The sequence below is a fragment of the Malania oleifera genome, chromosome 8, assembly GCF_029873635.1.
Source record: "Malania oleifera isolate guangnan ecotype guangnan chromosome 8, ASM2987363v1, whole genome shotgun sequence".
NCBI classification, from domain to species: Eukaryota; Viridiplantae; Streptophyta; class Magnoliopsida; order Santalales; family Ximeniaceae; genus Malania; species Malania oleifera.
In genome coordinates this window covers 81,035,755-81,179,933 of record NC_080424.1, presented here as the reverse complement: position 1 = coordinate 81,179,933, position 144,179 = coordinate 81,035,755, and the positions used below count along the sequence as shown (strand labels likewise).

Genomic DNA, 144,179 nt, shown 5'->3' with positions numbered 1-144,179 from the left:
CCAATCCTGCCTACATCCCCGCCTTGGCTCACCAGCATAAGAATTCCACTAATGTTCACTTAACGGGTGGAGCGACACTGGTTACAACTAGGTCAATTCACGGGGCTGACCTTAACCTACAATCGCACCTTACCAGGATGGTGCACCTAGCTTTCTTAAGGTGTTTGAGTTAGTCTCAAAAACTTGGCGTTGGTCGACCAAAGGGTGATCCCTAAGGTCACTTTATGGTATTGAGCTTATAGTCCTATATGTATGATATGCAGATTATTACAGACACGTTCGAATTGGGTAGGTCATTCGTACTATAGACACGTTCCCCCTTGATCTAATTGGGTAGGCCAACTGCAGTTATGTCCAGCCTGCGGGCCGCACAACCTAGTCATGGGCAGAAGCATGACGATGAGATGGGGTTATCCTCAGGGAAGCCATGCGTTACAGACACGTTGTTGATTTTATACTGGAGGAAACTCATGTGCTAGATTTTGATTACTCATTACAGACACAATAATAAACAGCCATGGGTTACAGACACGTTGAGATATTTATATGAGGATACCCATGGGCTAGAATTGGAAAATGAGAATGAGAAAGAAAAGCTTACGAAAGCTATTGAAATATGAACATGAGAAAGAATAGTTTATGAAAGAAAAGCTTACGAAAGCTATTGAAATATGAACATGAGAAAAAATAGTTTATGAAAGAAAATGTGAATATGATTTTGAGAAATGAGAAAGTACGTATATGATTATGAAAATGATAAGAAAGCCTTGAAAATATATTTTACATACATATATGATTATGAGTACATATTGTGAATAATTTATTCCTTCTTACTGAGAGTTGTTTCACCCAAATATTTGAATATTTCAGAGAACCATAACAGGCCAGGTGATAGAGCTCCGAGATAGAGGGGAGCTAGTACCCTGATATACAGGGTAAGTGTTTTGTGTTAGGGATGTGTTTGTGTAATCCCCTAGAGTATTTTATGGGTTTTTAGGATGTGTATGGATGTATAGAACTCTGGTTATTTGTATTCTTGATGGTATGCATATATGGACTTCCGCTATTAGGTATGTTTTTATATGATGGACTCATTATCCGGTATCCCACTTTGGGCCAGGTTGTGTTGATATGGTAACAGAGTTGTGACGTGGTAGGTGTTGGAATAATATTTATTATTTATTGGAGATACAAGAAAAATGGTATGAAAATTGGGGCGTCATAGTTTTTGTATCAGAGCCTAGGTTGCTAGGTTCTACAGACTCTAGTACCAGAGTATAGGAATGGATTTTGGTGGGAGTAAAGGATGGGTAGACTGGGATATGAGTCAGTCATTGTGGAGGATAAGATTGAAATTTAGGGTTATATCTTGCAACTCGGAGGCAGGAGTTTCATGATTTTTTTTGTGATTTTCCTGGGGTGACGACTTCAAGAAAACCATAATAAACAATCGTTGGTTCTTGTTTCTAAGTGGTAGGACTGGATGTTAAATTGGGATTGATGAAGTTAAATTGTTATAGGAAGATATTTTATGGATTCCATTTTGTTAAGTGCATTAGCGGTATTATAAGGATAGAATTCTAAGACTATTTTGTATCATTTTTAGGATGGAGCTTGGAAATAGAAGTGCACATACTGGAGGTGATGATGTAGGGTCTTCCAGTATGGGTGGCGGAGATCTTGATGCATATTTATGTAGTGTCACCCAGCAGGTGATGGCAGAGATGGCTAGGGGTTCAGGGGAGTAGAGTTACACGATTAAGCAGTTCATGCGTATGAAGCCCCTATCGTTTTCTAGAGGGGCTGACCTAGTAGTGGTTGAGAATTGGGTTCAGGATATTGAAGACATGTTGTCAATGCTCCCCTGTTCGAAGAAGCAAAAGGTGTCCTTTGCTACGTTCAAGTTGACTGGAGAGGCAAAACACTGGTGGAGATCAGCGATATTGTTAGAGGAGCAGAGACCTGAACCTGTAGCGGTGATTTGGAGCCACTTCAAAGAGTTATTTTTCAAGTGTTACTTTCCTGTTCCCATCAGAAAGGAAAAGGCAATTGAGTTTTGGTATTTGACTCAGGGGCATATGACGGTACAGCAGTATGTAACCAGATTTATTGAGTTGTCCTAATTTGCCCCATATTAAATGCCAGACGAGGAGAAGAAGGTGATGAAGTTTGAGGAAGGCCTGGACCAGTGATTATATGAATAGGTTGTAGGTTTCCAAGCCCAGACTTTTTTAGAGATTGTTGATAAAACCATAGTAATTGAGAGTAGTCTACAAAGGGGCACTACGGCGTGAAGTTAGGGAAAGAGATCCGTGCCTCTAGATTTTCAAGCAGGGTCTAGCCAAGGACCTTGGAGGAAACAGGATAGCAGAGGATGCCGGAGACAGGGGATGGAAGATCGAGTGGTACAGGGCAGACCGATGCCTCCTCTCTGTTCCAGATGCTTTAGGAGACACCCAAGAGAGTGCTGAGTTGGAGAGATGGTTTGTTACCAATGCTATCAGCCTGGCCATATGGCGAGAGACTACCGAGCACCACCAGTTAGTGCGCTTGCTCCTAAACCATATTAAGGAGGTAACAAGGCACCTTGAGGTGGTCAGCAGAGGAATACCGCTCCAACACGAGTCTATGCACTGACACCAAGAGATGGTAGGAGATGTCACGACAGGTCTGGTTTCAATTATGTCATATACAGTTACTGCTTTGTTTGATTCAAGGGCGACTCACTCCTTTATAGCCCGAGAGTTTGTTAAATTTTATGGGATAGAAACTCAATTGCTAGATATCAGTTTGTCCATTTCTATGCTGACTGGGTCTGTAATGTTAGGTAAGAAGGTACTCAAGAACTATCCAGTCTATATTCAGGGGAGGTCGTTATCAACTAACTTGGTAGTCTTAGATATGTATAAGTTCAAAGTGATTCTGGGGATAGACTGGCTAGCTACCCACTATGCCAGTATTGATTGCTACAAGAGAGAGGTAGTATTCAGACCTCCAGGGGGATATGAGTTCATATTTGTGAGATCATATGTGCACACCCTACCACAGTTTTTATCCACTATTCAAGCGACGAGGTTGTTTCTAGAGGGTTGTTAGGGATATTTGGCCTATGTGAAGGAGGTGTTGGAAGGGGAGTTGAGGTTTGAGGATATCTTGATAGTGAGGGATTTTCTAGATATATTCCATGAAGATTTTCTAGGACTACCTCCTGATCGTGAGATAGAATTTACAATTGATCTAATTCCAGGGACAGCGCAGATTTTGAAAGCGTCGTACAGAATGGCACCAGTGGAACTGAAAAAATTGAAGGAACATTTGAAGGAACTATTAGACAAGGGGTTTATTTGGCCCAGCGTGTCGCCCTGAGGAGCGCCAGTATTGCTTGTAAAGAAGAAAGATCGGTCGATGAGAATGTGCATCAACTACGAAGAAATTAATAAAGTAACCATCAAGAATAAGTACCCACTTCCCCACATCGATGATTTGTTTTATCAGCTACATAGGACACAAATTTTCTCGAAGATAAATCTGCAATCTGGGTACCATCAAGTGAAGGTCAGGACAGAATACGTTCCGAAAACAGCATTCAAGGCTCGGTATGGCCATTATGAAGTTTTGGTTATGCCGTTTGGGTTGACAAATGCTTCTGCAGTGTTTATGGATCTGATGAACAAGGTCTTCCACCAGTATTTGGACTAGTTTGTGGTAGTATTCATTGATGATATACTGGTGCATTCAAAGAGCCCAGAGGAGCACAAGGCATATTTGAGGATAGTGTTTCAGGTACTGAGAAAAAGAAAGATGTATGCAAAATTCAAGAAGTACGAGTTCTGGTTGAAGCAAATTACCTTCCTTGGACATATGGTATCCAGGGGTGGTATTTTGATAAATTCGAGCAAGATCGAGGCGGTGGTGGACTAGATACGACCAAATAATATGCAAAAAATCATAAGCTTCTTGGGTTTGGCTGGGTACTACCGTAGATTTGTTAAGGGCTCTTTTAAATTGTTGGGTTGCTTGACGAGATTAACCAGAAAAGGTGTGAAATTTGAGTGGAATAACGAATGTGAATGGAGCTTTCAGAGTTAAAGCAACTACTCATCACTACACCGGTGTTGATTATTCCTTCAGGAGAAGAGAGTTTCATAATTTACCGTGATGCGTCACATAAAGGGCTCGCATGTGTGCTGATGCAGCAAGGGAGAGTGGTAGCATATGCCTCCTAACAGTTGAAAAAATATAAGAAGCCCTACCCATGATCTAGAGTTAGCAGCGGTGGTTTATGCGTTGAAAATTTGGAGACACTATCTGTATGGGGGTAGGTGTGAGATTTTCATTGATCATAAGAGTTTAAAATACTTCTTCACATAGAAAGAATTAAAAATGAGGTAGAGGAGATGATTGGAGCTGATAAAGGATTACGACTGCACCTTCAGTTACCACCAAGGAAAGGCTAATGTGGTAGCTAATGCTCTAAGCCAGAAATCAGTGAGAGCAGCAGTGTTAGTAGGGATGATTCGGCATCCAATTCAGATGGATTTGGAAAGACATGGGGTGAAACTCGAAGAGGGCGATCATTGGGAATTTATTACGAATCTAGTACTGCAACCGACCCTACAAAAAAGAATTAAAGTTGCTCAGTTGAAAGACGCGGAATTAATGAAAATTTTGGATAAAGTACAGGATGGTCAAGAAGCAGATTTCAGTATCTTAGATGATGGAGCCTTGAGGTTTAGTACTAGGCTGTGTGTACTTATAGACCCTGAGATTAAGAAAGTTATTCTGGAGGAAGCGCACTAATCCCTGTATATTGTACACTCTGGTAGCACTAAAATGTATAGGGATCTTTGGGAGTCTTTTTGGTGGAGTAATATGAAAAGAGAGATCGCTGAGTTTGTAGAGCAGTATTTGATATGCCATTAGGTGAAAGCTAAGCATCAGAAATCGATGGGATCATTGCAGCCACTCCACATCTTTGAATGAAAGTGGGAACATATAGCGATGGATTTTGTCATAGGATTACCATCGGCACTACATGGACAAGATGCCATTTGGGTAGTCGTAGATCGACTGACGAAGACTGCCCATTTCCTACCTATCAGAATTAACTACTCCATGAGCAGACTAGAAGATTTATATATTCAAAAGATAATTAGGCTGCATGGCGTACTAGTGTCCATAGAATGGGACCAAGATCCATGGTTTACATCTCAGTTTTGGAGGAGTTTGCAGAAGGCCATAGGTTCTCAATTGATTTTCAGCACAACATTTCATCTTTAGACATATGGGCAGACAAAGAGGACGATATAGATACTGGAGGATATGCTATGAGCTTGTGTGCTGAACTTTGGGGGCAGTTGGATACAGTTCATGCCACTAGTCGAGTTCGCTTATAATAACAGCTATCAAGTCAGCATTGGGATGACACCATATGAGGCGTTATATGGCAGGAGGTGTTGATCTCCATTGTACTGGGATGAGATTGGGGAAAAATAAATTTTGGGGCCTGAGCTGATACAACAGACTCATAATGAAGTTGGACTCATCAAAGAAAGGATCAGGATAGCACAGAATCGATAGAAGAGTTATGCAGATACTCATCGGTGAGAGTTGGAGTTTGACACATGAGACTACGTATTTATGAAAGTGGAACCAACTGTTGGCCTTACAAGGCTTAAAATCTTGTTTTGATGCTAAAAAATAAGTGAAACTTAACATTTTTGGTTGAGTGGTGATATTTTAGAACTCACAAGGATCACATATGTGAAAGCAAGGTCAAAGTGCTCACAAGGATCAAATGAAGCTTAAAAGAGCTAAAACATGGATTTAAAGATGATTTAAATAAAGCTTGAAGATTATGAGAGCATGCATATTAAAGTGAACTTGCTAAAAGCCTAAAGTACATTGAAAGCTTGAAGAAAAGATGGACTCAAATTAAGGACATACATGAAGACTTCAAGAGTTGAAGGAATCTTAAGGAAGTTTTATGTAAGTACTTCAAATAATTTTAATATGGATACATGAAGCTCTTAAGTTAACTTCTTGGACCTAGAAAGCTTTTAAAATACTTGGAAAATATTTTTATAAGGTTAAAAGTTATTTCTAAAAGGTTAAAATTATTTTTGGAATGAAAAGCATCAAAAAGAGGTTTTTCCAAATGTTATCATTTTTTATACATCTGCATTAAGGTGCATTATTATCTATCCAAAGCTCTTTGTTTTAAAATGTGTTCAACATGAAAGTTGTAGGATTTTCTCTTACCTTTATTTTGACACCAAGAGCACCTAATTTTGAGTTGTACAAAAAAATATATGACCAAAATATTTAAGTAGGGTCAAAGCTGTCAAACTGAACACTGTTCACGGCGGAACTTCAGATGACTAAACAGCAGACAGAGCCACTTCAGAAGACTGAAGTGTAACTTCAGACATTTGAAGAATATCTTCAGTCGACTAAATATTAAGTTCAGTCTTCTGAAGATTTTGCTGAAGGTTTTCTAAAGAGGCAAAACCACCTTAGACGACTGAACCTGAGACTTCAATCGTTTGAACACTGTTCATGGCGGAACTTCAGATGACTGAACAGCAGATAGAGCCACTTCAGACGACTGAAGTGTAACTTTAGAAATCTGAAGAATATCTTCAGTCGACTAAAGATTAAGTTCAGTTTTCTGAAGATTTTGCTGAAGGTTTTCTAAAGAGGCAGAACCACCTCAGACAACTGAACCCGAGACTTCAGTCGTCTAAACACTGTTAATGGACATATTTTTTAAAAGTTTTTAAATTCAAACTTATATTTCTTGTGCTTTAAACTTTCTATAAACTTGGGAAACACTCCAAGCCACTTGGGGAACATGAAATAGAGTTGATTTATCATCTATAAATAACCCCCCAAGGCTAAGGATTAAACACACCAAGAAAATACAACAAATAAGCTTTCTTGCTCTCAAATCTCTCATTCTCTCAAAGCTCACTTGTGCAATCAATTTTCAAGTTTCACTATTGAGATTTTCTATGAATTTATCAAGAAAATTCTGAGTCTACTCTTAATTCTTTCAACCTAGAGAGAAGGCTTACGGTGATATCTTCTTAAGCTTCATATTTCCATATTGTAAATTTGATTGAAGTATATAGATTTAACTTGTACTAATCAGCTATTTGTGAGAGCATTCTTTGTACACATCCATTTATTGTATCTCTTGTAGATATTGACGGTTCAAGGTTATTTGGATCATTGGCTAAGCGAGGGGATATCACTTAGAGAGGCGGGCTCTAGCCTAATTGAAGGAGTGACCAAACGAGGGTACATCGTTTGGAGAGGCGGGTTCTAGCCTACTGAAGGAGTGTGTAATCGGTGTTGTTTCACCTGGTAAAGGAACTGATTTTAGTGAATCCTTTGGTGGTTTGCCAAAGGTGAGGACGTAGGCTGGGTATAAGCCGAAACTCGTAAAAACAACGGTCTCACTCTCTCTTTCCCTTAATATTTATTTTCAGCACATATAAATTGCATAGATGATTTAATTTGTAATTATATATACTACGTATATTTGGAAATCAAGTAAACTTAAAGTCTAATTCTGATTTGGGTTGCGGAAACCGAAAGGGAGTACGTTGGTTAAACCATAATTTGCGAAAACCATAAGGGAGTACGTTATTTGGTTAACATTCCAAAGATAAATTAACTAAGATTTTATTTGAATTCTAAATTTTGGGAAGAGTGTGAATGTTTTTGTTGAATATTAAATTGAGAAACAAATTACATTCTCTACAGGACTTACAAATTCATATACGCAGGGCTGCAAAAAAAAAAAAAACCATCTTGATCGGATATTATGGTTGATTGAAAAAATTGATTGGTTTGGTTGATTGATTGATTACTTGACTATTTAAGTACTCTATTGGTATATGGTTGTGGATTTAATATTATTTTAAGTATTGGTCGTGTATTTGGTAAATCAACAAGAAGTCAAGAATATATTTAAAAAGAAGTAAAAGAAAATTTTAAATCCAATTCACTCCCCTCTTAGGACTACACCTTACTTTTCACCAATGAAAAGGGTAAACTGAGCCCCAGGTATATTGGACCATTCGAGATTTTTGAAAGAGTGGGTTTAGTTGCTTATAGGTTGGCATTACCACCGGTTTTGTCTAGAATCCATGACGTATTTCATGTTTCCATGTTAAGGAAATACATTCCAAATCCCTCCCATGTGATCAGTTATGAGGCACTGAAGCTTTATGATGTCTTGTCTTATGAAGAGATACCAATACATATTTTAGACTGGAAGGAACAAGAGTTGAGTACAAAGAGGATCCCACTGGTGAAAGTTTTTTGACGCAGTCATGTAGTAGAGGAAGCTTCTTTGGAATTTGAGGAATAGATGCGTCAGAGATACCCACACTTGTTTAGTGGGATCTAAGGTGGAACTGGGAAAAAGAAAGGGAGTAACAAGGTATGTATTTTGATTTGTATAGGATAGGATAGGGAGCGTTTTGGTTTTGATTATGAATGGTTTTGGGGGAATTTTCTGTAGCCATGGTATTTCTCCGCCATAAGTGAGGGTAATTAATAAAATTGGAATTTTTTTCTTTAAGTACAAAGTGATGAATAGCAATTTTGAGGATGAATTTTATGAGGGGAGAATGTAGAGACTCGGAAAAATTAATGTATTAAAGTAATAAAAGAAAAGAAAAGAAAGAGAGAGAAAATAAGAAGAAAAAAAAAAAAGGGGGCATCAGTTAGAATTCTTCGACGAATGTCCTTCAGGGTCTCATCGACGAAGTACACGTGTCTCGTTGATGAGGAGATACCGAGAGCAGAGAATTTCAAGCTATTAAGGGTTCGTCAATGAACTCATTACATTCGTTGACAAACACCCTATAGTAGTTCGTCGACAAGTACACGTGTCTTGTCGACGAAGTCACGTGGCCAACGGTCTACAAATATGTTGAAATCAGAATTTCAGCGAGAAAAATCATTGCTCTCTCTCTCTCTCTCTCTCTCTCTAGGTTCGGTTTCTCTCCCTTTTGCCTTCATTTTTGGCCAAATTCTTTCCCATTTTGACAATCAGAAGCTACCACGGGGTTCACGGGAAAATTCTCTATTGTTGATTTGGAATCCTTGTGCACCACTCCAAAATTAGGGTAAGTAAGGCATTTTAGGGTTTAAGTGTTTATTTAGACTATATAGGGCCTAGGAAGTACTAATGAGAAATATTCTGGGAGTTGAGTTGAGTGATTTGGCAAAAATATGAATTTTAGGGTTTTGAATTTCGAACACCACGGGCATAGGATTTGGGGTTTTAATAGGTCTCTCGGCAAGTCAGGTAAGGGGAATAAATTATAACAACTATTGTTAGGAAAATGAATTGTTGATTTAAAGTATGTGAAAATGAAATATGATATTTTACCTATGATTAATATGTTATAAATATTAGACAAAAATTGTGTGGCATAACAAATATGGTATAACAGGTTTATACTGGGAATGTAATTGAAATCAGGATATATGATTTGAGCTGAGGAAAATGAGATTATGAAATATATATATATATATATATATATATATATATATATATATATATATATACTGAACTGTTTTATATAGAAGTGAAGTTATGGAAATTTAATTATGTATTAAATACATAATTGTGATGAAATGAGATTTTTATATGGAAATGATGAAAAGTGGCATACAGAATGATTTTATGGAAAAACAAAGAATTGTGATGTATATATATACTAAACTGTTTTATATAGAAATGAAGTTATGGAAATTTAATTATGTATATATATATATATATATATATATATATATATATATACTGAACTATTTTATAGAGAGGTGAAGTTATGGAAATTTAATTATGTAATATATACATAATTGTGATGAAATGAGATTTTTATATGGAAATGATGAAAAGTGGCATACAAAATGATTTTATGGAAAAACGAAGAATTATGATATATATATCTATATATATATATATATATATGTGTGTGTGTGTGTGTGTGTGTGTGTGTGTGTGTGTGTGTGCAATATACTGGGAAATAATGAAATTCGGTATTGATATGTTTACTAAGGAATGTTGAAATACGAGAAATGAGATATTTATTATGAGGAGAATGAAATAGAAAATGATGAGAATATTGTTGATGTGATGAGATGAAATGAGAACACTGAATTGTGAGTACTGAACTGAATTGTGAATACTGAAATGTGATTACTGAATTGTGAATACTGAAGTGAGAATATCGAATTGTGAATATGGAAATGTGGAAATGAGTACCCTTATGGACTGTTGTTGATTGAGAGCACGGTACCATTGCTAGTGAGATTATAGTGCAACCACACGATCTCGTGGAGAGTGTGGCGAGATAGTCGAATGGGCATGTGAAGGGTTATGATGCCCTCCTGGTGTTCAGACCAGGATTGAGTGGAACATTCGTACTACAGAAACGTTCCCCCTTGATCTAACAGGGTAGGCCAACTGCGGTTAGGTCCAGCCTTCTAGAGATGGGGTTATCCTCAGGGCAGCCATGAGTTACAAACACATTGTGGGTTTAATACTTGCAGAAACTCATGTTCTGGATTATGATTACTCATTGTAGAAACGATAATGAACAACCATAGGTTACAAACACGTTGAGATATTTATATGAAGATACCCATTGGCTAGAATGTAAAAATGAGAATGAGAAAGAAAAGCTTATGAAATCTATTGAAATATGAACATGAGAAAGAATAGTTTATGAAAGAAAATGTGAATATGATTTTGATAAATGAGAAAGTGCATATATGATTATGAAAATGATAAGAGGGCCTTGAAAATATGTTTTACATACATATATGATTATGAGTACATAACTATATATATTTTCTCCCAGCTATTATATTTATTAAAATGGAATGTGATATGATGTAATTGAACTCATACTGCCACACACTTTGAATAATTTATTCTGTCTTACTGAGAGTTGTCTGGCCCAAATATTTAAATATTTCGGGGAATCGTAACAAGCCAGGTGATAGAGCTTCAAGATAGAGGGGAGTTAGTACCCTGATATATAGTGTAAGTGTTTTATGTTGGGGATTTGTTTGTGTAATTCCCTAGAGTATGTTATGGGTTTTTGGGATGTGTATGGATGTATAGAACTCTAGTTATTTGTATTCTGGATGGTATGTATATATGGACTTCTGCTGTTAGGTATGTTTTTATATGACAGAATGATTACCCGGCATCCCACTTTCGGGTCGGGTTGTCTTGATATGGTATTAGAGTTGTGATGTGGTAGGTGTTGGATTAATATTTATTATCTACTGGAGATATAAAAAAAATGGTATGAAAATTAGGGCATCACAGGAAGGATTGACCAATGCACCAACAACGTTTGTGGATCTAATGAACAGGGTATTCCATTAGTATTTGGACCAGTTTTTTGTTGTTTTCATTGATGATATTCTGGTCTACTCAAAGAGTTTTGAGGAGCACGAAGATCATCTAAGGATAATGCTACAAGTATTGAGAGAAAAGAAGTTGTATGCTAAGTTTAAAAAATTTGAATTATGGCTGAGGGAAGTTACGTTCCTTGGACATGTGATCTCCGGGGATGGTATTTCGGTAAATTCGAGCAAGATAGAAGCAGTGGTGAATTGGACGAGACCTAGGAATGTTCAGGTGATCCAAAGTTTCTTGGATTTGGCAGGATACTACCAACAGTTATTAGAGGGATTTTCCAAATTATCAGGTCCTCTAATACGGCTCACGAGGGAAAGTGTGAAGTTCGAGTGAACTAACGAATGTGAGTAGAGCTTTCAGGAGTTGAAGCAGCGACTCATCATCACACTAGTTTTTACCATCCCATTAGGGGATGGATATTTTGTGATCTATAGTGACGCGTCTCTGAGAGGACTTGGGTGTGTATTGATGCAACAAGGAAAGGTTGTAGCATACGCTTCTCGACAACTCAAGGAATATGAAAAGAAATATACAACACAAGATTTAGAGTTAGCTGCAGTGGTGTACGCCTTAAAGATCTGGAGGCATTATCTGTATGGTGGGAAATGTGAGATCTTCACAAATCATAAGAGCTTGAAATACTTCTTCACACAGAAAGAGTTGAATATGAGGTAGAGGAGATGGTTGGAGTTAATTAAAGATTAGGATTATACCATCAGTTACCACCCAGGGAAAGCAAATGTAGTAGCTGATGTCTTGAGTAGAAAATCAGGGAATGCCTTTGTGTCAGCAGTGGTGATGCAACATCAGATTATAAAGGATTTGGAAAGGCTAGGGGTAGAGCTGGTAGAAGGAGATCACCAGAAATTTATTGCTAGTTTGGTACTTCAACCAACCTTGTTGGAGAAAATTAAGATCGCTCAGATGCAAGATACAGAATTAGTGAAGATCAAAGATAAAGTACAGAGTGGACAAGGAGCCAATTTTACTATTTCAGATTATGGTGCTTTGAGGTTTGGTACCAGACTGTGCGTACCTGCAAATACTGGAATTAAAAGAGCTATCTTGGAGGAGGCACATTGATCCTTGTATACAGTGCACCATGGAAGCACTAAAATGTAAAGGGATCTTCGAGAATCCTTTTGGTGGAGCAGTATGAAGAAAAAGATAACTGAGTACATAGAATAGTGTTTGACATGCTAGTAGGTAAAAGCTTAGCACTAGAGACCGGTGGGACAACTACAGCCACTCCACATTCCTGAATGGAAGTAGGAACATATTTCTATGGATTTCGTTATAGGATTGCCGCTAGCACTTCATGGTCAGATGCTATCTAGGTAGTCGTAAACAGGTTGACAAAGACTACCCACTTTCTTTCCATCAAAGTTGGCTATTCCATGAGTAGATTGGCAAAGATATATATACAGGAGATAGTGAGACTACATGGAGTGTCAGTGTCCATCGTCTTTGACTGAGACCCACGGTTTACATTGTAGTTTTAGAAAAGTTTGCAAAGAGCCATTGGTACACAACTGACATTTAGTACGACCTTTCATCCTCAGACCAATGGACAGATGGAGAGGACGATTCAAATACTGAAGAATATGTTGCGAGCCTGTGTATTAAATTTTGGTGATAGGTGGATATAGTACTTTCCACTAGTCGAATTTTCTTATAATAACAGCTACCAGGCTACCATTGGGATGGAACCATATGAGGTGTTATATGGCAGGAGATGCCGATCCCCGTTATATTGGGATGAAACTAGTGAGAGATGAGTTTTGGGGCCAAAGATGGTTTAGCAAACTTCAAAGAAAATCAAACTCATAAGAAATAGAATACGAACAGTTCAGAGTTGGTAGAAAAGTTATGCAAATACTCGCTAACGAGAGTTGGAATTAGGTGCAGGAGATCATGTATTTTTTAAAAATTGCACCGATGAAAAGGGTGATGAGGTTCGGGAGAAATGGTAAGTTGAGCCTTAGGTACATTAGACCATGTGAGATACTTGAAAAAGTGAGTCTGGTTGCCTATAGGTTAGCCCTACCGCTAGTTCTATCCAGAATTCATGACGTGTTCCACGTATCGATATTGAGGAAATACGTCCTGGATCCCTCCCATGTGATCATATATGAAACACTGGAGCTTAGTGATGTGTTATCTTATGAATAAGTTCCTGTACAAATTCTAGATCGAAAGGAATAGGAGTTACACACAAAGAGGATTCCACTGGTAAAAGTATTATGACACAACTATGCAATCGTGGAGGCTTCGTGAGAATTAGAGGAACTGATGTGCCAGCAATATCCACATCTGTTCAGTGGAGATAAGAGATGAGATATTAAGAATAGAATAAATAAAAATGTATGTATTGTTGACTTGCATAGTCTAAGGTAGAATAGTTAGTATTTTTGGTTTTAGGTTATAAATGGTTTTGGGAGAGTTTTCTTTTCTTTAAATGAGTGTAATCTCCCAGAACTCTTTCTTATAACCATGATATTCCTCCACCATAAGTAAGGGTAATTAATAAAATTGCAATGTTTTTCGTTAAGGTTGGAAATGTGATAGATAGCAAATTTTGAGGACTAAATTTTTATAATAAGGGGAGAATGTAGAGACCCAAAAAATAGATATGATAAGAAAAATAGAAGAAAAAAGGAAAATGATTTTGTGAGGAAAAAATCAACGACGGTTTTCTGTAGTGCTAAGAAAATCGTCGATAGTTATATTTTTACTATCGCCAAGTTAATGGTAAACAATGAAAACCGGTTTGGTAAAAGACAAAACCGGCGACGATTTTCTAGGAGCCTAAGAAAATCGTCGACATTTTTTCTCTGAGACAGAATAGTATATATGGGCTGCATGTCATTTTCTTTTAGAATTACAAAAACTCTCTCTCTCTCTCTCTCTCTCTCTCTCTCCTCATTTTCTCACTCTAAACTCGCCCCATCGACGATCAGACTTCGTATTTAAGACCTAGCAGTGATCTTCGTCAATTTGACTGGAGCATAATTATGTTTTGAGGATCCTAGACACCAATCCAAAGTTGAGGTAAGGGTGTTAAATGTTGGTATTTGATTTATTAACTAAAGAATATGGGTTTAGAGATATTTGAATGAGTATAATTGTGGGGTTAAAGTTTATTGAACATGGAAAAAAGTAAATTTCTGCATTTTGGTGCGAACGCCTCAGGCACAGGTTTAGGGTCCCTGCGGGCGTTTCCTCGGGAATGAGGTAAGAGTAATAAATAATTGGTTGTTTGATATTTCATTGATTAAATGGAGTATATGGTTCGAGAAAATGTGAATGGACCATAGCAGATCATAGAGCACAGTACTGTAACTATACAGTATAGATAGTGCAACCACACATCTCAGATAGAGTGTGGGATTGATAGTCGATTGTGCCTAGAGGAGAGACGAAGGCTCCCTAGTAGTCAGGTACAGGTTAAAGAGGCCAATTGTACTACAGAGGTTTACAATTTGACTTAGCCTAGTAGGCTAGCCAGAGTTAACTCCCGCCCACGAGCCGCACAACCCAAGCATGCGAGGTTAATTTATGCATACAGTTATCCATTTAGGGAAGCTTTCACAGTTATATAGACAAATGTATATAGTTTTATAAAGAACGGGAACTATTTGTTGGCCTTACAAGGCTTAAAATCTTATTTTGATGATAACAAATCTATTGACCTTATAGGTCATACCCTATTTTGATTATGACAAATACTTAGGTATTTAGTATCTGTCAAGTTTGTGTGCAGGTTTATATTAGTAAGATCATATGATGGCATGAGGTGACTTAAAGAATAAAGACCCTAAATAGTCATTTATTGTAATTTATATTATGTTTAATTTAGGTCTATAATAATAAAGTAGGAATGGTCTGTAATAATTGATGTGCATCATGCATGTAGAAACAATAAGCTCAAAAACCTTAGAATGACCCTAGGTCCTTGCACTTACACGTAAGATAGTCCCCAAAATCACATATACTATTTGGGAAATCAATTGAATTGAATCAAAACCTAAAGGGCTAAATTAGTAAGGTTTTGGGCAACCGAACCTTGGTGTTCAAAACACCTCAATCGATCAAATCGTTGACTGGTCAGAGTATTGACCTGACTTCAGGTGACCGAACCAAAAGGAATGTAGCATCCACAGTCAACCGAATCTTTATTCTGACTTTTCCACTAACTCGACAGCCCAAACTTCACGTTCAAAATAACCCCGGGTGACTGAATGTTCAAGTTTAGCAGACCGAACTTGAGACTAGGCGACCGAACCTCAGACAGATTGAAAATCGCCTTGGTCAGCAAACCGAACCCTCATTCAGGCACCCGAATCTCAAAAGTTCACTTTTTCTGTTGTTTCTATTTGGGCGACCAAACCTATGTCTCAGTCGACCAAAACTCTCAGGTTGACTTAAATTTTACCGCGATTAATTGGGTTAAACAGGATTAATTTTCTTAAACCCATTTAAAACAATTTTAATAATTTCCTATGTATCCCCAACGGTTATAATTTAGGCCTCCTCTATATATAGTGGTTCATTTGCTCAAATTAGTAGTGGATTAACACTTTGATTAGTAGAAAAATCCTCTAAAATTTTTCAAGGCCGATTTTTCATAAAAAGTCTATACTCTCTCATACACTCATTCCTTTGCTAAACCAAACCTTGTGAAAGTTATTTGAGTGATTATACATTGCTAGAAACTCTTATTGCATTGTTTTTGTTTGATTTTCATATTGAGAGTTGAGCAAAGATTTTTCCCCCGATTTCTTTTAATAAATTTGTGTGTGGGAAAAATCTTATAACTAGTGAGTCTTTGCATTTCATTGCAAGACTCATTGAGCTTATATTTTTTGAGTGTGCAAAAATCTTTTCACAAGATCATTTTTCGAATATCTATTGTGTTTTAATATTGAGAAAATAGTAGAATACTCTTGGTACAAATATTTGAAACCCTATATAGTGAATAAGATTTACATCTATACTTAGTTTCAAATATTAGCTTGTTGATACACTCTTATACTTGATTGAATATAGACATTACTTTGAGTGTTGATTGCACACATATAGCACTGAGCTTATAGTTCTTATCATATTGATGCGTGTTGATTATTACATGTGCATATTGGTACATAATCTACTTGTTTAGAAGCATTTGTATTGTACACAAATTTGTATTACATTATTGTACTCCAAGCGTGGGCTTGAAAAGGAAGGCTTGCCCTGTGAAAAGTCCCAGATTAGCTTTAACCCGGTTAGGAAAGCTAGATGCACCATGCTGGTAAGGTATTGTAAACGGTGTCGCTCCACCCATTAGGTAAGCTGTAGTGGAATCCTCAGGCTTGCATGCAAGAGGCAGGGACGTAGGCAGTATTGGCCGAACCCCGATAACATATTGTGGGTCTACTATTCTATTTTCCGCAATTTACTTTTTACACTTGTATGTTTATGTTTATTATTTGAATATTTAATTAGGTGTGCGATTACATAGAAAGACCCTAGGTTTGTGTAATACTAATTGTTGGATTAGTTGAACCTAGTACAAAATTTTAAATACCCAATTCATCCCCCCCCCCTCTTGGGATTGCACCAAAGTCAACAAAATTAGAGGAACTTAACACATTTGGTTAAGTGATGATACTTCAGGATTTAAGTATGTAAATATAAGGTCAAGTGCACACAGGATTATTGAAAGCTTATATTCCAAAGAAAAGAAGATCTCATAAAGCTTATACTATTAAAACATGGATTCAAAGATGATTTGACGAAACTTAAAGTGAACTGAAGTTGGAAGTCAAGATAGACTCAAGATATGGAAAAGCATGAAGACTTTAGTGCTTAGAATGTTAAAGTCTTAAGAAGTCTTTATGTAAGTACTTCAAGTAATTTCAATATAGATACATGAAGCTCTTAGGTTAATGACTTGGACCTAGATACCTTTTAATATACTTGGAAAATATTTTTATAAGGTCAAAAGTTATTTCAAAAAGGTTAGAATTATTTTTGGAATGAAAAACATCAAAACATGATTTTCCAAATTCTGTTATTTTTTTTATATCCGCAATGATGGGCATTTTTCTCTATCAATCACTCCTTATCTTAAAAGGTGTTCAACATGAAAGTTTTTTGGGATGTTCTCTTAGTTTTCTGTTGATATCAAGAACGTTTAATTTGAAGTTGTATAGAAATATTTATGATCAAAATACTAAAGGGTAGTTAAAGTTGTCAGGCGACTGACCTTATCTATTCAGGCACCTAAACAGCAGACATAACTACTTCAGGTGCCTTATCCCTAAAGTCTCAGGCGCATGACCACTATTTTTAAAATTCAAATTTATATTTCTTGGCCTCCAAACTTTGAGAAAACTTGGGAAATACTCCAAGCAACTTGGGCAATATGAAAAATACTCTTTAAACTCTATAAATACATGATTAAACCCAAGGATCAAATACACCAACAACCTACAAGCAGCAAATCAATCAAATTCTTTCTACTCTTAAAAGCTACCTTGCCTATACTCTTGTTGAATTACTTGCTGCAATTTTGCTAAGAAAAGCTCACGGGTCTTTGCATTTTTACTGAGTTATTCAACCTAAGAAAGAACCCTGGTGATATATATACTTGAGCTTCATCTTTCTATATTATGATTTTGATTAAAGTATATAGATTTCAATTGTACTAATCTACTCTTTTGAGAGTGTCATTGTACACCAAATTGTTTCTTGTTTCTCTTGTAGTTTTTACGGTTCAAGGTTGGTTGAATCGTTGTACCGAGCATGACATATCTCTTGGAGAGGGGGCTCCACCCTAAAGGAGGGATTGTAATGTTTTGTTCCGCCCATAAAGGAACACTATAGTGGAATCCTTAGGTGGTCTTGCCTAAGGCGAGGAAGTAGGTTGGGTATAAGCCGAACTTCGGTCTCACTCTCTTTCCCTAAACTCTCTTTAATTTTCTGCACATATATAACTGCGTGGTTGTTAATTTCAAATCTATAAATTGGGTGGACTGGATACTAAATAAACTAAAAATTAATTTGACTTTGGGATTGCAAAAACCAAAAGGGAGTATGTTGGTTGATCAACATTTTTTGCAGAAACCGTAAGGGAGTACGTTGATTGATTAACACCCAAGACTCATTAATTGAAAGTTTATTTAAAATCTATGTTTTGGAAGAGTGTTGAAATTTTTAATTGTGCTTTATTAAAACAGGGCTTTTATCAAACTCTACTTTGAGTTACTCAATCATTGAATCTTAGAGGCTTTGCTAAATTCATTCTTTAGTGTGAATCTTGTTTTGGTTATCTTGTTGAGAGGATTGAATTATTCAAAAGCTGAAAGCATTACATTGTGAATCATTGGTTTGTGTTGATTGAATCAATTTATTGGTTGGGTGTTAATTGGCATTACTACAAGATCAAGTTGATTTGCTCATTCTTAAAGTTTTAAAAGTGAATATTGATTTCTAACTAATATTGTAATTCAAATTATCCTTGTTTAAGTACTAAACTTACAATAAGTCGAGAATCTATAAAAGGAGTTAAAAGAAACTTTTAAAACCGAATTCAACCCCCCCCCCCTTCTTGGGACTACACCTTAGTTTTCAATTGGTATCAGAGTGAGGTTGTAGCAAATCTTAACCTGGAAGCTACACAAAGATCTTTATGGCAGACCTAAACATAGCTCCCTTTGTTAAGGGTCAATCCTTATATACACCTTCTCTCTTTTGCATAGTCAACTACACTTTTTTGAAACAACGAATGAGGATATACCTTTAAACCATGAATTGGAAAGTTTGGAAAGTTGTCACACATGGTGACCTTGTCCCTACCAGAAACATAGATAACAAAGAAATACCTAAAGAGGAAAAAGAGATGACCGACAATGACCATAAGATGTTGCAAGTAAATTCAAGTGCTATGAATGCTTTATGTTGTGCTCTTGATGTAAATGAATTCAATAAGGTCATGGCATATAAGTCAGCTAAAGAAATATAGGATAAACTAGAGGTGACCTATGAAGGAACTATTGATGTTAAAGATAATAGAATCGACATGCTCACAAGCGAGTGTTAGGCCTTTAGGATGAATCCGGATGAAACCATTACTAGTATGTACACTAGGTTCATCCATATAATAAACTCCCTCAATGCCTTAAGAAAGAATTACTCAACTAATGAAATGATCCGAAAAATTCTTAGAGGACTTCCATCGATTTGGTAACCTAAGACCACTACAACAACTGAAGGAAGAAATTTGAAAAACACCTCCCTAGATGAATTAATAGATTCTCTACTCACTTATGTGATGACAATAAATGAAAGAAGTGAAAAATCTAAAAACAAGGAATCCATTGCATTTAAAGCCTCAGTGAAAGCTCTAGTGATGAAGATGAAGAAGAGATGGATTTAATGAAATAGCTTTCATAACCAAGAAACTTGCAAAAATCCTTAGAAAGAAGAATAAATTTACAAGAAAAATATGAAACTCAAAATCAGATGAAGATGAAGAAAAGGAAATCAGTAAGAAGAAAACAAAGGCTGAACTTCCAATATGTTATAATTGTAAGAAAGTTGGACACATAAAATCGGATTGTCCACAACTTAAGAAAGATTCCAAAAAGAAAAAGAAAAGGGCAAAAAAAGCCACTACATGGGATAATATTAGTACAAGTAGTTCAGATAGTGAATCAAGTGACCAAGAGGTTGCTTGCTTTATGGCATGGGACGATAATGAAGAACAAAACTCCTTATCCAAATCATTTAATGATTATAGTGATGATTTATATAATGAATCCAATGATGAGAGTATGTCATCTTATGAAGAACTACAAAGTGAATTATTCAAAGCTCATAAGATTTTAGTTAAAGTAACTAAACAATATACTTCATTGAAAAATAAGAATGAAGCTGTAATAAAAGAATTAGAATCTAAAAATCTTACTGAAAGAGAAAAGGATCTAAAAATCAAGAGATTGGAAAGCAAGAATGAAAATATGATGAAAGAACTAGAAGATTTAAGATCTCAAGCTTTGATTGAAAAAGAAAAAGACTTAGTCATTGATGAACTTGAAAGTAAAATAAATCAGATGACTAAAGAACTAATAAGGTTGCAAGCTAGCTGCGAAAGAAATAAAAATTCAGAACTACTTTTCCTTGAAAATAAAATTGAGGATCAAAATAAAATAATTTACAACTTCACTAGAGGAAAAGAAAATCTTGATAAAATGATTGGTACACAAAAAAATGTCCTTGAATAAAGAAGGTATAGGATTCAATGGAGTTGAGAATACAAGGGCAAAAAACCTCTACATGTGGTACTTTGCAAAAGCGTCCAAAGATTATGCTAGCACCTCCTCAAATGCTTACACACATACCACATGTTTTCTATGTAAGGAGAAATGACACATTAAGTTTGAATGCCCATTAAAAAGAAAGGGTGCAAAAATCAGACAAGTTTGGAGAATAAAAGAATCAACTCTTGGTAAACCATCCGGACCTAAGAAACTATGGATACCAAGATAGAAAAGCCTAGTTCACAAACTAAGGACTCCAACGATACTAGGATTAGTCATTCCCTTTTTATAAATCAAGAAGGCTTGGCTTGTACAAAGCTTAACTTAGAAAGTATTGAGATTTGAAAAGTCATATAAATTGTGGTATTCATATGCAAAAGAATTATCTGAAATCAAAAGAAAGAAAATCTAAAGCAAATTGAACTTATTACATAAGAATTTCAAATAAGGAATAAGCATAAGTATTTGAAGAAAACTGAGCATGAGCATGGCATGATAAATTCAAAAGCATGATTAATAATCTTGACACCTTCATGAATACATAGTTTATACTTCATGAATGAAATTATAAATTTATTCAATATCAAATACATTTCATTCAAGGGAGTTAGATTTGTTATGTAATGATTTCATGACTTATGGAAATTACTGAAAATTTTGATATAAAATTGTTTGTATTTTATTATGTTGTTTTGGGGACTAATAGTCTATCTTTTTATGCATGATGAATGCAAAGTTTCTGTTTTGTGTCTTCACTTGATATATACTTTTACTTATGGTTGCTCTTTGCCTTAACATTTATATATATTTTTTGATATCATACTCTTTTTTATTGATGTCAAAAGGGGGAGAATTTTTGAGCAAAAATTGAGTGTGACACTAGCATTGCATACCTAAGCATGTATATTGGCTCAACTATAAAATGATGTATATTAGCATGATAATTGATCTTGAATTATGAAATGATGTGATATTAAGCTAATCTTGATATATGAGAATGATATTGAAATTGAACATGAATTCTAATATGCTTATTGAGATTGATCTTGATATTGCAAATGTTGTTAAGTTTATGCTTATTGTAAGGAGGAGCCTTTTTAAAGCTTACTCATTTTTGCTCCTTGCTTGTCATCATAAAAAAAAGGGGGAGATTGTTGGCCTTACAAGGCTTAAAATCTTGTTTTGATGATAGTAAATCAAAGGAACTTAACATATTTGGTTAAGTGATGATACTTTAAGACTCAAGTATGTGAATACAAGGTAAATGCACATAAGGATTATTGAAAGCTTATACTCCAAAGAAAGAAGATCTCATAAAACTTATGCTATTAAAGCATGGATTCAAAGATGATTTGATGAAGCTTAAAGCGAATTAAAGTTGGAAGTCAAGAAGACTCAAGAAATGGAAAAGCATGAAGACTTCAGTGCTTAGAATGTCAAAGTCTTAAGAAGTCTATATGTAAGTACTTCAAGCAATTTCAATATGGATACATGAAACTTTTAGGTTAATTACTTAGACCTAGATACCTTTTAAAATACTCAGAAAATATTTTTATAAGGTCAAAAGTTATTTAAAAAAGGTTAAAATTATTTTTGGAACGAAAAACACCAAAATAGGATTTTCCAAATTCTGTTATTTTTTCTGTATCCGCAATGATGAGCATTTTTCTCTATCAACCACTTCTTATCTTAAAAAGTGTTCAACATGAAAGTTATGAGATTGTCTCTTAGCGTTTTGTTGATACCATGAGCGTCTAACTTGGAGTTGTGTAGAAAAAATTATGACCAAAATAATGAAGGGTGGTTGAAATTGTCAGGCGACTGACCTTATCTATTCAGGTGCCTAAACAACAGACAAAACCACTTTAGGCGCCTGACCCCGAAGCGTCAGGCGCCTGACCACTGTTTTTAAAATTCAAATTTATATTTCTTGGCCTCTAAACTTTGAGAAAACTTGGGAAATACTCCAAGCAACTTGTGCAATACAAAAAATACTCTTTAAACTCTATAAATACATGATTAAACCCAAGGATCAAATACACTAACAACCTACAAGCAGCAAATCAATCAAATTCTTTCTACTCTTCAAAGCTACCTTGCCTATACTCTTGTTAAATTACTTGCTGCAATTTTTCTAAGAAAAGCTCACGGGTCTTTGTATTTTTATTGATTTATTCAACCTAAGAAAGAACCCCGGTGATATATATAGTTGAGCTTCATCTTTCTATATCGTGGTTTTGATTGAAGTATATAAATTTTAATTCTACTAATCTACTTTTTTGAGAGTGTCATTGTACACCAAATTGTTTCTTGTTTCTCTCATAGTTTTTGACGGTTCAAGGTTAGTTGAATCGTTGTACCGAGTGTGATGTATCACTTGGGGAGGGGGCTCCACCCTAAAGGAGGGATTGTAATATTTTGTTCCGCCCATAAAGGAACACTATAGTGGAATCCTTAGGTGGTCTTGCCTAAGGCGAGGAAGTAGGTTGGGTATAAGTCGAACCTCGTAAAAAACTCGGTCTCACTCTCTTTAATTTTCTGCACATATATAATTGCCTGATTGTTAATTTCAAATCTACAAATTATGTGGATTGGATATTAAATAAACCAAAAATTAATTTGACTTTGAGATTGCAGAAATCAAATGTGAGTACGTTGGTTGATCAATACTTTTTGCGAAAACCATAAGGGAGTACGTTTATTGATTAACACCCAAGACTCATTAATTGAAAGTTTATTTGAAATATGAGTTTTGGAAGAGTGTAGGAATTTTCAATTGTGTTTCATTAAAATAGGGCTTTTATCAAACTTTACTTTGAGTTACTCAATCGTTGAATCTTAGAAGTTTTGCTGAATTCATTCTTTAATGTGAATCTTGTTTTGGTTATCTTGTTGAGAGGATTGAATTTTTCAAAAACTGAAAGCATTACATTGTGAATCATTGGTTTGTGTTGATTGAATCAATTTATTGGTTGGGTGTTAATTGACATTACTGCAAGATCAAGTTGATTTACTCATTCTTAAAGTTTTAAAAGTGAATTTTGATTTCTAAATGATATTGTAATTCAAATTATCCTTATTTGAGTACTAAACTTACAATAAGTTGAGAATCTATAAAAGGAGTTTAAAAGAAACTTTTAAAACTCAATTCACCCTACTTCTTGGGACTACACCTTAGTTTTCACTATCTATTACAGTTAAAAGTACCTTAGTTTTCATTATCTATTACAGTTAAAAGTATGTTTAAATAGAAAGCTTATTTTAAAAGGCATAGGCGTGAGTTATGGTATGTTTTATATTGAAATGTTATCACAGTTATAGTTGAATTAATAATTATGTAATTCAAGTAAAACTCATTTGCCATACAGTGGTTGTAATATATTCTGTCTTATTAAGAGGTATCTCACCCCAGAATTCCAAACATTTTGGGTGATCAAGATAAACGTGCGGAGCGAGCTCGAAGATAGAGGGGACTTTAGTATTGCCCTAGCTACAGGGTAAGTTTCAAGAGTTGAGAGTTGTATTTTTGGGTATGCCCTTAGGACATTCTCTTTCTTTTGGGAAATATATATATGTATATTTTGGAAAATACTGAAACTCTGGTATTGTAAATAAGATTAAAGTATTTTTATGTTTTCCACTGCATAGATGGTATGTTATATAACAAGTATCCTTGGTACCACTTGAGGTCCAAGGCGTTATAGTGAAATGTGATTATGGGTATTAGAGTAATAGTATATTAGTATTTTTTTTAAAAAAATTGTAATAATTTTAGGGTCGTTACAGTAAATCTCATGGGTGACTTGCTAAAGATAAATACATTTTTTGTCATGAGAGAGAGTATTGGAAGAAAGATTGCCCTAAATTACAGCAGAAAAATAATGACAAAACACATTCTAATATCAATATAGTGAATGATGATGGAAGTGAGTTAGATTTTTCTTTTGTTGGAACATCATCGTCACATTTTTTTGGTGAGTGGATTTTGGATTCTGGTTGTTCCTATCACATGTGTCCCAATAGGGAATGATTTTCTAATTTTGAAGAATTAGATGGTAGAATTGTTTTTATGGAAAATGATAATACCTATAAAACAACTGGAATAGGATCAATACAGTTGAAATGTCAAGATGGAACTATTAAAACATTGACTAATATTAGGTATGTTCCAAGTCTAAAGAAAAATCTGATTTCATTGGGTGCTTTGGAATCTAAAGGGTTCACTACCACTTCGAAAGATGGAACCTTAAAGATTAAATCAGGTTCGCTGGTGGTAATGAAAGAAATAAGGAAAAACAACTTGTATTATTTATAAGGTGTTACAATTATTGGCTCAGCAGCTGTTGTTTCTGAGAAAAATGTAGGTTCAGATAGAACTAGGTTATGCCATATGCGATTGGCATGGAGAAAAATCTTTAAACGAAGTTTATTGTAGAGTGCAAAGGTGTGCAAACTTGAATTTTATGAGCATTGTATTATGAGAAAGCAGACTAGAGTAATCTACCAGACTAAAGGTATTTTATATTACATCTACACAAATGTATGGAGGCCCATAAAAACGGTTTCATTGGGTGTCATGCATTATTTTGTCATTTTTCATGAAATCAGCCTGTTGGCCGGATCAGTTGAATAGATTCAACCGTCACAATGCAAAATTTCCATGGGAGAAGCTGTGGAAATTAAAAATCCATGAAAGGCTAAAGATGTGGATTTGGAGAGTGGTCACTTATTCTATCCCTAAAGAAGATTTTCTAGCTAGGAGATTTGATGTCCGCAATACATCTTGCCCTTTTTGTGGGAATGAACAGGAAACATCAATTCACATCTTCTTATGTAAACTGGCTAAAAATGAAATGGTTCTTTTTGGGACCTAAAGACTGAACTCCTACAAATCGATTCCTCCATCCTTTGGCTCAAATGGGCGCTCGATCAAAACTCGGTGGTAGGATAAATCACCCGTATCTGGATCACCACCCTTGTTGACAACAATCTTATTTGAAAACAAATAGCAAACATGAGGAGTAAAAAGGTTTTCAAGAACTCTGAGGAGGAGCACATCCTTAAAATTCATAACTGGCAGATCAAGATCAATTTTGATGCAACTGACCGTCCGATCTTATCAACAACCTTGGCCAAGAATGTAAAATAGGAGCTCAGACTTGTCTCCCTGCGGTGAAATTACCAAGCAATCATTGAAGGGGATGCAAAACTAATGACTAAGACATTTGGAAGGAGGCGAATCTCTCAGCCTGAAAGATCAAGAGATTAATCTGTGGGAAATCAAGAAGGCTACGGCCACTCACAGGGGACATATGCTTTTAGCTGCCTGGCAACTACCCTGAATGGATTTGGGAACCTTCTTGTTTCCCCATAGAGGTCCTTCAGGTTTGACATTTCCTGTTTCTCCCGTACCCTTTTTCTTGTCCTTCTCTTTACTTTCTTTACTTTTCTGCCTTCCCCACCGTCTCCTTTACTGTTTGGCTCTCTTGCTTGCATAGCCAAAAAATAAAGAGAATGCTGTGAATAAAATCTCAATTTTAAGGGTCGCTCATTTCTCAAGGCCTATCGTAATAATCATACTCTTTCTTTCCAATCACTTTTCTTACTATTAGCATGAACATTAATATATTTACATGGGAACATTCTTCTTGTACATGAGAGCTGAAAAAACACTAAATATACCTTTTAAAAGTCTTTTAAAAAATTTTTTAAAGAAAAGCTACGAATATTTTTATTTGAAGTATTTTCTATATTTTATGGTCATTTTATTTTGGCTTTAATTAAAATTAATTTTAATGAAATTTTATAAAATAAAATTAATTCCAGATACAAAATATATTAGCATCAAATTATCAAAACAATTGAAAACTCAAAATTTTGATTTTCAATTTTTTTAAAACAATGATACTCATAAAATTGTTTTAAAACAATTTTTCGGTTTCCATAATAAAAAAAATGTTACATTAGTTTCTAATTTCTAAATTTTTATGGGAAGTTGGAAAATAATTTATTATTATTATTATTATTATTATTATTATTATTATTATTATTATTAGATTTCCTACATATTTTGACGAACAAAAAAGCAAAACAGAATGTGAGATTTTTACAATTATTAAAAATTTAAAAATAAAAAACAAATATTGTTTCCACAAGTAAACACAGGACTTTAACATCTATCAAAAAAACCCAAAAGATGCAAACAAAATTACCCCAGGCTGAGATCATTTTTGCTCAAATCTGTCGTCGACATTAGAGCTTTTAGCACCTATATCCGCAGCAGATTAAGTGCTAACACAGGTAACCCCATGTTTGTGAGCTTTACATTGCCGTCAAACATGTTAGTCAGCCCAACAGGTCTTAACAAAAGTGTTCATACATAAACTCCACTGGTGAAAGACGAAAATTAAATACTCTGCCTCAGCATCAATTTCAGGGGTTGAATTTTAATTTTTGTGCATTTAAATGAAATATAATATAAAATTATATTGATTCTTTCAAACCTACATAAATCTAAATCCAAAGCTTGAAATTCATACTTCCAAAACTACCTTACTATAAATTTTGCTGCCTCTTTAATATAAATATGCTTTTATATACACATCAAAGGATCACAAGAAAAACAGGAACATTCGATGATGAGAAAACTATGTATTTTCACCAAGGCAGGCTCCTATTGTTCTGCCATACAAGTTTAATGGTCTTGGAGCCTAGAAAGAAGAAAGGTGCTAATAGTGACAAATATCTACCTAGATCCATGTAATACAATGGTAACTTGTGCATGATTATGAGCAAGCACCCCAGATTAGACAACTTGTTCCTCTTTGGCTTTTGTTTCAAAATCTTCCGGTACATGATAAGCAGAGAGGAAGAAGGCGCTTCGATTCTTCTGCAGGAATCTGCATGATATTATGTTATCTACCAGCTTTGGCATAATAATGGCAATAATGGGACATAGATCCACAACTCATATTGGTATACAACCACCTTAAATGAAGTCATATAACATTTAAGGGCATTTGAGTCCAAAGACTCCTCGTGTTCAAAGAGTAGCCCCAACAACACTAAACCGGAGGGAGTGAAAATTGTTTTTTTAACTAGGATTTGTAGGAGTTCCATAAAATCAAACTGTAAGACTAAATAATAAAAGGCCCTAAATAAGCTTGCAACTACATTATATACCACATAATACTATCTTGAATAGCATTACCATGCCTACAATCACTAACATTAAGAAGGGACTTTTCATGAGATTATTAACAAACAACTTCATATAGATAAAGCACATCATCACCAATAGACCAGAGAGAGAGCAATGAAAGCCTAGGGTTGAGCAATAAAATAAGATGGTTGTAAGGCTAAAAACAAAAAAAATAGAACAATGCAAAAAAATTAAAAGGCTTCAAATCAATGGCAAACAAACAAGCACAAGCACAAAGAACTCAAGAAGCCGCTGCCGCCACCACCACCCCCAAGCTTCAAGTCACACTAGGTGGTGGTGTCTACATGAATCTTTTTCGCCATCCTGCATGATCTAGGGCAATATCCTCTGACTATTGGATCAATGTACAATCCTTACGATCTTGGTCCAAGTTATTTTAGGTCTAACCCCTCCCCCTCTTATTGCCATTAACATTAACTCACTCCTCGTCAATGGTGTATTATTTGGCCTATGCTAGAACTAGCAAGTGCCCAAACCATCTTTAACTGCCCCTAATGACTAATGTTTTCATTCCTTAATTTATCTTTTAGAGTTGTACCATCATCCACCTTGGCATTCGCATTCTTCTCCATATAACATAGCTAGTCTTATAGCAATCTTATAGAACGTTCCTTTTAATCGTAAGGGTATTCGAGGATCACAACACGCCTAAAACACTTCTCTATTTTTACCCAACATGCTTTCATTCTATGTGTTATGTCTTGTTAAATTTCTACTTCAACTTGCATAATAGATCCAAGATATCAAAATCTACTAGTGCTAATAATTTCTTAATTATCAAGTTTAATCTTATCTCTAATATTCCATTTAAAATTACATTTTATGTATTCCATCTTATTTCAATTTATCTTAAAAACTCTAAATTATAAAGTTTCTCTTTGTACATAGTTTCTACCTTAAATTCTACTCAACTTCTAGCTCATCAATCATGACAGCAGACAACATGCACTATAGAACCTTAGTTTGGATATTTCTAGTAAGTTCATCCATCATTAATGCAAAAATCTAAAGACTAAAAGTAGGCTCTTTATATACACATTGTCATTGGAAATTCCCTAGATTCTTCACCTGTTTCTCTTTTTTCTACAAATCCACAACAGAACTTTCACCCTATTGGATTTCACAAGGTCAATAAAAACAAGATGCAACCACTCTTCTTTTCCCCGACAAAAAGTAAGCCCTTTATATACACATATTGTGATTAAAATTCCCTAGATTCTTCACCTTTTTTTTTTTTCCTACAAATCCACAATAGAACTTTTACCCTACTGGATTTCTCAAGGTCAATAAAAACAGGGCGCAAACCCTCTTCGTTTCCCCACACTTCTCATTAATCTTCTTAATAGACATATGGCTTGTGTAGTTGATAAACCAAACTTATTTTCGAAACCCTCATTCCTAACCATGGCCTTTGATCAATTACCCCTTCTCAAAGTTTAGTTACTACACATAATTTTAGTTCCATGATAGTTATTACAATTTGGAATATCTCTATTTTTATTTATAGGTATTTAAAGTGTTTTTCCTCTATTCATCTAGCATTTCCTTAGTTCTTATAATTGTGCTAAATAAATTAGTTAATCATATTACTTTGTTATAACCCAGACATTTCCAAGAGAATTAGAGAAGAACAAGCTAAAAGAGAAAAACATGCACCCACGTGCATGCACACACACACACACAGTTCATCACAATAAACTAAAAGAAGAATAGAGAGACAAAAAACTTGATTGCTTGAATGCAGCCGGAACCGCAGTCCACTGAAGCTGGAAGGTGAGAGAAGAAAAGGAAGAGAGATGACCTAGTGAAAAGCTCTTAGGTTTTGAAACCCTGATCGAATGATTTCTGAATCAAAAACCATAAAAAAAACTCCAGAATAACAGCATTTTGGAGCTTTTAAAAAAAATATTTTGTGGTGTGGATTTAAAGAAGTATGATACTGGGTCCAAATTAAATGAAAAAAGGACCATGATCTAAAAACAACCGAAATGTTGCTGAAAACAAGATTATTAAAAAATATTGGTAAATTCAGATTCAGGCAATCTCTTATATGTGAAATGCAATTAGTTCACTACACTCCTTGACTATTTTCCAAACGATTTAGCAATCCCAGGCTGCTTTTTTGAATTTTAAAATTGTACCATTTTACTACAATAATGTATTTTGGACAACCAGGTATAAAAATACCAAAGGAATTGGTAACGGGGCAAACTTTCTTGGTTAATATATAGACCTTCTACTTAACAAAGAAGGAAGTACTTAGAATCAGAACTATGAGGTGGAAAGTTAGAGATGATAGATCCTGAAGAAAAAAAAAAGAAAAAAAGACACATGGGGTATAAGGAGGTAAAATCAACAATAAAAGAAATATCAAACCTAGCAATGGCCCAAGAATATAACTGGATACTGAATGGAAAAGAAAGAGAAACACTCACTACCAAGCATATATATATAAATACACACACACATACACACATGCCAAGCATGGACCCTAGAATAGAAGTATAAAAAAAAAACTGTTAAAAGTCGTCTAGGAGTGTACCTATGAAAGGAACTAGAACTTCAAGATATAGCTCTAATTTAAGACTAGGTTTTGAGTTTAATGAATACCATCCAGAGACTATAAATGTACCAGCAGAAAACCTACTTATACCCTAAGACAACTGAATATCCTTCTTCAAGAATACTGTCTTAAGGTTTCACTGAGAGACTAGTAATGCTAATGGACAAATGGTTTAACTAAATCGAATAGCCACAGAATATTTAGAAGATCAAGTATTTATTATAGAACCATTATAGCATTCCTCAAACAAAGAATGGGTTCACCATTTGTACAATATTTTGATATATCATCACAAAAGGAAGCAGAAAAAAAATGTCTCACTGGTTTTGAACCTCAACTACATGGAAGAAATGCAGAACATACTTCTAGCACTGCAATGAAAACTTTATCAGATTAAACAACTTGGAACCGTGGTGAAGAGACAAAAAGGCAAACGCAGAACTAAACTTTGAATTTGAAAATATAAATTTGACATATGGATAGAAGAAATCAAAATAATCACTACATACAAGTATAAAAGCAAGTATAGAAGGATGCCTGGTGTTAGTTCCAGATTTCAAGTTACATTTGCAGATTATTTGTGCTAACACAATTGAGGACCACTCGCCAAGCAAAAGCCTTTATCTTGGAAGGAACTTCAGCCTCGCAAACAACATGATATAGGAAAGATAAAAATAATCTGAGTAAGATGAGAAAAGAAAATTCTACTAGAAGAATCCCTCAAAGAATCCAAAGAATAAACTTTACCACCAACCCTACAGAAGATATGGCAATCCTCTAGTAAAGTAAAGAAGACAGCTCCTCCACCTCTCTATCATTCAAATCCCTTTGAAAGTGAAAATTCAAAAAAAGGAATCCCTCTCGAGAATATTATATAGGAAGAGAGACAACATAACCAAACAAAGGAAGAAGAAAATCCCCCCTCACCCTCATTCCATGGCCCTGAAAACACCCAAACATCTTAAAACCCAATAGATTACCTCTCCCCAATTGAAATTTTGTCAGAGGAAGAAAAGATGGATAAACCTGAGAAAAAAAACCTCCAAGGACTCTCAGAAGAGTTTCTAACACCCAAAGTAGCATCCATCGATTGTTTTGTAACCCATATTTACCTTTTATAACTGATTGCCAAAGAGAATTCACCTCCAAGAGAAATCTCCACAACCACTTAGCTAATAGGAAGTGTTATTAGAAGACAACAAATTACCAGCACCCAATCCTCCTCCTCTAGACCTACATACTGCCTCCCACCTAATCCTCTCTATCTTATGAGGTGGCTCCCCCAAATCCTAAAAATCGAAAAATCCAAGAGATGTTGACCGAGATAGTATTATCTAAAGAATTTGAAAAAGTCATGATATCTCTGTACAAAGTCAAACTAGTACTAAAGAATCTCAATCATTTCATTGAGAGTCTTGAGCAGAAGATTGCTGTAGTCACCTCAAAACTAAAAATGGAAGAAATTGCAAACAGATATTATTTAGTGTGGAAATACCCGATCCCTGATTTTCAGGGATACCATTGCAGCAATTCTGATTTTATTATTAGTTGACTACGTTAATTTAGGAATACAGAGATTATGGAAAATTCCTGATATCTCTATTAGTTTGTTTCCTATTTTTAGTTTCCTATATTTGGCTAGTTTCCTTATTTTGTGGTAATTAGTATCTTGTTACTGAATATAGTGAAAGAAACTTTTCTTCCTTCCATTAAATACAGGCTGTACATTTATCATTAAGAAATAAGAGAATTATTTTCTTCTCTAAAATCAACATGGTATCAGAGCCTCCTCTGAACTGTAGATAGATGACAAAATACGGGATGACAATGGCTCTGCAAAGTCAATCCTTCTCCGAAGTCACCTCCCATCCTGAAACCTCAGCCACAGGCAGCAATGGAGGATCAGATGGCAATCTTTTGCCCATTACAGGGCACAAACTCAATGGACAGAATTATCTTCAGTGGTCACAATCAGTAATGATGTTCATTTGCAGAAAGGGACGAGACAACTACCTCACCGGAGTAGCAGCCCCACCAAGAAAAGAAGATCCGAAGTAAAGAGCATGGAATTCAGAGAACAACATGGTGATGTCCTGGCTTATCAACTCAATGACAAATGAAATAGGAGAAAATTTCCTATTGTATGTGACTGCAAAGGACATCCGGGACGCAGCCAAAGAAATGTATTCTAGCTTTGATAACTCATCCAAACTGTTCATTGTTGAAAGTATTCTTCACAATCTATGCCTAGGAGATCTCACGGTCACTCAATACTTCAACACTCACACGAAATTGGCAGCAATTAGACATGTTTGAAGAATATGATTGGAACAGACCAGAAGATGGAATCAAATATCAGAAAATCATTGAAAAGAAAAGACTATAAATTTGTGTTCGGCCTCAACTAGGACCTTGATGAAGTTCGAGGAAGAATCATGGGGTTGAAACTTCTACCTAGTATTCGAGAGGCGTTTTCAGAAGTTCGCATGGAAGAGAGTTGAAAGAAAGTGATGATGGGACCACCAACTACGTCTCACAGCCCTGAAGGATCTGCACTCTCGGTTCAAGGGCCTCAACATCAAGCTGGAGATAAAAGACCGAAAAAAGGACGCAATCACTGCCAGAAGACTAGTCACACCAAGGAGACCGACTGGAAGATTCATGGAAAATCCGCCGATTGGAAGCCCTCACATCCATTCAACAACAGAGAAAGCCGTGGACATATGGCCATCTGTGACGAGAACCACACAGCCACAACAGAGTCTATTCAGCAAAGAACAAAGGGAACTTTTGCAAAAATTGATCAACTAGCAACAATACTCCAATACCTCAGTCATTGGAACCGGATCCTTGGCTCACAAAGGTAATTTTTTAAAACGATCTCAGTGCAACAAGAGAGAAAATCAGCCCATGGATTGTGGATTCAGGAGCCTCCGATCACATGACTGGAGATGCAAGGATTTTTAATACTTATAGTCCACGTCATGAAAATTTTCAGTCAGAATTGCAGATGGGTCTTTCTCAAGAGTAATAGGAACAGATTCTGTGGTTATATCAAAGAATCTCACCCTAAACTCTGTCCTCTTAGTCCCAAACTTAGATTGCAATTTACTTTCTATTAGCAAACTCACTCAAGAGCTTAACTGTGTTACTAAATTCTTCCCTAACTCGTGTGAATTTGGGGACGACGATTGGCAATGCTAAGATGTGCTCAGTGCTCTATATCCTCAAGGTTGGTGAACAACAAACTCACAAAGCAGATTCGGACAAGGCAAACAATCAGTCTACAAAAATTTCTTTTTCTATTTCTCGTTTCAATAATGATAGTGCAGTTATGTTATGGCACTATAGACTAGGTCATTCAAATTTCGTGTACCTTTAAAAACTTGTTCCCTCATTCAGCAATAAAAATCCAAAAGATTTTCAGTGTGAAGTTTGTCAATTCGCTAAACATGCCCATAACCCTTATTCAATTCAACGATATAAAAATTCCTATCCGTTATCAATGATCCATAGTGATGTCTGGGGACCTTCACGTATCAAAAGTATAACTAGGACTCGCTGGTTCATTTTATTTTTAGATGATCACACTAGGATCACTTGGGTGTTTCTCATGAAAGAAAAATCAGAGGTTGGGCAAATCTTCAAAAACCTCAACACTATGATTCAAACCCAATTCCATACCAAAATACAAATCTTTAGGACTGATAATGCAAAGGAATACTTCAAACACATTCTCGGAGATTACCTACAAAGTCAAGGCATTATACACCAAAGTTAATGTGTCGATACTCCTCAACAAAACGGAGTAACAGAAAGGAAAAATAGACACATTCTAGAGGTTGCTAGAGCAGTTATGTTTTCCACTCATGTCCCAAAACACTTATGGGGGGAAGCCATACTCACAGCAACTTATCTCATAAACCGAATGCCTTCCTATGTCTTAAATTTCCAAACACCTTGTCAACTCCTTCACTCTTATCCCAACACCCGAATTGTCTCAACAATACCACTCAAAGTATTTGGGTGCTCCGTATTTGTCCATGTCCACCAACAACACAGAAGTAAACTCGACCTCAAAAAACTCAAGTGTATATTCCTCAGTTACTCTCCAAACCAAAAAGGGTACAAATGCTATTCCCTGGTTACAAAAAAACTATACACTTCCATAGATGTTTCTTTCTTTGAACATCAACCTTACTACCCCAAATCTGATATTTAGGGGGAGAATCTCAGAGAGGAATACCAGCTTTGGGATATTGATGCCACAACAACCAACAACCACCCAAGTCCACAAGTCACCATCCCTCCTATCTCAACTACTCTGTTGGCTTTTCGAGTCCAATCTCTGTTTTGATGCTAACAAACACAAGCGGTTCTCATGTGTGCTTTTAAGTGCATGAATAGGTATAATTCAGGTCACACATAAGATCAAGACGACATGGAAGCCATGACACGACTCAAAACTAATATTTGGTGTATTCTATAGAGTTAAAGAGCAAAGAAGAAAGAAGAAGACATTTGTATTTTATTTGTATTGCATTTATTTTTATATCTCTGGTATGTAATAATGCATGCATCTGCATGATATGCATTATATGCTCAGATGGTCGTAATTTGACCATAGGGAACCGAATGACCTTAGGGCTCCCTTCGGTCGACCGACGCCGGATTTTTAGGATTATTTCTCAAAGGCCTTAGACTGACCTTAGGTCCCTGAACATTTCATAAAAATATGCCCTATAGGCTTAACATTAATCATCATATGAATAGGGTAAATTTTATAAGAGAAAAAGGACCGAAAATGCCCAAATTGGCATGTTCGGTCGACCGAACTCAGTTATACTAAGTTCCTCGGTTGACCGAACTCCCACCGGGTCAACAGGTTGACCTCTCGATCGACCAACCAGATATATATAGGCAGACCTGGTCGACCGAACCTCCTCTGGTCAACAGTTGATCTCCCGGTCGACCGACCAGATTTATACGGGCAACTCCCTAGTCGACCGAACCCCCACGTGAGAATTGCCAACCGCCCGATCGACCGAACCTCATAGTTCAAATTGATTCGGTTGACTGAACCGCGCGGGTTTGGAAATCGCCTCAAGTCTGGTCGACTGAACCTATAGCTCAAAAATTCCCTGGTTGACCAAACTTGGCTCCACGGTCGACCGAACCAAAAAAGTGGTCGACCGGAGCTCTCGGATTGGAATTTTTTAAAAGTGTTAAATCGCCATTAAAATTTAATTACTTTTTTCCAAAATACCGAGCGTGTCCCTAACAGTCAAAATTTTCAGAAAATCTATAAATACCCCCTCATAACTCTAAATTAGCAACTTTAATTAACTCTAAATTTCTATCTAATCCTTTGTTAATCAAAGTTCCCCCAACCCATTTTTTATTGCAAAAATTTCTTCTTTGAGGAAAAATTTTTCAAACTAAACTCTCCAACTCTTTTCCCATCCATTCATTTCAAAATCATTTTGTAAAGAGAATATATTTATTTTGGGCATTTATTTTCGTATTCACATGCTATACTCTCACATACTAGTTATTTTTTAAAATCATTTTTGAGAATATAGTTTGGTTTTATCCCGGATTATTTCTTTGATAAATATCTTTTGGGAGAAAATTATTTATTGCACAAATACTTCCTTGAACATAAACTCCAGATTTTCCAAACACTCTTATTTGCAAAAATCTTTGTTGGAGAACATATTTCTCATTTATATATATTCATATATATTATTTGTGCAAAAATTATTGAAAGAGCAAAACCCTAAGTTCTCCTACATTATTATTGAAATATCTTTTTGGAGGAAACTTTTTATTAGGGTTTAAATATAGTTAAGCACTATTACTTTACTGAGCATTATTGCATATCATATTAGAGTGCATTTATTTGAGCTTAAACATGTACATCTCAACTTGTATTTTCAGAAGCATTTCCATGTACTAGTTGGGTTCAGCCCGTCAATTGAACTAGGAAGTCTCAACCCCGTAAATGAGACTGGTTCGGTTCAGCCCAGAATTGAACTGGGGAGTCTCAGCCCCGTAAGTGAGACCGGTTCGGTTCAGTCCGAAAATTGAATTAGGGTTACCTCGCCCCGTAAGGAGAAGATGTTAAAGGCTTCTGCTCCGCCCGATTAAGTGAGCAGGTATAGTGGAATCCTTGGAGGGTATGTGGATGTGGGCTGGTTTGGTCGAACCTCGATAACAAATATCGTGTGTCACTCTCTCCCTATCTCATTTAAATTACTGCACTTTAATTTTTGCATGTGTATGCTTTCATTTGTCATTATAATTATTTGCATGCTCACCTCTATTTTAAATGAGATATGTTTCACGTGTAAGTCTGCTTTTATTGTTTTATTAATTTACTTACACATGTGAAAATGGGATATGATATACGGTGAATCGGCGAAACATTAAATTAGATGAAAAGTTTTAAAACCCAATCCACCCCCCCTCTTGGGATTGCACCGAAGCTAAAATACTCCTACTCCTACTCCAAACCACAACCACCAAATAGAAAAGAAATCTCAAAATCTTCCACCTCCTTCAACTTCTATCCAATGTCCAAAACCTGCAACCAATGGTGAGTTCATTGTATTTTCTCAGAAGGAGAAGATTCAAGAAGATTTAAAGCAACAAGCACCTCCCGAGCAAAGTCAAGAATCTGACCCGAATGCAAGAACACATGAAGCTTCACCAGGTTACACTAGCTTTAAATTCATCACTAATGAGTCCACTGCTAATGACCTTGATTGTCCCATTGCTTTAAGGAAAGGTAGAAGGTCATGTACCAGTCATCCAATCTACAACTTTGTCTCTTATAAAGGGTTGTCACCTAGTTTCCAAACATTTGTGGCAAATCTGAACAAAGTGCAGGTTCCTAACTCCATTCAAGAAGCCATTTCGATTCCGAAATGGAAGAATGTAGTATGGGAAGAAATGCAGGCACTAGAGAAAAATGGAACTAGGGAGATTTTAGACCTACCGAGTGGGAAACATCCAGTAGGATGTAAATGGATATTCACCGTCAAATACAACGCTGATGAAAGCGTGGACAAATGTAAAGCACGTCTGGTTGCAAAAGGGTTTACTCAATCCTATGGCATCGACTACCAAGTTACATTTGCTCTAGTAGCCAAATTAAACACTATTCAGGTACTATTATCATTGGTTGACAATCTTGACTAGCCTCTTCACCAACTTGATGTTAAGAATGCCTTTCTCAATGGAGACCTTACAGAAGAAGTCTACATGGACATTTTCCCTAGCTTTGAAACATAGGCAACTATGAATAAGGTGTGTAAGCTCAAAAAATCCCTTTATGGGTTGAAGCAATCCCCGAGAGCTTAGTTTGATAGGTTCAACAAAACAGTGAAGAAGTATGGGTATTCTCAGTGTCAAGCAAATCATACTTTGTTTATCAAACACTCAACCGAAGGAAAATTGGCGATTCTCATTGTGTATGTAGATGACATTATCTTAACAGGTGATTATGAAGACGAGCTGATCAAGCTCAAAACCTTACTTGCCAAAGAATTTCGAAACTAAGGATCTTGGGAGCCTAAAATACTTGGAATGGAAGTAGCCCAGTCAAGAAAGGGAATTTCAGTGTCACAACGGAAGTACGTACTAGATCTTCTTAAAGCGATAGGAATGCTTGGGTGCGAACCAGCTAAAACACCCATGGACTCAAGTACTAAGCTTGGAGCTAATAAGGACAGTGTTCCAGGGGTCAAAGGCAGATATCAAAGACTTGTTGGGAAGCTGATTTATCTCTCGCACACCAGAACAGATATTGAATTCTCGGTTAGTGTAGTCAATCAATTCATGAATGATCCAACTGAAGAGCATATGGAAGCTGTCAACTAGATACTGAGGTACCTTAAAATGACACTAGGTAAAGGCTTGTACTTTAGGAAAAACACAAGGAAATATATTGAAGTGTTCGCTGATGCTGACTGGGCCGGATCAATAACTGACCGAAAGTCAACATCTGGTTATTGTACGTATGTGTGGGGCAACCTAGTAACATGGCGAAGTAAGAAACAACTAGTAGTTTCTCGGAGCAGTGCAGAAGCGGAGTTCAGATCTATGGCACTCAGAATTTGTGAGGGAATATGGTTGGAAAGACTAATGAGGGAACTAGGAATCATGACTTTTGAAGGAATGAAGGTATTTTGTGACAATCAGTCAGCTATTAACATTGCAAAGAATCCGATGCATCACGACAGGACAAAACATGTGGAGATAGATCGCTACTTCATAAAGGAGAAGATAGAAAATGGGACAACTAGTCTGTTATACACACTGACAAATCAGCAAATAGCATATATCCTCACTAAAGCTCTACCAAGGAAGAATTTTGAAGATTTGAGTACCAAGTTTGGCTTGATTAACATCTACGCCTAGCTTGAGGGGGAGTGTGGAAATACCCGATCCCTGATTTTCAAGGATACCGTTGCAGCAATTCTGATTTTATTATTAGTTGACTATTAATTTAAGAATATAGAGATTCTGGAAAATTCCTGATATCTCTATTAGTTTGTTTCCTATTTTGTAGTTTCCTATATTTGGCCAGTTTCATAATTTTGTGGTAATTAGTATTTTGTTATCGAATATGGTGAAAGGAATTTTTCTTCCTTCCATTATATACAGGCTGTATATTTATCATTAAAAAATAAGACAATTATTTTCTTCTCTAAAATCAACATTTAGCAAACATAACTCGTGAAGAAGTGTGGTTGACAGTTCACAAACAAAAGGAGATTATTCTAAAAATGAGCAGGAGCATGACTTAAAAAACAACTCACTACAGTCCCCTCAGCAATGAAAGACTAACTTGGAATCTATATAGAGACGCATGAAAAATGCATAAATGAATCTAGAATAGACCGAGTTGAGGAAGGAGAAAGCTCATGGTTTCATCTTATTCTAATACATCCCGCTTTTACTGCAGCATGTTATTTGAGCTTGGATATTTTAAAACCACTACTTTCTTAGGACACAATATTGATAATATTTTTAAACTCTTCGCTCAAATCATCAAAGATTTTCTAAATACAAATGTGAAATTGCCCAAAAATAAGTACATTTTGGATGTTTTTTAGCACACCACTGGAATGGGGCTCTCAGCCTAAACTTCATTCCAAGTAATCACATCATGAGACTCCAAAAGATAACCTTATTCAAGAGAAGATTGATAGAGAATGGGAGAAACAAGCAAAAGCCAGAACTGCTATTGAACAGTATCTCTTGATAGAAAAGAGTACATGGACAGCTTGAAGAACTAATGCAATGACAAACAGAATAGTTTTCCAAAAAAAAAAAAAAGATGAAATCAGAGTTCCTACAAAACAGACAAACAACAAAAAGTGCAGAACCAGCATTGTAAATGCTGGTGAAAGACTATAAAGAGTAAATGAAAGCATTTATCTAATTCTGGAAAGATAGCATGGACTCAGAAAAAAAAAAAAAAAAAAAACCCATGACAAATTAGAAGGAAGCCATTACTATGAAAACCCATACAGATGAAGATATAATAGATAACTAAGGAGTGGCAAAAAATTGACATATAAAGCTATAAAAATCCAAAAGACTAGAATTTCAACAAAATCTTGTCCAAAAATCTAACCCATTTTATAAGGAGGCGTTTGGTTCGTGGCTTCTTTCAGTAGTCCTGGAAATGTGATGCTAGATGACCAAGGAGTAGCAAAAAATTGACACATAAACCTTTAAAAATCCAAAAGACAAGAATTTCAACAAAATCTTGTCCAAAAAACTAACCCATCTTATTTATAAGGAGGCATTTGGTTCGTGACTGCTTTCAAGATTCTTGGGAATGTGATGTTCATAGCATCGCATTTCCACATTTGTTTGGGAATCTAACGTGGCAGGCATTTCACATTACTAGGAATGAAAGGGTCCCATGAAAAAATGTCAGCCTATTCCCACGCTCCGCCATGGGTAAGCATGGGAATCACATTCCTATGGGAATCGTAATTTTTGAACTCACTATTTTGATGGACTGGACAGCTATACGCTAGAATATAGCTTTTTTTTTTAATAGCAAAAGAAATTTTTTTTAATAGGGAAAGAATGTAAGAGGGAGAATAAGATTATATCTTGAAGAAAATCTGGTTCGAACCAGAGAAAAGAACTAAAATAACAAAAAAAAAAGAGACATCAAACCAGCCAATTCCTCCAATTCCTATGTAAATCCTGAAAACTAGCTTCTCTAATAGTTCCAAACCCGACAAATCATAAAGAAGCCATATACTGATTTTTTTCCCACACCAGTGACCAATTTAACATCTTCCCAGAAAATATTTGTGTATTACGCTCCAGCCATATACCCCATAAGACTACAAATACATGACTCTTCCACAGAGTTGCCATATCCTTCTTCCAAAACCAGTGAATGAGACGACTAACGAGTCTTCTACTGAACAGGGGCAAAACCCAACCCTCTTCCATAATGCCAAGAGCACACAAACATTTGGAGAGAGAGCCTTCAAAGCTCTCCTAATCTGCAGCAGGCATTAATTTTGTTAAGAACAACCAAGCAAGTAAAACCTTTTATTTATTGGGGAACTTTGTCCTTCCAAATAATAGGATAGAGAGGAAAAGAAGAATTGGAATAGATCAGGAATACATAGAATGGTTTGCAAGTAAACACCCCCGACTGATCCAGAGACCAAGAAAGAACACCCCTTCAAAGGGTTGCCATTATTCAATAAGGACAACAAGGAAGACAACTCCACCATCTCCCTATCATTTAGAGGTCTCCTGAGATGGAGACTCCAAGAAACCAAAGAGCCACTCAAATTGTCAAAAAAGAAAAAAAAAAAAAAAGTAAAAAAAGAAATAACTATATTCAGCTCAGAGCACAATCTAAAAAAATGAGGAGGAAATGAAGTGAAAAATGAAAAATTACCAAGCTTAGTGAGAGGAGTGAAAAGAGAATAAATCTAGGAAATAGTCCTTCACGGACTCCCTGAAGAACATCTCAAACTAGCATTGCTATCCCAGCCATTCTCATCCAACTCAAACTTACTACGGATAGCTCTATTCCGCAGAGAATTTTCTTTCAAGGAGAGGTGACAACCATTTAGCTAAAAGAGCAGTGTTTTAAGACACCAAATTATCAAGACCCAACCCTCCCTCCCTATTAGACCTACAAAATTCCACCCACCTCACTAAATGGTCCCTACAACTCCCCACACCAGATCACAAGAAACATTTCACGATTTCCTCTAGCTTACTGGCAATGTCCACTGGAATCTTAAAAACCAACAAGAAATACAGCGGAATGCTAGAAGTACAGGCTTGAATAAGCGTAATTCTACCCCCATGAGAGAAGAAGGGCCCCTTCCAACCATCTAGTCTCTTTGCCACCCTTTCTACTATTGGATTCAAAAATTTGCCACTCTTAGATTCCCTTCCAAATGAACCCCTAAGTAAGTCAAGGACCAAACCAATAAACCACACCTCATGGCTGTAGCCCAATCAGTAGTTCTCTCAACATGTACATTTAAGGTTGCTAACCCACTCTTCCCCATATTAATTTTGAGCCCAAAAACCTTCTCAAAAATTTAAAAGAATACCGAAATTCTCCTAAACGAAGGGCTATGATCATCAAGGAAGAAAATTGTATAGTAAGCAAATACCCTCTAATATAGTATTATCAAACTATATTATTATATTAAAATAATAAATTATTAATAAAATAAAATATTATTATATTAAAATAATAAATTATTAATAAAATAAAATATTATTATTATTTTATTATAAAATTTAATATAGTAGTTGACACACCATATTGCCCTCAATTATCTCAATTAATTATTGTTTACGTGTTATTTTTCTTTAAAATTTTATGATTATTAAAAATTTTAGGGATTTAATTAAGCACACGAACTTAGTAGGTTTTTGTGTTGAAATATAATTACTCTTTATATATCGGTTACACACGTCAAGGGTATAATAGTTATTTTCTTAAAATGTCTCCCAGGATTCCCATGTTGAGCCAAACATGGACATGGGAATCCTATATAAATTTCTAGTAATCTTACAATGTGAACCAAACAAAAATATTCCCACAAGGCAGGCATCCCATTCCTAGAAATGAGACTCCTGGGAATGTCATTCCATGTGAACAATTTTTTCTACCTGAATCAAGATTCTATACTATTTGTAAAAGATAGGGTTAACTTATTTGCTATTGCTAGAGTTTTTCAAGTCCAAATTGGCAGTCTACATCCTCAGCTATATAAGGAGGATAGACTCTGTGGTTGTGTCTTGCAAGGCATTTGAAAGTCATCCAGCAAAATAGGGAAGTCTCTTAGTGAGGAAGTGTTGATGGTCAGGTCTTCCTCTAGTCTGAAAAGAATTGTATGTGTATAATTTATAAAATAATTGAAGAATTTGATCCAAACAATGGTTGTTTGTTATATTCATAGAACTCAATTTGTAGCCATTATTTTCTAAGTCCTCAAACTGAATGAAGGCAAGATTCTGTAAATTGTTCCAGACCCTTCTATCCCACTGCCTATTGGCAAGTTAAAGTGCTGAAAGAACCCATGAAACATAGAAAGATAAGAGGCAAGGGAAGAAGTAACTTTCTTATGGTGGATTGTTAGCTAAGTGAGAAAGGTCTCCAGTAGAGTCACAACAGACAAAGCTTAGTGGATCACCACCACAGGTATAATTTCAAAACTTAAAACGTAATAACTCTATTTAAGGTTTTAATTTTATAATTTAGTGTTTATTGAGGGTTATTGTCAACTACTCTTTACTCAAGGTTTTTATTTTATACTTTATAATTTAATGTTTATGGAATTTTAGTGTTTCTTTAAAGTTCTTATCAGGCTGGTATCAAAGCTTGGGATTATTCATTAGTTATTTTTTTTCTTTGACGAGAAAAAGCGCATTTGGTCTTTAATATAAAATTTTTTCCTTGCGCTATAGTAAAGTTGCTTGAAAGTAGAAATCTGCAAAAGTAGCAGTGGGATGCAACATACATCCCTAGAAGGGGTCTGACTATCAGGATTCAACAATAATATGCCATCTAATCTGGCTATCTGAGATAGAAGGATCATTTTTTTGTTTTTTGTTTTCTGTTTTTTTTATCAGGACATTTAAAGGGTCTATAATGGAAGATGAATAAATCAAGCGAAGGCAGCCTATTTATTGAAAATTTATGCACTTCCTTTTCAACAAAATAAGCAGCATTTTAAACATAGGCAGTAAACTACATTTTTAATAATGCCAAACACAACCACAACATCAACAACTTCCAAAAAAGATGTACAATGGCTTAAAAATATTTACATCTTTTTCTATAAATTTCAAAATATGAAAAGTTTCTGCAAAATGTTATACTGGTGATTAGAAGAATTATTTGGAAGATATAACAAAGTATGTTCATCTTCAAGCATCTCTCACTTCTAAAGACCACCACTAACCTTTGCAAGTTAAGATTTTGTCCTCTTTAAGATTCAGTAGAATTTTTTTCCTTGAACTTAAAGTTTTATTGCAAGACAGAGTGCTATCACAGAATAGATGACGGGAGTTAAAGGTAGTCATAAGGATGATAAGAAGTTGTACTTGAGAAAATCAAGCAATTTCTGCTTCAACTCTGTCAAAGTCTCCCCTTCGATGTTAGCATAGAACAGTAACTCAGGCAACTTAACTGCATATACCAAGGAAGTAATTAAAACCTCAGAGGAGTTTGGAACTTAAAAGCATGAAATCAAGATAGATGGCTCTCCACAATCATCAAGTACACTTGTGAATTTTAACATGCACCACTTTTTATTTTGCTGCACTATTGAAGAAGAGCAATATCATAAACATCCAAAAATATCCTCAAAAATTGTTCAACATTTCATACAAAAATTTATGATCACAAATGCAGTAAGCAAATTCTGTAGACCAGGTTCAGTTATTTCCAATTACTTCTGAGTTCTATATGTCAAAAAGGTGTTCAAGTCTATAACTTGGAGAATAAATGCTTCAAGAAAGAGAATCAGGCAAGTGCACAGTGATGCTGCAAGGGAAGAGAGAGAGAGAGAAAGAGAGACAGAGAGAGAGAGAGAGAGACAAAGAGATCAAGAAATAATGAAAGTCTGGGCAATCATATTCTTGCCAAGATCACTTAATGTCTTGATTTATTTCTTAACAAAAATTAGGGAATGACAAAGTTGACAGAGGCATTTAAAACAAACTCTGTCTCAGAAAAATGTTCTATTTCAGAAAATTACCAGAAAGATTTTAAAAATTACATGTTAAAAAAAATTAAGAAAAGCTATTCAAAACTAGGTAACATGTTAGAAGAGTACACTAAAAAACATTTCTGCAAAATCAAATGTATTGAAGTTGACCAGGGATCTGGGACACTCAAATATGTTTTAACCCAAGTGTTTTGATTAAAGTAGTTCAAATTCTGTTGACTCTTACACAATCATATGACCATGGTTTTAAATTTCCACAAACTTGTCAAAATTTCTGTCCAAGTTTATGCTTTCCACGATCTTTGACATTGAAAAGGTAGCAATTTCCTGTCTTAAAATTTTCCTTTGAAATTTCCAAAGATCATCTTCATGAAATTTGACAAAAAAGAAAAATGATTGGGAAAAAAAATCTCCTTCAAACTGAAATTCGAGTATTGATACTAGAACTCAATATCGGTTTATTTTTAGAAAATAAATATATTAAGAAAGAAGAAGAGGTTACAATCTAAGGTAGGACAAGATATAGACATAAAAACACAGCTCAAGAAAAAAAAAAAAAAAAAACAAATGAATATGGTGGTGGTGGTGGGTGTGGAGCGGGGAGGGGGAGACCAACAAAACCTAATTTAGAAACCCTCTCTTAAACCCCCTGCAATTATAATTCACAGAACACCGCAAATGAGCTAGTTCTGCTGGCTTTTCTTCACCTTTCAAGTGCATCATCCAGATGACCTTAATTTCCTCCAGGACTGGACATCCATAACCCCATATTATCCAAAAGATGTTGGGACTGCTACATCCTTTCTATTAGCATCTTCCACATGAATAGGCGAAATCCCATCCATACACTGCTGCTCTCCTCCCAGACCATCTTCCTCAAAACAAGATTTCCCTCCAAACTCTCCATCACATATGGAGGCACATACAATAGATCCCCAAGTAAATCATATGACTGGGGCACATCCCCATACTGTTCCCAAATTTCATCCAATAACAGACCATCAATAGCTTTTCTGATGTTTTTAGTGTACTTGTAGGCCAATCTCTCATAATGCCCACATTTCTCACCTGCTTAAGAAACAGGAAAAACATCAGAATTCCCAGATCTACCTGCACCATTTGGTCCATTCCTGACTTTTCCCAAAGCTTGTCTTACAATACCTGTGGATCCCTTAGCTTACAAAGAAGATGTAGCCACCTCCTTCAACCATTGCAGATCAGCCTTTTTTGGAAGATTAGAAATTGTCTGCAAAGCTTGAGAGCCACCATATTAGAGAGATAGCATCTTCCACTCGTCTGCAGATTTTTATTCAGCTACTTGTTCATATTATAGGCCTGACTATTTATAGGAATTAATGGACCATATATACTTTAGGCCTCTTAAGTTTTGGGCTAGCAGAAGAATGCCCATTTATAATGCCTGGCCCAACCCATTCTAGGGGAACACCATTTTCATTTAACTCAGCATGACCATTTTTCTTAAGGCCCAGCCAATTATACTCCCATGTTCTTGCAGCCCTCTCAGAAACCCTACCTATCGCCCCCAATGCTGAGGATCAACGGCAAAGGATGCAAGACCAGGCATAAATCCCTTGATTTAGATGGAATTTAGGCTTTCAAAATTTGATCAAAGCTTTAATAACTTTGAAAACTCTTCAACTATAGCACAAGTCATCTCAAACAAATAAAAGATCTTGTTTTCAGTTTGGGATCATTTGAAACAAATTTGTATTCATTAAACAACCTACCATAGTGTCACGGATCGAACACTTCACACCTTGTGAAGGGCTGTGCAGCACTAGTTATAACACTCTTGCTTAACTAGTGAAACGAAAGTATAATATGGTTTCAGCACATAAACAAATTCTTACCCATTGAATATAATGTTAAGCGGAAGCAGTTAATAAGCATGAAAGTAGACAAGAGTTGCACAGTAAACTGTAATGCAATGATATTCATTATTAACACCTCCATAGGTAACATGTTTAGCAAGGGAAGCAAGTAGGTTGAACACAAATACAATAGCTAGTGAATTTTACAATGACTAATGAACACTTGGCCTCCCCTAAATAGCTTTCTACGCTCTTCTAGCTTTGACATTAGGAAACATCAAACTGATCCAAGAGTTGTACTCCCATTTTACACTAATGCATCACCCTACTCAAGGTCTTAAATTTCGATTTCGACTCAAATTTCAAAGCTCCAAAAGTACAGAAATTTCAACGGGAATTTTGATTTCAATGTCAATTTCAATTTTGATTTGGAAAAGTAATGGAAATCAGTAGTAAAGCATGGAATTCTTTTATGAAACTTTGGAAATGATTAATAGACATAATAATGTAAGTTTTAGGACTAATATATTACAAGTAAATACTTCTATGCTGTGTATGTGCATCAAACATATTTGTAAGATAATGTACATTAAACATATTTAGTGAATCAGTTAATACAAATGAAAGTCATAAATCATTTAAATAATATTTATTATACAAATAATGATAATTTAGACATGAATGGTTAAATAACATATAGTAGGTTTATTTTTTCATATAATTTCAAAAGCACTTTTAAAAATCTCTTTTTTTTAGATAAAAATAAATAAAGCAATTAAAGAGAGAAACGTCACTTCACTCCTAAATCTTTCATTTGAATTCCAAGGAAATTTCATTGCATAGTTCAAATTTCAACAAGTTTCGCTAAAATTTCAAGATTTCAATAAATTTCGGATGATTCGTTGAGATTTCGATGGAAATTATGCAAGACAGAAATCGACTGCCATTCCGATTTCAAGGCACGAAAACCAGATATTTCGACGGAAATGTTGACAATTTTATGGAAATTTAAGAGCATGATCCTACTCAAGAATAAAACCTACGCCATGCTACTAACTACATGATGGTTATCCATCCCATGTATACTAAACAAGTGGTCATAGGCAAGCATAATGCCCTAAACAAGTTTGGCTTGTCACACATGGTGATATTCAATTTAATAATTCTGCATAAATATTATCATTGTCTACAACTATTTTTTCAACTAATCACTTATATTTTTGTTATCCACATTATAAAATGTGTATAATGCCTAGTAACTAATCTTATTAGGCAATTAAAATTTCCAGGTTTTTTTTTTTAAATAACAAAATTGCATAATAATAAGAAACATCTACGTAAAAAAGATAAGAGTATATTTGTGCTATAATCATATATGGATTTTCTTATAATTGATGTTTGTTTTGGTCCATTTATTTGGAAGTGACCCCTTTTCCTATTAATAAATTTTCTTTATTTCATAAAAAATAAAGATTATCATGAATGACAAGAGATGGTATATTGGTAATAGGCTTTTACCACACCACATTCTCCTCTCAAGTTAACTATCGATAAATAAATAAATAAACACTATTATAAGATAAGGAGAGGAAAGGTTTAAACCTTGTTTAAATTTTATTTAACACTGAACTCACAGATTGACTGCAACATTTTATTTGGCCATCAGTACCTAAATTTGATGTATTTGCATATGAATTATAAAATAATATTTTGTTGGTTTATGACTTCATTTATATTTATTGAAAATATTTAATATACTCATTGTTTTACATTTATTGCACCTTATAGTAATTTATGCATTTGTTCTAAATCATTCATTACATGTCTATTAACAAAATTCAAACTTTCATAAAAAAAAATTCCACATTTTAAAAATAAAATTTTTAAAGAATTGAAATCAAAATTCACATTAAAATTTTTGTACTATTGAAGCCACAAAATTTTAGTCAACCAAAATTTGGATATGACTCAACCTTGCCTGCCCTACAGAGGCTAATGCCTGCTTATTTTCCCATGATTTAAAAAATCACTTGCTTTCCAAGCTTCAGTAATAATTTGCTAGAGATTTTGTCTAATTCATCATTCTTCACTTTCAAAAGTGATAGATAAATAAACAAAAATCTAAATGTGAAAAATTTTAGCTATCTCACATTACTCAAGCAACAAATAGATACTCTACTGCACAACCAAAATATTTTCCAGACTTAGTATCAATAAAAACAATAAATTAAATAAAGAAAAATGTTCCATATGATTAGCAAATGACAACAAATACTTTCAAAACGAGTCCTGGTCATGCAGATACATATTTTCCAACAGCTAAAGAAACACGTTGATACAATATAATCATTTTTTCCCAAGAGAAAAGCACGTCATACGTGACTTTCATATGGTTGGTTTAGAAACTAATTGGAATTAATGTTTTTACATATGACTCAGCCATAATCATAAAGCAACCTAGAAACTTTATGTCTGAATCTGACAGATAACAGTAAGATTAAACCATAGCATATAAAAAGATAGCAATGAACATGTCTCACAGAAAAGAATTAACTTCATCAGTAATGTAGGATTACGATACCAAAAAGGCGTAATAGATGTTCAGCACCATATACGGTTGAAGGAGACACATGATCTGAAATTGCTTCTTGATACTGTTCACGCTCACTTTTGTAAAGAAGCATTGCTGGCAGGGCTTTGTCAAAGTAACAACGCAACCCCTTCAGAACTTCTCCAACAGAGTCAGCTATCCTTCAACCACCAATGTACATTATGGAATGAGAACAGTGACAACAAACAAAATATTATAATCGTAATTAATATATAATATATAAATATATCAACATGCTACATAGAAAATAATTATTTCCAAAACCTCAACAACAAATATAAGCACAGAAAATCATCTACAGAATGCATAAACTCTTACCTCCTTACTAGGTGATGCTTTCATCTCAGAACCTTGATCCTGTGCTTCTAACACAGAACCTTGATAGAACATCACTCCCATCATGAAAAACTTCAAAATATTTTTGAGTAGGTCACGTGTAAGAGTTTGTTTTTTTTCAATTAAATAAGGATAAAGTTACAATGAAATTTAGCACTTCTTGGACATTCTTATGTGAAAAAAATCTTGTCTTTTTGCAATTATGTTAGTTTACAGGCTGACGTTACACATTTCTTTGAAAATATTACATGTTGGATTGTATGTTGTAATTTTATACATATCTTTCCTATATTATACATTATTGACAGAGATGCTCCAAGACACTTCTAACCTTCAACTTCTTTACATCTCTCGGTTTCCCCATCTCCACATCCACATCACATCACTAACTATGCATAAACTAGAATTTACAAACACAACATAATGTGTTATAACAATCAAAACAAAGACTTGAACATGTTTTTTACTGTAGCACTAGTTGTCAATACTGATGCTTGGGTGTAGGATGCTCTGGAGCACTTTTTAGTGAGCAAATATACATAGTAAACGAACCAGATCAGCCCATATAAAAAATAATAATTACTGTTTGGACAATTATCAAACCTTAAGGGGGAAAAAAACTTTCACAATCCAAAGAAATGTGATTGCAACTTTGTTAGATGCCCAGAACATGAGAAGAAAACAATAAATTGTCTCCTTACATAAAGAAAGTTAATGCCAAACATAGATAGAACTTCGTCCACAAAATGTAGGATAAGTACAGTAAACCATACAGATCCAAGAAACCTGCAGCTCAACCATATATTAGTGCCTTCTTTTTTTCTTTTCTTTTTTTTCCTTTTTCTCTTGGTAAGAACTGAACCCTGGATCCCCATTTCACCACCCCAAGAGTATAACACCTAAGCTTTAAGGTGCCATGCCAAAGCAGGAAAAGAACTATGAGAAAGCAAGCACATAAACTTACTCGCCATCCTTCTTTAACCTGTAATCAAGATACTTGTTCAATATGTCATCAACATTTGGAGAGCGTGGAATTTTAACAAGCTGCAAGACAGTTTTAACACTTAAATCAAATTCTAAATCAGTCAGGATTAGCATCTGAAGGTAAACCATAAACAAATGGCCATAAAAGATTTAAGGGCATATAGCAAGGAGGAAATAACCAGATGAGATTTCTTAGCCAACTGAAAAATAATAATAAACACTGTGCAAATAACCAATTGAACCTTGCAAAGATTGTAAACAGAAAAATGAGCAAAGGGCAAGACAAGCATGCAACATTCACCATTTAAATTCTACAGAGGGCTATCTCATCTATTGAACTGTAATTATTGAACCATGCTGACAGAATACTCTAGAAGAACACAACCAAATCTTCCATCCTACTCCAGCTCTGCATGCAACATCATCGCCAATCTCTATGACCTCATAAATGATTAGTGATGAGAAAATGGTATACCCTCATGCTAGAAGTACCATGGTACAAGACTTGCACATAATTGTGTTAAGTTTTTCAATTCCCAAGAAAGGAAATAAAAACCAGAAGAGATATACTTAGCAAAAAAAGAATCATCTCCAACATTGATATTAACATAATTGGAGGAATAGAAACCAAAGAGGACAAGCCTGCACTTGGATAGACTTGCCACCAATAAACTGCTCAATTGGTTGTGCAAGATTAAACTTGACCAACCTCTTAAAATGGAATTTTTTGTTCCCTGGTTGGGCCTGACAGTATTATGGCCCCAAAATCACATGTAACAGACCTCTATCTCCCAGAATTGCTAGACAGCTTCTCTCCTTAATCAAAGAAAACAAGTTAAAATCACACTCAAAATACTTGCTTTACAAAGAAGGTGCATTAGCATCAGCAGCAGTCCCCTTCTGAATTGCTGCAAAGATGGCACACTTCGGCTTAAATGATTAATTCTCAATATTCAAATGAAGACAGAAGTCAATTTAGGGCTTAATTCTCAATATTCAAATCTGTCCCTCACAGTTACACATCAAACCTTTAAGGAAACAATTTTTAGGGAATAATAGCAAGTCCCTAGACAAGGAAACATCATTTAGGAAGTAACAAAAAATCCCTAATTTATGAGAAAAAAAAAATAGAAAATCCTTAGATATTGAAAATTCACCAAAATTAAATCCAAACATCCTAAATTATGCCTACACATGGTAAACACAAACATCTCCAAATGCCTTAATCTTCATACTTGACCTCTTGACATTCCCCGTCTTCTACCACGTTTGGAAAAAAATAAATAACCTCAAAGTCAGAACATGTGATAAATGACAAAATGACGAATCATGCAAAATTTAGATTGAATGATATAATCTGCAAGTTATAAAAAGCAGTATGCATGCATGTGGACAAAGTCAATGAAATCAAACTTAGAAGGAATGATAAATCCCGCATATGCCATCTCACTCACATCTTTTTCCATGAACTCAGTGGACTTACTCTCCATGGATGGCTTAATCTCTCCAATTTCCGCCTCCTCAAGCTCCTTCATGGATTCTTTGGGCTTATATGTCAATTTTAGAACATCCTTTATGCCCATAGATCCTGTTGCTAATAGAATTGGTTGCATCTCTGGTTTTGACATGGGTTCACTAAGAATCACCACATATCTCACTTTTTATTCTTAAACAATAAAGTCTTCTTAGTTAACCTTATCAAGAGCTTTAAAAATATCAGGTTGATTGCTTAGCTCAGTAACTTTGGGAGCAGTTCACTTAATCATAACTACAGCCTATTTTACCCACATAAATCTAAACAATCATTACTTCTGTCAGTTCACTGGTGATGTCGGCAATTTTTTTGTGATATTGGAGATCCATATTTCTCCATCCTTCAAGGACATGTATATATCTCGACATCTTTAACTCAAGCACATATAGCCGAACAGACTCAAATTGGTCCTTGGTCACCATGGTTGTTGGCATGGACTGGGTATGGGTGATGATAGTATGTATTGGTGATGGTGGGATGACAATGACAATATCGAGGATTGAATTGAGGCCGTGGGTTAAGGATCTGGGAAGTTCTCACATACAGTAGCACACACAGATAGAAGATGGAAGATCCACAAATCTGCAATGTTGGAGGTGCACCGAAGGCAACTTGCAGTGCTGCGACTATTGCTGGCGAGACTTCAACAACTATAGTGCTCAGCTTTGAGCACTTGTAGCCCATGATTGAAGAGAAGGAGATTCCAGTGGATGATTCAAGAGTTATTCAGCAAGGAAGATCTGCCGGTGGGTGCTGTGGCTACAGGTGTGATCACAATGGGCCAAAGTTTCAGCTGTGATTGGCAAGCATGATCTGATGGTTGTCTGATGGATGGTCTGGAAGTGGTGGATGGTGGTTTGATGATGATAGAAAGAGATGATCAAGATAAGGCTCCAATACCAAATTGATGTAGGGACAGTTGGCAACAAAGAATCAGCAAGAAAATGGAACAAAATTAAGAGAAAACCAGAAGAAGGCAACAAAAAATAAATGAGAAAATTAAAATGGGGAAAATCAAAGCAAGACTCAATGTAGGGCTTAGTTCTCAATATTCATATCTGACCCTCATGGTTGCACATCAAGCATTGACATAGGCTTTCCCTTAATGCTAAATAAGTGAACAATCTCTAGTAGATAATAATATCAAATCTTATAAGAAAACAATTTGAAGGGGTGCCTTGGTGCAATGGTAGAGTTATCACCATGCAACTTGGAGGTCATGAGTTCGAGGTGTGGAAACAGACCCATCATGTTCCGCCCCCTTTCCAAGACCCTACTTATGTAGGAGCTTTACACACCAAAGCTGCCCAAAAGAAAACAATTTCTACAAAATAACAGCAAATACCTCATTGATGAAGAGCATGGTACAAATTACAAAATGTTAAAAATTACAAAACTAAATACAAATATCCTAAATTATGCCAACAAATATGGTGAACAAAAACATCTCCAAATGCCTTAATTTTGCACATCTGTGACCTATTTATGTTCCTCATCACACCAATTTCACTTAGTAACTTGGATTTGGGAATACTACCAACCACACACCATTCATCCACTCATTAATGAAACAACCAATATTCCAGAGCTCTAATTTCCTGCTCAAGGGGGAACGAAAGGTAGGAGACCCGTTTTTATTTATACAAGCCATTGTTGGTAAGTGAAGCCTTTTATGCAAGGAAATTAAGACTCCAAGTTCCTTCCACACCTTTGTTGTGGTTAGTGGTTACAATGGATAAATGGCCATATTGAATTCATTTATAGGCAAGGTCTTAAATTTCAATTTCAACTCAAATTTTGAAGCCCCAAAAATACGGAAATTTCGACGAAAATTTCAATTTTGAAGTCAATTTTGATTTCGATTTGAAAAAATAACGGAAATTAGTAGTAAATTATGGAATTCTTTGTGAAACTTTAAAAATGGTTAACAAACATAATAATATAAGTTTTAGGACTAATATATTACAAATTAAATACATCTATGTTTTGTATAAAGTGGAAAAATTGTAAAATAGTATGTGTATCAAACATATTTGTAAGATAATGTACATTAAACATATTCAGTTAACACAAATGAAATTCATAAATCATTTAAATATTATCGATTATACAAATAATGATAATTTAGACATGAATAGTTAAATAACTATAAATTAATTTTTTCATATAATTTCAAAAGCACTTGTAATAATCTTTTGTTTCGATAAAATAAATAAAATACATAAAGATAAAAATTTCACTTCACTCCTAAATTTCTCGTTTGAATTCTGATGAAATTTCATCGTGTGGTTAAAATTTCGACAAGTTTCGCTAAAATTTCAAGATTTCAATAAAATTCGGATGATTCGTTGATAATTCGACGGAAATTATGCAAGACAGAAATAGACTACCATTTCGATTTTGAGGATGACGGAAATCGGAAATTTCGACAATTTCGTGGAAATTTAAGCCCATGTTTATAGGTTTATTGGATGGCTGTAGATGGTAGATGGACATCAAGGACTAGAGGATCTTCACCTTGAAGTTATACCCTGAGCTTTGTGAATTTTGTAGCCTATAGGTATCAATTTTCTAAAAGTAGATCGAGTGGATCATGAGTTCACTTTCCTTTTATTTACTAGATTGCTCATCAATAAGCAACGGGATTGATTCAATAAACCCTCCGCAAACAGGCATTAGAGCAAGATGGAAAGGAAAAGAAAAACTGCAACCATTATCTCCTATATATTGATAGACTGCTCCTTATGAATCTCTCACAGCCAAAAACATACAAAACTATATTGGCTTGGTTCAAGTCTTGAAACCGTTACTCAAGCTTTATTCCACACATTCTCACTCGCCATATGCCAATATTGCTGGAAAAGCATGTCAAGAAAGCTATCAAAGCATAGAGTTTTTTCAGCTCCCAGCTGAACTACTACCTTATAGATATCTTGTAATTGACCAACAATAGGATGTCCCTATTGCCTTATCAATCATGACCAGTTCAATTATAGATATCTTGTAATTGACCAACAATAGGATGTCCCTATTGCCTTATCAATCATGACCAGTTCAATTACACTCAAGGATGCCTCTAAATCATGTGTAACTGTGCATGATTCCAAAAATCCCAAGAAACAAAAAAAATAATAATAATAATTTAGTTTCCTGCTTTCTTCGATCCAAGATCTCGACTCATTCTTCAATGTGAAAATTTGTATTAAAAAATTGCACATGCAGAAAATGTGTGTTTGGAACATCCACTAAGGTAATCTCACATCAAAAAGATCAAAGTAATGGAAAAAAGAAGAGTGACATATACAAAGATAGACATAAGACCCCATGGGTTAAGCTTGTGGCCAAGTTGGTGCTCACCCATGCACTAGGATTCCACAAGCATAACAAAACGAAACCAAATCCAATTGTTACAGTCAAGCTCGAGTGATCATGATGTGCATGCCATTCCCAAATCATATCCTATGTTGTGATTAGTAGTTCCGATGGCTGTTGGTCATGGAAGAGGAGCAGTGCATGACATGAAAATTGAACAATCGCAAATAACTTCTGTTCAGCATTGAGTGATAGAGACTAAGGAGGATAATGTTGGCAGTATCCACTTGTGAGTGATTACATTGGAAAGGAATAAAAAGGAAAAGTGACCATAAACATGGATGGAATAAGGCATGATGCCTTTTGGGCCATATTGGTGCCCACTCATGCAAATCAAGCCCTTTTCTAAAGACTACCCTGGCATGCATAACAGTGCATGTATGTGTCGCTTTGTGCGCCTATCACTAGTACAGGTACCACATATTTGCAACAATTCCACCCAGATGTTGGCTATGATAATTGCTTACAATGCATTACTATAAATGGTCAAATAATAAAAACACCACCTAAGAAGTGAATATCTGACTAATACATCTTTACAAGTTATACAATTGCATAGTAAACGATAATAGACAAATTGTTCCCCAATGAAAAATTTTACTGAAGTGAATAAGAAACAAGAAAGAAACTTACTCAAAATATTATAAAAAAAATTAATAATAAGTACTCCTGGAATGCATAGAGACACATCAACTTCATGATGGCATGTACTTCAAGATGTGTCATGCCATCATGAAGTAGATTCAACCTCAATTCTAACTATGCAATAAGACTTGGAAATCCAGAAAATGGGAAGAACTCAATTTTTATTTCTTTTGATGTGTTAGAAGTTGTCAATACTGGTTTTTGGAATGTAATGTGTATGAGGCCATGTAGATCCGTGGCGGAGTTGGGAGTTCTAGTCACAGAGGGCAATAAATAAAAATTGGTAAATAATATTTACACACATTTTTTTAAAACAGTTGTTCATGGAAAGTTATCGAGATGTTCTTCGGGATGTCTGTGGAAAGCTATCTCTTACAAATATCCCCTCTTTATTCAACAAACTGGATTTCAGTTGGGCAGGGGTGTAATATTCATTTTTGGAAAGATCTTTGGTTGGGGAAGATTATTTTGCCCCCCTCTTATCCTTGACTCTTTCGTTTGAGCTCAAGGCAGAATGGTTCCATTTCCCCCATTTATTGTTGATCCCAATGGTCCTTTACCTTCTTGGGATTTTCATTTTTGGAGGTCCTTGAATGATCAGGAGACAGAAGAGTTATCCTCTTTGCTAGGCTTGTTGAATAATTATCGGGTCTCCTTGGAAGCACATAGTTGGTCCTAGTCTTTCCATTCCTCAAGGGTTTATTCTTGCAAATCATTTTGTGATTTTTTCATTAATACTGATTCTTCCTTTCCTCTTTATAAAGCTATTCTCCCCTCCCCCGCCCCCCAAAACCCAAATTAGGAGACCTTTGAAGGTTGTCCCTCCATATGTGTTTGTGTTATGCTTTAACAGTTCAGAGTCTGCTTCACATCTTTTTATGCATTGCAAATTTTCCTCGAAGATTTGAAACAAGTGTTTTGATTATTTTGGGGAATGTTGAGTTTGTTCAGAGACGAGGATTTTTTTGTTTTTTTTTGTTTTTTTGTTTTTGTCAGTTTTGGTAGGGACAAGGAAAGGGTAGCATTATGGAAGTGTGCTTTTTTTTTTGTGGGGAAAAGGAAAGGATCTATAGGTGGAACATAATGTGTGTATTTTCTCAGGGAAGTTTAGAATTAGCTGGTCTAGGAGAAGATTCATTATTTGGCTTCTCTTTGGTGCGTGGATCATGGGATCTTTAAGTGGGTGAGCTTTTCAGATATTCAGCATGATTGGTGTTTTTTTTTTTTTGCTGAACAGTTAGCACATGCTGGTTTTCTATTTGTTTTTCATTTTTTTTTTGTCTTCATTATTTTTATCTAGATCTTCCTGTTTGTATATTCTTAACCTATCAATTAATTTTTCCTTTTTCTAGAAAAAAAAAAAAATTAGCAATAGGACTAGGATTGTTCATGGGTCAGGTTGGGGCCGTTGGGCCCAAAACTACAACCGAACCAGCATCCTCAGTTTGGTAGAAATGCAATCCTATGTCGAACCTTTAAGGATATGATTTTGAATCTGTTTGTGTCGGTTTGGTTATCAAGTGAGTGGGATCAGGTTAGCAGTTTAGTCTTTTCTTCTTCTTCTTCTTCTTTCTTTTTTTTTTTTAACACAAAGGAATATTTTTTATACTAAAATTTTTCAAAACAAAACAGCATAATTACCTTTAAAACACTCGCATGAAAGTGTCGTTCATACTAAATATATGATGGATTTTTCATTAGAACACACTATTGACTATCCGACCCATATATTTGGGTAATCAAAGGTTGTTTTCTGCAATAATGAATCGTTTTCAATAAAAATTATTGGGAAAATGGCGTCTCACAAAACATCTGCCCTTCTCTCGACACTCATCAGAGTTTATAGCTATGACGATTGTAAAGCATGAAAGAAGGAGACTGCAGAAGATCAGTTCAAATCAAAAGGAAACCTTCAATCTGAGACTGGATTGAGTGGGAAAAGAGTGAGTATATATTTTTGCTCGAGCATAACTCTGAGGAAATTCACAGGTTAGGTTGTCTTCCTCATTGGTGAAATGATTTCTAGAGGGGATGTCTGTTTTTGGGAGTTTGGGACGAGGTTTTCGAAGCATGAGGGTAGGAATTGACGAAGATGGGGAAGTTTTTGGGGATAGGGCTGGAATGGAAAGGCAAAAAAATTTCTATTTTTGTTCTTGGTGGGGTTAAAGGAGAGGGTGGTGAGGGCTTATTCAGGAATTTGGAGTGGTGGCTAAGGAATTTCAAGCTATGGCAAATGATTATTGTAAAGGCAAGATTCGTGAGGGGATTCAGAGGAATGCTGTGTTCTTGGAGAATTTTGTGACCATTGTGGAAATGCAGTGCAGATTGTGATGCCTGGACATTCTAACAACCATTGATCCTCAGCTTTTTGAGGCAACAGTGATCAGTGCATATGCAGCTAGGGTTTCTAAAAATAGTGAAGTCAAAAATAGGGGTGTAAAAAAATCACCGAAAAACTGGACCAAAACTGGACCAAAATCACAAGCGGTTTGGTTTTCCGGTGTTCGGTTTGGGTCCTAGAAAACGTAAATTTTCGGTTTCGGTTTGCAAAATATAACCGAACTGAAAAACCGATTTAAATTTAAATTATATATATAAATTAATATAATTACTTAATTAGTATGCTAATACATAATTAGTCCATTTAATATTTAGAGATCAAAATGCCCAATAGATTCTCAACAACCCTTATGAATAGCAACTGTTGAATATTTAGAAAGTCGGTTAAAAACCGAAAAAACCGTAACTGTTCGGTTCTCCAAGGTATAATAAATTCGGTTTGGGAAGACTAAAAACCGCAAGGTTCGGTTCAGTTTTCGGTTTGGCCTATAATCGAACCGTAATAAACCGATTACATCCCTAGTCAAGAAGATGGGTATGCAGGAGCTGGGCCTTGCAAATGGTGGCTTAGTAAGTTAAATGGAAATGGTGTGGGTATCAAATGGGTTGGTTCGGGCATCATATTCATAAATATTACTCTGCATTTGGGCCACATCTGGGGCACTCAAAAAAGGCAATGATGTAGATAATGGGCTTTCTTTAGCTAGCCTAGAGCACAAAGGCCCAAAGTTCTTGCAGCCTATTATGTCTCAAAATTTCAGGCCCATTCACCGAATCAAAACGTACTAATGGGTGGAAAAACAGTCTTCTCTAATGGGTGGCTCGTCAAGCTTCCCAGACAAATGGCATCTCAAATCTTCCTAAAGTGCAAATCACAATTGGAGAAGGGGGTGGCTTCATCTTCATTGCAACTTAATGTAACCATGGGCAACGTAAGGCAAGTTTCAGCAGAGGGGAGTAATGGATTAGGTAACTCATGAATTCATATGATGTTTCTGATTCTATCGTGGTAGTTATAAGTGGGAATTTTGGGAGAGCAGGCCCATGATTATACTGCACTTCATATTGATGAAGGTAGGGGCACAAAGGCTAAGACAGTTTGAAGGGATGATGTTCAGATTAATCTTGATGTTGAGGGGGTTTAACATAGAGATGGGGGAATTAATAATGATAGGGGTAGGGATATTAAGGTTTTATTGTCGTTGGGCAGTGGGGCAGGTGAACGTTAATGATCAAAATAGGGATTCAAAAGAAAATGATTTTAATGGTAAGAGGAGAAAATGCAATGGGAAGGAGGTATTGGAAGATGAAAGTGATGTCGCTAGTGAGTTTGCAACTGATGAAGGTCTGCTGTTGGATGAAAAATCGGGAACAGCAGGGGTCTTTGTCTGAGTCATCTGATTTAGTTGGGGACCTATCATATGTGCCTCCATCTCTAGTGCTTATCGAAAATGACTTATAAAAGAGGAAAAAAGAAGAAAAAAGAGAGAAAAAAAAATAAAACTATATATTTTTAGCCGTAACAGTCTTGTGGTGGTTACGTAACGGCCATATAGCAGCTGTTATGTAATGGTAGTGGTTCTTAACTACCGCTAGGATTGTGAGTTTTCTTCCCACAGATTCAGCGGGGTGTAACTATATTGGGAACCCAAAAAACTGTTACACACCATTACATAACGGCTGCTACGATAGTGAATTTTCTTCTCATCGATTTAGCAGGGCATAACGTTATTGGCAACCCAAAAAACCATTAGATAACAGCATTACCCAACAGTGAAAGCTACTATTTAAAACCATGGGGGTCATGTCTGTCTGGTCAAGAGGAAATAAAGTCTTTTTTGGACAGTGCAGGAACGTAAAGAAAGGCCTGTGGGAATTAGCTAAGTCACAGTTTTCTGCGAAGTATGATGGCAGGCGATTTCTTAATTAGTTATGTTAGTTTTCTTTTTCCTCCCTTTTGTTGATTTTTTTTTTCTGAGAATTTCTGGTCCTCCATTAGTTTGTAACTCTTTCCTTCTTCAGTAATAAATTTCTTTTCGTATAAAAAAATATATTATTTGAGTCACGCCATTTACATTCAATTTGGGAGCCGTGAGTTACACACAAACCTATAACCCAACCCATATATTTGATACATAAATTGAACCATAGGGTGTTCAAAAGCATTTCTTTGGGTTAGATTGGTTCAATTTAGGCAGGTTAGGCGGGTAGAGTAGATCTTTGAACAGCCCTAAATAGGACAAAAGCTTATATTATATTTCAAGATCAAATATTTTATTTTTTTACTCATTTTTAGGGATACAGATGCATAATCTCTCTCTCTCTCTCTCTCTCTCTCTCTCTCTCTCTCTCACTCACACACACACACGCACACACACAAATATATATATATATATATATTACATTTTTTTATGCTTTAAGTTTACATTTATCTTGAAATCATTAAATATACAAACATATAATCATATTTTGGGGCTTTATGGAAGGAACATGATCTACAGATATTTTCAGGGAAGCAGTTATCATATTGGTTGGTGTGGGAAATTATTATTTTTATGGCTTCTTTATGGTGTATCGGCTATGGAAATTTCAAGGGAATGTGAGTAAGTGAATGCATGTTTTAGATGTTTAGTGCGATTGGCAGTAGACCTAGAAAAATGGATAAAAATTCATTAATCCGAACCGCTTCTGACCCATTTTAATTGACTTATAATCAACCGCTTGTTAAATGAGTCGAATATGGTTTTCCATTTTATATCCGCCTCCTTAGCGGGTCGAGTTAGGTTTATCTGGCAAATATCCGCCAACTCGCTTAAAAGCCTATTACTAATCAACCCATAAAAGCCCAACTGCCCACAACCCACTGCCTATAGCCCAGTGCCCACATGGCCCACACGCAACACAGACACAGCCCTCACGCCTACACGGATGACGAACACGGACCACACCCCGCCTCCCACTCCCATGCCAGGCCCAATCCCGGATTCTCAAATCTCAGTAGTCAAAACAAATTAAGCCATTAGGGTTTCAACGAGCCACGATTTGAGCTGCGCAGCCACTTCCCAGACTCCCACTCCCAGTATCCCACGAGCCACGATTCCCACTGCCGTCGCCGACTGCCACCCACGTGCCACGATTCCCTCGCCCAGTCGCTCGACTCACTCACCAGACACTCGTGACTCTGCCCTCGCAAACCACTCGGCCCTCGCCCAATCACTCCGCCAACAACAACAACAACAACAAAACCAAGTCTTAGTCCCACTAAGTGGGGTCGGCTATATGAATCCTTTTTCGCCAATTTTATGCAATCATGGACCATTTCTTTTGATAGATTCAAGGATATTAAATCCTTACTCACTATCTCCTCTCAGATTATTTTAGGTCTACCCCCTACCCCTTCTACTGCCCCCCACAGTCATAGTAGTTAAAAGCGCGCCCTAGGCACAAGGCGCAGTGAAGCGAAGAGGCTTGCGCCTCAAACCAGGTGAGGCGAGGCAACCTGCAAGAGGCGACGCATGGCAAGACGAGGCGCATTGGGGCGACAAGCGTAGTGAGTCGCGCCTTGTGAATTTTTAGTCATTTAAAGTAGAGAAATAGCCACAACCAGACCCGTAGCCCTCATTCGACTCGAACGAACATAGCCCCTAGCCCCTCTTGGCCCTTCGAAGCCCTTCGTGAGTTCGTTTTGCACATTCGAACCAGAAGGAGCCTTCGCGATCCTTCGAACCAGCAATGTGAGCTCGTCTGCGAGCCTTCGAACCAGCCGGAAGCCTTTGCTACTTCGTCTTCGAGCTTTGAACCAAGATCATGAGTTCATCTTCGACATTTTGAAGAAGCACGACCCTTCGCGACTTCGTTTCCAACCAGCAGGAGCACTCGCGAGTTCTTCTTCTTCTTCTTCTTCTTCTTCTTCCTGCTGCCTGCGTGCTGCGTGCTGCTGACTGTTGCGTGCTGCCTGCTGCTTCTCTTTTTCTTCTTCTTTATGTGTAAGCTTATAAATTAAATATTTTCTTTAATTAATCTAAGCTTATAAATTATAACTAATACATAATATTTATTTATTTTTACTGAAATTTACCTACTGTTTTTAAATTTGTAATATTTAGTTTAATTAATGTAAGTTTATAAATTATAACTAATACATAATATTTATTCTTTTTATTGAAATTTGGCTACTTTTTTTCATCTTCTTCTTTATATGTAATTACTAATTAAATATTTAGTTTAATTAATGCAAGTTTATAAATTATAACTAATACATAATAGTTATTCTTTTTACTGAAATTTAGCTACTATTTTTTAATTTGTAATATTTAGTTTGATTAATGTGAGTTTATAAATTATAATTAATACATAATATTTATTTTTTTTTTATTGAAATTTAGCTACTATTTTTTGATTTGTACTCTTTTCTTTTGATGTTGAACTATGTTGAATTGTTGATGCTTTTGGGCTAAATTTTCAATTTTGTAATTGAATTTTTTGGTATTTTAAATTCTAATATTACTAGATATTCATATGTTCATATATCAATTACCCCAAATAGACATTTTATACCATTTTAATAATTGTGCGCCTCACCTTCATGAGGCATGCGCCTTCGCCTCGCACCTCGGCTTCAAAGACCCTTTGCGCCTCGGCTCGCCTCGCGCCTCTAACTACTATGCCCACAGTAACTAAATCACTCCTCCTCACAGGTGCACTATAAGGCCTACATTGCAAGTGTCCATACCATCTAAGTTGTCCCTTCCTTATCTTATCTTTTATAGGAGTTATAACTAACTTACTACGAATATGTTCATTCCTTAATTTATCTTTTAGTGTTATACCACTCATCCATCTAAGCATTCTCATCTCGGCAACTTTTACTTTTTGGATATTATGTTTCTTCGTCACCCAACATTCCGATCCATATAGCATAGCTGGTCTTATAGCTGTCCTATAAAACTACCCTTTCAATTTTAAGGGTATTCTACGATCACATAGCACACTTGAAGCACTTCTCCACTTTAACCAACCTGCTTTAACTTTATGCATTACATCATCTTCAATTTCTCCTTCAGCTTGCATAATAGATCCAAGGTATCGAAATCTACAAGTGCTATTTATTTCTTCATCATCAAGTTTAACTTTGTCTCCAATTTTCCTCCTATCATTACTAAAATTACATTTCATATATTCTGTTTTATTTCTACTTATCCTAAAGCCTCTAGATTCCAAAGCTTCTCTCCATAATTCTAACTCAGCCTCTACTCCGTCCCTAATTTCGTCAATTAATACAATATCATCTGCAAACAACATACACCATGGAACCTCCTTTTGTATACTCTTAGTCAATTGGTCCATCACTAAAGCAAAAGATAAGGACTCAAAGCAAATCCTTGATACCTGCGTTGTTTATTTTGGGCTTCTAAATTTTCTGGTGGTTTGTTTCTTTCCGCACAGTCTGTTTCTTTCTCTCTCTTTTTTTTTTTTTGGGGGCTTCTCGATTTTCTCCATTATTTAGCATCAACTCCGCACCTATATGTGCCAAGTTTACGGACAACAACTAGGCTTTTCATTTTGAACTTTTCCTGAAGGCAAAAGATCTTTGGGGTCATATTGATGGCACGGATTGTGCACCCAATCCTGATAAATCCAAGGAGTCCACAGCTTGTCCTTCATGGGTTGTGCTTGATGCTCGGATTATGTCTTGGCTTCTTGGCTCGGTTGAGCCACATATTGTCCCCAACTTGCGATCTTATTGCACCGCTCAATCCATATGTACTTAAATACAGTATATCATCAAGATAATGGTGTCTGGCGTTTTCACTTAGAGCATGCAATTGTGTCACGAGCTAAGCTTGTTCAGGGCATTATGCTTGCCTGTGACCGCTTATCTCGTGTGCTTAGGATGGGTTTCCATCATGTAAATACTAGTGTAGGGTTATTTTCTGCTAGTAAAGTCTTTGTAAGCCAAATAAAGCAGTATGACTCCTCGGTCACTTTGATGTTTCCTAGTGCCAGGATGATAATTACATAAAAACCCCTTTAGGGGAGGGTGAGTATTCATCAGTCATTGTAAAACTCACGAGCAATTGTCAACGTGCTTAGCCTACTTGCCTCCCTCGCTAAGTACATCATGTCAACAGAGGATTTGTTAATGAATTACGTTTGCTTCAATGTTTACCGCTTGGTTGCCACGGCTTTCATGAATTGATTAATATTTCCACTGCTATCTGAATGAATGTTAATGAAAGTGCTTTGTGGATGAATGTTGGTAAACGATAGGCTGGCTAGTTAAGCAAAAGTGCTTTAACTAGCGCCGCATGGCCCTTCACAACGGTGTGAAAATAGTCGGACCGTGACATTTGGTATCAGAGCCAAGTCGGTGACACTTGGTGAGACCCCAAGGTTGAGTTGCTATGTGAATTCAATTGCCTTCATTGTTGGATTTGGGAAGCTTTGGTAAGTGACCATGGCACTAAACACTGCTGAGAGGATCAGCGTGTTGGAAGCACAGGTTGAGACAACAATCAACACTATGGCCGCGGAGGTGGCCCAGATGAGAGAACTTGTTGATGAGGTGATGGGATCACAAAAACATCAAACAGGTTTGCTAGGCGACTTGTCAAAGGACTTTCGCCACACAGTGGAAGCTTTGCAGGCCCGGATGGCAGATCTGGATGCAAAGTTGAATGTGATGGTTCTTGCTATGGGAAACTCTAACACTCTGGGAGTTAGCAAGACCAAGGTGCCAAAACCCAGGATGTATGGAGGTTCCCGAGATGCCAAGGAGTTAGAGAACTTCTTGTTTGATGTGGAGCAGTACTTTCGCGTTGTGAGGATGGCCTCAGAACAGGCAAAGGTGGATACTGCAACCATGTACTTGGTTGGTGATGCCAAACTGTGGTGGCGTACCAAGTACAGAGAAATTGAAAATGGAAGCTGTGTAATTGATAGTTGGGTAGACTTGAAAAGAGAGCTCAAGGCCCAATTCTTTTCGGAAAATGTTGAGTATAATGCAAGGAGAAAACTGAGAGATCTCAAGCATACGTGGTCAATCAGCGAATATGTGAAACAATTTTCTGCTTTCATGTTGGATATTCGGGATATGTTGGAGAAGGACAAGTTGTTCTATTTTCTAGAGGGGATGAAATCATGGGCAAGAACTGAACTTCATAGGCAAAAGGTTCAAGACTTGTCAACTGCACAAGCGGCTGCAGAACGCTTGACAAACTACGCTGGTGATGAGACCGCTTCGTTCAAACGGTTTGGCGAAGAGGGAAACAGTGGAAAATCTTTCAAGAATGGCAAACCCAATAGTGGGGGAGCCGACTCTAAATCATCAACCTCAAAGGAAGCTTCGTCATCTCAAGGGTTCAACACACCCAAGGGAAAGGGTAAACTTGAGTGTTTCTTGTGTCGAGGTCCTCATAGAGTTTTTGAGTGCCCTCACAAAGCATCACTTAATGCTTTACAGGCTTCCATTGCAGAGCAAGCAGTGGAAGACGATGGGGAAGAGGATGATGCCCCGAGGGTGGGTTCAGTGCGGTTGGTGAACGCATTGGAAAAGCAGGCAAAAACACCGAAAGTTACACGAGCAAAAGGGTTAATGTTTGTAGACTTGAGGATAAATGGGAAGAGTACTCGCGCTATGGTGGATACGGGAGCTACTCATAATTTTGTTTCGCAGTTGGAAGCAGGGAGACTCAACTTATCCTTAGAGAAGGATATAGGACACATGAAAGCAGTTAACTCTGTAGCCCAGCCTACTCTGGGAGTAGCCAAGAAAGTGACTATAAAGCTTGGACAATGGGAAGGTCATGCGAATTTCACAGCGGTGCCATTGGATGACTATCCAGTCATTCTAGGAATGGAGTTCCTAATGGGGACGAGGGCAGTGCTGATGCCTTCGGCTGGTTCCCTATGTCTGATGGGAGATCACTCGTGCATGGTGCAAGTCGTTGCAACGAAAGGAGACAACAGGAAGTCCCTTTTAGCCATACAACTCAATGAAGGATTGGGTAAGGGTGAGCAGACACGTCTAGCCACGGTGGTGGTAGACAAAGGAGTAGGCCAAGAGCTGAAGCCTACAACCATCCAAGCGGTGTTGGATGAGTATAAGGAGGTGTTGCCGGATAAGCTGCCTCACAATTTGCCTTCACGACGGACTGTGGAGGATGAGATCAAGTTGTTATCAGGAGTGAAACCACCTGCTAAAGGGCCATGTCGGATTGTGCCTCGAGAGATAGTAGAGTTGGGGAAGCAGCTTGATGAAGTGGAAGCGGGATGTGTTCGCCCTTCCAAAACACCGTTGGGAGCATCGGTGTTGTTTCAGAGGAAACATGAAGAGCATCTACAGAAGGTGTTCGACAGGCTGAGGGGAAACAATCTGGATTTGAAGAAGGAGAATTTCTCTTTCACTCGACGGAGCAACAAATTCCTTGGTCAAGTGGTTGAACAAGGTCGTATCCAGAGGGGTATGGAGAAGGTAAGGATGATTCAAGAACGGAAGATCGCTTCTGGGCAGATGAAGAAGTGGGCAGATCAGGAGAGAAGACCGCAGTTTCATGTCAATCGCCTGAAGCCATTCAACGCCAACACCAACGGCCTAAGCAGAACTCAGTCAAACAACGCAGAATTGAAGATAGTGCAACTTGACAGACATTAAGTTGAAGACGTCCTTGCAGAAAGAAAGTTCATATCCTCAACGAAGAAGCGGCAGAAGTTCCTAGTGAAGTGGAAGTGCCTTGATGACAAATAAATCAGCTGGATTTCTGCGGAAGATTTGAAGCCATTCGTGGACAAAGTTGAAGTGTTCCTACAGCCAAAAGTCTACGAGGCCGTTGACTGCATAAGTGGGGGAGAATGTCATGAGCTAAGCTTGTTCAGGGCATTATGCTTGCCTGTGACCGCTTATCTCGTGTGCTTAGGATGGGTTTCCATCATGTAAATACTAGTGTAGGGTTATTTTCTACTAGTAGAGTCTTCGTAAGCCAAATAAAGCAGTATGACTCCTCGACCACTTTGATGTTTCCTAGTGCCAGGATGATAATTACATAAAACCTCTTTAGGGGAGGGTGAGTGTTCATCAGTCATTGTAAAACTCACTAGAAATTGTCAACGTGCTTAGCCTACTTGCCTCCCTCGCTAAGTACATCATGTGAATGGAGGATTTGTTAATGAATTACGTTTGCTTCAATGTTTACTGCTTGGTTGTCACGGCTTTCATGAATTGATTAATATTTCCGCTACTATCTGAATGAATGTTAATGAAAGTGTTTTGTGGATGAATGTTGGTAAACGATAGGCTGGCTAGTTAAGCAAGAGTGCTTTAGCTAGCGCCGCACGGCCCTTCACAACGGTGTGAAAATAGTCGAACCGTGACAGATTGCCATGTTTCAACATGACAATCGTTCCATCCAAGACTATTATTCGGGGTTTCTGACTCTTTGGAATGAATATTCTGATATGGTTGTAGACACCCTATTTTTTCCCGAGCCAAATATAACAAAAGAGTTATTATTATTATTATTATTATTATTATTATTATTATTATTATTATTATTACTTTGCTATTATTACTTCTATTATTTTTATCATTCTTATTATTTCTATTTTATTATTACTTTACTATAATTATTTTTACTATTTCTATTTATTATTATTGTTATTAGTATTATCACTATTTTCAAACCTTATTATTATCATTACATTACTATTATTATTATTATTATTATTATTATTATTATTATTACTATATTTATTATTACCATAAAAGTATAAAAAGAAAAAAAAGAAAAAGAAAAAAGAAAGGAAGGATTTTTGAGTTTGTTTTTTTTTTATAAATAAGAAGGTAGGCAAGAAGGGAGGCACAGCCGGGGGCGGAGACCCAAAAAAAAAAAAGGAAAACAAGAAAAACCTAAGCTATCCCCCCTCTCTGCTCTCTTTCACGCGCCAACCCCCACTGATCTCCCCATTATCTCCCTCTCTCCCCCACGGCCAGCCACTACCCAAAGCCTCTCACTGACACCACTCCCTCTCTCACTCAACCACGCACCACCCTCTGCTCCGGCATCACCACAGCACCGCCGCAAGCTACCAGGAAAACGGCGTCACAGCAAACTCCGGCCACTCCCATCAACTCTGGCAACCCCAGCAGCCATTGGAGGTACACACACAACACCACCCTCAATCCTCCTTCGCAGCAATAGCAACAACCCCATGCAACCCAGCTCCGGCCACAACGAACAACACCCACGGGCAGCAGCTAACACAGCAACCCACGGCCCCCTCTCCTAGTTATCAACCACCGACAGTGCCTCCAGCAGTCGTGAGCACCTCAAGAGATCACCGCACCTCACGCAGAACCCGGCTCGCTGCCTCTAGCAGCCGTGAGCACCAGCAACAGCTCCGGCCACCCTTTTTCCGGTCACCCATCACAACCACCCTACCGTGAGCCCCCCTTTGTCTCCTTGGCCGCATGTACACACACACACACACACACATATATATATATATGTATGTATATATATTTATTTATTTTGATTTTATTTGAGTTGTAAAGGGTGAATTTTTAATCAGTGTTTTTTTTTTTTTTTTCTATATGTATATCTAACATCAATTTATTTTTTGCAGGATTTTCCTCCTTTTTGTAATAATATTTATTTAGGTTTTATATATACATATCTGACGTCAATTTGTTTTTTTATTGCAGGTTTTTTCTTCTTTCTGTGATAATATTTATTTAGGTTTTTATTTTTAGGGTATTCACTATACATGTTAAATGATGAATATATATTAGGATACAATAGTTTTAGGGTATTTATTTAGGGTGTTTGTTATTATGACATATGTTTAATGTTTAACATTTATATGTTTAGGGATGTACATTAATTTTGGTAACCATACTAAATAGGTATATATTATTTTTAGAAATAACTTGTTTCCATAATTTTACTATTTCCTTGCCTTCTCATTGGTTTCCCTATTTTAACCCTAAGTTTGATTCATTTCTTTAGTTAACGATTTACAAATGTGTGTGTTGTGCATATCCTTAATTGTATGTTAATATTAAAGGTAACTATTATATTGTATATTACCTTTATTACTATTATTAATAATATTGTTATTATTACTATTAATATTACCACTATTATTATTATTTTTTATTATCATTTATTGTTACCATTATTGCGTTTATTATTATTATTATTATTATTAGTTACTATCATCATTATTATTATTCCATTTTGAAGTATACGCACATTCAATTGCATTATTTTTAGTATTTGTATTAATTTGTTATTATTTTAGTATTATGATATTTTTGTTATTAAATATTTTCAATTTTTTCCCTATGATTTAAAAGGGAGGTACGAGCTTTTGGGCTTTATGTACCTTTAGTTCTGAGGGAACATATATTATGTATATTTTTGTGATTAATTTCTTTGCTCGTATATTTTGTAAATTCACAAAAGAAGTAATTTTAAAGACTTTTTAAATTTACTTTGGGAAAATTTCATAATTAATTAGGTACTATTCGTAAGAACGGGCGCGTAGGGGGTGCTCATACCTTCCCCTCCCGTAACCGAACTCTCGATCCCAGCTTTGCTAACGCAGACCAATTCTACCTTTAACTGGGTAATAATTAAGTGTTCTAACCATACTAAAAAGTTAGTGACAACTCCAATAGTCCTATTTTTTCCTGAAAATATAAACTAATTTTTATTTCGCCACTCGGGGCACCCGCGCTCCAAGACGTCGCGATAGTTAGGGTTTTTTCTTTTAGAACACTTAATTACTACCCAGTTAAGGGTAGAATTGGTTTGCGTTGCCAAAGCCGAGATCAGGAGTTTGGTTACACGAGAGGAAGGTGCGAGCAACCCCTACGCATCCGTTCTTACGAACGGTATCTAATTAATTTTGAAATTATCCCAAAGTAAATTTAAAAGGTCTTTAAAATTACTCCTTTTGTGAATTTACAAAATATACGAGCAAAAAAATTAATCACAAAAATATACATAATATATATTCCCTCAGAACTAAAGGTACGTGAGGCCCAAAAGCTCATACCTCCCTTTTAAATCATAGGGAAAAAATCGAAAATATTTAACAACAAAATATCATAATACTAAAATAATAACAAATTAATACAAATACTAAAAATAACGCAATTGAATGTGCGTATACTTCAAAAGGAATAATAATAATGATGACAGTAACTAATAATAATAATAATAATTATAATAATAGCGATACTAATAATAATAAACACAATAATGGTAACAATAAATGATAATAATCAATAATAATAATAGTGGTAATATTAATAGTAATAATAACAATATTATTAATAATAGTAATAAAAATAATATACAATATAATAGTTACCTTTAATATTAACATACAATTAAGGATATGCACAACACACACATTTGTAAATCGTTAACTAAAGAAACAAATCAAACTTAGGGTTAAAATAGGGAAATCAATGAGAAGGCAAGGAAATAGTAAAATTATGGAAACAAGTTATTTCTAAAAATAATATATACCTATTTAGTATGGTCACCAAAATTAATGTACATCCCTAAACATATAACAAACACCCTAAATAAATACCCTAAAAGTATTGTATCCTAATATATATTCATCATTTAACATGCATAGTGAATACCCTAAAAATAAAAACCTGAATAAATATTATTATAGAAAGAAAAAAAAACCAGCAATAAAAAAACAAATTGACATCAGATATGTATATATAAAACCTGAATAAATATTATTACAAAAAGGAGGAAAATCCTGCAAAAAATAAATTGATGTTAGATATACATATATAAAAAATAAAATAAAAAAAGACACCGATTAAAAATCACCCTTTACAACTCAAATAAAATCAAAATAAATAAATATATATATATGTGTGTGTGTGTGTGTGTGTGTGTGTGTGTGTGTGTGTGTGTGTGCGTGTGTGAGTGCATGCAACCAAGGAGACAAAGAGGGGGGCTCACGGCAGGGCGGTTATGATGGGTGACCGGAAAAAGGGTGGCTGAAGCTATTGCTGGTGCTCACGGCCGCTAGAGGCAGCGAGCCGGGTTCTGTGTGAGGCGCGGTGATCTCTTGAGGTGCTCATGACTGCTAGAGGCAATGCCCGTGGTTGATAACTGGGAGAGGGGGCCGTGGGTTGCTATGTTAGCTACTGCCCGTGGGTGACGGTCGTTGTGGCCGGAGCTGGGTTGCATGGGGTTGCTGCTATTGCTGTGAAAAAGGATTGAGGGTGGTGCTGTGTGCGTACCTCCAATGGCTGCTAGGGTTGCCGGAGTTGATGGGAGTGGCCAGAGTTTGCTGTGACGTCATTCTCCTGGTAGCTTGCGGCGGTGCCATGGTGGTGCCGGAGCAGAGGGTGGTGCGTGGTTGAGTGAGAGGGAGTGGTGTCAACGAGGCTTTGGGTAGTGGCTGGTCGTGGGGGAGAGAGGGAGATAATGGAGAGATCAGTGGGGGCTGGTGCGTGAAAGAGAGCAGAGAGGGGGATAGCTTAGGTTTTCCTTGTTTTCTTTTTTTTTTTGGTCTCCGCGCACGGCTGTCCCTCCCTCCCCTCTTGCCTACCTTCTTATTTATAAAAAGAAAACAAACCCTAAAATCCTTCTTTTCTTTTTTCTTTTTCTTTTTCTTTTTTTTATTTTTATACTTTTATGGTAATAATAAATATAGTAATAATAATAATACTAATATCGCTAATAATAATAATAATAATAATAATATATTAATAATAATAATAATAATAATAATAATAGTAATGTAATGATAATAATAGGTTTGAAAATAGTGATAATACAAATAACAATAATAATAAATAGAAATAGTAAAAATAATTTTAGTAAAGTAATAATAAAATAGAAATAATAAGAATGATAAAATAATAAAAATAATAATAGTAAAGTAACAATAATAACAATAAAAATAATAATAATAATAATAATAATAATGATAATAAAAATACTAAATAGTAATAATAGTAATAATAATAATAACCCCTTTGTTACATTTGGCTCGGGCAAAAATAGGTGTCTACACGGCCTCTCTTTGTAGGCTTTGTTGTTTGAATGTAATGGTGGGAACTCTCTTACATTTTTTGTAGCAACAAGTCAGTAAAGATAAAAGACACCTATTTTAGTCAAGTCAAACAACTACCTATGGCTTTCAGGTTAATCAAGAGTTGTTTATTTCTGCCAACCAGGGATGATTTGCACTGAATGTAAGAATCCAGGTGGGAGTACATAGTGAGGTATTGCACGGAATGTAAGAATCCAGGTTGAGGTAAACAGGGATGGCTTGCTGCGAATGTAAGAATCCGAGCCGTAGCAGATACGATGATACGACACAATGATGGCTTACTTCGAATGTAAGAATCCGAGTCTTAGCGAATATGATGATCCAAGTTGTACGACACAATGATGACTTGTTGCGAATGTAAGAATCTGAGTCGTAGCGGATACAATGATCCGAGCCATATGATACAATGGTGGCTTGCTTCAAATGTAAGAATTTGAGTTGTAGCAGATACGATGATCCGGGCCACAAGACACAATGATAACTTGCTACGAATGTAAGAATTCGAGCCATAACGGATACGATGATCCGAGCCACAAGATACAATGATGGCTTGTTTCGAATGTAAGAATCCGAACTGTAGCGGATACGATAATCCGAATCATAGGACACAATGATGGCTTGCTGCGAATGTAAGAATCCGAGCCGTAGCGGATACGATGATCCGAGCCACAAGACACAATGATGACTTGCTTTGAATGTAAGAATCCAAACCGTAGCGGATACGATGATCCGAGCCATAAGACACAATGATGGCTTGCTTCAAATGTAAGAATCCGAGCCGTAGCGGATAATATGATTCGAGTCATAGATCACAATGATGGCTTGCTGCGAATGTAAGAATCCAAACCGTAGCGGATACGATGATCCGAACCACAGGACACAATGATGGCTTGCTGCGAATGTAAGAATTCGAGCCATAGCGGATATGATGATCCGAGCCATAGGTCACAATGATGGCTTGCTGCGAATGTAAGAATCTGAGTCGTAGCGGATACGATGATCCGAGCCATAGGACACAATGATGGCTTGCTGCGAATGTAAGAATCTGAACCGTAGCGGATAGGATGATCCGAGTCATAGGACAATGATAGTTTCCTACGAATGTAAGAATCCGAGTCGTAGCAGATACAATGATCCGAACCACAAGACACAATGATGGCTTGCTTTGAATGTAAGAATTCGAGGCATAGCGGATACGATGATCCGAGCCATAAGACACAATGATGGCTTGCTTCGAATGTAAGAATCTAAGCCTTAGCGGATACGATCATCTGAGCCATAGGTCACAATGATGGCTTGCTGCGAATGTAAGAATCCGAGCCGTAGGACACAATGATGACTTGCTGCAAATGTAAGAATCCGAGCTGTAGCGGATGCGATGATTCGAGCCACGGGACACGATATCTTGCTGCAAATGTAAGAATCCGAACCGTAGCGGATACGATGATCCGAGCCATAGGACACAATAATGGCTTAATGCGAATGTAAAAATCCGAGCCATAGCAGATACGATGATCCGAGCCATAGGACACAATGATGACTTGCTATGAAGGTAAGAATCCGAGCCATAGCGGATACGATGATCCGAGCCATATAACACTTCGATCGTAAGAATCTGAGTCGTAGTGGATACAATGATCCGAGCCACGTGACACAATGGTGGCTTTCTTCGAATGTAAGAATCCAAGTCGTAGCGGATACGATGATCCGAGCCATGCAATACGATGGTGGCTTGCTTCAAATGTAAGAATCCGAGCCGTAACGGATACGATGATCCGAGCCACACGACACGATGATGGCTTGCTGCGAATGTAAGAATATAAACCGTAGCGGATACGATGATCCGAGCCATTTCAAGAGTAATAAAGTGTGAAACCAAAGTTTGGAAAATGGTTACTACATTGGGGAAATCCACTTGGGTGTAGTGTCCTAATTTCGATGAATGAATCAACTTGTCCCTGGGATCTACTACCCCAGCTTCAAAATAAATCAATGTGTGTCTGGGGTCAGCTGCCCCAGTTTCCAAGTAAATCAATATATGTCTGGGGTCGGCTGCCCCAGTTTCAAATATTAGCACAACAGGAATTGCTCAGTCATGGATGTCAAATGATCATTCAAAAGCTTATTCAACAAGACAAGTGTGAAGGGTGCTCTATTGCTGCTTGTGATGCCAAAATGCAATGATATGTTACTATATGCATACATGTTGCTACCTTGTGATGCTAGGATGCAAGGATATGTTGCTATATGTATGCATGTTGCTAACTTGTGATGCTAGAATGCAGGGGTATGCTGCTATATGTATGTCTGTTGCTAACTTGTGATGTAAGAGTGCAAGGATATGTTGCTATATGTATTCATTTATTTTTCTATGCAATGCATGAAGTGTATGGTAATGCGTGAAACATATGGTGATGCATGAAATGTAGGGAGTTGCATAAAATGCATGGCAATGCATGAATCTTTTCTCCCATCGCGCCTGTGATCAATAATCTCATCTTTTATTTTTGACTATATTTTCAAATTTCAATTTGACAAGAAGGCGCCTGAATAGGTTCCAATGAAGCTCAACATGAAATCTGCCCTAATTAATGAAGTCTATAACTGATCTTGGCCCTATTTTCCCATTTTCACTTTGACATGAAGGCACCTGAACATGGGATCTGCCCCACTTAAATGCATCTGTAACTACTTACTGCCATATTGTTAAATTCTTCTTGAATAAAGAGATCTCTAAAACTTGACATGACATCTGCCCCAGTTAGACTGTTCTATGACTAATTCTGCCTGTAGTGCACCTTCTCAATGGGGACCTTTGACTATCCATCATCTTTTAAAACTTTGAAGAGTAAGAAGGGGTTTTTTTTTTTTAGAAACGAGGAATGATTATGCAATTATGACATCATCTTGCTAAATCAAAAGGCCACCCACACAAAATAAATGTTTTACCATGTTTCAATGCTATTACAAAGAAAATTCATACCAGTATTCAAAAGCCCTATGACATTGATGTTGATTTACTAGACTTAAACGATTGTCTTTCTCTTCATCTGCCCCAGTTTTATCGAGGGCCACTTTTCCTCTTTTGTTTTATTCTACCGTGAAACCACTGGAAATCTCTCATTCAATTGTTGCCTTTAGTTTAGTCAAGTTCAATCCATGTTTCGATCACAAGATGGTCTTTAAGACTCGGGACAAAACGTAGGCTTAGGGATATAGGTCTTCAAAAGAAGAGGGAAACTAAGGCTCAATCTCATCCCATAATGACGTTTTATGCCCCCAGTTAGAGTTGAGGCGCTTTGCAAGATATTAACCCGAACTTGTCATTTAAACAAGCTACCTACGTACCTTTTCAGGATCAGGTCATTACGTAATTGAGACTCAACATTGAGTTTGACAAATCATTTGAGACAACAATGTATATCAATCTGGTTAGGACTTTCATTTGAACCACAATGTGGGCTAGGGGTATGGGTTAAAGAAAGAAAGATTTATATAAGGCTCAAAATTTATCAATCTCATCACAGGTATTCGCTAGTCAAAGATCACATATGAATCATGTCTCTTATTTTTCTTTCTTTCTTGTTCTTTCTTTCTCTATTTTTCCTGCATCTTCTTCTTTTACTGCACTCTTTGTTTTTCCTTTCATGAAGGACTTTTTAGAATTTTATTTGGACCTCATTTGGGATTGATCTTTTTAAAACTGTCCCAATGTGGGGTGTGATCCTTTGATGGGTTAATCAAGAATTGAATTTTTCAAGCTCAAAAGGGCTTGCAAGAGATTTCTTCTTTGATTTTCTTTTGGGTAGCAGAAAAATGGCCTGTCATCCTTTTGGTACTGATTATTGTCTCAAATGACTAGCCAAACGCTAAGGAACCCAAACCCAGGTTAAATTTCTGGTGAACTAACTTTTAAGAAAACGTTGGTTTAACATTCAGGCTCAACTTGGTTAACAAATGGTAAATCATTGTTTAGTTCTTTATGGGAAAACTAGTCGACCAAAGATAGTCACCCCAAATTTGATCAAAATATAATCATTATACTCTTAAGACACCAATCATAATTTAGAAGACAAAGACAGGAGACTTTGTTCGTCGATTTCATCCAACAAATGCATGATAAGGCTTGATAAGTCATTTCCGTCTACTTCTCCTACAACTCTTCATCATTTTGAAATCCTCACCCAATAAGACCCCTTGACAACATCTTGAAGTGGGGTCCTTACTAAACTCTGACTTGGAGGCTTTTCCTTCAATTTTTTTTCTTGTATTTTTGCTTTTTTTTTTTTTTTTTTTTTGCACCATTGAATAGACTCTCAAAACCAACTATTGGCTCCAAATCCTTTGTACTGACAAAACTATTTCCTATGTCACTTTACACAAAATGCAAGCAAAAATAGGCAAAATTTGGCATAGGGTGATGATCCAAGGAGGATAGGATAAGATGAGACTGAAAGGCATTCTTATTTCATTCAATTTCAAAATGATTTAAATGAAAAGCATGAATGCATTCCTCTTGTTATTACCCTTAGGTGATCAAGCACATCATTTTTGTGTCACGTGAGCTCACTTCTAAAGTTGAATACCAATCAATCCTTTAACCCGATGGCATTTGTGACATTTCAACTGTGATCGGGCAATGAATTCCCATGATTTTAACCTTTCGCCTAGAATAGAGAGATCGTTTTTGTTCTGCTCCTCGAATCCTTAACTTTGCCACCTCGGCACACCAGTTTTACTGATAATTGGAGTGTGATTATTGACCCATTGAAGATGACTATGCATGCATGGATAAGAAATTATGCATGAATATGTTATGCAATGGGTGTTTATGCATGAGTGTAACCAGTGCAAAAATACATGCAAATAGGGATATGAACATGCATGGAGTCTATCGTGCATGGCTATGTGTGAAATTATGCGTGAAGTGCATGAATGCAATGTAAATAACTACTTTGCCAGAATTCTGGAAAAATCCCTATCGGCTAATGAAAGGTTTCATGATTAAGCCGACCATTGATGGATCACTGATTCAATTCAATTCCTCCCTCAACCATTCTTTTCCTTGATGATGATCCATGTACCTTAGATCCTACGAAGGATCAAGTTATGATCCGGGTTTGAGATTAACTCGGGCGAGTCAACCCATTGGGTTGGTTCAACACAGGCTTGTGGACTTTGATGTGTGCTTGGACCTCGGGTGTTTCAAAATATGGGCTTCAAGCTATTTTCTTATGGGTCGAGGCCCGAGTTTAAGGAGAGTTGGGCTTGGATTGCTTTTAAAAATGTTGGCCTAGATTTTTAAGTAATAGGGTTGAAGCCCCCTTTTGAAATATGGGTTTGGCCCTTTTTGAAAATCAGGCCTGGGCCGGGTTTTTTGTTTAGAAAAAGGTCAGGCCTAGATTTGTTTTACAAAGAGTTGGGTCCGAGTTATTTGAAAAGGATCGGACCGAACCATCTTTTAAAATGCTTAGACCAAGTGTTTTATTTTTTTGAAAGGATGAGTCATGATCTCATTATTGGGTTTTTCCAGAATGATGGCTTAGTATGCATGTCTAAAATGGATGCAAGATGTATAACACAACACAAAACATATATACAACAGACACAGATTAAGTCACATGGAGAAGGATGATGATCATATCCCAACCCAAGGTAGATACACCAATTTTATAGGGTTTCTTCATGGCTCTATCCTAATTAGGAAAAACTATAGACAAGTATGTGTGAGTAGGCTCTAACCCCTATTGACAAAAAGGTTCCCAATCTAACCTCCATCCTCGCCCAAAAAGGGTTTGGACAAAGTTCAAACTGAGCGGAGTGGTTTGCGGGTCCCATCAAGCTCTGCCACGAAGAGACTAACGCTATTACAATCCTTTCTAATCTTAGCAGGTAAAGCCCGGATAGAAGGCGCGTGAAAGTGTGTGAATCCAAGTTTAGCCTAATCCCGCTACCCCGCATGCATGTCACACGCTTATTCACAATTAATCACATGTTTATTCAAACAACAAAGGAAATAAAATATTCACAATTAATCACATGTTTATTCAAACCACAAGGGAAATAAAGTATTTACAATCAATCACATGTTCATTCAAAAGATGGAAACAAGATATTTACAATTAACACGCTTATTCTAAAAATTTGGAAACAAAATATCTGCAGTTAAAATTTGGAAACAAGATGGTGATCATGAGGGACAGCCGGGGGCGGAGACCATTCAAAAAAAAAGAAAAAGAAAAGAGATAAAAAAAAAAAAAAAAAACCTAAATGTCTTCCTCTCATCTTCAGCAGCCACACCAGCTGCTGCTGCCCATCTCCCTCACACCCACTCTCCCTGCAACTCCCTATGTTCACCAACCATCTCCACCACAGCCGCCATCTTCACAGAACCTGTCACCATCAGACAGCCACTCCAGCAGCCCCTAACGACCACCATCTTCAACACCTATAGCCCCTTCAACCCAAACACCAGCAAGCTCCGGCACCACCAAAGCTGCAACTCCTCTTCCAGCCACTGCTCCTCCACCCTCTCGCCTGCAACTCCGGCCAGGAGCCTCACAGCAGCAACCCCATGCAACCCAGCTCTGGCCACAACGGCCGTCACCCACGGGCAGCAGCTAACACAGCAGCCAACCGCCCCTCTCCCAGTTATCATCCGCGGGCAGTGCCTCCGGCAGTCATGAGCACCTCAAAAGATCACCGCAGCGTCACAAAAAACTCCGGCCACTCCCATCAACTCCGGCAACCCATGGCGAGTTCTCTGAGCTCGCATGCACAACACACATACACCATACACACACACTGAGCGCACACACATCACACATAGTTTATCACATACATGCACGTTCACCCATGTGTATTATTTTTGTATTCACTGTGTGGTATTAAATAGTCATTATTATTGTACAATTTTTTGGTTTGTTTTAATATCTAAATTTTTGGTTGTATTTGTGTATATATTAAATGATTGATATTTGAAAAAGTCTTTCATTGTTGTATACTTAAATATTCATGATTAGGGTTTTGTTGTTATATTCATGTTGTAGGTTTTTATTATTGTTATAGCTATTTTAAATGTTCGATTTTCATATTTAGGGTTGTTTTTGTTATTGTTGTATGTTTAATGTTTGTGTATTCAGGGTAGTTTTTATTGTTCTACTAATTTAATTAAGGGCATTGTTGTTTGATATTTACATATTTAGGGCTTTTGTTATTGTATGTCATACGTAATGCTCACATTAGGGTCATATTCAATGTTAGTATTTAGGGTTGTTGCCATAACTAATGTTCATATGCAGTGTTATTATTATTGTTCATATTTAGTGTTTACTTCATATCTAGCATATTAATTTTTTTAGGGTTGTACATCAATTTTTGATTCGATTCATTTCCATAATTTCCCATTTAGTGGTCATATTGAATATTTACATATTAGTATTAGCTTTAAATTGTTTCCATAATTTCACTGTTTGCTTACCATTGTATAATTACTCACTAAATTTAGAGTTAATTGGTTTCCATGTTTTGATCATAAGTTTTAATTTTTCCCTATATCTTGGTAATTGCTTCCATAAGTGTATGTTGTGCATATCCTTAATTGTATGTTAATATTAAAGGTAACTATTATATTGTATATTACCTTTATTACTATTATTAATAATATTGTTACTATTAATATCACTACTATTATCATTATTTATTATTACCATTAATGCGTTTATTATTATTAGTATCGTCATTATTTTATTATTATTATTATTATTATTATTATTATTACTACTACTATTGTTAGTTACTATCGTCCTTATTATTATTCCATTTTGAAGTTTATGCATATTCAATTGCGGTATTTTTAGTATTTATATTAACTTATTATTATTTTAGTATTATGATTCTTTTCGATTTTCATCCCTATGATTTCAAAAAGGGGTACGAGCTTTTGGACTTCACGTACCTTTAGTTTTGAGGGAATATATATTATGTATATTTTTGTGATTAATTTCTTTACTCGTAAATTTTGTAAATTCTCAAAATGAGTAACATAAAAGGCTTTTTAAATTTACTTTGGAAAATTTTGATAATTAATTAGGTACCGTTTATAAGAACGGGCGCTTAGGGGGTGCTCGTACCTTCCCCTCGCATAATCGAACTCCCGATCCCAGCTTTGGTAATGCAAACCAATTCTACCCTTAATTAGGTAGTAATTAAGTGTTCTAACCACACTAAAAGGTTAGTGGTGACTCCATTACATTCCTGTTTTTCACGAAAATTTAAACCACATTTTTTATTGCGCCACCCCGGGCCACCCGCACGCCGGCACGTCGAGACAATGGTTATTGCCGATGTTCCTGTGGCTTCTCTTCCCATTATTCAAAGTCTTCACAAGACTTGTCATCGTGATCAGTTTCTTATGAAACTCTGCCCCGAGTATGAATTTGTTTGCTCGTCTCTGCTAAATCACTCTCCTGTTCCTTCTCTGGATGTTTGTTTTGGTGAGTTACTTCGTGAAGAACAATAGCTTAGTACTCAAGTTACTCTAGCACAATCTCATAGTAGTTCCGGGTCTGTCCCTGTGGCTTATGCTGCTTAACGACGAGAACCGCTTGCGCATTCTAGCACTTTGCAGTGTTTTTGTGGCAAAGAATTTGGACATATTGCTACTAATTGTTCCAAGAAATTTTGCTCTTATTGCAAGAAGAAGGGTCACATTATCAAAGAATGTCGTATTTGCCCGCAGAATCGTCAAGCCTAGGCATTCCAGACTTCTGTTAGTGTACCCCCCCCCCTCCCGTAGTGACTTTTGCGGCCTTTAGCTCTTCTTCAGATGACTTCTTTGTTCCTGCACCTCCTACAGCAAATTACTGCACACCTGAAATGGTGCAACAGATGCTAATTTGGGCATTATCAGCAATAGGGTTCCAAGGTAACAATTCTACTAATCTCTAGTATGTGGACTCAGGTGCCTCCAATCACATGATGAATAATCCCACTACCTTGCGTCATGTTCTGCCCTACGCTAGTCAATCTGCTATTCAAACTACCAATGGCAATTCTTTGCCAATAGCTGCTGTCGGAGATGCCTCTTTTAAGTTCACTAATGTGTTTCTTGCTCCTTAGCTTTCCACAAATCTTATTTCTATTGGTCAATTAGTTGATAACAATTGTGCTGTTAATTTTTCTAGTAATGGTTGTGTTGCGCAGGACCAAATAGTGGGGGAGCTGATCGCGAAGGGACGTAAAGTGGGGTGCTTGTTTCCACTACTTTAGCATGTTCCAGCACGTTCTCCAGTTTCTTCTATTAAGTTTTTTGGCAATAATGTTTTAGGTCTTAGTATGGTGTGGCATCGTCGTTTAGGCCATCCCAATACTCAGATCTTTTTACTTTGTAATAAAGAACGTTCTTCTTTATCTCTTGAGTGTGCCTCTTGCAAACTTGGTAAAAGCAAAACTCTTCCCTTCCCTTTGCATGCTAGTAGAGTTTCTCAGTGTTTTGAGCATATCCATAGTGATGTTTGGAGACCTTCCCCGGTTAGTTCACATGAAAAATATAATACTATGTGACTTTAATTGATGACCATAGCAGATTTACTTGGGTCTACTTTCTTCGCTCTAAATTTGAGGTTTTCGTACTTTCACTGAATTTTTAGCGTATGTTGACTATCAATTTTCTACTTCTATTAAGACATTACACACACAGATTCTGGTGGTGAATATGTGTCTACTGAATTTCAAGCATTTTTGGCTTCTAAAGGCATTATTCATCAACATTCATGCCTTGCTACTCCCCAACAAAATGGAGTAGCCGAACGGAAAAATCATCATCTCCTAGATGTGGCCCATACTCTCTTGCTGGAATCCTCTGTTCCATCCTTGTTTTGGGTTGAGGCTCTGAAAACTGCTACTTACTTGATTAATCGTTTACTTTCACAAGTCCTACTCATAAAGTCTCCCTATTTCCGTTTATTTGCTAAGCAATCTAGTTACGATAACCTCCATACCTTTGGTTGTGTATGTTTTGTTCATTTACCTCCTCATGAGCGACATAAATTATCTGCTCAATCTGTTCGATGTGCATTCTTGGGATACAATGTGTGTCAAAAGGGACTTGTTTGCTATTATCCTACATTACATCGTACACGCATTTCTAGGAATGTTATTTTCTTTGAAAATCAACATTTCTTTCCCGTGTCCTCTGTACCCTCCTCTCCCACTGTGATTCTCCCCTCCTCTGAGGAGCAGTTCTCGGATCCTCATCTAGTCAGTTCTCGTTTTAAACCAGGTATTGTGTATACGCAACGCCCCCACCTACAGTCTCTTCCAATAGCTCATGTGATATCTGATCCTACCACGCTTCAGATTCAATCAGTTGCAGCACCTCCAGAGCCTTTGGTACGTCGCTCTTCTCAAGTGTTTGTACCCCCGGACAGGTATGTGTTTCCCTCTTCAAGTTATGGTAACTCTGTTTCAACTCTTAGTGCTACGTTGTCCAATTTAGATATTCCCACTTCCTACAAACACACTGCCAAGCATGATTGTTGGTAACAAGCTATGCAGGAAGAAATTGCCGCTCTAGAGGCCAATCACACCTAGGACATTGAACCTTGTCCACCAACCATTGTTCCTCTGGGTTGTAAATGAGTTTACTCAATCAAGGTTTGATCTAATGGAAGTCTGGATCGTTACAAAGCTCGCCTTGCTGCACGTGGGAATAATCACGAATATGGTGTCAATTATGAGAAGACCTTTGCTGAGCAAAGATGACTACTATTCATATGATTCTGGCTATTGCTGCTTCCAGTGAGTGGCCACTACGTCAAATGGATGTCAAGAAAGCTTTTCTTCACAGGGATCTTAAAGAGTGTGTTTATATGAAGCCACCCTCAGGCTTGTTTCCCTCTCCGACTCCACATGTGTGTGTAAGCTTCATCATTCTCTTTATGGTCTCAAACATCCGAGGGCCTGGTTTGATAAATTTCGCACCACTTTATTACAACTTTCATTCAAGCAGAGCAAGTATGACACTTCATTGTTTCTTCGGAAATCAGACATAGGTATTGTTGTTCTTTTGGTTGATGATGATGATATTGTGATTACTGGTTCCGATTCGGGTTTACTTTCTCAGCTCAATACTTATCTCTCAGAGTCCTTACATATGAAAGATCTTGGGTCTCACATATTTTCTTAGTCTTGAGGTGAATCGTAGTCCCTCAAGTATTTCACTCAATCAACATAAGTATGCTAGTGACTTGGCGGCCACAGCTGGCCTTCAGAAGGGTACTTCTGTTGATACTCCCACGGAATTAAATGTCAAGCTTCGCAAAGAGAAGGGTGATTTATTTGCTAGTCCCAATTTATACCGAAATTTGGTGGGTGGTCTTTTCTATCTCACCATTATTAGACCAAACATTTCTTTTGTTGTATAGCAAGTCAGCCAATTTCTTCAAACTCCTCGTCATGTTCATTTGGTTGCTGTCCGTAGGATCATACGCTATGTTCAGAGCACTTATGCCCGTGGTTTATTCTTCCTTGCCGGTAAATCTACTCGCCTTGCTGCTTATAGCGATGCTAATTAGGCTGGTTGTGCAAATACACGTCGCTCCATCACTGGTTGGTGTGATTTCTTAGGTGATGCATTGATCTCTTGGAAGAGTAAGAAGCAAGACAGGGTTTCTAAGTCATCGATAAAATTTGAATACCAGGCGATGTCTCTTGCTTGTTATGAAATTATTTGGCTTCGAGGCTTGCTTGCTAAGCTAGATTTTTCTGAGACCAATCCTACACCTCTACATGCCGATAATACGACCGCTATCTAGATCATGGCCAATCTTGTCTATCATGAGCGCATGAAGCATACTGAAGTCAATTGTCACTCTATCTGTGAAGCATTTGAAGCTCGTGTTATCACTCTTCCACACATTTCCACTGAATTAAAAATTGCGGCTATCTTCACCAAGGCTCTCATTCGTCATCAACATTACTTCCTAAGTAGCAAATTGATGCTTGTTGATCAACCCACATCAATATGAGGGGGCTTGTCAACGGAACAGCAAACAGCAAAGCAAAAGATTTATTTCCTTACTTCAACCCACAATTATTTCCTTATATTTCAATTCATTATTTTGTACAGTTAGCATATATTTAGTTTACATGTATAGGGCCTGACAAATTATAGTTTACTTGTATAGAGCTAGAATCATGCTAGACCTTATTTACTTTCCATGTATAGCATTCTTGTAAAATCTATATATAATATGCAGAACTCAAGGCCAATTCATTCGGCCATTCACAAAATATTTGACACATATGACACCTATTGCAACATCAGTTGATGTGACACTAAAAGTAAGATGTTTTTTAAGTAAAAATTTTATTTTACTTTTATTATACATCTATAAAAAATTTTATATTTCTATTGTTATATACTTGTTTTTAGGGTTTAAAATCTTTTTCTAAGGAAGAAGAAGAAACTCCAATGTCAGAACTAGAAATGCTTTTTAGAGAGTGGATGGTAGATTCAATAAAGAATTGGATATTTTGGACTTTTGGAAGAGTCATGAATATAGGTATCCAATTCTTTCTCGAATGGCAAGATTTATATTATCAATTCCAATATTAATTGTTGCATCGAAATCAGCATTTAGTATTGGAGGAAAAGTGATAAATATGTCACATAGTTCTCTTATGCCTGATAATGCTGAAACTATCATTTTAACTTGTGACTGGCTGCATGGTCGAGGAGGTAGGCTTATTTAATTATATTTCTATGTTATTGTAATTACTATGTATTATGAAATATATATTTATTTATTTATCTTTTGAATTTTGAATGTAGTTGAAGATTTTGTAGATAAGGAAGAACTTTCCGAAGATATTGCTCAACCTAAAAGAGCAGGTCGTAGCTCATCTAGTGTATCATCGTGCTCTGTTTGACTTTATTTGAACACTACTACACTAGCGCTTCTATTTGTCTTTGAAATTTATGTAGTCAATAAATTATTGTTTATTTGTTGTTTTAACTTGTAGTGTTGAATAAATTACTTGGAAATATTTTTTCCAGTTTGATAACTTGTAACATTTGAGATGCTAATTAATAAACTCTATTTATGTTATTCAATCCATAACTTAAATTATATTTTGAATTCTTTCATGATAGGCACACGAGGAGAAGAAGATGGAAGTTTTGATGTCACAAATGAAAGCATTACAATTGATTAGAGAGATTCACATTCAAATGATTTTGAAGTTGTTTGAAGGATTTATTGAGATTTTTTAGTTTGTTGATAGTTTTTTTCTGAGAGATTCACACAATTTGAAAATAGTTGTGTTTATAGAAACTCGCATGCTTTATGAACAGTTGTAATGTTTAGATTTTAGAGAGACTCACACGAGTCACACGATTTGAGTTTCTATTTTGAGTTGGAATGGGACTAATTTATTATGTTTTAATGCTTACAGTTTTTACATACATGAATCAAGAGTTGTTAATTAGTAGAAACAATTGAATAATTGATATAGTTACTAGAAAAGTTAATACACAAACTAATCGCAAATTGTCATACACAACTAAAATTATTATGACAAAATAAATTATTAATAAAATTATATTTGAGAATGGCGGATTATTTGACATCCGCCATGAATTATCCGACCCGAATCCGCCTAATCTGCCACTTAAATGAGTCGAATATGGATTATGATTTCTTCACCCGATAATCCGCCTTTTCCACCACAGATTATCCAACCTAGCCCGCTTTGCCAAGTCTAATTGGCAGTCTCTTCTTAGGGCGTCTTGAGTTTCTTTCGCTGTTTTTCATTTTTGCAATTTTTTTTTTTTTGGTTTTCCTAAGGATTTTATCAAACTTTGCTAACTAGATGTCTTCTCTCCTGATCTTAAATTCTTTCTTTATCTATCAAAAATTTATTTTTCTTTTTTTTTTATTAAGCTTTACATATCACATTTTTTCTCAGTCATTAACCCATATCAAATCAAAATTACTAGAAAATAGTAGCATCCTAGCAACCTATGAATGGTACGAACTTTCAAAATATGGAACATTTTTCATTCCAAAATGCTAAATGTGCAATACAAAGTTTTAATTCAATATATTCCACATAACATATTTTTTTTAGTAAAAGTGGGGAATTATCACATAGTAGTTCTATTTTCAATCAGTATTGATCTACTTCATAAAATAAAATCTATACTAGATTTAGGAATAGCTTAACACGCTCTCCAAAATATAAAACCATTACACATTTTTCACCAGCATATCTATATAAGCATACTCCTAATATGCCTCATTTTAGAGAATGTGCCACACTGTGATCCCATTCCACGTTCCTGAAAAACTTGTGGACAGTTGTGATCACGTATATACTGAGAACAGTATGGCAATGAGTTCAAAGAATTAAAGCCACCTGTCTTTGGATGGCACTCTAGCATTAGCCTCAATGCAGGAGAAAAAAATCATTAACATGCTCAGAAATAATCAGTAAACTGAAATTTCCAAAGCAATCTTATTTCAATAATAGTTTTTCCAGCAACATGTCATCAATAGAAATAATGAAAAGAGTATAATAAGCATCAAATATACCTTCCCAAGATGAGTAATATATTCGCAATCATCAATTAGTTGCTTCTTTAGTGTTCGTGGAATATGAATGTTTACAATCTTTTCCAAGTGTACAGACTCCTAAAAATTAGAAAGTCATGAGCACAGTCTGTAAGGCCTATAAATGGTGAATCACAAAACTCATAGAAAAACATCAAGATATTTTAAAGGAAATCATCAGCTGTTTCCAAATTAAGAACCAATGCTGATGGATAAAATACGATTCTTAAAAAGCATATAAGCCTTGCATGAGCAGAATAAGTCGACATAAGTTTTTTGCAAGTCATTGGATTCATAATTAAAAAAAAAAAAACTAAAATTCTTCTAAAGACATTTTATTGCATTGTTGCAAGTCAGAAAAAGAGACAAGCCATAATCTTAATGATGCTAGAATAAAACAAACCACAGATTTCGCAACTCAAAACAGTATCACAATGCTTCTACATGAATAACATTGTAATTTAAAACTATAATAGATTAATGACATTGAAATTCTGCATGACTCTATCTTCTAATCTCGGATAACTTAAGTAAAACAAAATACTTATGTAATAGTTAGATGGAAATGCAGATCCATTAACCACAAAATATTATTTGCCCATATACTTAAAGTTCACAATTAAAGCGAAGAAAATGCTAGTAATGCCCATTTAGGAAGCCAAAAAAACCACTCTTAAAGGGCTTCTTGCTTAAATGACAACAGACAAAAATAAGGTTAAATCACTAAATGAGAGATAATGAATCAACAACAAATTATTGAAGAATACAGTAGAAAATTGTGGTAGTTTTGAGATACTTTATTATCTTGGTACTGGAGGGTAATTTGGTCATTTTTCTTGCCCTTTTGCCTATTATAAACAAACCTAGAACCATTGGTAGGTGTTAAAGCTTGATATTTTTTGGCCCACAATATTACAGCTTAAGCTTTTAGGTGTAGTGGTAATTAAACATGATATCAAAGCTATGGTTGCCAGCAATAGTTGTCAAATCTGGATTCAAATTGTGGATTGAAATTCCAATTTTGGGAATCAAGAATCATGAATCAAATCGACTTGTAAGATTCGGTACAAATTTCCAAAATCAATTCTAAGTGATGCATATATTGATATACGAACAAGCAACAAAATAGTAAGACCAATTAAAACTTTGAGAATAGAAAAATCAAATTTCCTGTTTATGTTTTCCCTAAACAAATGAACAATAAGGAAATGACCGAGAAATATTAATAAAAGAATGAACTTTATGCTATTTGAGGGAAGGAACTAAGAAAAATGAAAAAAATAAAAATAAAAATAAAACTGAACTTTTGGTGTTTATCAACAATTAAAAAAATAATATTTCATGCATATCCTATCTCGAATTAAAAAGAGAAAAGTAATTAACTTAAAAAATGATAATAATTGAACAAACTACTTCAAAAAACCAATTTTTGAATCTTAAGAACATAATGAAACATGAGTGACACTAGCCGATGAGTTCTGCCTGCCCTTCTTAATGGCAGAACAGTAAAGGCAACATAAGCCTTAGGTTCTATTTTCTCCCTTTTTTAGCACAAAACTGTCATAGACAAGGAATGGAAGGTAGCCGTGTAAATGTAAAACAATAAAGGAAAAAAAAATACTGTTTCTTTTTTTGGGTTTTAAACCAGTTGGACCTGTCAGGAATATGATAGGGACTATAATAGTGTGAATTGATGGATTCATCACAATTCTTTAAATTCACAAGGTTAATCAATAGATTCAGCAACGATTCAGTTGTTTACATATTCATTAATAATTTGAATTGATTTGGTATGGAATTGATCAAATCGTATGAATTGAATTGCAAATCGTAAGATTCTAACTATGGTTGCCAGGAGGTCCTGGATTAAGTCTTGTTGCCTACATTTATTATGTGGTGGTTAAAAAAATTATCATATTCCCCGTCATGGCTGTTATTAATCGTTTGCTTATCTAATCAGGCTACACACACAGGAGTGTTAAAGCTTGATATACAACAACCTAACAGCTTAATCTTTTAGATAAAGTGGTAAATCTAACAGTAGGTTTTTGCATTCTGATATTCAATCTACTCCCCCATTTCTTTTACTTCATCAACTCTTCTATATTACCTTCTTTTCCAAGTTTGATTCAGTACTGTTGAGACATATATACTGTACGATGTGGGACCGCAAGGAAGAAAGAGATGAGTGAGAGAGAAGATGAAAGGAGAAATTTATAAATATATATATATAAAAAATATTTCCGGCCTAATCCAGGAAAAGTATGGAAAATTCTGAGTTAGAAAAGTTTCTTGACAATCAGTTGCAGCTTTTCTTTTCATCACAAAAAAGCAGATTGAATCATTACTTGTCAATATACAAGGAAATCATCAAGTTAACTCACTCAATTATTCAAACTTCGCCAAGCTTGGACCATTTCTTAATTTGAGTAACCTCACAATGCAGTTCATATCATTAATCCAAACTGACTCAACGGCTGGAATTTGGTTGGATAAAGTCAGAACTATGCATGCAATGCTAGCACAATAAACCATTGAAACTACTAACAAGCCCAGCCACGTTGAGCTCGATACTAGACAGGCTTGTCTTGCTTAGAAATGATCTCAAACGCAAGCTTTAGCTCAAACAAGATGGCTACAAGTTGAGCCTAATTTATTCACAAGTACCTTCTAATTCAACATAACCAATACGGAATCAACACTTTGAAACCAATCACCTAACGAAACACAATACCACCAATGCATAAATTCAAGATAATAATGCCAAGAAACTCAGAAATTTTTAACTGTAACTAGCTGACAAGAAGCAGCAGAAAGCCTGAAACCCTAAAACACATTTGGCCAAGGATTCTGTCCCTAATGAAACAGGTAATCATATGGCACATTGGAAGAAAGTTTCCACTTGTTAAACTACTCATATCCTTCCTGACTATGATTTGATTTTAAGAGGAGTTTGAAGAGAAGTATAATCTGCTGCACATTAGTTGCTGTTAAGTTTCCAGGAGAAGCTGACAAGATACTCATGTTCATAAAAGCTTTATCATTACAAAGGTTCTGTTGCTCCTTTTGCTACATATAAAAAAAAATGAATTCTTTTACCAGAAAATTAGAAATGATTATCTACTAGCATATTAGACCAAGCAGCATTAAATACTCCAAGTCTTTTTTTGCAAGGTGAGGATATGGCAGAGTCAATGGACTAGCCAACATATCCATGGCATGTTTAATTATGTTGCTCTAACATGGCGGATATGTCATGTCAATTCACATAGATGTGGCATAAAACACATATAAGACTGTAATTGAAAACTCCACCTTATGGTACAGGCCAACAATTAGTAAAACCACAATGTCCACCCAAGACATGTATCACAGAAGTTCAGAACATACAGATGTCTTAGAAGGTTATCCTCCATCATGCAGGCATATAAAACTATCTACATGCGATTCCTTTGCATGTGATGACTACTTTAGACATTTCCTGATAAAGAACTCCTTAGAAAGCCTATGCTTCATGTCTCAGTGTTCATGCAGAAGTAAGACATATTCATTGATTACTCTCTACATAAAAAGATAGCAATAACCAATTGAATACCACCATACCACATAAATCAAATCGGCTAAAAGCAATAACTCAGGAATCTCTAATCTCTGGAAAATAACATCATCAGCTACTCAAGAAGAAATTTATCACATAAAAGTGTATCAATCAAAATTTGACAATACTGCATGCATGATACTTTCACTTTAGAACATCAGAGGACATTCTTGCTAAACAAAACTAAGTGACCATCAAGAACACAGAAATACCCAAATACAAAAACTCAAATAATTTGGAAGTGACTTAGCTAATCATAAACCAGAGTGTACCTTATTAATAGAGCCATTCCTTAGCTTCTTGCCTCTTACCACTGCATATATTTTTCCAAGAATGGCTTTAAGAAAGAGCAGTATCAATAAAAAACGAATGCATGAATTAGCTTGCAAAGTAGACATCAGCACTAAATGCTAGTAGATAGAAACTCCTTAAAACACATAATCCATCACAAATTGTTCTGGATCCTGGGAAAGTACCTCCTAGTAACCCTACAAATTGACAATAATGTTCCTTATTCCATAGAGCTAAATCAGTTCAAATAGATCCTCTTCTCATTGGTTTTTCTTGTTCATCTTTGGGTGGTTTTCCTTCTTGATTTTCCAGTGTGGCCCAACTTCCCCTACAAGCCCACACTCCAAGCATATGCATATATCATCTAGGGTTCGCATTGTCCTTCTCCAGTCTCATTTCTATTTTTTTTAAAAAAAAAAAACAAAGAATTTTATTAGAGAGAGAGAGAGAGAGAGAGCCAGAGGAGGAGGAGAAGAATAGATGAAGGAAAACAGGACAGATAAGATATCCTCAAAATACAACAGAAAAACGAACAACCTAGAAAACAAGAGAACAATAATTACAGAACAACTCTACTCAAGCAAAGTAACCCAGTCCCACTGTAGATCTTATAGAGGGAAAAGGCAAAAGAAACCATTCGCTGAACCCAGAGACGCGAGAAACACCACTGTATTCCAAAGCAAGCTACGAGGAGTATCCAAGTTCCTAAAGATTCTGCATTTCTCTCCAACCATATATACTGGAAGATAGCCAAAATTGAGCACTGCCATAAAGCCACTCTCTACTTGCGCTTTCCAAAGCTCTTCAGTAACAAAGTACAAAACACCTCCAAGGAGGTAGGGCACACCCAACTCTCTCCAAAAATGGAAAGCAATTTACTCCACAGGGTCCAAGAGAAATGACAATGTAGGAACAAATGTGAACAGGTCTCCCCTCTCTTAAAACAGAGGGATCACACACACATCAGGCAATAAAAACATGTTAGGTCTCCACTTCTAAGCAGTATTAATTTTTCCCAAGATCACTGTCTGCAAAAAGCCTTAACCTGAGCAGGGCCTTTGGCTTTCCACATGAACGAGTGAGAGGCAAAAGGATTAGCATTAGGAGTAAAAGTCAAACGGAAAAGAAGGATTTACAAAAAAATTCCCCTTGAGGATCTAAGCCCCAAACTGTCACTCCCCAGTCCCTGACTCCCAGCTTGGAGCTGCAAAGAATGAAGCACATTGAGCAAAGGAGCAAGCTCCTTGATCTATCTATCATTAAGGTTCCTCACAAAGTGAAAATCCCATCAATGCCTACTCTTTTGCAAGTGATGGGGAATCATGAAAAGAAGATAAATGATAGAGATGAGTGTGCTTATTAGCCAAAGGAACACAACCCCCCCCCCCCCCCCTCCCCCCAAACCAATGATCCTCCCATAAATCCACCTTTAGCATCCCATCCATTACGAAGAATTCCCAATTCACTGTGAATTACCAAACCAAATAGAATTGGGTTATAAAGGGAAGCATCACAATCACTTCACCGATAAGGAAAAGTTTTTGGGCACCAAATTACCTACAGCAATACCTCCATCCCCTTTGGATCTACTCAGTTTCTCAGCTAAAGAGATGATCTATATCACATTCACCGACTCCACAATAAATCCCTCATCAACTTCTCTAATCTACCAACCACTGTCACAAGGATTTCGTCAGACAGCTAGTACATGGGGTTGGAAGAAAAGACAGAAATGAATAAGAGTAATGCGACCCCAAAGAGTGAAAAAGCCTCCGTTCTGTCCATCCAACCTCCTACAAACTCTCTCAAAAACGAGGCCGCAAAATGAATCAGTAGCAGGGCTACCACCTTAGGGGACACCTAAATACATGATCGGACAACTTAGAATACTGCAGCCAGCTAACCTAGCAAAAAGACTTGGATTGATACCAATGCCCATAATGCCACTGTTGGAGAAATTAATCCCAAGACCCCAAGAATTTTTCAAATGCCTGCAAAATAGTTAACATATTGGAAAAGCTACCCATATCCTCCAAAAGAAGAGTGTCATCAGCAAATTGCAAATGTGATAAGTGCAAGCTCTCATGGCCCATCTTGATCCCTTCCACCAATCCCCTATCAACCCTGCTATCAACCATTCTACTCAGAGCATCAGCCACGATAGTGATAAGGGAGAAAGGGCACCACCTTGCCTTAGACCCCTAAAGGTACTAAACCAGGGTTTAGCCTCCCTATTCACTAGAACAAAGAAAACCAAAGGCGAAGGACACCCCCTAATCTATTTCCTCCATCTCGCTCCACCATTTCTAATAGGGTTCAATGACACTATCCATTACCCCATCCTATATGGGAAAGAACTTTTTTTCTTCTATAACAAAAGAATATGATTCCACTAAGGAAGAAACAATGTACGAAAAAGGAGAATAAGAGATCCTCGTAGTCAGAATAGGCAAATCAAAATGTAGAAAAAAGAGAGGAAAAATATCAAACTAGCCACCAAAGATAACCAATCCTGTTTGAATGTCAGAGAAGCTCACTCCCTTGGAGCATCCCAAACTGACACACTAAAGGAAATATTCAGCTTCTTCTCTTTTTCTAGACAATGAAAGAAGGTATATTAAATAGAAGAAGAGAAGGTACAACATGCGGGGACAAGGAGTTCATCAAATAACAAAAAAGACCATCAAGAAAAAAGAAAAAAAGAAAGAAAGCAAAACACTCAAGATCACAAAATAAAACTAAACTAGACTAACGAAGCCCCTTTTCAAACCCTTTCCACCATAATTTATCAAGATCTTGAAATTCGCTAGCTCTCTTTGACCCTTCTTTTGACTCTTGCCACCATTTAATCACACTACATTTCCTCTAAAATCAGTCAAATTTAAATCCATTTTATACAAAAGATATTGAGCTTCTACCTCCTTAGGAATATCCTCTACTGGTGTAGGCAAAATTCCATCCCTATGCTGTAATTATTAACCAGCCCATTGCTTCCAGCGTGGGAGGATGAACATAAGATAAATCCCCCAGTTCATCACACAAATCAGAAACATAACCATTTCTCGAACCTCATCCAACAACAATCCCTCATCATAGTCGAACTCACTAATATCGTAACTCTCTGAATCTGAAAAATCCCCCCTTTTCTTTATCTCCTTTCCTTTACTTGCCCCATTGCTACCCCCAATTTGAGAGTCTTCCACTATGCTAAACTCTCCTTTAAAACCTCTCCTTAACACCTTTGGCACTGACTCACCAGATTTTTCTCTCTTATCATCAAACACCTTCCAAATCTCCGCACCCATATGAGCTGCCCTCTGATGAGCATAAACCTTGTTGCCCTCAAATCTGTTAGAATTTGGACAAAAAACATCAGAATCACCCACCCGCCCGCCCAAAGACAGCTTCTAATTTTTTACTCCTTTAAACCCCAAATTTTGATCCATTTTGGACACTAGTACCATCTTTAACATCACAATCTTGTTTCGAAACTAACCTGCTACTATTCTGATTTTTTTCTGAAGCTTGATCATTTCGATTTGTATCTTGGAGAGTTGAAGCCTGTGAAAGAAGTCCATTATCAAAAGGTAAAAAGTCCTCCTTCCTACTTATCGACTCCTGAATACTAGAAGGGGTATTTTGGACCTGCCCATTGTTCATAACCAGCAAGGAAGTACCTGAATCACTTTGTTCCTTCAGTATGCAACCTAAAAGATTTGGTCCTCCCTTAATCTCCATATTACTGCCCACATCAGACTTACCTAAACATTGGGTCTGCTCAAATAATTGACCCAGGTTAGACAAGAGAGACATACCTCCTTTTTCAATCATTTGGGGCAGGTCCAACACATGAAGAAAACCACCCAGCCCACTCATCTCCACAATGTCCTCCCCAAAAACAACCCTAGCTGCCTCAGAGAGACGTGCAGCTTCCCCCAGAATCCTAGCTTTCACATTCTGGTTAGATGATTTCCGTTGGTTAGCACTGGACCTGTCTTTGAGGACCCATAATTTTTTCTCTGTATTGTACCTCCATACCTAAAGCACTGCTTTTCTCTTCTGACCTCCATATCCTTATTTTCAGATAGATCTTGACTTCTGCAATCTTCACCTTCCCCTTTTTAACCTTCCCGCAGCACCTGACTCCACAATCTGGGTCGAGAAGAACCATCTGCAGCTACACCTCCAAAATCCTTATGACATTTCTTAGTGAACTCACTGAAATCGCTCGCAAAGTGACACCACTCCTTGCCCTTTGCGCCACCAGGAATAAATACTGAAAAATTCTTGCCTTTCCACCCCAACCCTAACTCCAAAAATTTCCCTACCTTCGTCCACCTAATAGAAAGCTCATACTGTGCGATAGCCTTGCGCATCCATTGAGATACCCTGTCCATCCTATTGAAAACCATCAATCCATCAGCAAACCAGGATGCAGCCTCTCGTGAAAGCTTAACCCACCTGTTTCGGACAACATTATTCTCAACCATGAACAAAGACGAAACCCCCTTGCCCTTGTCCAAGCACAGATTGAAGGATTTTCTGTAGCATTCGATTCAACATACCCTACAGCAGTAAGCTTCATAGCAGCGTATGCAGATTGTTTCGCAAGAGAGGAAGAGAGAGAAATCGAGACATCCCTGACCTTCCCACTCCCCTGAAGATAACCTTCAAAGAAGAAACTTTGACCTTACTAAGGATTTCGCGAATATGAAGCTACGAACTTGCAGTCTTACATGCAGTAGGTTTCCACTACCTTCTAGAGAGCTTATCGCTGTACTAACTGGGACGTACCAGAGCCAAAGAACTGAAGAAGAAGAAAAGATCTTCCTCTGATGTCACTGATTCTGGTCTATCTCTGCTGCGGGCACGCCTATGGTCGTTGAAGCAGCAACGGCCACCTTCGAAACCCTAGGAGATTCGTGAGGGAGGGAAAGTCGTTCCGTGAGAGAGAGAGAGAGAGAGAGAGAGAGAGCCCAGGAGCACAGCTAGGTCAGCATCAGAACATCTCCAGCTACCTTCGAAACCTTAGGAGATTCCTGAGAGTGGGAGATTGCCAGCTAAGGAGAATCGAAGAAGAAGAAAATTCTTCCTCTGATTAGTCACTGCTTCTGGTCCATCTCTGCTGTGGCAACTCCTCTGGTTGTCAATGCAGCACCAGCTACCTTCGAAGCCCCAGAGAGATTCGTAAGCAAGGGAGAGCTTCTTCCCAGAATTACAAAAAATACACTCCAACCATAGACCCCACAAAACAGTAAAAAATGCACATCTCCATAATACTGCAAGATCCTTCTTCCTGCCAAAGCCACAAAAAGAGATACCCAATAAATTCTCCGAGTTAAGGCAAATTTAACTTTCTATCAATAAACCAAAAATCATGTTCCATGTTTTCCAACCAAAATCACAATACAAAAACAGATGAAAAGCTGTTTCTGGACTGCAAAGGCATAAAAACCACACAAGAAAGTGCCTTAGAAGGTCTCCTACTCCACAACATGTTATTGGTATTTAATCATACTACAAACAACCAACCAAATAAGAGCCTAAACATTTGGGGGAACTTTGCTCTTCCAAATTTTTTTATGCAGCAGAAAGGAAAAATTGGTGCTAGTCAAAAACTCACAAAAGATTTGAAAAAATAAGCCTCTAAAGAATACAAAGCCCAATACCGACTATCCGCACTACAGCAATTGTCCGACACCAAAAACAATGATGAGAGCTCATCTTCCTCCCTATCATTAAGTTGGCTGCGAAAATGGAAACCCCAAGAAGGCAAAGTACCACCCAAAACCAAGTAAAGAAGAGACAACAGCTTTATACCCCGAACTCAAATGATAAAGATGAGGAAAAGAAGTGGACAACACAACATTGCCCATCCAGTTATCTTTCCATAAATGAATACGAGAATCCTCACCTATAACAAATTCAGTACGAGGAATGAAAAGGGGGTAATTCTAAGAGATTAACCTAGACAGACCTCCACAGACTCCAATAAGTATCTTAATCCCAAGTATCCAACCATTCCCATGCAATCCAAACTTACTTTTAGTTACTATGCCAAAGAAAAAAAACCTCTAAGGGGAAGCGCCAAAGCCATTTAACCAAGCCAATAAGGTAGTGCTTTTAGACACTAAATTTCCAAAAGCTAAGCCCCCCCTCTAATTTAGACCTACACAGCATGTCACAACTAATCAAGTGATCCCTCTTCCCTGTGACTCCAAACTAAAGAAAATCTCTCATTACATTCTCCATCTTACTAGAAATACATGCAAAAATCCTAAAAGTAGGCAATTAAAGGGATACTAGGAAGACAAGCGTGAACAAAAGTAATGTGCCTTCCTAAGGGAAAAAATGCACCTTTCACCCATCTAAATGTTAGACACTCTTCTCACAACTAGATCCCGAATACAACCATCCCCCCCCCCCCCCCAGGGCTACCAACCAAAGGGACCCCTAAATAAGACAAGGGCCAATCCAAAATCCCACAACTCACTAATGATGCCAACTCCCAAGCCCTACTGGGACTCAGATTAATAGCGGCTATACCATTTATATCCAAGTTTTTTCAAACCCAAAAACTCGTTCAAAAATACAAAGGAGGCTAATAGGAGTCATGGTCACCTAGAAAGAACATGGTATCATCAGAAAATTGGAGATGAGACACAACTACCCCCTCCCTTCCCACTTCCAAACCTTTCACTACCCCTTATCCACCATCCTAAGCTCTAATACAAAATTTTGATTCTCCATTTACCATAACAAAAAGGTGAACATTGGACATGCATCCCTTGATCCAAGAATGCCACCTCTCCCCAAAACCCTTCCTAACAATTACTTATTGGGAATTCCAACTAACCTTATCATAAGTTTTTTAAAAACCCAATTTAAAAAATAATCCCTTTCTCCTTTCTTCTCCGGACATCCTCCAATATCTCACTGGCAACCAAAATAGCATTCACATTGCACAATCTGCCTACTCTCCACAAACGTACTTTGAGGCTTAGAAATTGTATTATCAAGCACAACATTCATCCTACTAGCTAGCACCTTAGCAGTAATACACATGTTAGAAACTAGTCTGATAGGTCTAAAATCAATCATCTTGATAGATCTACTCTTCTTAGGCACCAAAGTGATGAAAGTGGAATTAAAGCTCTAACTTAGTGTCCCTATTCGTCCATGTCAATTTCGATTTTGATTTGAAAAAATAACGAAAATCAGTAGTAAAGCATGGAATTTTTTGTGAATTTTTAGAAATGGTTAATAAACATAATAATAATGCAAGTTTTAGGACTCATATATTACAAGTTAAATAGATCAACGTTGTGTATGAAGTGGAAAATTTGTAATATAGTATGTGCATCAAACATATTTTTAAGATAACATACATTAAACATATTCAATTAATACAAATGAAATTCATAAATCATTTAAATATTATTTTATTATACAAATAATGAGAATTTAGACATGAATGGTTAAATAAAAATGTTGCTACAAGTTTATTTTTTTCATATAATTTCAAAAGTACTCCTAATAATCTTTTGTTTCGATAAAAATAAATAAAATAGATTAAAAGAGAAATTTCACTTCACTCCTAAATCTCTCATTTGAATTCCAAGGGAATTTCACTGTATAATTAAAATTTTGACAACTTTCGCTAATATTTCGATATTTCAATAAATTTCGGATAATTCATTGAGATTTCGACGGAAATTATGCCAAATGAAAAAATCGATTGCCATTTCAATTTCAAGGGTGACAGAAACCTGAAATTTAGACAATTTTTGTGGAAATTTAAGACCATGGGTAGAATCATAAACGAATCGTAGAATCATAAGTAGAATCATACAGATCCTAATTTGTTACCTGGATTGGTTTTTTCTCCCCCCTTTTTGGGCTTCAATAATGTCGCCCAATACATGTTTTTATTGGCCCAAAGGTCCCAAAAGGTCTATGATTGGTCCAAAGTCTTCAAAAACTGGGGCAAAATAGCTCCCAGCCTCCCATCGATGAACAGATTCAGTAGAATCCGCACCTGACTTCCCTGGAGTTCAACCCCTCAGTCCTTTACTCCTCATTGAAGTTCAGCAACCCAACAACTGAATTTCTCTCTTGTTCAACACACAAAGAGCCCTCCATCTGGTGACTTGCATTCAATCAGCAGCAGCCAGCAGTCTAGCTGTTTGATCAGCAGTTCTTTGGTGTTCAGCAACCAGAGTTCTTGGTGTTCAACAAGAACTCAGTCCTCAGTCCTCTTCCTTCTTTGGTGTTTGACAAGAACACTTCAATCCTCTTCAACACAGAATTCTTGTTGTTCGATCAGCAGCATCCAAGAAATGAGAGAACCAGCAAGCCTAGCAGGGCTACAAAGGTAAGCTTCGGAACAGATCTGCTACTTGAAAATACTCAACAGTGAGTGCCATTTTTCTCCTTCTTCTTCTCCTTCTTTTCTTGCTCTTCTTCTTTTTCTTCTTTTTATTGTTTGAACTTTTTATTGTATTGTAACTTCTTATGCTTACCAAGTTACTAACCAAGTTTTTAGTCTTAAGACTCACCATAAAGTTCCACATATATAATTTTTTAATATTTATTTTACATTGAAAGTAGAATCTTATGATTCTTGATCCGATTCTATGATTCGATCCTACAGACCTCTCCAATGATCCCACTTAGAATCCCAATACTAACAAACTTACTTGTACCCTTCTGTTTTTAAATTTGGTAGAAAACAATTAATAATACTATTACTTTATTGATTCGAGGGAAATAAAAAATTAAATAACACATGCTTCATATTATTGTCATGGCAATAAAAATAACGAAAGTGACTTTGTTTTCTTTTTGACAATAGTGGTTGTGCTCACATGCATGCATATTTATACCCGAAGGGCTCTTCTAATATTTCTTGGAGCCATAGTATGGTTGAACGTTAAGGGGGAAGGGGGAAGTTGTAGATTAGGCAACACCCCAAACAAGATGATATTAATCATTCATAAAATTATAAACTAGAAAAAATTTATGACAATTTTCTATGAGGTTAGAACTTTGTCAAAACATAGATTTTTCAAGTGATTTTCACCGTAAACGAATAAATACTGCTTAATTTTAGTTGTTTATTTAGAATAGGAGATTATGTGAGCCCCAAAATGCAAGAGACAAATAATTCCTATTGAAGACTTTCTCTAAATCTACTCACACTATATATACGATTTTTTATAAGAAAAGACGATGTATTAAGAAAGAAAGAAAGAAAGAAAGAAAGAAGAGAGATTACAAACTAAGCAAGGATGAGGAATCCTAAAAAAATTTAAAAAATAAAATGAGGAAGTAATGTCCAACAAGAATTAACCAAGAAAAGCCCAATTTAAACCCTTTCCATCATAATTCACCAAGCACTACAAATTTTCTATTTATCTCTAGCCCTTCTTCACCGTACTTTTACCACCATTAAGCGGAACTTCATTTCCTCCAACATTAAATGGACACAAGCCTGTCTTGTCCATCAATGGCTGATCTTATAAATCCTTCCTAATAATCTCCTCCACAAGGGTTGGACAAATTCCGTCCTTGCACAATTGCTTTCTATCCATCACATCATCCTCAGATTTTAGAAACCCCCTCTGGCACTTCCATAAAAGATGGTGGCACATACGATATATCCCCAAGTAAATCAAATGAATCATAAACATATCCAAATTATTCCTAAAACTTATCCAAAAGCAACCCCTATCAAAATCAAACTCACAACTTCACTGTCATTATTCGAGACATCCGCCCCATTACTTCTTCTCCTTACCCTTGCTAATCCTCTCACTTGTACCACTCTTCTGAATATCTAGATCATACACAACAAATTTCCTTTAGTATTTCTCCTTAAAATTTTTGTTGTTATCCCAACTGAAGGATTTTTAAGAAGAAGAATAACCATTCTTATTATTTTAAGAGACACGATTACAAGTTAAATAGTAGAGGATGGCCACCAAATTATGAAGGCCACAAAATCAGAAAATCAAATCCCCACAAAATCAGCTAATCAAATCACCAAAAAATCAGCAAATAAAATCAGCGGATCTCTAGGCTAGAAAACAGGAAAGTGAAACTACTAGAAACTAAAATAGTAACTTCAGATTTTAAAAAATAGAATTTCCTAATTTATTCCCTAGAAATCTGACACCCCCTCCCCCCCTTTTTTTTTTCAAGTTGGAGAGTAGATATCTATCATGCCCAACTTGCTCACAAAGAGCTCAAAACTAGGCTTGAAAAGTCCTTTGGTGAAGATATCTGCTATTTGTTGAGTACTAGGAACAAAATACATGCAAACAGCTCCACCATAAATCTTCTCTTTTATGAAGTGTCTGTCAATCTCTACATGCTTCATGCGATCATGTTGTACTGGATTTTGAACAATACTTACGGCAGCTTTGTTGTCACAATACAACTTCATTGGCATGTTCACTGGCATCCACAGCTCTTCAAGAATTCTGTTCAGCCATAGCATCTCACAAACTCCGTTAGCCATAGCCCTATATTCTGCCTCGGCACTGCTCCTTGCAACCACATTCTGCTTCTTGCTTCGCCATGTGAACCTATTTCCCGAGACATAAGTACAGTATCCTAACGTGGATCTACTGTCAATAACTGAGCCTTCCCAATCTTCATCAGTGTATGCCTCTATGTTCTGCTGTGTGGTCTTCTGGAAGAGTAAACCCATGCCTGGTGTACTTTTCAAGTATCTGAGAATCCAATAAACTGCTTCGAGATGTTTATCGTACGGTGAATGCATAAACTGGCTTACCAAACTCACATCAAAAGCATTGTCAGGTGTCACAGTCCAACTATTTTCACACCGTAGTGAAGGGTCGTGCAGCGCTAGCTAAAGCACTCTTGCTTAACTAGCCAGCCTATCGTTTACCAACATTCATCCACAAAGCACTTTCATTAACATTCATTCAGATAGCAGCGGAAACAATAATCAATTCATAAAAGTCGTGGCAAGCAAGCAGTAAACATTGAAACAAACGTAATTCATTAACAAATCCTCCGTTGACATGGTGTACTTAGAGAGGGAGGCAAGTAGGCTAAGCACGTTGACAATTGCTAGTGAGTTTTACAATAACTGATGAACACTCACCCTCCCCTAAAGAGGTTTTTTTGTAATTATCATCCTGGCACTAGGAGACATCAAAGTGACCGAGGAGTCATACTGCCTTATTTGGCATACAAAGACTCTACTCGCAAAAAATAACCCTATACGAGTATTTACATAATAGAAACCCATCCTAAGCACACGAGATAAGCAGTCACAGGCAAGCATAATGCCCTGAACAAGCTTAGCTCGTGACATTCTCCCCCACTTATGCGGTCAACGTCCTCGTAGACTTTTGGCGGTAGGTACACTTCAAATTTTTCCACGAACGGTTGAATATCTTCCGCAAAAATCCAGCTGATTTCTTTGTCATCAAGGCACTTCCACTTTACTAGGAACTTTTGCCGCTTCTTCCTTGAGGATATGAACTTTCTATCTACAAGGATCTCTTCAACTTCATGTCTGTCAAGTTGCACTATCTTCAACTCTGCGCTGTTTGACTGACTTCTGCTCAGGTCGTTGGTGTTGGCGTTGAATGGCTTGAGGCAGTTGACATGAAAATGCGGTCTTCTCTCCTGATCTGCCCACTTCTTCATCTTCTCGGAAGCTTTCTCCAGATAGGCTTGGGCAAAGTCTGCATTCTGTCTCCCTTCACTAGTGAAGATGTACGCCCTAGGACTCTTTCGTCTGTACGGCTCGCCCACTATGTGAGGTAACAGCGGCAGCTGGCCCGTAACAAGCTCAAAAGGGTTCTTGTTGGTTGTTGAGTGCCTTTCAGCGTTGCCACAGAACGGAGCCACATCAAGTAGTTGCACGCCATTCTTCTGGTTGTCGTTGACAAAATGGCACAAGTACTCATCTAGCAGCTCTCTGAATCTCTTCATCTGTCCATTTGTCTATCGGTGATAACTCGAAGAGATGTCAAGATGTGACCTGAATATCCTGAAAAATTCTGTTAAGAAGTTGTCAGTGAACATTAAATCTTGGTCGCAAATAATAACTTCGGGAAAACCCCAATATCCCACAATAGTCACAAGGAACAATTGTGTTGTCCCCTTTGCCGAACAGTACTTTGGTGCGGCCATGAAAGTACCATACTTCTTCCGCTCCCCCTTGTTCTGTTGGCAAGTGAGACCAGTTTTGGTATAATCAACCACATCATCCCGCGTGTGCGGCCAATAATACCTTCCCAGTAGTTCTGTCATTGGAGTCATTCTCTGCGAATACCCCTCAACGAACTTCCTGCAGTATCTAGTAAGGCCAAGAAAGGAACGCAACTCCTTCACTGTCGTGGGGATCTTCCGTTCTTGAATCATCCTTACCTTCTCCATACCCCTCTGGATACGACCTTGTTCAACAACTTGACCAAGGAATTTGTTGCTCCGCCGAGTGAAAGAGAAATTCTCCTTCTTCACATTTAGACTGTTTCCCCTCATCTTGTCGAACACCTTCCGTAGATGCTCTTCATGTTTCCTCTGAAACAACACCGATACTCGCAACGGTGTTTTGGAAGGGCGAACACATCCGCTTCCAATTCATCAAGTTGCTTCCCCAACTCTACTATCTCTCAAGGCGCAATCCGACATGGCCCTTCAGCAGGTGGTTTCACTCCTGATAACAACTCGATCTCATGCTCCACAGTTCGTCGTGAAGGCAAATTGTGAGGCAGCTTATCCGGCAACACCTCCTTATACTCATCCAACACCGCTTGGATGGTTGTAGGCACCAGCTCTTTGCCTACTTCTTCATCTACCACCACCGTGGCTAGATATGTCTGCTCTCCCTTCCTCAAACCTTTCTTGAGTTGCATGGCTGAAAGGAACTTCCCATCGTCTCCATTTGTTGCAACAGCTTGCACCATGCACAGGTGATCTCCCATCAGACATAGGGAACCAACCGAAGGCATCAGCACTGCCTTCATTCCCCTCAGGAACTCCATTCCCAAAATGACTGGAAAGTCATCTAATGGCACTGCTGTGAAATTCACATGACCTTCCCATTGCCCAAGCTCACAGTAACTTGCTTGGCTACTCCTAGAGTAGGCTAGGCTACAGAATTAACTGCTTTCATGCGTCCTGTATCCTTCTCTAAGGATAAGTTGAGTCTCCAAGCTTCTGGTTGCGAAACAAAGTTATGGGTAGCCCCGGTATCCACCATAGCGCGGGTGCTCTTCCCATTGATTCTCAAGTTCACAAACATTAGCCCTCTGGCTCGTGTAACATTTGGGGCTTCCTCCTACTTTTCCAAAGCGCTCACCTGCCGCATTGCACCCATCCTCGGGGTCTCATCTTCTTCCCCATCATCTTCCAGTGCCTGTTCGGCAATAGAAGCCTATAAAGCATTAAGTGATGCCTTGTGAGGGCACTCAAAAACTCTATGAGGACCTCGACACAAGAAACACTCAAGTTTACCCTTTCCCTTGGGTGTGTTGAACCCTCGAGACGACGAAGCTTCCTTTGAGGTTGATGCTTTATAGTCGGCTCCCCACTCTTGGGTTTGCCTTTCTTGAAAGACTTTCCATTGTTTCCCTCTCCGCCAAACCATTTGGACGAAGTGGTATCATCACCAGCGTAGTCAGTCAAGCATTCTGCAGCCGCTTGTGCAGTTGACAAGTCTTGAACCCTTTGCCTATGAAGTTCAGTTTTTGCCGACGGTTTCATCCCCTCAAGAAAATAGAACAACTTGTCCTTCTCCGACATATCCCGAATATCCAACATTAAAGCAGAAAATAGTTTCACATATTCGCTGATTGACCCCGTATGCTTGAGATCTCTCAGTTTTCTCCCTGCATTATACTCAACATTTTCAGGAAAGAATTGGGCTTTGAGCTCTCTCTTCAAGTCTGCCCAACTATCAATTACACAGTTTCCATTTTCAATTTCTCTGTACTTGGTACGCCACCACAGTTTGGCATCACCAACCAAGTACATGGTCGCAGTATCCACCTTTGCCTGTTCTGAGGCCATCCTCACAACGCGAAAGTACTGCTCCACATCAAACAAGAAGTTCTCTAATTCCTTGGCATCTCGAGCACCCCCATACGTCCTGGGTTCTAGCACCTTGGTTTTGCTAACTCCCGGAGTGTTGGAGTTCCCCATAGCAAGAACCATCAAATTCACCTTTGCATCCAGATCAGCCATCCGCGACTGCAAAGTTTCAACTGTGTGGCGAAAGTCCTCTGACATGTCGCCTATCAAACCTGTTTGATGTTTTTGTGATCCCATCACCTCATCAACAAGTTCTCTCATCTGGGCCACCTCCGCGGTCATAGTGTTGGTTGTCTCAACCTGTGCTTCTAGCACGCTAATCCTCTCAGCAGTGTTTGGCGCCATGGTCACTTACCAAAGCTTCCCAAATCCAACAATGAAGGCAATCGAATTCACGTAGCAACTCAACCTTGGGCTCTCACCAAGTGTCACCGACTTGGCTCTGATACCAAATGTCATGGTCCGACTATTTTCACACCGTAGTGAAGGGCCGTGCGGCGCTAGCTAAAGCACTCTTGCTTAACTAGCCAGTCTATCGTTTACCAACATTCATCCACAAAGCACTTTCATTAACATTCATTCAGACAGCAGCGGAAACAATAATCAATTCATGAAAGTCGTGGCAAGCAAGTAGTAAATATTGAAGCAAACATAATTCATTAACAAATCCTTCGTTGACATGGTGTATTTAGCGAGGGAGGCAAGTAGGCTAAGCACATTGACAATTGCTCGTGAGTTTTACAATGACTGATGAACACTCACCCTCCCCTAAAGAGGTTTTTCTGTAATTGTCATCCTGGCACTAGGAAACATCAAAGTGACCGAGGAGTCATACTGCCTTATTTGGCTTACAAAGACTTTACTAGCAGAAAATAACCCTACACTAGTATTTACATGATGGAAACCCATCCTAAGCACACAAGATAAGCAGTCACGGGCAAGCATAATGCCCTGAACAAGCTTAGCTCGTGACACCATGTATGTGATAAGTAAATTAACTTTCCCACCAACTTTTGATAACAAGTTGAATTCACTGGATCACCTTCCTTGTCATCTCCAAGTTTCTAATTGGGATCTATTGGAGTGTTTGCAAGCCTACAACCGCTCATCCAAGTCTCCTTAAGGAGGTCAAGGATATACTTCCGTTGGGAGACAACACCCTTTCTTTGATCGAGCAACCTCCATTCCAAGGAATTAGCAGTGGGAAGAAATAGGTGAGGTTTTCCAATGGCACATTCCATGGAATTAATGAGCCAAGCAATAATAAGAGAATTTTCGGACTACCATTTTTTTATATTAGGGTCACCAGCAGCAGGTTTCAATATTTTGCCAATCAAATACCCTATTTTGCCTCTGCCATCGATCACCAATTTTACGAACTGAGCCCACTCAAGATAGTTGTGCCCATTGAGTTTTGTAATCGTGAGATAAAGAACTGAATTCTGGGAATATTGGGATTGGGCGGAATGGTTTCGGAAGTACTGAAGGAGCTGATAGGATTCCTTTGGGCGCCAGTCATCGCCGACTTATATGACATCATCAGAAGAAAAAAACAAAATAGAAAAAGATCACGAGGCTTTGATACCATCAAAGTCTTAAATTTCTATTTCGACTCAAACTTCGAAGCTCCAAAAGTACGGAAATTTCGACGAAAATTTCGATTTCGATGTCAATTTCAATTTCGATTTGAAAAAATAATGGAAATCATTAGTAAAACATGGAATTCTTTTATGAAGCTTTAGAAATGATTAATAGACAAAATAATGTAAGTTTTAGGACTAATATATTACAAGTAAATACATCTATGCTGTGTATAAGGTGGAGAAGTTGTAATATAATATGTGCGTCAAACATATTTGTAAGATAGTGTACATTAAACATATTTAGTGAATCAATTAATGCAAATGAAATTCATAAATCATTTAAATATTATTTATTATACAAATAATGATAAGTTATGAATGAATGGTTAAATAAAATGTTGTTGTAAGTTTATTTTTTCATATAATTTCAAAAGCACTTGTAATAATCATTTTTTGTGATAAAAATAAATAAAATAAATTAAAAGAGAAATTTCATCTCACTCTAAATCCCTCTTTTGAATTTCAAGGAAATTTCATTGCATAGTTCAAATTTCGACAAGTTTCGCTAAAATATCAATATTTCGATAAATTTTGGATGATTTGTTGAGATTTTGACGGAATTATGCAAGACGGAAATCGACTGCCATTTCAATTTCGAGGGTGATGGAAATCGGAAATTTCGACAATTTCGTGGAAATTTAAGACCGTGGATACCATGAAGGATTTTTGAGAAGAAGAATAACCATCCTTATTATTTTAAGAGACATGATTACAAGTGAAATAGTAGAGGAAGGCCACCAAATTATGAAGGCCACAAAATCAGAAAATCAAATCACCACAAAATCAGCAAATCAAATCACCACAAAATCGGCAAATAAAATCAGAAGAACTCTAGGCTAGAAAACAGGAAACTGAAACTACTATAAACTGTAAAAGTAATTTCAGATTTTAAAAAATAGAATTTCTTAATTTATTCCCTAGAAATCTGACACCAACAAATTAATTTGCTTCTCTTCAGCTTTTATCATTTCAATACCCATCTATATTGCTTTTTCATTAAAATTTTCATTATTTCCAAATTAATAATTAATTAAATTTTATAATTAATATCTTTAATTAACATTTTATATATATTCTAATTAAAATAATTAAATTTTATGCTAATTTAAAATTCTTAAATTTAGTTTATTAATAATTTTTATTTCAAATCTACTAACGGAGCATGACTATATTATATTATAGGAACATTATTGCCTTCAATCCAAAATAATGAGGGCAATTTGATCTAGAAAGTAAGATTCCCATGAAACTTACACATGGGGGGAGGAGGAAATAGGTTGTCCATGTTTTATATGAATCCTTGCATCCTCAAGAATTTGAATATGCTTGCCACATCAAATTCCCCATGTTCAAGAAAACAAGGAATGAGATGCCATGGGCATCACATTTCCGAGAATATTGAAAGATGCTGCGAAACAAATGCCCCCTAATAGATCTAATTTTGGCCCCCAACATCTTACAAAGTTGGAGATGGATATTGGCCCAGCTTCAGGGAAGGACATTTGACTGAACCCATGGGCTACCCATTAAAATTATTAAGTGCACTTTGGGCCTGACTGCTAACAGAAGCATCTTGGAAAGCCAGAGATGGATAGTGAGCCTGCTTCAGAGAATGTGATTTGACTGAAACCATGGGCTGCCCATTAAATTTATATGGATCTCGCACATTAATATTCAAAATCTGACCCAAGTGCTAGTGTTAATAATACCCAGCCCAGCCCTATTACTAGCCCACTCCATTACTCTTGGACTGCCAGGCACTAACCATCTCCAAGTCACAAATCCCAGCTGCACCAAAATTATCTGGACTAGCAGCCGCCACCACAACCACTGGAGATTGCAACACACCTCCACAGGCACTGCAATGCCACCTGCCTTGCTGCAACTTTCACAGCGAACCCACAACACATCCTTCCAACTCCAGTTATCATTAGACCATAAATATTTGTTTCCAACCTCACTCTGGAGATTGGTAGCCTTCTTCATAGCTACCAGAGACTCGAATGCTGAATAAATATATGCCAACTCTCCCCTTTAAACACCCCTGGAATGAAGACAGAGTACCTCTAGCAATTTAAGCACCCCGTCAACTCCAAAAACTTACATTTGCAATTCCTTTAAGCACCACAAATATTGAGTTCTGCCAAATTTTTTGTATTAAGTAAAATGTTTCAATCTGTTGAAGACTGAAGACAATATGCAAATCCATCTTGCAGCACATATAGTGATCTTAATTGACTGACTCCTACCAACACTTCCTTCCCCAACCTTTTTCCAAATGCAAATTGAAGGTCTTTCAATCCACACAGACTAGAGGAGATTCTCCTCCGTACCTACCTTTGATCAGCTCAATTGAAAAGAAAGAGGAAGAAACAATCAAGAGAGCGAGAGCAAGAGAGAGATTTTTTCAGCTGACAGTTCTTTTTAATAATCCTTGCAAGCGAAAGTGAATATGGTATTCCAAGGGAATCTTAGTAAGGCAACTCCAATCACAACATTCTAAAATGGACTCAAACATGGAATGCCATATATAATTTGCATATAGGTCTATCAAATTAATAAAAAATTTAAAAAATATATAACTAGACTATGATGTTGTGTAATTGGTGATGAAGGCAACTCACAAGCATGCTGCCTACCTAACATAAGACAGCGTAAGGTCCTACTTCCATTCAGTAATTTGACTGAACTTCCAATTTCCCACAACAAAAGGTAAAATGAATTATTTTGATCAAAAGAAATAAAAAATCAAGATAAATGAGTACATTATTCATTGCATATCAATTCAAGGCATCTTACTGTAACCAAGTGATGTGATTTTGAAACGTGATCGGGTGTTGGTGCATTGGCCGAGAAGGATTCATATAGCTGACCCCACCTAGTGGGACTTAAGGCTTGTTGTTGTTGTTGTTGTTGTTGTTGTTGTTGTTGTTGTTGATGTATTGGGTGTTGGTGCAATTATGTCAAATCTTAGAGGCCCTCATTGTCATTTACCCCAAAATAAGTCAGTAATGCAAAATCGTAGATTAGTTTTGCAATGGTAATATATGATGCACAACCTGTCTTTGTATTCCTATCCATGCCATGCTTTTTGTTGAGCAGCTGCTGCTTCTGGACATTCTCTTCAGTATGCTTCATCAGGCGATCCAGGCATACCCACTCATCCCAGCTGTTAAACATGAAAGTTCAAGAAGATTATACTTCATAAATATTGTAATTAGCAGAGTGAGCCGTCAACAAGAAGCACCTCCCAACAAAACCAGAAAACCTCCCTCCGTCTACCAAATTTTCTTTGAAATGCAAAATATTCAGCTGGACAGCGACAGGTCACACAAAATTCCAAAAAGGCATGAGAAAAGGATCGGATAGAGGGACAGTTTTATGCAAGCTCTACAAAATTTTCTATCAAATAAAATAGTTCTGCTAAGGTACAATAGTTCTGAATGTGCTGTAATAATAGCAAAAGAACACTGGGCACTCCAGTCATAAAGATATAAATATGGACAGGATACTGCAACAAAAGCTTTTTCTTACTGTTAAAGCTTGATATGCATTGTTGGCCCACAACCTATCATCTTAAGCTTTTAGGTGAAGTGGTAATCTAACATAGTATCAGAGCCGGTAATCAGAAGGACCTGGGTTCTAGTCTTGTTGCCTGCGTTTATTGTGTGGTGTTTAAAAAATTTATTGTATTCCCTGTAATGGGCGTTATTTATCATGTATTTATCTCTCCAAATGAGTGTTAAAGCTTGTTGGCCCACATCCTATCAGCTTAAGTTTTTAGGTTAAGTGGTAATCTAACAATTACTTCAGAAGAATGCATATTCTAATGTCATACAAATATACAGTCAAAAAGATATACTTAGATCATCTTATATATATTTTCCCACACTATTTGCTATCTGTGGCAATTTCAATGTTATTTCCTAGCAGAATTCCTTTTCTGCTTAGATGTCTGAGACATTTAGTGAAGAAAATGGTATATGACTACAAAATTCCATAAAGTTGACGAACAACTTAAAACAATGTCTGCAACATTATGGAATGGAACTAGAATTTGAACTTCAAACAACTTGCAGCCAAATGCCAATACATGTACGAGTAATAACACGTGAATTTAAAATAACAATTACAAAATAAAATAATGAAGTACTTCCAATACAAAAACACTGTTCTTCATCATTCAAATCAAAATTAAAAATAGAAAGGGCACAAAAACCAGAAGACCCACTCACTTTTTGCTCCAGCCCTGCAAAACAGAAGAAAGTGTGTCATCAAAATACTGAAAACACCTGAATCATTTTCTCACAAACCCAGCAACTCAGGTACTAAATTGACGCAACTACACAGACAGAGGAAAGAGAGAAAAATCACTACATAACTAAAAACATTACGTAATATTACAGTCTAATCAAGAGATTTGGGAAAAAAAAATGAAAATACTTACAGGGTAATGAACGAAAAACCTCCATTCCTTCATCCAAAATTCAATTTTTATAACCTTACAAAAAATTATATTTAAAATAAGATTCCTACCATTAGACAGGGGACAATATTTAATCGAATCTGTAAATCTGGCACAGCCAAGCATTTAAGCTATTTCAAATACCAATTTAAGAAGTAGACAGCAATTGTTGATAGGAAAAAGAACATATTTCCTCAAGATTATTTCAAATTCAAAATAAGTAGACAGAAATTGATATTATAAAATATCATGGTAAAAGCTTCATGGTAAAAACAAGGGTAAAAACAATAATGACTTTTTTTTTTAAACAGAAGAAGATCTCATAAATAAAGTTGAGAGAAGATTACAGAGAAAAGAGGATAAGATATCCTCCTAAATACAAACATAAAACAAAGAAACAAAAACAATTACATTAAGGTCCCCTTCCTGTGCCTCTGAAGATCCAATAGCAAACTTCTTCGACAAAGACCCAAAAAGTGCACCCAATAAGAAGTCAAGAAAGTAACTATATCCCAAAGAAAATGCAAGGAATTTATTTTGCCACTAAAACCGTTCCATTCCTTTCAATCCACAAGGTCCAAAAATGCCAAGAACTGCACATTCCCATACTGCTCAGTCCGCCCTTCCCTCTTACTCCTCCCAAAGCCTCTGTGCTGCACCAGAACAAAATTAACAGTCTGGGTAGCACCAAAGCCTCCTCAAAAACTAAGAAAAGGAGAAATCAAAGCTGCCTAGCCACCCAAAATAGAGAAACAAATGATCGCTGCTCTTGCTCGCCTCAAAACACATGATACAAATATACAGACTTATGGCATTGTAAGGTCTCCTCGCTTGCAGCAAATCATTAGTATTAAGCCTATTAAGAGCCAGAATCCACATAAAAGCCCTTATCTTATAAGGAACCTTAGACTTCCAAATAAAATGGTTCAAGGGAAAAACAGAAGGGGTCAGCCTTTTCAACAAGTGAACAAGAAAGATTTTGAGGAGAACAATCCAGAAGAATCCTCAAATCACCACCTGTTCGAGGAACAAAACAAATGAATCCAATGCTCACAATAACATGGTCATATCCTCGGCCTCTCTTTCATTGAGATTTCTTTAAGAAAAAAAATGAAAATCCCAAGAATGAGAGCCCCATGAAAAGAACAAAAAACACTAATCAAAGCATCATGCAGAGACAATCTAAAAAGATGAGGGAAGAAAGATTCCAATGAAACCTCACCCACCCAAACATCTTCCGAAAAACAAATATGCTTCCCATTCTCAGCATGATAACAAGTAAGAGGAAAAAAGAATTGAGCTACCCAAGAAATAAAATTCAAGGGGCTAACCAGCCAACAAAAGAAACATTTCCACTTCCCCTAATATCCCCCACATTCCTATGCAGTAGACTTGCTTTCAATAACCATGTGCCACAAGGAATATACCTCCAAGGGGTACCCTACATAACCATTTACTAACTTGCAAGATGGTTTTAGACACCAAATTCTTTTATAAAGCATTCATTGCCACTCATACAAATACAGGAATCTTACGAATAAGAAATAGTAACCAACCAAAAAGCAATATAAGCATTGGAAGAATACTGATCCAATAAGCGGTGTTACAAAACACAACTTGCTCAGGCTTGTTGGAACAGAGCCCTAGTGACCCACATCTAAAATTGGCTGGGATTCAAACCACCAAAAAAAAAAACAATCAACATCTCATTACACCCACTAAAACCCAGCAGTTCCTAACCTTTTATAAAGCCTAGGCATACACCCAGGTCATTTTAGATAGACAATTCTTGTCCAATTCATCTAGAATCTTTCTCCACTTTCAGAACCATTCTTGCTCAGTTGTATTTCTCACTTTGATTCAACCCTACCAACCACTTCATTGCATCAATGAATAGATATACAACAATAATTTCCACTTCCGATTCTCCTGACTGTGCTCCTTCAGGTGAATTATACAAAACAGGCGCATGAAACCTGCTCTAAATCATGGCAGGCAAAAAGATTAGGAGAGGAAGTACAAATTATGTATATATATAAGAGCAGATGCAAAGGCATTCTCTGGCCTCCAAAACTCCAATCTTTATTTTTGGTAATTTTAAATTTAAAAAACAAATAAATTAATATGAATCAGTTGCATATTCTGCTTTTTGTTTTTAAAAAGGTTTTCTTCATATATTAAAGGACCAACCACCAATCACTCATTACTATTTTCATTTATTAAGATTTTTAAGAAAAACTCTAAATGCATATTCATTATAATTTAGATCCTTTAACAATCTTCCATTGCCCATTGCTAAAGTTGTTGCAATACAACTCATCATCAATAACTGGAATATGTCTTGAATTTCTAAAAATTAAGATGCTGCCATTATTAGTTTGAAAATTGTGCTTTTGAAGAGGGAAGAGAGGAGTTGGCATCAGAAATCAAGGGTTAGTTGGGTTAAAGAGGGGGATTGTAATTCTAGGTTGTTTCACAGGTTGGCTAAAAAGGAGGTGGGAGGAAAGTCTCATTAAGAAGTTGGAGTTAGATTTAGGAAGGGTGATTGAGATATTATAAACAGATTGGGGATGAGATCACTAACGTTTATAAAGAGTTGTACACTACTACACTGAAAGAGTGGAAGCATAGGTTAATGGTGGATGGGCTCATCGGGAAACGTATTGGGCAAGAGGCTGCTAATTGGGGGCCATTTGATTCGGAGGAAATTAAATGGGTTGAGTCTGATATGGATAGAGAAAAAGTACTGATGGTTTTACGGTAACTTTTTTGTAGGATAGTTGGGAAATGATGAGAGAAGATGTCATGAGTTTTTTGAAGAATTCAATAAGAGCAAAGCGTGTGCAAGAGCATCAAATCTACTTTCATTTCTCTTACACAGAAAAAGGAAAAGTTTAGGAGGGTGAAGGAGCGCCGCTCGGTGTCAACTAAGGCTTCTTTCAAGAGGATTAGGAAGGTGTTTGGGGATACAGTGTCAATAGAAACTAGTAACAAAGAAGTGAAGAACGCAACCTAAACTAAGAACCAAACTCAATGTAACAGGGCCAACCAATCCAGCTGCAAGTCTTCCAAGAAACATGAAAAAAAAACCATTTGTCAAGACCCACAGTGACGTACGAAATATTATTCCAAAGAAAATTTTTAGCAGTAGCCACACCTTTGAATATTCTAGTGTTCCTTTCCAACAAAACACACCAAATAATAGCCATAACAGTACGCCATAGAGCATTTCGCGAGGATGAAGGCAAGAGGAACTGTCATCCCCTTTATAGTTTACCATGGTAGTGGATGTTTTGAGTAGCATGATTCTTCAAACCATGGTTTTAAATTTCCACGAAATTATCAAAATTTCCGTTGAAATTTCCGGTTTCTGTGACACTCGAAATCGAAATGACAGTCAATTTCCGTCTTGCATAATTTCCATCAAAATCTCAACAAATTGTCCGAAATTTATCGAAATTTGAAATTTTAGCGAAACTAAACGAAATTTGAACCATGCAATGAAATTTCCTCAGAATTCAAATGAGAGATTTAGGAGTGAAGTGAAATTTCACTCTTAAATTATTTTATTTATTTTTATCAAAACAAAAGATCAATACAAGTGTTTTTGAAATTTTATGAAAAAATAAAGCTACAACAACATTTTATTTAACCATTCAAGTCGAAATTATCATTGTTTGTATATAAATAATATTTAAGTGACTTATGAATTTCATTTGTATTAACTGATTCATTAAATAAGTTAAATGTACAATATCTTACAAATATGTTTGATGTACATATTATATTACAACTTCTCCACCTCATACATAGCATAGATGTATTTACTTGTAATATATTAATCCTAAAACTTACATTATTATGTCTATTAATCATTTCTAAAGCTTCATAAAAGAATTCCATGTTTTACTACTGATTTCCATTATTTTTCTAAATCGAAATCGAAATTTCTGTCAAAATTTCTGTACTTTTGGAGCTTCGAAATTTGAGTCAAAATCAAAATTTAAGACCTTGCTTCAAACTCAGAATCTAAGGATGATTAGCAGTCTTTTGATAGGGAAGGAGGAGGTGGAGGTGTCTCATCTTCAGTTTGCAAGCAGGTTTGAAAACAGAGCGTCTAGGGTTGGGCCAAGAGGGTCTCTTAATACCTTCTTCTTAGCACTGGTTTATCAAGAATATGCAAGTAAAGCACTTCAGATTCTTGATTAATAACCCAAAATGGCTTAGAATCAATAATTTGGAAGATACCATCTTTTGCCTTGAGAATAATGTTAAGAAATTTTGCAAGGTTCTCACTCTGTTTAGCAGTTTTTAGAAGATTTTGGAGCTAATTTATCTGTCCAAGAGTGGTTTATTCGGTATTAATTTGTGCAGTAGGGGGTTAGAGGTTTTTAGATCTTTAGCAGGTTGTGAATCATTGGCCTGGCCTCTTTCATGCTTTGGCCTTCCTTTAGGGAGTAATACTTTGTCAAAGTTTTTTGGGATCTGGTGATTGAGAGGGTAGGGAAAAGACTAGAGAGGTGGAAGAAGGCTTGTCTCTCATTAGACAGTAGAATCACTCTTTTTAGTGTGTCCCTTGCCAATAATCCCATTTATTTTTTATCCCTTTTTAAAATACCTTCTAGACTGGGAATTTGAAGAAGTTCGTGAGAGGTTTTTTGTGGTCAAGTCTTGGGGAGGACAAGGATCATCTAGTTAGAGGGGAAGTGGATAAGACGCCTAATTCTTGTTGGGAGGGTGGGGGCTTCAGGACTTGGTAATGTGGTTTCTAAGAACATCTCCTTAATTGGGAAATGGTTATGGAGGTTTCCATTAGAATCTAATTCAATTTGGCATCAGGTAATTAAGAGTAAATATGGAGTGCATCAGCATGGATGGGATTCCAAAGACAGTAGCAATGTTACTTATGTGAGCCCTTGGAAGTTTTTTTCCTAGGTAGCTTGCCTTTTCATCCTCTTACCTATTTCAGAGCTGGAAATGGAGACAAATTCATTTGTGGGAGGGTATTCGGATTGGTGAGACTTTGTTTGAGCTATTGGTGCCAAACTTGTTTAGACTTTCTATTACTCATAATGCATCAATTTCATCTTCCTTCTTCTTTTTTTTCTTTTTTTGGGGTATTAGGTGTGTTGGATTCTTTTTTCCTCCTACTTTAAGGGGGAAAAAGGCTATGGATTGGGGATGCTTCAGGGTCTTCCTCTTCAAAATATTTTGTTTCTATCCTTGCAAAATCCACAAATCCTAGCCTCTTTCGATTGAACTAAGTCGTATGGAAAGCAAAAGTTCCTTTTAAAATCCAGGGTTTCATTTTGATTCTTACTCTTGATAAAGATCAAAACGAATGACATGTTACAGATAAGGAGGCCTTGCAAAGTACCCAGTTCAGATGTTCGCATGCTGTTGAGAGGCAAATGAGACTAATGGCCATATTTTCCTTCGTTCCTAGGTAGTATATGTGGAATAACTTGTTTCCTTGTTCTCGTATGGATTGGGTGGCTTCGGAAACTATTCATGAATCTTTTTACGGTGAAGTTTTGGGGTTTGGGGGTTTTGGGAAGAATGAAAGAGGTAGGATGTTCTGGAACTGTACAGTATACAATTCTGTGGATGCTCTGGTTCAAAAGGAATGCTACAATTTTCAAAGATCTTTAAACTTCTCCAAACTTGCTTCAGAGGAAAGTTACAAATTTTTTTTTTTTTTTGGCTTCTTTTTGGACGCAATCTTTCGGGGTTTTGGGGGGCCTTCTCACTGCCTGATATCAAAAAGCAATTGGAAGGCAGATGTAGTTTTCAGCTTTTTTTTTTTTGGAGGATTTCCTATCCTCCTTTCCATTGTAATTATTTCTTCTCATTAAAATATTTGTTTTGTTATATATATATATATATTTCTTCATGTGATCTTTATTGCCACAAGCAAAACATTCAATGTTTTTTTTTTATAAGAAAAGAAGATTTCACTAATAGATAAAGAATTTCACTGACACACCATAGTGAGGCCAAGTACTTAATTTTTTCCTAAACAAACATACAATTTAATTTTTTCCAAGAAAATATCCAAGTATTACGTTCCATCCACATTCCCCATAATACCGCAAAAAAACCACACTTCCATAAAGCTGCCCTATTCTTCCTTCTACCGAATCCTACAAAAATATCTAAAAAGTCTTCCACTAAAGGAGGGCATACCTAACTCTCTCCCGTAAAGCCAAAAAGCATATTACATATCCTCCAAGCAAATTCACATTGCAAAAGAAGATGAGAAATTGTCTCAAAGTCTTGTAACAAAGCACACATCCATCAGGAGAGAGAGCCTTCAAAGGTCTCCTAATTTGCAACAAGTAATTAGCATTTATCTTATTCAGCACAACCAACCATGTGACAGCCTTTGTTTAAAGGGGAACCTTGGCCTTCCAAATTGTAGAATAAAGTGGGAAAGAAGAGTTGGAACGAATCAAAATTTCAAAAAAAGATTTGCAAGAATACACACCTGATTGGTCCAAAGACCGAGAATAAACATCCCTCCTTGAAGAAAGGTTACTCCCATCCAATAAAGATAACAAAGATGACAATTCCACCATCTCCCTATCATTGAGAGGTCTTCTAAAGTAGAGATTCCAAGAAACCAAAGGACTGCTCAAGTCACCAACAAAAAAAGAAATGGCTTTATTTTGCTCAAAGAGCAGGTGAAAGAGACAAGGGAAAGATGTGGAAAATGGTGCTCTCCCAGCCAAGGGTCTTTCCAAAAACGGATATGAGAACCCCACTTCCTACCTCAAGTTCAATATGAGGGGTGAAAAAAGGATATATATCTGAGAAATGAACCTTTAGGGACTCCCAAAGAACATCTTAAATCGGTATTGGTATCCCACCCATTTTCATCCATCCCAAACTCACTTCTTATTACTTAGTGACAAAAGTATTATTCTTCTAGAGGGAAGCGTCATAGCCATTTAGCTAAAAGAACAATGTTTTTAGACACCAGCTTACCAAGACTCAACCCCCCTTCCTTTTTAAATCTACAAACCTCATCCCAACTCACTAGATGGTCTCAATGACTCCCCCAACCAGAGCACAAAAAGTCACTTATGGTCCTCTCAAGCTTGCTAGCAATCCCCCCCGAGATCTTCAAAACAGACAAGAGTATAAGGAGACGCCAGCCTAGATCAAAGTTATTCTACCCCCAAGAGAGAAGAGGGCTCCCTTCCGGCCATCTAATCTCTTCATCACCCTTTCCACTCCTAGGTCCAAAAATCTGCGGCTCTAGGGTTACCCTCCAAAGGAATTCCTAAGTAAGTCAAAGGCCAATCCAGAATACCATGCCCCACTTCACTAGCCCACTCCCTAACATGCTCAACTGGCACATTCAAAGCCGCTAAACCATTCTTCCTTATATTAATTTTAAGCCCAGATACCCTCCTGAAAATATGGAGAATAGCCAAGATTCTCTTGAAAGAAAGATTGTGATCACCTAAAAAGAAAATGGTGTCATCAGCAAACTAGAGATGAGAGACCACCACACCCTCTCTCCCCACTTCTAAAACTCTAAACAAACCCCTCTCCAATTGCCCTATCCACCATCCTACTCAAAACATTTGCTACGAGGGCAAATGAAAATGGGATAGAGGCTCTCCTTGTCTAATGCCCCTCCAAGCACTGAACCAAGATTTAGACTCACCATTCACAATCAGCAAAAACCACACATTGGACAAACAACACTTAATCCAACGACACCAACACTCAACAAAACCCTTTCTCACAAATACTCTATTCAAGAAACTCCAAGTCGCTCTATCATAGGCTTTATCAAAACATTTCTTATTCCTACAAATATCCTCAACCACCTCATTGGCAACTAAGATAGAATCGTTATCTGCATCGTCCCAACAAATGCACTTTGAGCGCCAAAGATGGTATCAACAAGCACCACACTCAACCGATTAGATAAGATTTTAGTAATAATCTTATACACGCTAGAGACAAGACTAATATGCCTAAAATCCTCAAACCTAGGCACCAAGACTATAAAAGAGGAGTTAATGCTCTTACTAAGAACTCCATTATCAAACTCACTAAAAAATTTCAGCAAATCATCATTTACTACTCAACAATCTTGGAAAAAAGAAATGTTAAAATCATCTAGGCCTATAACCTTATCCCTCTCCATCCCAAAAAACCACCCCCCTAACTTCCTCCTCATCAAAAGGTCTCTCTAACTAACACATCTGATCAACAGATACAGGGTTCCAATCTAAGCCCTCTATCATCGGTTTGCAGTGATCCTCCTCTAAATACAAATTCTGGGGAAAAAAATTGTAATAATAGAAGCAATCTAGCATTAATTATTAGAAACTATCCCCCCCCCCCCCAACATCTAACTCCCTAATCAACTTCTTACTCTTTTTCCCAATAGCTAGCCAATGAAAGAAATAAAAGTTGCAATCACCATCCTTCACCCAATTTGAATTTAGTCTTTTGTCTCCAACTCCTCATGTCTTGGAAAATCAGCTCTTCTAGCTCATTTTTCAAAGAAACTCTTCTAATCTCCTCACTTTCTATAAGATTTAAGTCATGCTCCTTCCTATCCAAAGAAGTTAACTCACCTAAGATAATAGATTTTCTAATTTTAACATCACCAAACACTTCCTTACTCCAAACTTTCAGGTGCTCCTTCAAGTGTTTCAACTTTCTCATGAATCGTCGGAATCCTCCCCAACCCCTTTCCAGTTCCTTTCCCCATGAATCCCTAACCAAAGGCTAGAAGGATGCATGGTCCAATCACATATTCTCAAACCTAAAAGTTGTAGGATCCCAAGACACCTTACTAGATTCCAACAAGATTGAAAAATGGTCAGACGTAGTCTTAGGGAGAATATTTCGGGAAAGGTTTAGAAATTCATCCTTCCACTCGCTGCAAAACAGAAACCTATCTAGTCCACTAGCCACCTCTCTAACCCCACCCACCCCCCCCCCACCCACGCCCCCGCCCGCACAAACCAAGCGAACGAAGTGTTCCCCAAGGGAAGATCTCTCAAACCACAATCCATAATAAAGATATCAAAATGCTAGTGGTAACTTTACCACCCCCTTTCTTCTCTCTGGGAAATCTCACTGCATTAAAGTCACCTCCCACAGTCCACTTAGGGGAGTAGAATCCAAAAACATAATGTAGCTCGCCTCAAAAAGAGCTCCTAGAGTTGGTCTAGTAGGCCCATACACAGAGGATACCTACTACTGACCCTTCCCTATCACTTCAAATGACACAGGAAGGGAGAAGAAACCCGATTAAGTATCTAATTTGGAGATAGACTAAAAATCCCATATAACAAGGATACCACCTGAGACACCACATGAGGGTAAGAAATCCTACTCCCCACGGTGACCGCCCCGAATACTCCTAACCCCCCACCATCAACCTCTTCCAATTTAGTTTCTTGGATAAGAACAATATCCGATGAGTATTTGTCTAGGACTTCCTTTATCAAACTCCTCTTCCTAAAACCCCCTAGCCCTCTTAACATTTCAACTAAATAGTTTCGTAACTTGACTTTTAAGCTCTTTCACGACTTTCTTTTTCCTCCTCTCATATGTCTTAGGACTTAAGCTCACGTTCACCAAGTTCCCAACAAAATCTAATAATTCCAAACCTCAATTCCCAAGGAGCTTTAATTGCTCTAGGTTGTCTCTCTCACCACCCTCACAACTAAACCCACAACCCCTCCTCCTATTAGAGTCCTTCCTAAGGCATAAATTTTCCAAACAAAGAATGGGTTGGACAAGACCATTGGAATAGGAAGAATACCTTGCTATTTCTAGATAGACAGGGGTCCTCAAAAGTATCCCCCCAACATCACAAGGAGGATTAATAGAATTAAACAAAAGAAGAAGATTGAGCCCAAGGCCAGCATTAGAAGGCACAAGCCCCTCAGCGTTTAATACTAACAAAACGGATTTTTCCAATGTATAAAATAAAAATTCCAAGGGCTTTTGCTACTATAACCTTCCTGACCACGATTTTTTATTTTTTATAGGTATTTCACCTCAAAATTAAAAATAAAAAATTGTATTAATATTTGGTATCAAAAACAAATAATATATATAAATGGACTTTAAAGTGATCAAAATTGTAATTAATAAGATTAATACCTGCTTGAGCATTTTCAGGATGCAGTTGAAAGCAATCTCTTTCCAACTGTTGTGGAATTATTACTAATTTGACACTCTTAGCCAGCTCCTCCCCACAATATCTTCACTATAGCTCGCAGTTGTCCTGAAATAGTTCTATCTTCTACCTCCTTGGAAGTTACCTCATGCATTGAGTTTCACTTCCATAACATTCAGGAAATTCTGATTTTTCCAAAACTTTCAACTGAGAAGAGCTTAAACACACATCCTTGAATTCCCAAATCTGTTCCAAAAGCAAATCATTGTCTTCATCATTCCAATTTTCCAATTCTGTGTCAAAGTCTTGCAAATTACATCTCTGTCTGACCTCACAAATTTGTGCTGTATTTTCCACAATATTTTGAAGGGACTTGCTCTTTTTAACCATAGCTTCCTTCCATCAGGGAGTCCTCAGTCAAATCCTCAGATCCACCTTTCACTAAAGAGGTAATGGATGTTCCCCTACCTAACAAGTTTAAAATGCCAAATATAAAAGGGTACAATGGCTTGTCCGATCTTGTAGATCATGGACACCTTTAGAGTGCTGATGCAATTGCAAGGCGCACCAGATGCAATCATGCGATGAGCATTTGTAGCCACTCTAAAAGGGAATGCCAAAGCGTGGTATCGAGCTTTGAAGTCAGGTTCCATTAGATCTTATCCCAAAATGGAGTAGCAGTTCGCTGGACACTTCATCAGCAGTCAGAAGATAACAAAAACTTCGGCTCATCTGATAAGCCTTGTTCAAGGAGAAAGGGAAACGTTAAAGAAATTCATGCATCGTTTCATCAACGCAACCTTGAAGATTCAAAACTTAGATCACGGAGCGGCAGTAGTAGCCCTGACAACGGCTCTCTAGCCAAGGGATTTCCTAAATTCACTAGGAAAGAAGCCCCCAGTCAATATGGGAGAGCTGATGGCACGTGCCCAGAAATACATCAACCTAGAAGAGGTGATGACCACAAGAAGGAGCCAAACCGACTTGAAAAGGAAGGGCCCAATTGATGATCACAGCTCATGAGGCCCGAAGAACCAGCCCAACTGATGAGCATAGCTCATGAGGCCTAAAAACTGACCCAACTGATAAGCATAGCTCATGGGGCCCAAAACTAGCCCAAATGATGAGCATAGCTCATAAGGCCCGAAAACTAGCCCTATTTATGAGCACACTCATAAGGCCCAAAAAACTGGCCCAACTAATGAGCACAGCTCATGAGACCTGAAGACCAACCCGAATTGATGAGCACGGCTCATGAGGCAACAAAGGAGTGAGCACGGCTCACCCATAATGGTCCATCTGGTGAGCACAAGCTCATGAGGCAACAAAGGAGTGAGCACGACTCACCCATAATAGCCTATCTGATGAGCACAACTCATGAGGCACAAAGGAGTGGGCATGGCTAACCCATAATGGTCCATCTGATGAGCATAACTCATAAGGCCCTGAAAACTTGCCCACTTGATGAGCACAGCTCATGAGGCATAGAGGAGTGAGCACGGCTCAACCGTAATAGCCCATCTGATGAGTACAACTCATGTGGCCTTGAAGACCTGCCCACTTGATGAACACAACTCATAGGGCACAAAGGAGTGAACACGGCTCACCTGTAATGCCCCATCTAACGAGCGTTGCTCGGATAAGGCCAGACGCTTTTTAGAGCATACTTGTCGGCTCGGATTGAGCAACTAGGAAGCCCTATGGTTGGCTCCGGTTGATCTAAATCACTCAGGGTCCGGTTCGAATTACAACTCTCGAATAAAAAAAACTTATTTCAAATATTCGAGAGTGCTGGGGGGGCAATTGATATACCCAAAATGGATAGGAATGTGCATAGGGTCGGACAGTTACAAGAACAACACTTGATATCTCACGTAACTGTCCTTAAGTTACCTATAACCCCCTAAGCTAAATGGTACGGTTACAAGAGAGCTACTATTGATGTCTTGCATAGCCTCCCTTAAGTTACCTATAACCCCCTAAGCATAACGGCACACTCATAAATGTCAAGCTGAATGAAGGTTTGTCTCCACCGCTATGAAAAGGGATCCTAGGAGGAGATAAGGCATCTCACTCATACTCACTCTTTCTACTGTTGCAATTCAAAGCCACTCATTAGTCTCTTACTTAGGCATCGGAGTGATCCCCCGAGGTACACCCCGGGTCCTCCAAGCCTTTCTTATTTGTTTCTTTTCAGGTGATCGTGATCAAGGAACGATTCATGAAGGTCGTTCGATTTTCAAGCAACAACAAAACTAATAAAAAAAAAGGAATAAAAAAAGCATAATATCCTGAGCAAAAGTTTCCTCCATTCTCGCTAAACCTCTAAAAGACTAACTCCCTTAAAGCAACCGAGCCCAACACACCATATAGAAGCCAAGTAATGAACCTTCCCCCAAACCAGCTGTCAATTCAATTTTCTCCCTGAAAAAATCCATGCTTTAGTGCTTTACCCTCCAACCATAAATCCCCTCAATACTAGAAAAATACCACATTTCCAAAGTGCAACCCTCTCCTTCCTTCTACCAAACCCTTCAAAAGAAATGGGCAAGAATCCCTCCACTGACGCCAGGCAGACCCAAGATTCTCTCATCACACCAAATAAATTATTCTCTCCAAGCATAGTTATAGTGTAAAAATATATGAGGTGTCATTTCATAATTCAAATTGCATAGCACACAAACATCAGGAGATAAGGCCTTAAAAGGTCTCCTAATCTGCAACAAGTTATTAGCGTTGATTTTGTTAATCACAATCAGCCATACGAAAGCCTTAATTTTTTAGGGAGCTTTTGCCTTCCAAATAGATGAATATAGGGGAAAACAAGAATTGGAACAGATCAAGAACGCAAAAAAAGATTTACAAGAATACACCCCCAAATGATCCAGAACCCAAGACCAAGTATCCTAGTTAAAGAAAGATGATAGTTGTTCAATAATGACAATGTTGAATAATTTGGTGAAATGGAAGACCTAAACTCAATGATAGGTCTCTCCTTCTATTTATAATATATGTCAAGTAAAACGGGAATGACCATAATACCCTTACTAACTCACACTTATTACTAACAAAACTCTAACACATAATAATAATGCTAAATGACTAACTAACCATTAACACCCCCTCATGCTACAGCATACATATCATATGCTACTAGCTTGTTACAAATGAATTTCACACAAACACCTTCCAAGGCTTTAGTGAACAAATCAGCAAGCTGAAACTCAGATTTTCACATGAGTGGTTGTAATGAGCTTGCTTCTCTCGAATAAAGTGGCAGACTGGCAGTCAACTTCAATGTGCTTTGTCCACTCATGGAAGACCAAGTTGGAGGCAATATGAATAGTAGCTTGATTATCACACATCAACTCCATAGGTTAAGAAAGTGGAAAACCTAGTTCTTTCAACATGTTTTTCAACCAAACAAATTCACATATAGTGTGGACCATAGCCCTATACTCTGACTCAGCACTCGACCTAGCCACCACAGTTTGTTTCTTAATTTTCCAAAACATGAAATTACCACCGACAAAGATACAATACCCGGTTGTGGGTCTTCTATCAGAAGGTGATCCAGCCCAATCTACATCAATATATCCCTGAATATGAGTGTGACCTCAATCCTGATATAAGAGACCTCTCTCAGGTGCACCTTTGAGATATCTCAAGATGTGAATTACTGCGCCCCGGTGACTTGTTCTTGGAGAATCAAGAAACTGACTGACATCACTTGTTGCAAAAGATATATCTAGCCGAATTGTGAGATAATTCAACCTTCCAACAAGTTTCTAATATCGTCCTGAGGTAGGCAACAAATCACCCATATCTGGCACTATCTTATTGTTAGGATCCATAGGTGTATCAATGAAATTCGATCCCAACAATCTAGTCTAATCTAAAAGTACTTCTATACCCAAAAAGTACTTCAATGGTCCCAAATCCGTTGTTTGAAACTTAGTATATAGATATGCTTTAGGCTCTAATTGCCTTGATCATCATCACTAGTAATCACAATATCATCCACATACACAATAAGCAGAATCCTTCAGGATGGAGTATGACGATAAAATACAGAGTAATCTATTGCACACCATTGAAGGCCAAACTTTAGCACTACAACACTGAAGTGACCAAACCAAGCCCTCGAAGACTATTTTAAACCATATAGTGACTTATTTGATCCGACACACTAAGCCTGACTCCTCTTGAGCAACAAACCTAGGTGGTTGCTCCATATAGGCCTCCTCCTAAAGATCACCATGTAGGAAAGCATTCTTCATGTCTGACTAGTGTAGAGGCCAATGATAGGTGGTGGCTAAAGAGATGAACAAATGTACTAAAGCAAGTTTTGCTGCAGAGGAGAACCTGTTTGGATAGTCCAGGCCATACATGTGAGTATGTCCCTTAGCAACAAGGCAGACCTTCAATCGATCTAGGGAACCATCTGGATTAACCTTCAGAGCATACACCCAACGACAACCAACCACAGACTTATCAGTAGGAAGATGTACCAACTCCCAAGTGTCATTATCTTGTAGAGCATACATCACTTCTATCATTGCATTCCTCCACCCAGAATTGGATAGGACTTCAGAAATAGGCTTGGGAAGAGCAATAAAATATAGGGGACTAACAAAACAATAGTATGAGGGAGACAAAAAATCATAAGAAACAAAATTAGAGATTGGATGTTAGGTACAAGTACGTTTACCTTTTCGAATAGAAGTAGGAGAATCAACCACTTGAAGAAGAGGATCAACTAACGACAAAACTGGAGGAGTAGAAGTGGAAGCTGGAGGAGGCTCTCCTCCCTTGAGTTGTCATGTGTACACTTGCAGATTGGGACGATCCAAGCGATGAGACTCAAACTAAATGAAGATGCAAGAGGTCTAGACAAAGGAAATAAGTTAGGATCGAGAAGTCTACGCAAAGGAAAAGATTCATCAAGGTCAACAAAACTCAAGGAATCAAAATAGTTCGGTGTAGACTCAAAAACAATGACATAGACAAAGAATTGATGTAAAGTGGGACTATAACATCAATATTGTTTTTGAGTATAGGAATAACCCAAAAAAATACATTTAATAGCACGAGAATCCAATTTATCCCTTCCCGGATTTAACTGATGAACGAAGGACACACAACCAAATATACGAGGAGGAAAAACAAAGGAGCCTTAGGGAAGATAATTGAATATGGGATTTTACCACCAAGGACAGAAGATGGCATTTTATTGATGAGAGAGCAAGCAATGAGAACAGCCTCACTCCAAAAAACTTTGGGGACATTCATTTGATACAAAGGGGTTCGAGTGACTTCAAGAATATGTCTATTTTTTCTTTCCGGAACTCCATTTTGTTGTGGAGTTTGGGCACAAGATGACTGATGGATTATTCCAGAGTTTGTCATATGGGTAACGAATTGAGTACTGAAGTACTTTTTAGCATTATCACTATGAAGTATTCGAACTGAAATATCAAACTAAGTTCTTATTTAAGAACAGAAGGCACAAAAGTTATTAAACAACTCGGAGCCATCTTTAATCAAATACAAACAAGTCATTCTGGAATAGTCATCGACAAAAGTGACAAAGTATCAAAACCCCAACTTTTGCGTGACACGACTAGGAACCCAAACATTGGAATGGAATAACATAAAAGGGCTAATGACTCTTTTATTGGCTCAGGAGGCAAAGGGAACATGATGATGCTTTCCTAGTTGACAAGACTCACAATCAAAGGCAGACATGGAACTCAAAGTAGGAACTAGCTGTTTTGACTTGTTAAATGATGGATGACCAAGGCAACAATGGATTTGATGTGGTGTGACAGCAACACTACGGCAATAGGAGAAGAGAGCGACTCAAAGTAGTAAAGTCCATTAGCTTCACGTCCTGTGCCAATTGTCTTCTTCATCTTCAAATCCTAGATAAGAACAGATTTAGGAAAGAAGGTTACGAAGCAATTTAGTGACTTTGTAATTTTACTAACAGACACGATTAAAGGGAGATTTAGGAATGTAGAGAACAGAAGAAAGAGAGATGGAGAGTAGGATTTAATATTCCTATTCCCTTAGCAGTAGTAATTGACACATCAGCAAGAGTAACTCGAGGTAGATTTGTAGAATACTGGAGAGTAGAAAAGAAATTGGTGACACCTGTCATATGGTCGGTAGCAACAGAGTCGATAACCCAAAGACTAGTAGGAGAGATACCGGATTATAGATAGACGATATGATTACTTTTCTAAGAAAAAGATGCAATGTGATGAGATGCTTGTTGGGATGTCTGATGCTGCAGGAACTTTAAATACTCTTCCTCTAAAATAGCTATAGTACGTTATTCACTCAAACAAGTAACTGGCGAGGAAGACACACTTTTGGGATTTGGGAACTCCATTCCAACACAAATACAACCTCGATAGAGCAGCAAATAAAAAACACACAGCAGGCACCATGTTTTTCAAATTCACCAACTCGGTCCCCAACATAAACAACCTTCGACAACTAATGCAAACCACAAGCCCACAACGTACCAATCAAAAAACGCAGAAAATACCACTTTCAGGCTCAATAAAGTCAACAAACATTGACAAACAGCTTCAAGAAGTACCAAACAACCATTTCTCCGATGTCGTAAATGAGCAACTAAACAAGGTAACATCTTTGAACAAAAAAACATCACGAAAAAACTTTAATAATATGTTTATAGAGGGATTCAAGCCCTGCAAGAAGGATTCAGGTTAGAAGCATGCCTGAAATTTGCTTCACATGCCGGCACGTGTGGTTGGCCCTGGCAGTCTTCGACCAGCATGTGAGGGTGTGTGGGGAAGCTGCTGGAGATGAGATTTCTGTAGGGGGAAAATCAGCAGTGTCTGTGGGTGACTATGGTGTTGTTTTTGCAAAATCAATTGTAAATCTTGTGTTCCTGAATTGGCAGTGTCGCCTAGGAATTTTCCTGCGACTTCTCTGGCTTCCAGCAGCTGTTGGCTATTTTTTAGGGCTATAGTATTGCTGGAAATTCTTCTACAGTGGAAGACATACAGCAAATTTTGGGCTTTGGGCTTCTGTTTTATGGTGGCTCTGTGGCTGTAATTAGGGTTTAGGTCCCAAAATCCTGCTCTGATACCATGTTGAACAATTAGGTGAAATTGAAACCTAAACTCAATGATAGATCTCTCCCTCTATTTATAATATATGTTAAGTACAATGGGAATGACCATAACACCCTTACTAACTCACACTTACTATTAACAAAACTCCAACACACAATATTAATGCTAAATGACTAAATAACCATTAACAGATAACAAGGATGAAAGTTCCAACAGTTCTCTATCATTAAAAGATCTTCTAAAATGAAAGTTCCACGAAACTAGAGGGCTACCGGAATCAACCACAAAGAAAGAAATCATACTATCTCGCCCTGAGGTCAAATGAAAGATATGAGGAAAAGATGTGGCAAGAATATCATTCCCCAACAACGGATAATTCCAAAATCGAATCTGAGAATCCATCCCCACTACAAATTTAGAATGAGGTGTAAACAAGGGATAAATTTGAAAAATAGATCTCCATGGGCACTCAAATGAGCAACACAAACTAACATTGGCACCCCACCAATTCTCACCCACCCCATACTTGCTTCTAATCATACAAAGCCAAAGGGAGTGATCTTCTAGGGGAAAACACCATAACCACTTAGCTACAAAGGCGACGTTTTTAGACACCAAATTTCCAAGACCCAACCCTCCCTCCAATTTAGACCTACAAACCTCATCCCACCTTGCTACATGATCCCTTAAACCCTTGACTCTAGACCACAAGAAATCCCTCATGATCTTCCAACTGCCAAGCCTCATAGCCACTCTCTCCACTGCCAGATTCCAAAATTTCGCATATCTAGGATTGCCCCCAATGGGACCCCTAGGTAAGTCAGTGGCCACTCCAATATAGTACACCCCACAATAGAAGACCACTCCCTAACTCAATTAATAGGCACATTAATATTTGCTAAACCACTTTTCCCCATATTTATTTTAGGCCCCAAAATTCTCTCAAAGACTTTGAAAATACCCAAAACGCAGTTGAAAGAAGGGTTGTGATCTTCTAAAAATAAAATGGTATCGTCTGCAAACTAAAGATGAGAGACCACCATTCCCTCTCTCCCCACTTCCAACCCTCTCACCATCCCCCTTATCCACAGCCCTATCCACCAATCTACTCAACACATCAGCTAAGACAAACCAAAAAGGGGAAAGTGGATCACCGTGACTAATGCCTCTCAAAGCCTAAACCAGGACTTCGGTTCCCTATTCACTACCACCGAGAACCACGTATTAGACAAACAACCCCCTAACCACCTGTGCTAACACTCACCAAAACCCTTTCTCACAAAAATTATCCAAAAAACTCCAACTAATTCTATCATAGGCCTTCTCAAATTCCAATTTAAAAATGAAACCCCTATTCTTCCTACGAATATCCTCCACCACCTCATTATCCATGAAAATAGAATCCACAAATTTGTCTTCCCCCCCCCCCCCCCCTCCTCCCACAAAGGCACTTTGAGCTGTAGAAATAGACTTGTCTAGCACCGCACTCAGCCTATAAGCTAGAACTTTGGTGATGATCTTATAGACACTAGAGACTAGACAAAGCAAAGCAAATCGGATTGGATAATTCATGGCAGATTATGTGGATTATCAGATGAGGATATTATAATCCATATCCAACTCAATTAAGTGGTGGATTTATGGTGGTTTGGATTAGATAATCCATGGTGAATGGTGGATAACCCATCATCGTCCCCATCCCAAGTATAACTTTTTTTACCATCCGATGAACAATTTATTTCGTAACATAACAATTGAAGTTATTTTTTAAATTATAATTTGATCAATTGTTAAGCATCCGATCACAAAAGTAGAAACCAATATTGCCTACTAACTATGGCAAATTGTTAAACATTTAATAACCAATCACAAAGTTGTAATTTTCTTTTATTTTTCAGATCATGAATTTAGGACTTCTTTGATCACGAGAATTGGGCATTTAGGCTTGAGTTTGAGTGGGGTCGCGGAAGCAGACCCAAAGGCGTAGATAGTAGTGCAAGAATTGAGAGTGTGGGGCTGGGCTTTGATCAATTGGGCTTCTGCTAGTTGAGTTAATGCTTGATAAGCATGGGCATATGGAATTATCTATCAAATTGGGCATTAGTTGTTAACAGGCTAGTGAATATCCATCAGATAAGACCCAATATCCATCAGATAAGACCCAATGTCCACCAACCAACTGATTTAGGGGCAATAAATTTTTTATAAACCATATCCCACTCATTTAACGTGCAAAGACGTTATGATTTGGTTTAAACAGATCAAATTCAGTTCATATTAATAATTTTTATCTGTTTTTCAGACCTACTAGAGACTAGATTAATAGGTCTAAAGTCCTCTTAACTTAATGGATCTAAATTTCTAGGCACAAGGGTAATAAAAGTGAAATTGATGCTCTTGCTCAGCCTCCCATTCCCATAAAATTCAGCAAAAATGTTAAGCAAGTCATCCTTAATAATATCCCAGTAGTCTTGAAAGAAAGCCAAATTAAAACGATCCGTACCCAAAGCCTTATCCCTATCCATCCCGAAAATTACCCCCCTCGCCACCTCCTCATCAATAGGTCTCTCTAACCAAAGCATCTACTCTCTAGAAACTCTAACCCCTCAACCATTAGTCTCCAAGCCTCCTCCTCAAAATAGAGATTTTCAAAGAAATCAAAGATCACAAAAGCAATCCTATTAGGATCGTTAATAATTGTCCCTCTCCCCACCTCCAGCTCCTTAATCAAATTTTTCCTCATCTTTCCATTAGCAAGTCTATGGAACAAACCGTTATTACAATCAACTTCTTTGACCCATTTGGATTTGGTTTTTTGCCTCTAGTTTCTCAGTTTCTTAAAAAAAAATCATCTCTTCTAGCTCATTCCTTAAAGAGATCCTTCTAGCCTCCTCACTCTCCCAGAGATTTGTCTCCTCTTCCTTTTCATCCAAAGATTCCAACTCACCTAGGAATCTGGGTTTTTTAACTTAACATCACCAAACACCTCCTTATTCCAAAATTTTCACTTCTCCCTTAAGATATTTCAACTTCCTCATAAACCTAAAACCTTTCAAACCACTCCCTATATCTTCTCCTCAAGAGCTTCTCACTAATGGCTCAAAGAAGAGTGATCCAACCACACATTCTCAAACCTAAAAGGAGCCAGACCTCAAGACACCCTACTAGATTCTAGCATAACTCTAATCTCAAACTATTCTCCAAGACCTACTTATGATCACATTCTGAAACCTAAAAAGGAGCCAGACCCCAAGATACCCTACTAGATTCTAGCATAACGGGAAAATGATCACAAGCAGGTCTTCGAGAATAGTTTGAGATTAGAGAATTCATCCTCCCAATCACTACAGAACAGGAACCTATCCAATTTATTAACTACTGCCCTGCCCCCAACCCCCAACATACTAGGTATAGGTAGCATTGCTCAAAGGTAGATCTCTGAGGACAAACTCCCTAATCAGCAAGTCAAAATGTTGTATACTAGCAATAACTCCCCCCCCCCCCCCCCCAACCCTCCCCCTTCTTCTCTCCCAGAAAGAAATCTCACAACATTAAAACCCCCAACCAACACAGGTGTGGAACAAAACCCAAAAACGAAATAAAGCTCATCCCAGGACGCACTCCTGAGGGTAGGCCTAGGTGGACCATACAATGAGGAAAATGAATTAATTAAAAGAAAGGAAAGAAAATTAAAAAGAGTGGAGCATAAGTAATCCTCATAAAAACAAATAGGGAAGAAATAGAAAAATAAAAATAGAAGCAATTGCATGAGAGCCCTTTTCCAATCTCTCTAGATGTCTGATAGAAATATTCCTTGGAAAAAAATCCAAAAAATAATGAGCTAAAAAAAAAAGCCAAATAAATAAATATATAACACTATCCCGAAAAATAGGTAAGGGATTTTCCATTCCTAGTGGAGGTCCACTTGGATGTCCTATTCCATGCTCAAGTAGAAGATGATAATTATTCAATGGTAACCCGCTTAGTTGGACACTCACGTGTGAAATTTCAATTAAGCAGTGTTGTAATTTGCACTATAGGATGAGAAGTCATCTTTGGTTGGACACCCACGTGTGGAATTTCTAAGTCAATTTCTTCTTCATGCGATTTTGAACTAGAATTTGACAGCAAGTCAAGGACTAGCCCTTCTTCATTTTGGACAGTGTGATTGTGATTTGGAGCTCTTTAGAATTGCAGCAACCCCAATTTTTGGTTTAGACCTCCTTATATTTCTCTTTTATTTGATTTCATCTTATTTGTGATGACTTATATTGCATTGGGTGCCAAAATTTTGTTATTCTTGATGATTAATGTTGATGCATGTGCCAAGTTTTGACTAAAGGAGACCTATTGTAATCCCATTATTTCAACATTGGGGAGTATTGGAAGCGAACTTTGGCCACATAGTTTTTTCCTTCATATTGAAAGGTTTTCCATGTAAACATTGGTGTCCTCTTTTTATGCATAATTGATTTTGTGTTGTTGGTTTCATTGCTAATCACTTGTGATATTTGGTCATTGATTAGTTTACTCAATGTTGATTTGAGCAAGGACCGGGATTACAAGAGGCTATTGCATTTTGGCTATCACCACTTTCTCCCTTCCCCGCACTAATAACATCTCTCAACCACTACTTAACTTTCTAATGATAAGTTGTCATGTGTCTTGTACTACTTGTGACACACTGCATGTGTGCTCCACATTTTCAGATTTACCATCTTTTAGGGGATATAATGAGGAGTTCAAAAGATAATGAAAAGTTATAAATATTTTTTAATTTTTTAAAACTACTAACATACCATAATTTATAGATTTTGAAATTAAAAGATAAGTTGTAAGATCAAGGGTATTTTAGGAAGAAAGGATGAAAAATATGCAGGTTGAGAACTGCTCTCCCTTCTCAAAATTAATAGTAAAGGTAGATTACTAATATACCCATGATCTGTAAATTTTGTAATTAAAATATAATTTGGAAGATCAGCATATTTTCGGAAGATATACGTGTGTGTGTGCGCGCGCGCGCCTTAGGAAAGCTGCTCTCCCTCACTCTAACTGATACTATAGATAAGTTCAAATCAATTATGATTTTTTTCATAGAAAATTATCATATTTTAGTGTAATTTCTGTTATTATAATTTTTTTTATAAAAAATTAAAAATAAAATCACTCGCAAGGCATATGAGACTAGTACCAATAAAGTAATTCTTTATATAATATATATATATATATATATATATAATATGAAAAAAAAACATTTTTTTGTCTTCTTTTTGTTTTCCCTCGGTCGAACAGAGTGGACTACATGTCTCGGAATCAATGTTGATCAACAGGCTTGTTCTAGTATCTTGTTAATATGAGTACTGATGAAAACAAAAGCTGATCGTATGGCATCGATCAAACAAAATTAAATAAATGTTGCGGCTCGTTTTCAATACGAATGAAAAAAGAAAAGAAAAGGAAACTCTGATTAAAACAAGCAACTCTTAGCATCGTCTTTTATTTTCGTTCCCGTTCCGAAAATCGAAGAGATAGAAGGAGAGTAAAAAGGTTAGAGTACCTTGGCTTCGTAAATGGAAGATTTATGGTATGCAAGAACTTTCTCTCCTTCAGAAAAGGGGAGAGAATCGGAGGGAGGAGGGATGCAGCGACCTTGATCATCGTCTCCGTGCGCTTCCACGGAGGCGTCGGAAACAGTGTCGCACTTAACTCCAGTGTTCGAGCTTCTTCCCATTTGGGAGAAGGATTGGTTTTTCTGGACGCCGAGGCGGTTTGAGCAACTTGCGATGCTCTCAGCGCTGCGATTCCCAGTTTGGAGTATCTTGCCCGCTGCGAGCAGTTGTGGTTGCTGGGCGGGGAATAAAATTTCTTTACCAATCAAATCCGCAAACAATAATTACACACCTTAAGTAGAGATTTCGAGTTGGAGTTCTTGACAATATTTGTATGTTTTATGTTTGTATTATTTTATTGTTATGAAAAATATGAATTTCACCACTTCATCCGCCACCACCATGTATTGTCCTATTTTATATTTTATAGAAAAAATACTTAAAAATAGTAAGGATATTGAAAGGATAAAAGAAGATAAGATGTAAAGAGAGAGAGATATTTTGTATAATGTAGGTTCAAAATTATCTTATAATTTCTCATGAAATAGGGAAGTTTTTTATTCCATTTACCCGTAGAGTAGGCATAGCTGAACCACACAAATTTCTGTCATATTTCTATTTATTTTCCCATATCTTTTATAATACGTTATTAGCACGATATTCTAACTATCTAAGATACTTCTTTAAATCTCATTTAATTTATTTTTTACATCTTTTGCAAAACATTATCAGCACGAGACTATAACTGTCCCAGATATTTCCTTAAATCCTATTTAATATATTTCTTATAACTTTTACTCCATAAGAGTATAATATTCTCTAGAAGAGAATATGTCTTTAAAAGTTTAAAAAATATCAATTTCTAGAAGAGACGATAAGATAGTCCTTATGAAAAGACTATATATTTAAATCTCCCACATATATATTTAATCTCTCAAAGAGATAATGTAACACCCCGACCTCGAGGGGCCTAGGATATTAACTTTTTACTACTAATTTACAGCGAAAGTAAAATAAACTCAATTTTTATTAAATCAGAGCACTAATTATCCATATTACAATCAATTATTTCAAAAGAAAAAAAATTACACAAACATAAATATCTGACACCATACTAATATTTCTAATCAATTTTTATTTTTTTAATCCCCACCCGCATGCTTGCTAAGCCTGATTTCCGACATGTCCTTCAGAGTTATCTGAAATAAAATATGATTGAGGTGAGACGACGCTCAGTAAGTAAATAAGATTATTATTAGTGTGTGGCAAAAATGAACTTTTTAAAAATTTCGTCAAATAATATTTAATATTATAACTTCAAAATTTCTTTTAGAATAAATATAAATTTAAAAATTTTTGCATAAAACTTTTGTCATCAATTATAATAATAAAATTTTATAATTATATACTATAACTGTTAAATTAAACTTTTAATTGTAAAACTGTATAAACATTTAATGATAAACATACATATACTTTTCTTTATACGTTTTCCTTAGATCGTCATTTAAGCATTAAAATAATTATTTTCACGTAAACTTACATTTTTCTTTCAAATTTTCAGTAACTTTGTACACGTAATTAAATATGTATAAACATATATTATAAAAACCACCCTTAAGCCTGTTTGCCGTAAGTCATGTTTACCCCCATAACTGGGTTGTGCGGTCCGAAGACTTGACTTAACTGGCTGGCCGACCAAATTAAATTAACATACGTAAATTTTAGGTGAGATTTTCCTTATTAAGTCCTAATCCGGAACCAGATGTGCACTCAAGAGAAATCCACTAACATAAATAATTACTCTATAAACAGCGTGGGTGCACTCTAATCCGTATAAACTTTAAGTTGCGGTACCGAATATCCGTAATTTTGAACTTTCGTTGCCATAAGGGGTTTTAAAATTATCTTATTATAATTTATGTAATTTAAAATAATTTCGTAAAAATCTCATCTTTACTTATATTTTCATAAAAAAAATGCAACGTAAAAATAAACTCATGCCACACAATTTTTGTGTTGAAAATATATATAATTTTATTTTTGAATAGAAAGAAATGCTGAAAATTTACCCGAGAGGATTAGAACATTTCTTAACCCAAAAATAGATGCAAGTATATTAAAGATAGAACTGATATAATTAAATATGCGTAAAAATAAACTCATGAAAATTTTATGAAACTAATTAACATAATTAAAATTTACTTATAAAATAAACTCGGGTATGAATTTTAAATAAAAAAAAAAAACTAACATAATCAAAATTTACTTACCTTCTTCCTTACGAACACTGTAACTATCTCTAAGAAATGAGATCGGAAAATGTGGGTGATTGAGAACTTACTCAAAAATTCTCTCTCCACCACAATTTCTTTCACTCACTAATTTTTCTCTTCTTTGGAAAATTGTTGTAAAAAATGAAGGTTAAGAGCTCCCTATTTATAGGAAAATTTTGGGGAAGAAATAGAATTTATAAAAGTGTGGGGAGATGAGTGAAATTATAATTTTTTTTTTAAAATTAAAGAATGGGCAAGGGATGGGCAAGGTATGGGTTGAGTATGGGATGGGGATGGAAGCCATGTGGGAGTACTTGCCACCATTCCCATTAAATAAATTTTTAATTAACTACTTTCCTAATTAATTAATCAATTAGTTAATTAATTATTTTATTATTTTTCTTAATCATTATTATCATTATTATTATCATTGTTATTACTTTTAAACTATTTTTAGTATTTATTTATTTTATTATTTATTTTTAAACAAAAATTAAATTTAAATTTTGAAAACTTATGTGAGCCCCACATGGTCTAGTAGGCCCCACACAACTTCGAGACCCGAATAGATCCTACGTAACTCGAATAACTCTTATACGATTTTATGCATCCTACATAACTTTGAGACTCGTGTAAACCTCCATACGGCTTCGGGACTCATATGGGCCCCACACAGTCTTGTGGGCCCCCCCGCATAAGATACCTATATTATTATTATTTTATCATATATTTCTACAAATTATATCAGTCAAAACATTATTTTATGTACTTATTTACGTATATAAACAGTGTCCTGTGGCTCCGGAACTCATGTGGACCCCACATAGTTTTGTGGGCCCCACATATGATACCTATATTATTATCATCTGATTATGTATTTCTACAAATTATGTCTATCAAAATACTATTTTATGTATATATACTTATTTACGTGTACAAATAGTGTCTATCCTGTTTATCTTATGAAATTTCATTTTAACCAGGCCGACCTCCAGGGAGCGACTGAGCCGCAATGGTCTTTGAGCACTCGCTTAGACAAGGTCTTTCTTAAGCATCAAACATGAAATCAAGGATCCTACAGAAAAACACTTCTGTATTGATATTAACTCAATGACCATTTTTATTATTTAATTATTATTGTGCTTTAATCATATATATATTTTTGGGTCATCACAGATAGACCTCCTAAAGAGGTTATGTATCTAGTCTCTAGAAGAGATAGTAAATATTTACCTCCCGAATAGGGTATATTTTTAAACTCCTAAAGAGATATTAAAATCAACCTCCAAAAAAGGTGAGATGTTTATCCTCTAGATGAGGTAGTACATTTAATATCTGTAAGAAATGGTAAATTATTATTCATTTTCATATTGTAATTGAAATCATACTCGTGAATAGTATAAATTGAGGAAAAAATAATGTTCCTGAAGAAACATATTTAAGTACTCTTAAAAGGGTGAAAGTAATATTATATCTATTATTATCCCAAATTATATTTCAGTTTTTACATTTTGTTTTTCTAAATTGCCTTATTATTGTTAATTTATTCTGATGTCGAACTTAAGCAAAGTTGAATTTGTTTCCTTTAATATCAAAGGTAATAATTATTTATCGTGAATTCTTGATATTGATATTCATTTAAATGCAATGAACTTGGGAAACATTATTTTAGATGAAAAATTAAAGACTAAATACCTTCATCATCTTTTAGATGAAGAATTAAAGACTAAATACCTCATTATCAAAAACCCACTTATCTTATGGAAAAATTTACAAGACAAATTTGATAATCAAAAGAATGGATTTACCAAATGCTCGATATGAATGGTTGCACATGAGGTTGTAAGATTTTAAAACAGTTGGTGAATATAACTCAGTTGTACATAAGTTTAGCTTGAATTTAAAATTATGTGGCGAAAATATTACTGATGAAGACATGTTTGAAAAGATTTTACTACTTTCCATCACACTATTGTACTCTTGCAGCAGCAATATAAGGAGATGAAATTTACTAAATTTTCTGAACTTATATCATTTCTTCTTATTATTGAGCAAAATAATGAGTTTTTGATTAAAAATTACCAAACTCGCCCAACTGGTTCAACCTCATTCCCTGAAGTAAATATGAACACATCTTGTGGTTAAGGACGAGGCCGCAGGTATGGTCATGAGCATGGTTGTGGCCATATCGAAATAATTACTAGCATCGACGTGATGTTATAATCCCCCAGAAGAGGGATGACCCCCAAAAGCGAGATAACGATCAAAATCGGTGACCCAAGCATCATGAAAATGAATGCTACTACATATGCAGAAAAAAAAAAAAAAGGTCATTAGTCGCGTACCTGTCGCACGCCTAGGCCCTTGGTAGATCTATACCAAGCCTCTATAAATGAAAAGGAAAATAATAAAGAAGTAGAAATAAATTTTGCTGATTTATTTCACAAATCAAGACGAAAATAATGATGCAATATTTTAAAATATAAAGTAAGCAAAATTTGGATTTAAATAAATAAACTATCATATTTATTATTGTTATGATCAATTATAATAATGGATTTTTATTATTTTTATTGTTTATGGGAAGAAACAAATTTTAGAAAAACTGTTAACATTATCTTATGGACTGTATTATACAAAGATTAAAGTAGTTGAATCATATAATGTCTTGCACCAGAAGTGCAATGATCTAAAGTTATTTACACTTTGGCATGATCGTTTTAGACATCCTAGAGATGTAATGATGCGAAAAATCATTGAGAATTCACATGGTTATCCACTAAAGAACCAGAAGATTCTTTCATCAAATGATTTCATGTGTACTGCTTGCTCTCAAGAGAAATTAATTGTCAAACCATTTGTTTCAAAGATAAGTCTTGAATCTCTTAGTTTCTTACAAAGAATTCATGGTGATATATGCAGACCAATACATCTCCCATCTGGACCATTTTGGATATTTCATGGTCTTAATTGATGCATCTACTGGATGGTCACATGTTTCTCTACTTTCTATTTGTAATATTGCATTTGCTAGACTTCTTTCTCAACTGATTAGATTATGAGCTCATTTTCCTGATTATCCAATTAAATCAATTCGTTTTGATAATGCTGGTAAATTTACATCCCAAACTTTTGATAACTACTGCATGTAACTTGGAATAGATGTTGAACATCTTGTTGCTCATACCCATACACAAAATCCTTTAGCTAAATCTTTTATAAAAATACTTCAACTCATTGCTAGACCTATGATTATGAGAACCAAAATGTCTTTATCTGTTTAGGGACATGCTATTCTTCATGTTGCATGCTTAGTTCGTATAAGTCCAACTACTTACAATAAACTTTCACCCATGCAATAAGTTTTAGACAACAACCTGATATTTATTATTGAAGAACTTTTGGTTGTACAATATATGTTCCTATTGCCCCTCCTCAAAGAATTAAAATGGGTCCTCAAAGTAAGTTTGGTATCTATGTTGGTTTTGATTCCCCTTCTATTATTAGATATCTTGAACCTTTAATAGGTGATTTGTTTAAAGCACGATTTCAAGATTGTCATTTTGATGAAACATTATTCCCTACATTAAGGGGAGCAAAATCAGTGCCTGAAGTACAACATGAAATTACATGGAATGTTATAAATTTATCTCTTTTAGATTCTCACACAAATCAAAGTGAACTTGAAGTTCAAAAGATTATATATTTGCAAAAGATTGCAAATTAGTATTCTTTTGCAGATACCAAGACCATATTAAAATCTCATATATTTGCTGCAAATATTCCAACACGTATTGATGTCCTTGAAGGACAACAGCTGGCTAATAAACTTAAACTGCAAGTTAAGCATGGAAGGTCTGTTAATGCAAAAGATAAAACTCCCAGAATGAGAGAACTGAAATCTGTAAACACTCCAGAATAGGTTATAGAGAGTGGATAATCCATTCGACATTCACAAACTCATTTCTCCTGAAAATGAAATCTCTATTATGAAACCTCTTGAAGAGTAATTTCCTCAAGGGACATCCCTTGAAAAGGGACAGGTATTTGGAAATAATAATGAGATTTTAATTCATTACACAAGAGAAATGTGGGATAAAAATAAAGTTGTTATCAACAACATATGTGCATACGCAGTAGCTACTGACATTATTAGAAGTAATGAGGATTCTAAACCTAAGTTGTTAATGAATGTCAATATAGAAGTGATTGGCCAAAAATGGAAAGAGTCTATCACATCAGAATTCAACTCTCTATTAAAAAGAAAAGTTTTTGGACTTGTAGTCTAAACACCAAAAGATGTCCAACCTGTAGGATAAAAATGGGTATTTGTGCGCAAGAGAAATAAAAATAATGAAATTACTCGATATAAAGCAAGGTTTGTGGTACAAGGTTTCTTGTAGAATCCTTGATTATGAGGAGACATATTCTCCCATAATGGATTCTCACATAATAAATGGAATCACTTTTAGATTCTTAATTGGGCTAGAAATTGCTAAACGACTGAGCATGTGTCTTATGAACGCAGTAACAACATATCTATATGGATCGTTGGATAGTGAAATGTATATGAAAATCCTTGAAGGATTTAAATTGCCTGAAGCAAAACCTATAAATTTATAGTTAATTAAACTACAATATTCTTTATATGGATTAAAACAATCTGAACGCATCTGGTACAATTGATTAAGTGAGTACCATGTGAAAGAAGGATTTATAAATGATCCAATTTGTCCATGCGTTTTCATTAAAAGATCAAAATCTGGATTTACTATAATTGTCGTTTATCTTGATGATTTGAATTTAGTTGTGACTCCTGAAGAACTCACTAAAGCTACTAATTATTTAATGGTGAAATTTGAATGAAAGATTTAGGAAAGACAAAAATTGTCTTAGTCTACATATTGAACATGTAAATGACATAATTCTTGTTCATCAATCTAAATATACAGAAAAGATATTAAGGAAATTCTATATGGACAAAGTTAATCCTTTGGGATCTCCAATGATGGTGCGATCACTTGATGTTAAGAATGATCCATTTTGACCTCATGATGAGGGGGAGGAATTACTTGGTCCTGAAGTACCATATTTAAGTGTTATCAGCTCTTTGATGTATCTGGCCAATTGTACAAGACCTGACATTGCATTTGCTACAAATCTACTAGTAAGATATAGCTCTACTCCTACTCAGCGACACTGGAATGGAATTAAGCAAATTTTATGCTATTTGAAAGGTATATCTGATTTGGGTCTATTCTACTCATTTGATTCCAAGTCTTAATTAGTAGGATATATTGATTTTGGATATCTATCGAATCCTCATAATGCTAAATCTCAAAATGGATATATATTTTTTTAAGGAAAAATTGTTATATCTCAAAAATTAATAATGTAAACAGTTACAACAACATCCTCCAATCATTCTAAAATACTAGCTATCCATAAAGCTAGTAGATAATGCGGGTGGTTCAGATCAATATATTCTTATATCTAATAAAATTGTGGTCTTCAATCAATCAAGGATATTCCAATAGTTTTATATGAAGACAACGCTGCATGTATAGCTCAACTAAGAGAAGGATACATAAAGCGTGACAAAATAAAGCATATATTACCAAAATTCTTCTATATATATGGACTCTAGAAGAATAGTTATATAAATGTTCAGTAGATTCGATCAAGTGACAATTTAACATATTTGTTCACCAAAGTTTTACCTACTACAACATTTAAGAAATTGGTTCATCTCATCAGGATGAGACATCTTAAAGATCTTAACAGAAGGAGTTAATATATGGGTGGGGGAGTGTTATGAAAAATATGAATGTCACCCCTTCATCTTCCACTCCTTCATCTTCCACTCCTTTATCTTCAACCTCTTCATCTTCCACCACCATGTTGTTGGCCTAATAATACTTAATCTCTATTTTGATAATGACAAACAAAGAACTCTAATTGTACGTTCAAGAGAAGTTTTAGGTATTATATTTTTACAAGCATAATGGTTAACATTTAAGTTCAAAAACCATGAAGAAAACAAGCTAAATGAAGATTGGCTAAAGCTTGGATGAAGTTAAAGCTTCTAGACATGAGGACTTAGAATTTATTTCTTAGAAATCTCATGTAATTACTTTTCAATTTTAAGTTTGTTTATGAAGCTCATAGGATAAATTAGACTTAGAGACTTGGTTTAATAACTTGAAAAATATTCTTTCAAAGTCCAAACATCTTTTCAAAAGAAGACAAATGAATTTTGGAATAAAAAATAAAAGGAAAACTAAAGTTCAGACAATTCGGGAGACTGAGGCTCAAGCTTAGTCAATCGAATATAGTAAACTGAACAACCTGTTCTAGCAACAGTTAGTTCAGGTGACTAGACACTTGGTTCAGTCAACCGAATAGGTACTACCATTGCAAAAAACCTAGACAGTGTTAGTTCGAGTGACCGGACTAAATGTTCAGTCGACTAAACAGGTTCAAGAGACCGAGGTTAAAGTTTAAGCGACCAAAATGCTATTGCTTGTTTGAAATTCACATCTTTTAATTGGATCGAGCGATCGAGCTATCAGTCTAGGCGATCGAAGTTCACGATTTAAGTTGCGAACAACGCGATTTCTTTCCATTTTCAGAATATATTATTTCCAAACTTTGGACAAACGATCAAATTTCAAAACCCATCTATTTAAGGGTAACCCTAATCATGTTAGGGAAACCAATCGCACAAAATACTCATTGATTTCAACCTTTAAACACTACTATGCGCCATTCTTCAAAGCTGAAAATCAATTTTTTGTCTTACTCTTAATTTCTCATCTTTCAATATAGAAAACCCTAGAAAACTTGTTGAGCTTCATAGCATCTTATTGTTGAGAGTATATTAGTGATTTTAATCTGTATAAATCCACTCTGTTGAGAGAGTTTCTCTTGTACGAAAATCTACTGTTGTAATTGTTTTATAAACAATTGATTTGGGGATAGAATCAACCTAGCAAGAGGGGTGTTCTTGCTAGAGAGGGATCTCCACCTATTGAATGGAGAGAGGTGCTCCACCTACTTAAAGGAGAGAGGCAACTCCACCCATTGAACGGAGAAATTTAAGGAAATCCTCATAGCGGGTTGCTTGAGGCAAGGACGTAGGCACATTACCAAACCTTGTAAAAAATCTTGGTGTTCTTCTTTCCCTTTGTCTCTTTAATTTCTTGCATTTATATATTGATGTTCATCTGCTTGAATGATTCATTGATTTAGGAATGGTATGAATGCTTAGGTTGATTTGTGGATATCTTGAATGATTTAAATACATATTGAGATCAAATGCTGTTACAAGCAGAAAATTCAGACTTGGCTTAATCTGCTAAAATTGTTTAATATTGATTGATTCATTGTTCAAATACAAGAACAAATATTTGTATGGTTAAACATCTTATCATCAATATTGATTTATCGGAAAAATAATACATCTTGCAATTTGATTTTATATTTAGGATTGTTGATTGGTATAATTGTTTGCTGATTAGATTGTTGTGGTCATTGAAATAGTCAAGGAACGTGGTAATTAAGTTTTAAAATTAATCAAGTTTCAGCGCACTAAAATTTTAAAATACCCAATTCACCCCCTCTTGGGACTACACCATTACTTTCGATTGGTATTAGAGCATAGCTTGCAATATATCCTAATAGGTAGTTGCACAAAGATCACAATGGCTAGCCTAGGTTTGTTCCCATTCAATGAAATACAATCCTCAACTAGACTCCCTATCTTTTTGTGGTGTAAATTACACCTT

The 144,179-nt window shown here is 36.6% G+C and overlaps 1 protein-coding gene across 6 annotated transcripts; it reads right to left on the bottom strand.

The window, feature by feature from the left end:
- Positions 1-27,302: 27,302 nt before the first annotated feature.
- Positions 27,303-134,415, bottom strand: LOC131162068 (protein MRG1-like). Of its 6 annotated transcripts, XM_058118199.1 has the most exons (10): positions 134,065-134,415; positions 111,219-111,272; positions 111,007-111,020; positions 109,831-109,940; positions 91,034-91,074; positions 87,146-87,244; positions 50,541-50,620; positions 49,211-49,380; positions 44,172-44,256; positions 27,303-27,662 (listed from the first exon to the last, which is right to left on the bottom strand). In XM_058118199.1, exons 1-10 carry the CDS (start codon positions 134,236-134,238, stop codon positions 27,569-27,571), a joined length of 921 nt encoding a protein of 306 aa, XP_057974182.1. In that variant the 5' UTR covers positions 134,239-134,415; the 3' UTR covers positions 27,303-27,568. The 6 variants fall into 6 exon arrangements, with proteins under 6 accessions (XP_057974182.1, XP_057974179.1, XP_057974183.1 ...); XM_058118196.1 differs by lacking the exon at positions 44,172-44,256; XM_058118200.1 differs by lacking the exon at positions 111,219-111,272.
- Positions 134,416-144,179: the final 9,764 nt, after the last annotated feature.

What these genes read in the sequence shown, in the direction of transcription:
- LOC131162068 (XM_058118196.1), bottom strand. Translation starts at nt 134,238, where the DNA reads ATGGGAAGAAGCTCGAACACTGGAGTTAAGTGCGACACTGTTTCCGAC. An exon ending in GGATAGGAATACAAAGACAG is followed by an intron (nt 91,075 to 109,830) that starts GTTGTGCATCAT and finishes AAATATATGCAG; the next exon opens with TGGTAAGAGGCAAGAAGCTA. An exon ending in GGAATGGCTCTATTAATAAG is followed by an intron (nt 87,245 to 91,033) that starts GTACACTCTGGT and finishes TCTAATTTTTAG; the next exon opens with GAGTCTGTACACTTGGAAAA.